General features: G+C 45.7%; 1 long non-coding RNA gene and 4 gene segments (V, D, J or C); 2 read left to right on the top strand and 3 right to left on the bottom strand.

The window, feature by feature from the left end:
• The first annotated feature begins 20506 nt into the window (after positions 1-20506).
• Positions 20507-30437, top strand: LOC140479563 (Ig kappa chain V region Mem5-like). The segment is given in 4 exon segments: positions 20507-20573; positions 20742-21040; positions 21649-21682; positions 29560-30437. Coding segments are annotated over 4 exon segments (711 nt in total).
• Positions 30438-39714: 9277 nt separating this feature from the next.
• On the bottom strand, positions 39715-53545 carry LOC140479568 (uncharacterized). The gene is made up of 2 exons (XR_011961077.1): positions 53512-53545; positions 39715-40592 (listed from the first exon to the last, which is right to left on the bottom strand). It is a non-coding gene; the product is annotated as an uncharacterized lncRNA (long non-coding RNA).
• Positions 53546-53954: 409 nt separating this feature from the next.
• LOC140479533 (Ig kappa chain V-V region MOPC 21-like) lies at positions 53955-75609 on the bottom strand. The segment is given in 2 exon segments: positions 53955-54253; positions 75528-75609. Coding segments are annotated over 2 exon segments (381 nt in total).
• Positions 75610-84430: 8821 nt separating this feature from the next.
• Positions 84431-100107, top strand: LOC140479434 (Ig kappa chain V region Mem5-like). The segment is given in 4 exon segments: positions 84431-84495; positions 84682-84976; positions 85473-85507; positions 99261-100107. Coding segments are annotated over 4 exon segments (708 nt in total).
• A 16915-nt stretch (positions 100108-117022) lies between these two features.
• Positions 117023-139198, bottom strand: LOC140479532 (Ig kappa chain V region Mem5-like). The segment is given in 4 exon segments: positions 117023-117351; positions 138121-138155; positions 138656-138950; positions 139136-139198. Coding segments are annotated over 4 exon segments (708 nt in total).
• Between the last annotated feature and the right edge of the window lie 4981 nt (positions 139199-144179).

Raw genomic sequence — 144179 nt, 5'->3', positions numbered from 1 at the left:
ATTATTCCAGAATGTATAGAATCTTGAACATCAATGTTTCCACGCGTTTTGGGCATTTTCTGAAGTAATCTGAGGTGTAGATTATTGGATCCTGTGGATTTATCAGAATTTAATCCCATAAATTTTCCAAAAACATTTCCCGAATAAAGCTAGTTTTCTTCAGTTCTGCTTTCAGTCTATACCCTGTTATCCCAAAATGTTGAGAATGTATTTGAGTTTTCCATTGTATACAAAGATCCAGAATGCAACAAATGCAGAAATTTCCTTTGCTCTTGTTGTCAGTGGTACTTTTAACAAATCAATTTTGGATAAGAATGACACACTACCTATCCTATCAATACAATCTCCTGTCCTGGGAATAGGGTACAAATCCATCTTTGTGACAACATTCACTTTCCAACTGTCTACACAGAATCGAATTGAAACATTTGGTTTCAGAACCAACACTGCAAGAGAACTCCAATTACTCTAACAGTTCAATCAGGGTACCCTGTCTAGTTTATGATCAATAATTTGCTGATTTTTAGATGGTTTGAATCAACCCCAGATCCCTGGTTCTGCCACTGGATTTATTTAAAAATGTCAAACGAAGAAGGCAGTAGATGGGTGTTTCAGGGCAAAAGAATTTCTGCGTTTATTCAATACAAAAGGTAAGTATAATACAGGAGCAAATGCAAATGTAATAATCAATGAAATTAACAGTATCCATTATACAGAGAACAGTAATTAAATGCACTACCAAATTAAACACTGGTTAAACAGTATTAGAAGCTAGAGTGGAAAGGTGTGGCACTGGAAAAGCACAGCAGCATCTGATGGACAGGAGAATCGACGATTCAGGCATAAGCTCTTCATCAGGAAGGATGGGGGAGTGGAAGGGGGCTGAGAGATAAATAGGAGGGTGGGGCGGGGGTGGAGGAAAGTAGCTGGGAAGGGGATAGGTAGATGCAGGTGGGGGTGAAGGTGGTAGTGATAGTTCAGAAGGGATAGTGGAGCAGATAGGTGGATGGATGATGGATCGATAGGAGAATTCAAGAGGGTAGTGTCTAGTTGGAGGATTGGATATTCGTTGGTGGGTGGGGGGAGGGGAGATAACGAAACTATTGAAAACAACATTGATGCCGTGTAGTTGGGGTGTCCCAAGGTGGAAAATGAGGCATTCTGCCCCCAGACATGGTGGCTCAGTGGTTGGCACTGCTGCCTCACAGCATGAGGGACCCAGGTTCGATTCTAGCCTTGGGCGACTGTCTGTGTGGAGGTTGCACGTTCTCCCCATATGCGGGTTTCCTCTGGGTGCTCCGGTTTCCTCCCACAGTCCAAAGATGTGCGGGTCAGGTGAATGGGCCATTGTAAATTGCCCACAGTGTTAGGTACATTAGTCAGAGGGAAATGGGTCTGGGTGGGTTACTCTTCGGAAAGTCGGTGCCTGGTTGGGTCGAAGGGCCTGTTTCCAACTTCTAGGGAACCAAATCTAATCAAAATGTGTAGGTTAGCTGAACTGGGCATATTAAATTGCTCATAGTGTCATGTGCATTAGTTAGGGGTAAATATAGGGTCAGGGAATGAGTCTGGGTGGGTTACTCTTTGGAGGGTTGGGACGAAGGGCCTGTTTCCATACTGTAGGGAATCTAATCTAATCCAATCAGACGTCGAATGGCTTGGAGTTGGCAGTGGAGGAGGCCCAGGACTTGCATGTCCTTGGCAGAGTTGGAGGGGGATTTGAAGTGTCCGGCCACAGGGTGGTGGGGTTGTTTGGTCCATGTGTCCCAGAAATGATCTGCAAGTCGTTCTTCCCAACATTCCTGATGAAGGGCATCCGTTGAAAACATCGATTCTCCTGCTCCACGGATGCTGACTGACCTGCTGCGCTTTTCCAGCACCTCACTTTCCAACTCTGATCTCCAGCATCTGCAGTCCTCACTTTCTACTATTAGAAGCAAAACAGTTTGAATCACACAAACTTTAATCAGGCTCCCTCCCCTTGTGGTCCCAATGCACTGTCACCAGCCGCCATCCCCTCCCTGCGAGCTCAGAGGGAAACTTTGGGGTCTCAGGATTTTCAGCTCAGCACCGAGGAAAATAGAGGTTTAAAATGTGTCCTGTTGGTGAGGTTCTCGCTGTCAGTTCTCTTGGCTCAGGACAGGTCTGTGAGAAAGTGAGGACTGCAGATGCTGGAGATCAGGGTTGAGAGTGTTGTGCTGGAAAAGCACAGCAGGTCAGGCAGCATCTTACGAGCAGGAGAATCAATGTTTTGGGCATCAGCCCTTCAGCAGGAATAAGACCTGTGAGCCGGGGGCTGAGAGATTAATGGAATGTGGGGAAGGGATGGGATTGAGTACAGGCCTCAACCACTCCTCATGCAAACTTCTATATATTCTCTGAGCAATCTCCCTCTGTCCCTCTGTTAATCTTTCTCCAGATACAAAAATACAGTGTCTGAATTCTCTAATGCCTCTGAGTTTGTTCACCTCGCAGGAGAAAGTTCACTTTGGGAATTGTCCAATTCTCTTTGGCTCTCACAGTTTTTCTCATCCCTCTCTGCTCCCTCACTGCTTCACACACCTCTACACAACTGAATGATTTTTCAAAACCTAGGAGAGGAATTAAGAATCCTGCTTTCATCACGTGTTTACCTACAACTCATCAAGTTATTTTTATTTATTCATTTTGTGGAATGTGGGAAGCGCTGGATGGCCAGCGTTTCTTGCTCATTCCTAGTTGCTCCTTGAGAAGGTGGTGTGGAGCTGCCTTCTTGAACTGCTGCAGTCCACCTGCTGTGGGCTGACCGTCAATGCCATTATGGAGGGAATTCCAGGATTTGGAGCCAGCAACAGTGAAGGAAAGCAATATTTTCCAAGTCAAGATGGTGAGTAGCTTGGAGGGGAACGTGAAAGTGGTGCTTGGAATTTGAAAATATATCGGCTGCCTTTGTCCTTCTAGATGGAACAAATTGTGTGTCTTGAAGGTGCTGTCTGAGGATCTTTGGCAAATTTCTGTAGTGGATCTTGTAGATGGTACACACTGCTGCTACTGAGCATTGGTGGCAGATGGCGTGGATGCAGTGCCAATTCAAGCGGGCTGCTTTGTCCTGGATGGTGTTAAGCTTCTTGGATGATATTGCGGGATGCACACATCCAAGCAAGTGGAGAGTATTCCATCACATTCCCAACTTGTGCCTTGTAGATTGTGGACAGGCTTTCAGGAGTCAGGAGGTGAGGTACTTGCCGCAGTATTCTTAGCCTCTGACCTGCTTTTATAACCACAGTTTTTATTTGGTGAGTCCTGTTGAGTTTCTGATTAATGGTAACTCCCAGGGTGTTGATAGTGGGGGATTCAGTGATGGTCACACCACTGAATGTCAAGGGGCGCTGGTTAGATTGTCTCTTATTGGTGATGGTCATAGATTGGCACTTGTGTGACATGAATGTTACTTGCCACTTGTCAGCCCAAGCCTGGATATTGTCCAGATCTTATTGCATTTGGACACAGATTGTTTTAATATCTGAGGAGTCAAAAATGGTGCTGAACATTGTGCAATCATCAGTGAACATTTCCATTTCTGACCTTATGGAGAGAAGGTCATTGATGAAGCAACTGAAGGACACGAACCTGAGGAGCTCCTCCAGAGATGACCTGGAGCTGACATGACTGAACTCTAACAACCATGATCATCTTCCTATGTGTCAGGTCTGATGCTAACCACCGGAGAGTTTGCCCCTAATACCCATTGATTACAGTTTTGTTAGGGCCTCCAACCATTTCTTGACATCATGTGGATGTCATGAGATCCACTCACGACTGGATGTGACAGGACTGCAATGCTTAGACCTGATCCATTGGTTGTGGGATTGTTTAATTCTGTCTATCACTTTCTGCTTCTGCTGTTTGGCATGCAAGGAGTCCTGCTTGGTGGCTTCACCAGGTTGACACCTCATCTTGATATATGGCAGGTGCTGCTCCAGACATACACTCATCAATTCTCCATTGAACCAGGGTTGATCCCCTGCTTAGATGGTAATGGTTGAGTGGGGGATACACTGGGCCATGAAGTTTCAGATAGTGCTGGAGCAGATTTCTGCTGCTGCTGATTGCCCACAGTGCCTCATGGATGCCCAGTCATGAGTTGAGAGATCGGTTGTAAGTCTGTCCCAGTTAGAACAGTGATAGTGCCACACAAAACAATAGAGATTATTCTCAATGTGAATGCAGGAGTTGATCTTCGCAAGGATTATGTGGTGGTCACTCTTATTGATACTGTCATGGGCAAATGCATCTGTAACTGACAGATTTCTAAGGATGAGGTCAAATATGACACGTTTTATAAAACTGAACCACATGTTTACATACTTTTGGTTCAGTACCCGTGATTCTCGACGCCTGCGTTTTCCAAATCCCCATGGTCCTGTCATGGGAATCTGATGTACTCCTCACAATGTCTCCCTATGATAGCTGGATTGGACCACTAGCCAATGTCTAACCAACCATTCTTCATCTGGGGGTCTATGAGGGGGGGGTGCTCCACTTCCTCATCAGCGCTCCATTCTGAAGGTAATAACACTCTGAAACTCTTCCAGCCTCGACCTCAGTATGAGCTGACTGTGCTCATTTATTTCACTCAGGATCTGCTTTTTGGATCTGCTGTAGTTAGGAACATCGCACCAAACACTCCACCTGGATTATCTTCACCCTTTCGGAAAGTTTCAGCGATCCTTTCACTTGCTGTGGTGTCACATCTCCCCTTATTGATGGATTTTGTTTAACCATTGCCCTGGTTACCTAACACAAAGGAGAGAGACCAGGAACCTGTTCCTGTCATTGTTGTGTTTCTTGGACCTCCTTTGGACATTCTGTAATTATCAGGGAAGCTACTGCCTTTAGTCCTGACAAATCATTCCCCAGAAGGAAATCGACTCCCTCGACAGGGAATATTTTCCCCACACTGACAATGACTTCTCCTGATAACAAATCACATGCCAGTTGTCCTGTATACAATTGAAGTGAAATATATTCTCCACCAATCCCATTGATTAATACCTTAGCTCCCAATGGAGCTCTCTGGAGGGAAAATCAATTCTTTCTCCAGTAAAAGTGATTGTGTTGCTTCTGTATCTCTCAGTTTGGTTCTGGGTTTAGCTGAAGAAAAAGTGGTCACCGTTCCTTTTGACAAAAATCCTGTCCACCTCTCATCTACCTTCCAACTTCCTTTACGAATGACAGAATTCACCTCCAGCCTTTTTGTTATAGTTACAGCTACAACCTGCTCTGTGGGATTGTCAGTTTGTGTTCCTTTCTCTGATTCATTTTTACTAACTCCTATAAATCCCATGGGTCTACCTCACAACTTCCAACATTCCAAACACACATGTCCCCCCTTATTCCCAGAGAAACATTTCAGCTTCTGAGCATCACTTCCACCCTCAGCAATTTCCTTCTTAATCTGAGGTGGAGTTCTCGGGCTGTTCCCTCCTGTCCATTCTCTCCCCTGGCTCCCTGCCTTCCTCACACTCTCTCAATTTTTATTTTTCTCCCATTTCTGGGCCTGATGGGAAAAAGGTTTCTGGATCAGTCTCTCATCAGGTGACTTCTCCACCTCCTGATGTTGCTTGGCTTATTGTGCTCTTCCAGCCTCCTGTTTGTCTACTTTGGATTCAGCATCTGCAGGTGTTTGGCTTTAACGAAGTCTCTAATCATTAACCATTATAGCTGCTTGTCTTACTGCCGTTCCCCTTTGGTCTTCTACATGAATTCTGATTCATGAAGGGAAGGAAGTTTTGAATTCTTCTCAGAGAATAATTTTTCTGAGAGCATTGTAAGTATTCTCAGCTGTTTTATGGAGGCTGTTTCTGTAAGTTCTGAAACCTCTGCCTGTATGTTTCTGAGGCCAACTCATCTGCACTTTTCACCTTTTCACATCGTCGTGATCCTGAAAACGTTCCTCTGACAGGGATGCAGTAACCTCGTGTACTTCCCAAATTCATTTTTGCATGGGCAAGTTCCATTGTTTTTCTCTACCTCACTTGTTTAACTATCTTCTCAAACAACATGAAAAATATTTCCACATCCTTCTCTTCATAGTTATACAGTCATACAGCAAACAAACAGGCCCTTCTGCCCACCATGTCGTTGCCGATCAGTAAACATCAAACTGCACTAATCCCATTTACCTGCACTTGGTCCGTAGCCTTCCATGCCCCGGCATTTTATGTGCACGTCTGGATGTTTCTTAAATGTTGTGAGAGGACCTGCCTCCACCACAATCTCAGGCAGCACATTCCATATTTCTACCACCCTCTGGGGGAAAAAAAGCTTCATCAAATCCCTTCTAAAACACATTTTCTTCACATTAAGCTTATTCCCTCTGATCTTAGACATGCCTGCCATGGGGAAAATGTGATCACGGTTGACTTTGTCTATGTGTCTCAACATTTTTTATCCCTTCTTTAGATTCCCCCCATGCTTCCTATGCTCCAGAGAAAACAAACCCAGTCTAACCAGTCTTTCCTCATAGGAAAGACTTTCAATCCCAGAAACATCCTGGTAAATCTCCTCTACACCCGCTCCAGTCCAATTACATCCTTCTGACTGTGTCATGACCAGAACTGTACACAGTATTTCAGATATGACCTAACCAATGCTCTGTAAATTAACAACAAGACTTCCTTGCTCCTATATTCTACACCCTGGCTAATAATGGCAAGCATCCCATGTGCCTTCTTCACCACCCTGTCTAGCTGTGCTGATACCTCCCGGGATCGATGGAGTTGTGCACCAAGGTCCCTTTGTTCCTCATTACTCCCAAGGCACATAAGAACATAAGAACTAGGAGCAGGAGTACGCCTTCTGGCCCTTCAAGCTGACTCCACCATTCAATAAGATCATGGCTGATCTTTTCATTGACTCAGCTCCCCTTACCCACGCTCTCACAGTATCTCTTAATTCCTTTACTGTTCAAAAAAAAATCTTAACTTTGAAAACGTTTACTGAAGTAGCATCGACTACTTCATTGGGCAAGGAATTCCAGAGATTTATGATCTTTTGGGTGAAGAAGTTCCTTCTCAATTTGGTCCTAAAACTGCTCCCCCTAATTTTGAGGCTATGCCCTCTTGTTTTGGTTTCACCTACCAGTGGAAACATTCTATGTCTTATCTATTCCCTTCATTATTTTATGTTTCTATAAGATCCCCCACCCGCCTCATTCTTCTACGTTCCAATGAATATATCCCAGTCTACTCAGTCTCCCCTCATAAGCCAACCCTCTCAACTCTGGAATCAACCTAGTGAATCTCCTCTGCACCCCTTTGTGTGCCAGAACATACTTTCTCAAATAAGGACACCAAAACTGCACGCAGTACTCCAGGTGTGGCCTCTTCGCACCTCGTACAGCTGCAACATAACCTCCCTGCTTTTTAAACTGAATCCCTTTAGCAATGAAGGACAAAATTCCATCTACCTTCCTAATTCCTTGTTGTACCTGCAGGCCAACCTTCTGTGATCCATGCACAAGGACACCCAAGGCACATAGCTTTCATTGTGTATATCCCTCCCTTATTAGACCTCTCAAATTGGATCATCTTACACTTATCAGGAATAAATTCCATCTGCATTGCACTGCCCAATTTACCAGCTGATCAATATCAGACCCGGTGATCCAAGATGGCAGCAGAGGAGGACACTTCAGACCGAGTTCATCTGCTCCATCTGTTTCCTTTTCTTCTTTCTATTCCACCTTTTCTTCTTTTCTTTTGTGTTTTTCTTTTGTCCTTCTCTCTTTTCTCTCCTGGCTCAGATGCCTGGCATCCGAACCAGTGCAGACCCAGTGATGTGGCCTCTTGGCTTGGTGTGGCAGTGTCCTGGCCTGGCAGGGCGATTTCCCAGCCTGGTGAGTCAGACTCTTGGTCAGACATGATGATCTCTCAGTTCAATGTGGTGACCAGCATGCTGGTCTCTCAGACAAGCGTAATTGACTCTCAGCCTAGTGTGGTGATCTCTCAGTGGCCCAGTTTGGTTGTCTCTTGGCCCACAAGGTGGTCTTTTTCTGTATATGGTGGTCTCTCGGCTCAGCACGGCCTCAGCATGGATGTCCACTCTCGAGGTGATGACGCAAAGTAAATGATCCCATGGTAGCTCAGTGCTTCAGAAATACTGTAATGTTTGAACTTCCAGATTTATTTTTTTATTTTCATCTTGAAACTAAAAATGTCTGTAATGTGTAACTTTTAACTTTAATCTTTTTTTCTAACTTACTCTTGAGATTCTGTACCGAGGTCCTTGGACCTAAGATGGCACCATGTGAAGCAACATGACATACCATTCACTGTAATCCTATACGTTTGTATGTGAGTACACGTGACAATAAACTAAAATAAAAATCAAATCAATATCAAAAACACCGCCAATTTATGTGGCATCTAAAAACTTTCTAATTGTACAATCACATCCAATTTGTTTCAAACAGAAAGGGTTCAAGCCCCAATCCCTGTGATACACCGCTGATCACAGACTTCCAATATTTGGAAGCCATGTTTGGATCCAATTTGCCAACTTGCCTTTGATCCCATGGGCTCTGACCATCTGGACCAGCCTAACTCTCCAAGTATCCTGTACTTCAGGATTTTTTCGAATAATTTCCCTCACACTGACATCAGACTAACTGGTCTGGAATTGCCTGGCCTATCCCTGCTGTTCTTCTTGAACAAAGGAACCACATTGACAATCCTCCAGTCTGGTACATCACCTGTGGCCAGCGAAGTATTAATCAAGGAAAAGGCAATCAAACTTTCAAGACAATGAAATGAAAGATACAGTAAAGTTAAACCTAAAGGTGCGATAGAGAAATGAACCCCTTTTCCCCATTATTTGAGAACTATAAATCAATAACATTCAAACATTCATTTACTTTGCTGTGTGTTTTGAAATCTTTTGAATTTGTATTTTCTGTCAGTATGTTTTATTTTATCTTCATTTGGATTGTGTAAGGAGGTCTTATTACTAAATCTAAATCATCAGCATTGTGTGCTTATGCTCCATAGATGCTGCAGACCAACTGCATTTCTTCAGCAGTTTCTGTTTGTGTTGCAGTCTGAGAGCTGTGTTGTCCAATAATACCAGCAGTTGGGATTATAATAGTTGGCTAGCATTATGATTGCCACTCTAATTAGAAATTGGCACTTTGCCTTTGATGAATCCAACAAATCTTATGCTGTTTTTCACATCTGTCAGGGGAATGGGAACAAAATGAGGAGGTTAGTGGGCAGTAAGGAGGGAGTAATTAGAGCCTGTAAGGAACTAGATAATGAAGTCAGTGTGATTAAGAGGAAGAATAGGCAGGGAGCAGATGAGGAACGCAAAGGAACAGGTGGTCTGAGGTGCATTTGTTTTAATGCAAGAAGTGTAGTAGGTAAGGCAGAGGAATTTAGGACTTGGATTAGTATCTGGGAGTATGATGTTATTGCTATGACTGAGACTTGGTTGAGGGAAGGGCAAGAATGGCAACTGAATATTCCAGGATACAGGTGCATCAGGTGGATAAAGAGAGGGAGGTAAAAGGGATGGAGGAGTTGGATTATTGGTCAGAGTGGATATCACAACTGTACTGAAGGAGGGCACTATGGAGGACTCGAGCAGTGAGACAATATGGACAGAGCTCAGAAATAGGAAGAATGCGATAACAATGTTGGGGCTGTACGACAGGCCTCCCAACAGCGAACGCGAGAGAGAGATACAAATTTGTAAACAGATTATGGAAAGATGTAGGAGCAATAGGGTGGTGGTGATGGGAGATTTTACCTTTCTCAACATTGACGGGGATTCACTGGGAGTTCGAGGTTTAGATGGAGCAGAATTTGTAAGGAGCATCCAAGAGGGTTTTATACAGCCATATGTAAATAGTCCAACTCAGGAAGGGGCCATACTGGACCCTTGTACTGGAATGAGCCCAGCCAGGTGGTTGAAATCTCAGTCGGGAATACTTTGGGAACAGTGATCACAATTTCATAAGTTTTAGAATGCTCATGGACAAAGACAAGAGTGGTCCTAAAGGAAGAGGGCTAAACTGAGGGCAAAACTCGGCAGGAGATGGGGAATGCAGATTGGGAGCCGCAGTTTGAAGGTAAATCCACATTTGATGTGTGGGAGGCTTTTAAAAAAAGGTTAATAAGAGTGCAGGACAGACATGTCCCTGTGAAAATGAGTGATTGAAATGGCAAGATTAGGGAACCCTGGATAACATGTGAAATTGTGAGACTGGCCAAGTGGGAAAAGGATGCATTCATGAGGTCTAGGTGGCTGACAACAGATGAATCTTTGGAAAACTATGAGGAAAGTGGGATCAATCTGAAATGGAAAATCAAAAGGGCTAAAAGGGGTCATGAAATATCATTACCAAACAGGGTTAAAGAAAATCCAAAGGCTTTTATTCGTATATAAGGAGCAAGGTGGTGACGAGAGAAAGGGTTGGCCCACTCAAGGACAAAGGAGGAAAGTTAGGTGTGGAGTCAGAGAAAATGGGAGAGATTCTTAATGAGTACTTTGTGTTGGTATTCACCAAGGAGAGGGAAATGATGATTGTTGAGGTTAGGGATTGATGTTTGATTACTCTCGGTCAAGTCAGCACAGGGAGGGAAGAAGTTTTGGGTATTAAAAAAAGGCATTAAGGTGGACAAGTGCCCAGGCCCAGATGGGAGCTATCCCAGTTTACTGAGGGAAATGAGAGAGGAAATAGCTGGGGTGTTGTCGCAAACTTTGAACATGGGAGAGGCCCCAGAGAATTGGAGAATTTCTTATGTTGTCCCCTCATTTAAAAAGTGTAGCCAGGATAATCCAGGTAATTACAGACCAGTGAGCCTGACGTCAGTGGTAGGGAAGCTGCTGGAGAAGATACTGAGGGATAGGATCTATTTACATTTGGAAGAAAATAGACTTATCAGTGATAGGCAGCATGATTTTGTGCAGGGAATGTCATGTCTTACCAACTTAATAAAATTCTTTGAAGAAATGACAAAATTGATTGATGGGGGAAGGGCTGTAGATGTCATATACATGGACTTCAGTTTGATCAGGTTCCCCATGGTAGCCTGATGAAAAAAAATGAAGTCACATGGGATCAAGGGTGTTCTAGCTACATGGATAGAGAACAGGCTGGGCAACAGGAAACAGAAAGTAATAGTGGAAGGAAATTTCTCAAAATGGAGAACTGTGACCAGTGCTGGGACCACTCTTATTTGTGACATGGACAAATGATCTGGAGGAAAGCATAGGTTGACTGATTATTAAGTTTGCAGATGATACTAAGATTGGTGAAATAGCAGGTAGAGGAGGGGTTTGTCAGAGAATACAGCAGAACATAGATAGATTGGAGAATTGGGCAGAGAAACAGACAGATGGAGTTCAATCCGGTCAAATGTGAGGTGATGAATTTTGGAAAATGCAATTCCAGAGTGAACTATATGGTAAATGGAAAGCCCTGGGGAAAATTTATGTACAGAGAGGTCTGGGTGTTCAGGTCCATTGTTCCGTGAATGTGGCAATGCAAGTCAATAGAATGGTTCAAAAGGTAGATGGCAAGCTTTCCTTCATCGGACAGGTTATTGAGTACAAGAGTTGGCAGGTCATGTTAAAATTGTATCAGACTTTGGTTCAGCCACATTTGGAAAACAGCGTAGAATCCTGGTCACTACATTATCAGAAGATTGTGGATACTTGGGAGAGTATGCAAAGGAGGTTAATCAGAATTGAGGTATGGAGGGCATTAGTTACAAAGAGAGGTTGAGTAGATTAGGATTATTTTCATTGGAAAGATGAAGGTTGGGGCGGGGGGCCAGATTGAGGTCGACAAAACCGTGAGAGGTATAGACAGGGTGGATAGCAAGAAGCTTTTCCCCGGGATGCAGGACTCAATTACCGGGGTCATGAGTTCAAGGTGAGAGGGGAAAAGTTTAAGGGAGATATCATGGAAAGTAGATTACGCAGAGGTTGGTGGGTGCCTGGAATATGTTGCCAGTGGAGATGATATAGATAGGCATGACAACCTCATTTAAGATGTACCTGGACAGATACATGAATGTGCAGGGAGCAAAGGGATACAGATCCTTGGGAAATAGGTCTCAGGTTTAGATAGAGGATCTGGATTGGCGCAAGTTTGGAGGGCCGAAGGGCCTGTTGCTATGCTGTAATTTTCTTTGTTCTTTGTTCTTTGAACTGCGGAAGCTCAGATGAACAGAGTGATCTTTGTGTACTTGTCAGCTGATTCCTGCATGTGGCAAGACAGGTTAACAGAGCAGTTATGAAGGTATATGGGACACTTGCGTTTGTCATTTCAGGTATTGGTTATAAAAGCAGGAAGATATGTCGCAGTTAAGCAGAACATTGGTGAGGCCACAGCTGGAGTACTGTGTGCAGTTCAGGTCACCACACTGTAGGAAGGATGTGATTGCTCTGGATGGAGTACAGAGGAGAATCACCAGGATGTTGTGTGCGATGGAACCTCTCAGCGATGAAGAGAAATTGGATCAGCTCGGGTTGTTTTCTTCAGAGCAGAGAAGGTAGAGAGGGGGGACATGATCGAGGTGTATAAGGTTATGAGGGGAATGGACAGGGTGGAGAGAAAGCAGCTGTTCTCCTTCGTGGGAGGGTCAATAACAAGTTGGCTCACATTCAATATGAAAGATAGGAGGTTTCAAGATGTTTTTCATCCAGAGGACGGTGTGGGTCTGGAATGCACAGCCTGGGAGGGTAGTTGAATTGGGGAGCCTCACAAAATTTAAAAAGTACTTGGATGAGCAGTTGAAATGTCATAACATTCAAACTATGGGCCTCATGTTGGAAAGTTGGAATGGTGTAGGTTTAGTGTAGCTTGGCTGGTACACAGTTAATGGGCTGAAGGGCCTCTTCTATACTGTACGATTTTATGATTGTATTTTGTGCAGTTTTGGTCTCTTTATCTGAGGAAGGATGTTTGGGCTGTGAAGGGAGGGCAGCGTAGGTTTACCAGACTGATTGCGGGGATGACAGCACTTAGATCCGAGGAGAAACTGGATTGGTTAGGACTATATTCACTGGAGGTTAGAAGACTGAGAGGAATCACTTTGAAGCCTGTAAAGTCTTAACAGGACAAGACCGGAAAAACACAGGAAGGATGTTCCTGATGACTGGGGAATCCAGAACCAGTAATTACCGTTTACAGAAAAGGGAAAGGCCATTTCAGACTGAGATGAGGAGACATTTCTTTAGCCAGAGACCGGGAAGCAAGTGGAATATTCTGTCACAGAAAGCAGTTGAGACCAAAACATTAAATAGTTTCAAGAAGGAGATGGGTATTGTTCTTAGGACTAAAGGGACTAAAGGTTACGGGGAGAAAGTGGGAACAGGGGACTAAGTTGGATGATCAGCCATGGTAATATTGAATGGTAGAGCCCACTCAAAGGGCTGAATGGCCTGCTCCTGCTCCTACTTCCTTTGTTTCTATGTTTGAGAGACTGTTCATAAAACTGGAAACATATGGAATTATAGAGTCATAGAGTCCTACAGCACAGAGACAGGCCCTTTGACCCAAACTGGACTGTGCTGACCAAATGTCCATCCACACTAACCCCATTTCCCTGCACTTGGCCCATATCCTTTAAACATTTACCTATCTATGTATTTGTCCAAATGCCTTTTAAATGTTGTTAATGCACCCGCCTCAATCACTTCAACTAGCAGCTCACTCCATATGTGTACCACCCTCTGTGTAAAAATGTAGCCACTCAGGTTCCCTTTTTCTCTTTCCCCTCTGACCTTAAACTGTTGCCCTATCGCTCTCAGTTTCCCAACCCTGGGAAAAAGACTGGGTGCATTCACCCTATCCGTGTCTCTCATGGTCTTATACACTTCTAAAGGATTCCCCTTCAGTCTCCGACACTCTAAGAAAAATGTCCTAGCTTGTCCAATCTCTCCCAAAAACTCAGACATTGAAACTTGACAACATCCTTGTAAATTTCTTCTGCACTTTTTCCAGTTGAATAATATCCTTCTTATAACAAGGCGACCAAAACTGAACATAATAGTCCAAGTTCGGCGACACTAATGTCCTGTACAACTGCAACATAACTTCTCAACTCCCGTACCCAGTGCCCCGACTGATAATGGCCAGAGCACCAAAAGCCTTCTTCACTGCCCTGTCTAACTGTGACGCAACTTTCAGAGAACCGTGTACCTGAACTGTAAGATCCCACTGTTCCACGACACTCCTTAAGCCCTACACAATGAAACCCCGATCTTGATTTAATTTTCTAAAATTCAAGACCTCACACTAATCTACATAAATTTAACTTTCATTTCTCTTCCCACTTCCCCAGAGGATCAAGGTCCTGCTGCAATATCTGATAATCTCCATGATACCACCTTTTGTAATGTCTTCTGCAAAGTTACTAATCATGCCTTACAGATTCTCATCCAAATCATTGATACACATAACAAACAGTAATGGGCCCAGCACCTAGCCCTCAGGCACTCCACTAGACCCAGGCGTCCAGTCTGACAAGCATCTTTCCACTATTAACCTCTGCTTTCTCCCACCAAACCAATTAGTGAAAAGTATTTGTCTTATGTCAGGAATTAGTTTGGAGGTAAGAGTCAGAGAGGACGGATAATGTGTGTGTGTACTCTAATGAGCAAGTGGTGTCCCCAGGGATCTGTGCTCAGCTATGCACAATGTTTCTCAATGATGTGCATAAAGGATGAGAGAGCCATATATCCAAGATTGCTAACCACACTGAGTGAAGCGGCGTGGAGGAGGTCACAGTGATAGGGAAGGTGGAGGACAGGGAGGGATTTGAGAACAAGGATGAAAATTTGAAAATTGAAGTGTTTCTGGGCTAGGAGCCAATGTAAACCTAGGGTGCAGGGGATTGGTGGAATGGGACTTGCTGCAAGTTGGGATATGGGCAGCAGAATTTGGAATGAGCTCAAGATTATGGAGGGCTGTGACTGTGAAGAGTGCAAGTACAGTATTGGAATGGTCATGTTTGGAGTCCCAGACATGGCTGAGATTTTCAGTGGCTGATCTTTGTGATATGGAGCTCACATCATTTGCATGGATGTGGCCAAGTATGTAACGAGTCTGATTGAGCAGTAGACAGTGCTCAGGGAGAGGGATGGGGTTTACACCAGAATCTGAAGAGGATGGTTTGATCTTCCCAACGTGTTTCACAGTGAGTCTGGCTCCTCAGTCCTGACTGCTCTTAGCTGCTGTGATTGTCACTGATTGGACACTTATTATTAGAGATTCTGACCACAGCAGAAAGCCCCAGTGTACAAAATAACTGCAAAGGCTGTCAGATCGCGAGGTTGAAACTTTACCAAGAGAGGAAGTGAAAGAAGGAGCTCTGAGCAGCTGGACGTTTGTTACTGAGATGGGAGAAAACTGTCTACCATCTGCGCTCCCTGGAATCTGACAGCACAGGAGGCTGGTTCTGGGATTTGTTTTGCAGAAACAGCACAGTAATGGAAAAAGTGTCAGTCACTCTCTCATAAATACACAGGCCTGCACTCGGAGATCAGAAACAGAATCCAGCAGCAGCTCTGTCTCCAAGCTGTGAAACCTGCACAGAATTGTTCCATCATTCAGTTTTTAACTGGCAGGATAGACCAGGCAGGGGAGGCAACACAGTGGTGTGTACAGTTGGAAGGGAGTTGCCCTGGGAGTCCTCACCATTAACAATGGAATCCATGAAGCCTCATGACAGCAGGTCAAATATGGGGAAGGAAACCTCCTGCTGATTACCACAGAGCACCGCCCTCTCCTCTAACCTCAACTGAGTAGTCAGTCCGCCTCCATGTTGAACAACACTTGGAGAGAGCACTGAGGGTGGGAAAGATGCAGGATATACCCTGAGTAAGGGACTTCAAAGCTCACCATCAAGAGCTGCTCAGAAGCATCACTACTGAGCAAGCTGGTCAAGTTCCACCTGATTCAGCTGCTTGACTGGACCTGGGACAGGTGGTGAGGGAACCAACATACTCACTATCACACTCACCAATCTGTCCATGACAGTATTAGTAAGAGTGACCACCTCACAGTCCGTGTGGAGACAAAATCCCATCTTTACATTGAGATTACCTTATACTTTGTTGGGCAAGAGATACGGGGTGTCAGGAAGAACTTTGTTTTCAGCAGCAATTGGTAATGACGTGGAAATTAGTGCCCATTCAGGTGAGGCAGGTGAAGACACTCAGTTATTACAATGACAGATTGGATGGGCTCTTGATGGAAATAAACCTGCAAGGCTCTGGGGGCTGAGGAGGGGAGGGGGTGGGACTGACTGGATTGCTCCATGAAATGACAGCATTTCCCTGACAGGCTGAATGTTCTCCCCCTGTGTTGGAAATAGGTCTCACTCAATGAGGGGTTCACAATTGGAGAGTTTGGATGCAGGAAATACAGGATAAATTGTTTCTATAGTCAGGAGAGTCAGTAACCAGAGGGCACACATTTCAGAAAGGGTCTGAAGGACAAGAGAGAAGATAGGAACATTTTTATCCAGCACGTTCACGATGGCGGTCTGCAAGGAGAGTGGAAGTGGATTCAACAGCAACTTTCAAAAGGGCATTTGGAGAAATAGCTGAAAAGGAAACAATTGCAGAGTGATACAGGAAGGGCTGGGTAAATGGGACTCATTGGACTCATTTGACGAACAGTCACAATAGGCCCAGTGACCTCTGTCTGTGCTGTATAAGAGCTTACACACACTTAGTCTCACCTTTACACAAAGACTGGGAGAAACAGACAACCCAGTTTACAGAAGAGTGTTTTCTCAAGCAAAATGCTCTCGAACCAACTCAGGGAACCGGCCAGACTAGATTTACCAGATTAAGTCAGCAAATCAATGGCAAAGCAACGGTGAACCAAAAGTGATGGAAGTGAACAGTATATTCAAGAGCACAGCCATCGAGAGGGGGAGGGATGAAGGGCAGGAGGTCAGTGAGCACGCAGTAGGTGTCTGAAGGCTCTGTTGTCAATGGTGGGATGGAGGAAGCAGCAATGGGCAGGAGACCAGAGACAGAAGATGGAAGGGGGAGGGAGGGAATGTGAGTCTGCAGCAGGACACAGACTGAGGGAGGAGAGAGGCCATGGAAGCAATTGGCTGGCAGTGAGTTCGGGGACCATTCTGGAACAACACATGGTAAGACAGGGAAGAAACCACTCCATGTCAGACAAGCTGGCTTTTATGGAATGTGGATTCAGGAAGCTGGAATCATAGAGTTAGGAGGTGGGACAAGCAGGAATTAGAGTTTCTGTGCAGAGACAGACAACGTGATTGAGATTGAAATAAGAGAGGACACACTGTTGGTTTTGCAGCTCAGATACTGGACAATCCAGTGGGAAGGAGGCCCATGTTGACTGGTCCTATGGGAAGGTGGCCCATGTATACATCATCATAGAGTCACAAAGGTTTATAGCATGGCATCAGGCCCTTCAGCTCTACTCATCCATGCTGACCAAGTTACCAAAACTGAACTAGTCCCATTTGCCTGTGTTTGGCCCAATTCTCTCTAAATCCTTCCCATCCATGTTACTGTAAAAATGTCCTTGAAATGTAGTAATTGTACTCCCCTCTACAAATTCCTCTGGCAGCTCATTACACATACACACCAACCTCTGTGTGTGAAAAGGTTGTCTCTCAAGCCCCATCAAATTCTTTCCTCTCTCGACTTAAACCTATTCCTTCTAGTACTGTACTCCCCTGCACTGGGGAAAAGACTTTAGCTATTCACTTTATGTATGACCCTCATGATTATATAAACCACTATAAGGTTACCCCTCAATCTCCTGCATTCCATCCTTGCCTTATGATTCAAACTTTCCAATTAATCTTTATTTTACCCAAATCAGTGAAATAACTTCCTTCCTATAGCAGGGTGAGCAGAAATGCACACAGTGTCCAAATGTGGCCTTCCCAATGCCTTGTACGCTGTAACATGATGTCCCAGCTCCTGTACTCCCTGTTTGGACCAGTGAAGGTCAGCGTGCCAAATACCCTCTTCACCACCCTGTTTATCTGTGACACCACTTTCAAGGAAATATGTACTTGTACCCTTCAGTCTTTCTGTTCAACAACACTCCCCATGGCTCTACCATTAATTGTGTAATTCCTGCCCTGGTTAGTCTTACCAAAATGCAACTCCTTCCATTTATTGAAATTAAACTCCATCTAGATTTGGTGACCACTGGCCCAGTTGATGAAGATGACATTGCACTCTTGGATAACCTTCTCCCTGTCCACGATGCCAACAATTTTAATGTCAGCCACAAACTTCCTGACCGTTCCTGCGATTTTCCAATCCAAATTGTTCATATAAATGATGAACAACAGTGGATCCAGGATCGATTCTTGTGGCATCCGGCTGGTCACTGGCCTCCAGTCTGAAGAACAACCCTCTCTCACCAGCCTCTGCCTCCTACCATTATGCCAATTTTCTATCCAATTGGCGAGCTCTCCCTGGATCCTATGTGATATAATCTTTCTAAGCAGTCTCCCATGGGGAACCTTATCTGAGGCCTTGCTAATGTCCATGTAGACAGAGTGTACTGCTCTACCTTTATCTATCTTTGTGATTACTTCTTCAAAAACTCAGTCATCTACTCGTCTCCATCGGAAACTCCAGTGAATAGGAGGCCAACGTTTACTGGTCTCTATTGGCGGTTCCAGCAGGAAGGAGGCCCATGTTTACTGGTCGCTATTGGGGATGGGGATCAGTTCCTTTCTGTTGTAACTGTGTGATAGTCCAACCCTCATCCCAGTGAAACAGCCTGACTCAGAGACTCATCATGGAATGGAAGGAAGATAACATTTGGATGCTTTCAATTATAGTGAGATTTGGAGCGACTGACAGAGAAAGTTGCAGAAATAGAGATTATGAGACGGAGTGAGGAACTGTGAATGAGTTGGAGGGAGTGGATTTGAGACAGAATGAGAATATGAAAGAGATTAACAGTGGGGGAGAGAGAGATAGAGGTAGAGAGAAAGAAGTGTAAGATGTGAGTCAGAAAGGGAGATAGAGAGAGAGATAGAGAAAGAGAGAGAGAGAGAGAGAGAGAGAGAGAGAGAGAGAGAAGAGGACAGGTCCTGATCACCACATTCTGGGAAGGATGTGATTGTACTTGAGAGGGTACGGGGAGATTTCCCAGGATGCTGCCTGAATGTGAGCTTTGAGATAAGATTAGAAAGGTTGGAGTTGTTTTCCTTGGAGCAGTGAAGGCTGAGAGGGGATCTGATAGAGGGGTATAAGATTATTTGGGGCAGTGATAGTGTGGGTAGGAAGGCATTTTTACACAAGTAAAGGACTCAAAAACCAGGGACAGAGATTGAAGGTAACACAGACATGGACACACAGAAACTCAGAGCTGCAGCAGGCCATTTCGCCCTTTGAGTCTGCTCTGTCATTCAGTATGATCATGGCTGATCCTCCATCTCAAAGCCATATTCCTGCTTTCTCTCCTCTCCCTTCATGCTGTTAAAATGCAAAACAATTATCTCTCTCTTTTTCTTGAATATATTCAGTGGTAGAGAATTCCACAGGTTTAGAAGAGATTACTTACAGTGTGGAAACAGGCCCTTCGGCCCAACAAGTCCACACCGCCCCGCCGAAGCGTAACCCACCCATACCCCTACATCTACATTTACACCTTACCTAACACTATGGGCAATTTAGCATGGCCAAATCACCTGGCCTGCACATCTTTGGACTGTGGGAGGAAACCGGAGCACCCGGAGGAAACCCACGCAGACACAGGGAGAACGTGCAAACTCCACACAGTCAGTCGCCTGAGGTGGGAATTGAACCCGGGTCTCAGGCGCTGTGAGGCAGCAGTGCTAACCACTGTGCCACCGTGCCGCCCACCCTCTAAATGAAGAAATGTTTCCTCATCTCAGTCCTAAATGGTAGACCGTGTATCCCCCTGTGACTGGGTCCCCTGGTTCCAGACTCGCCAACCAGGGGAAACCTCCTCCCTGCCCAGCCCTGTTAGAAGTTTGTATGTTTCAATCAGATTCCCTCTCATCCTTCTGAACTCAAGTGAATCCAGGCCCAGTCAAATTGGAGAGTGAGAGGGGAATTGAGGAGAAATATTTTCACCCAGAGGGTGGTGGGAGTCTGGAACTCACTGCCTGAAAGGCTGGTTGAGTCACAAACTCTCATGACATTAGATCAGTGTTTAGAAATTCCCTTGTGTTGCTATAGGCTCCAGGGTAATGAGCCAAGAGCTGGAGGATGGGATTAGTGTCATCAGATCACTGTTGACCAGCACAGACGCAATGGGCCAAATGGCCTCATTCAGTGCTGTTCACATTAATCACTCTTTGAGACAGAGGGAAAGAGAGAGAGAGAGAAGAGGAAGTGTGAGGGGCTGACGTGGCTCTCTCTGTCTGATGCCATTTACATACTGAGGAACACCCAGTCAGACTCTCACAGGCTGCAGCTTTATAAAGCAGAGCCCAGTGAAGGGAGAGTTTATCAGGGACCAGGCACAGGGACAGGAGCACACACCATGATTTCATACATCCAGCTGATCTGGCCCCTGGCATTCTGTGTCACAGGTACATCAGCAATCTCTCCTTCCAATCTGAATCTTTAGCTCTCCATTTTACTTCAGTTCCACTGATTGTGATTGAAAGGGAAATGCTCAGTGTCTTCAACAATCTCTCATTTGACAGTCTCTTTCTGTGACAGTTCTAACTTCACTGTGTTTCTCTCTGAACCCTCAGGTATCAGCGGAGACATCATCATGACCCAGTCTCCCCTGGTGCTGTCAGTGGGACTGGGCCAGACCACAACACTCACCTGTAAATCCAGTCAGAGTGCCACGACTGATGTTGAATGGTTCCAGCAGCGAGAAGGACAGAAACCCTCTCTCCTGATCTACAATGCAGTAGCACGATACACAGGAGTCTCCGACAGATTCACTGGGACAGAAGTGTCCAGCACGCACTTCACCCTGACAATCAGCAACGTTCAGAATGAGGATGTCGCTGACTATTACTGTCAGCAAAGTAGGAGCTGGCCTTGGCACAGTGATACAGAGCCATACAAAAACCTCAATACACACAGCACCACTGCCTGTACTGACACATCCCACTGCTGTATATAATATATAATAATGGACACACAGTCCCACATCCTGCGCTGACACATCTCACCACCATACATAATATATAATAATGAACACACAGTCACAGTTATATGTAAACAAAACTTAACAATTTAGCTCCATGCCAGGCTTGTCATTATTCAGTCCCTGTGGTATTCACTACTCACTTAAAGCCTCGAGTTTCATTATTACACTTATGAGCACATGTGAAGAGCAACTGCAAGGGTAATCTTTGAAAAATAAAGTTCACAACCCTCCCAAGCCCATCTGGACACAGCCCAGACAGAGAGACAGGGCCTCAACAGAAAGAGAGAAACAGTTTGAGAAAAACAGAGATAAAAGACGACATAGGTGACAGTGAGAAAGACAGCGAGAAGGTGAGAGTAAGTGACAGACAGAGAGGGACAGGGAGAAGGTGAAAGTAAATGAGCGACAGAGAGAGAAAGGAAGAGGGTGAGAGTGACAGAGGGAAGCAGAGAGCAGAGGTTTTTGGACAGCCTCTGCACTGGGAGCTCTCACTGTGGCTCACGTTCGGTTCAGGAACCAAGCTCAGACTGAGTAAGTAAACCTCAATCCTCCGTTATTAACCCTGTCAATACTGAAATATACTTTCTAAATCACAAATGCTGAAGTGCTGCAGGTGTTAGTGGGGAGCTGCAGTGAATGAAATGGTTGATTGAGGAGCACTGTTTCTATCAGGGTGTCCAGCTGTATTTCTTTAGTTCCATTGCCCTCTTTAAGCAGCAAGATATAAGTCAGTCAGTTTTACTCACCGTGTGGAGGAGCTCTGTCCAGTTGCAGCCTGTGGTCCAATTTCTGCAGCAGCGAGTGAAATCAGTGAGTAGCTTCCTGCCAGTCTCAGTGTGATGGACACGGGCAGAGTTTGATGTGAGCTCTGGCTTCCTGTCCCAGTCTCTGATCTCACTGACCTCAGCAGCAGCAGCAGCACAGTGAGACACCGAGCTCCCACCTCCCCCAGCTTTAACTCTGCTCAATCACACAGTCACAGAATTATTTCAATGCACAAGGAGGCCATTCCACCCATCCTGTCTACACCAGCTCTCCGAATGAGCAATTGACTGAGTGTCATTCTCCAGCCTTCTCCCTGTCACCCTGCCCACTGTTCCTTTTCAAACAACAGTCTCATTCCCTTTGGAATGTTTCAATTGAAGCTGCCTCCACCACACTCTCAGGCAGTGCATTCCACACCTTAACCACTCACTGGCTGAAAATATTTTTCTTCATCTCACTTTTGTTTCTTTTACCAATTACTTTCAATCTGTGGTCTCTCCTCTCAATCCTTTCTCAATTGGGAACATTTTCTCCCTGTTTACTCTGTCCAGTCCCCTCCTGATGTTGAATTCCTCAAACACATCTCCTCTCAGCCTTCTCCAAGAAAGACAGTCCAAATTTCTCCGTTGTATTTTCATAACTGACATTATTCATCCTTGAAACTTCCACGGTTTTGTTTTTAACATATCTGCTAACTATTCACATCCTTCGTGAAATATTCACCTTATCTATTCCCTGTCGTCCTATTTGCCTGCATGTGGTTAAAATTTCTGTCGACCTTTCCTATCCATGTTTTAATCAGAGTCACCTCTACGACTTCCTCTCACAGTTCATTCAATACACGCACTGCCCTCTATGTGAAAGAGATGCACCTCAGGTCCCTTTTGAATCTTTCCCTTCTCACCTTAAACATCTGCCCTCTAGTTTTGGACTCCCCTACCCTGGGGAAAAGACCTTAACTGGTCAGCTTATCTATGCCCATTATGATTTTATTAACTTTTAAAATGTCACCCCATAGCCTCTGACCTTCCAAGAAAATAGCCCAGGCCTAACCAGCCTCTCCTTATAACTCAAACCCTCCAGTCTCGGTGACATCCTTGTCATCCTTTTTACACCCTCTCCAGTTTAATGACATCCTTTCAATAGCAGCGTGACCAGAAATGTGGCCTGACCAACTCCTATACCCAATGCTCTGACTGGCAAGTGTAACCAAATGCTGTCTTCACCACCCTGCCTACATGTGACTCCAGCTTCAACGCAATATATGCCTCCACCCCTTGATCTCCCTGTTTGACAACACTCCCCATTGCCCCATAATTAACTGTGTTAGCCCTGGCCTGGTTTTTGTACCAAAATGCAACACCTCCCTATTATCTCAATACGGAATGTAAATGTACTCTCAAATAGCCTTCGTCACTGCCCACTTTGCCACCAATTTTGGTGTCATCTGCAAACCATGCCCCCTAGATTCTCATTCAATTTGTTTCTATAAATGATGAACAATGATGAACCCAGAACCAATCTTTTTGCCACATCGCTGGTCACAGGCTGCCAGTCTGAACAATAATCTTCTACCACCATTCTCTGTCTCCAACCATCAAACCAATTTTTTACCAATTGGCTTGCTCTCCCTGGATTCCATTCGATCTAACCATACTAACCAGTTGTCCATGTGGGAACTTGTCAAAGGCCTTGCTAAAGTCCATCTAGACAATATCTACCACTCTGCCTTCAGTTATCAACTTGGTCATGTCTTCAAAAAACTCAATCAAATTTGTGACACAATTTCCCACTTACAAAGCCATGTGGATTTTCCCGAATCGATCCTTGTCTTTTCAAATGTGTGTACATCCCATCTTTCAAAATCCCTTCAATAACTTACTCACCACTGGTATCAGACTCACCGGTCTATAATTCCCTGAGTATTCATTGCAGACCTTCTTAACTAACAGCACAACATCAGTCAAGCTCCAGTCTTCCAGCACATCACCCATGGCTGTTGATGATACAAACATCTCTGCAAGGGACGTCGCTGTCTCTTCCCAAGTTTCCCACAGAGTGCTGGGATAGATCTAATCCGGTCATGGAGATTTATCTACTTTAATGAGTTTTAAGAAGATTACAGCACCTCTTCTTTTGTAATGAGGACTCTCTCAAGACATCAACATTTATTTCCCAAATTTCTTCACTTCCAGGTCTTCCATGTAAATACTGTGGTAAAAAATTAGATTTGTGACTCATCCATATTTTGTTTGAAAAAGAAATGGAAATTTCAAAGTGTGAGACATTTGGAGGTGATACACGGGATACGATCCATGGTCCTGACTTTGCTCTGAATTGTCCTTTGTCTTTTTCCACTGTCTCCCTAAACAATGATCACTCTTCTCTAAATGTCCTCTCACTGACACTTGATCTACTTGAGCCGCCTCATGCCCAAGATCCAGGCCTAGCAGAGCCTCCATTCCCATTGGACTGGAAACATACGGCTGGAGAAAAATCACCTGTGCACACTCTCACAATTCTGGCCCTCTCTGCCCTTCACACTGCTCCTATCCCACTCTATATTCTGGTAATTAAAGTCCCCCTAATGTTTGCACTTCACTGTAAACTCCTTCCAGGTTTGTTCCTCTCCATCCTTCCCATTAGTCGGTGACCTGCAGACTGCACTGAAAAAACTGATTGCACCTTTTTGTTCCTTATCTTGAACCAAATCGGTTCTGCCCTTGACCCCTCTGGGACATCCTCTTTCTCCAGCTCTGCACCGATCTCCTTAACCAATCCCACACCTCCCACCCTTTCCCCCTTTCCTATCTTTCCTGAATGCTTTGTATCCAGGAATATTGAACACCCAGTCCTGTCCTCATTTCAGCCTCATTGTTCACAGCAACATTAGATTTCTGCTCAGCAATCTGTGTCTGTAACTCCCCAATCTTATTTGTTTCTATAAATGATGAACAATGACGAACCCAGAACCAATCCTTTTGCCACACCACTGGTCACAGTCTTCCAGTCTGAATAATAACCTTCTACCACCACTCTCTGTCTCCAGCCATCAAACCAATTTTGTACCAATTGGCTTTCTCTCCCTGGATCCCATTTGATCTAACATTACTAACCAGTTGTCCATGTGTGCAGTCCCATACAGTCAACCGGATTTAGAATTTATTACTCTCTCTCCCTCACTCTGACCTTGCCCAAGAAGTTACTATTCCTTATTCTCGTGTATCTATCTCCCAGGATTCTGTCTTCCTTGGTGTTCCTCCCTGATATTACCTCCTGGTTCCCTCAGCCAACAGCACAAGCTGTTTAAACCCTCTCCAACAGCACAAGCAAGTCACACCACAAGAAGCTCAATTCCTGCTCTGTTCAGGAGCAACCCATCTCGTCTATCGAGGTCGCATCTCCCCTGGAATCATTCCCAATGTCCAAGATCTCAAACCCTCCCTCCTGGACAATCTTTTCAGCCTCACATTCACCTGTCGTATCCTCCTATTCCTATTCTCACTTCCATTGGTCACTGGGAGTAATCCAGAGATTCCTACTTTTGTGCTCCTATTGCTAATCTCCTCCCGAGCCCCTAAATTCTGACTGCAGGACTACATCCCTTTCCTCCCTCTGTCACTGGGACCGATGTGGATCACGACTGCTGCCTGATCCCTCTCTCCCCTCAGGGTGCTCTGCAGCAGCTCAGTGACATCCTTGACCCTGGCACTATTCTTCCAACCTAAGGGCATAACCTCACACTTTCCCACATTGTATTGCATCAGCCACTTCTTTGCCCACTCTCTGAGCCTTTCCAAGTCCTTCTGCAGCCTCCCTGTTTCCTCAACTCTGCCTGTTCCTCCCCTCATCTTTGTGTCATCAGCAAATTTACTTGAGATCCATTCCCAACCTGACTTTCCCAGTCCACCTGCATATTGCAGTCCCCATGACGATTGTAATAATCCCTTTTTGACATGCCTTTTCTATCTCTTGATTTATTTTCTGATCCACATCCCGATTACTGCGAGGAGGCTTGTACATAACTCCCATCAGGGTTTTTGTTTCTTTGTGGTTTCTTAAGTTGCATCACACAGATTCTATGCATTCTAACATTATATTTCCTGTTGCTGTCGATGTAATTTCAATTCGAACTGACAGAGTAAACCCGCTTCCCAACATCCCAACCTGCCCATCTACCGATCATTAGAAACGTGGAAACATAGAAAACTGCTGCAGGAATAGGCTATTTAGCCCTGAGAGCCTGCCCCACCGTTCAATATGTTCATAACTGATTATGCAATCTCCGTATCCCATTCCCACTCTCCCACATATTCCTTGATCCTTTTAGCTGCAAGTGCCACATCCCTCTTGACATATGTCTAACAAACTGGCCCCACGAGCTTTCTGTGGTAGAGAATTCGACAGGTTCACAACATCTGAATAACCTAGCCCTTATTTGTGATCTTTGACCCTGAGTTTTGAATTTCCCTAATATCGGGAACATTCTTCCAGCATCGAGCCTGTCAAATCCCATCAGGACTTTACATGTTTCTGTGAGATTCCCCTCATTCTTCTAAATCCCAGTGAGTACAAGCCCAGTCGATCATATGTCAGTCCTTCTGTCCCAGGAATCAGTCGCATGGACCTTCGCTGGACTCCCTCAATAGCAAGAATGTCCTTCCTCAGACTAGGAGACCAGAACTGCACACAATACTCAAGGTGAAGCCTCACCAAGGCCCTGTTTAATTCTGCAAGACATCCTTATACTCCAATACACAAATCCTCTCACTGTGAAGGCCAATATACCATTAGCTTTCCTCACTGCCTGATGCACCTGCATGCCCCCTTTCAGTGACTGTTCCACCATGACACCCAGCTCTCATTGCACCTCACCTTTTCCTAAACTTTCACCATTCATTAATAATCTGACTTCCTGTTTACCACCAAAGTGGATGATCTCACATTTACCCACATTAAATTGCATTTGCCAAGCATTTGTCCACTTAGCCGGCCTGTCCAAGTAACCCTGCAGCCTCTTAGCATCCTCCTCACACCACACACTGTCACCCAGCTTCATGTCATCTGCAAATTTGTAGGGATTGCATTCAATTCCTTTGTCCATATCGTTTATCAATATTGTGAACATCTGGGGTCCCAGCACTGAACCCTGGTTCAGCACTCATCACTGCCTGCCACTCTGAGAAGGACCCATTTATTCCAACTCTTTGCTTTCTATCTGGCAATGAGTTCTCTCTCTATGTCAATACATTATCTCCAATACCATGAGGTTTAATGTAGCTCACTAATCTCTTGTATGGGACCTTGTCAAAAGCCTTTTGAAATTCCAGATACACAACAACCACTGAGTTCTGAGGGAGGGTCACTCAATCTGAAACTCTAATTTCGATTGCCCTCCACAGATAATGCCAGATCTGCCGAAATCTTTCATCATTTTTTTGGTTTTGTTGTCCACTGATTCAGCCTTGTCCACTCTCAACTGATCACATCCTCAAAACCTTCCAGAAGATGTGTCAGGCCTGATTTCCCCTTCGTAAATCCATGCTGACTTGGACTGATTCTGTCACTGCTCGATTATTGTATCTTTAATAACTGACTCTGGTGTTTTCCTCATGTATAATTCCTCATTTTCACTCTCCCTTCTTTTATTAAAAAGTAGGGTAATATTGGATACTGTCTAGTCTATTGAAACTCTGTCAGAGTCGACAGAATGCCAGAAAATGATCACCAATGTGCCCACTATTTCTACACCCACTTTCTTAAGGACTCTGAGTTGCAGAGCTTCAGGCCCTGGGGGCATATTAAGTTTTGATAGCATCAGCTTCTCCAACACCATTTCCTGACTAATAAGGATTACCTTCAGTTCCTCCTTCACACTTGACCCACTATCCCCTCACATTTCCTTTCAATAGGATGTGCATCCCTGGATATTCAGTTCCCAGCCCTGATCCCCTTGCAGCCATGTCCCTGCGCTACAGGCTCATTTACCTTGTTTCATATACTCGATGCATCGAAGTACAACACCCTCAGTCATGCATTGAGTGTCTCCTTCTCATAGTTATCTCCATTAGAAATCACAGAATCCCTACAGTGTGGAAGCAGGCCTTTCAGCCCAGACTGACCCTCCAAAAAGCATCCCATCCACCCGACAATTCCCATGGATAATCCTCCTAACCTACACATCTTTGTGAAAATGGGAGAAAACCCAAGTAGACACGGGGAGAATGTGTAAACGCCACACAGACAGTCAGTTGGAATTGAGTCTGTGTCTCCGGAGCTGTGAGACAGCAGTGCGAACCACTGATCCACCATTCCACCCTGTGGGGCCTCAAGTTCGATTCCTGATCCTTTCCATACTCTCGATCCTTTTAGTTGGTCTGAATGCTTTAATAAAGTGTCTGAGCCCCTACCTTCTTTAATTAGTTTAAATTCAATGGAAGCTTGATTTACCTTGGTTTGTATGGTATCACTTTGCCTACATTATTCCGAATGGTTTGTGCGTTAAGAGACAAAACCTTTAAGTTTGTTCTAGTATTGAGCTTCCCTGCACTTTTACTTTTCCTCAGTACAATATGACATTCACAATACTCTGTCCCTTTCCTTTTATTTTCAAGTAACAATCAATCCCATCACCACCTAGGAATCCTACCTTCTCCTTTAACTTTCATTTTCTCATTTTCCATCCAACTGTTCCAGTTACTTTGTCTTTGAATCGCATTCAGGCTGATAATTATCCCTGAACAAACATCCCTCAAAATGTTCCTTGGTTAATTGTTGCTTGTGGGATCTTGCTGTGTACAATCTGGCTTGCACATTTCCTTCATTACAACAGTGACCACATTTCAAAAAAAGTCCCACACTGTCTGCAAATGTCTTTGGGACAGTATGAAACTTTCTTTCCTTTGGATGAATTAGGAGTCTTTCAGATGTGAAAGATGCCGTTCCAATGTTGCACAGTCCTCCTCCTGAACTACAGTTTCTGCTTTGCCCCTCTCTTTTGTGAAAACAGACTGGAAGTTTTCATGAGGAACCATTGCTCCATCTTCCACCACCGCACACAAGTTCCCTTCCTGCTCTCGAATGGGCCTCATACATTCCTTCGTTCACTTGTTCTTTCTGTGATTATAAACATCACTGGGATTTCCCGGACTTCACTTGGACACATTACATCCTGTCAGCTCTTTGCTTTCCTCAGGTCCTGGTAAATTTCACCCCTGCATTTTGTCTTTCAGCCCAGTTTTACCCAATCCCTGCCTAGTTTTGTTAAATGGTTTTGTTCCCAAATGAAAACTTTTCCACTTGCCCCATGGTTCTCCATTTCGATCCCTTCTCTCAATCTCACTGAGTTCTGATCACTGTCACTCAAATGCTTCCCCATTGATAGCCCTTCCAGCTGCCCACATCCATTCCATAAATGGTGGTCCAAAGCTGTCCCTTTTCAGTGGCAATTAGGGATGGGCAATAAATGCTGGCCCTGCCAGTGACCCTCACATACCAAGAAGCAATTTTAAAATGCCCTGTCCTTTTATGGGGTTTGTTAGGTATTGAAGACAAATGTTCAAATGGATTATTTTGCCAGTGAATGTTCTGAGTTGAAATCCCTTTGAATGGCAGGGATTAAAATTGTTAATCTTGTCTTTCAGGCCGTGACAACTCTCAGCCCAAGCTAACCCTGCTGCCCCCCTCCCCGGAGCAGGTCGATGCCAAGGGCATTGCCACCCTGGTGTGCCTTGCCAATCACTTCTATCCCGATGAGCTGGAGGTGCAGTGGAAGAAGGATGGTGCAGTCATTTCGGACGGGGTTCAGACCAGCAACTACCTGCGAGCTTCAGACAGCACCTACAGTGTCAGCAGCCTGCTGACCCTCTCTGGGTCTGACTGGGAGTCCAACGCTCGCTTCTCCTGTGCCCTCACCCACGTGACCCTCCCCTCTCCCCTCAGCAAGAGCATCAGGAGATCAGAATGTGTGTAGAGTGTTTGAGACAGTCCACAGAGGAGACACAACTTTAAATAGAACACGGCTGAGCTGGCAGGACAAAGATCATTGTCAGCACTGAACTTCAACTCTCACCCTTCTTGGGATTGGCTCAGATACACGTCTGAGGTTGAACGGTTAAGGCAGGTCTTTGGGATAATCAAAAAAAAGCTTTACCCTGTATCAAACCCCATGCCCCCTGTTCTAGGAGTGTTTCATTGGACAGTGAAGACGAGTGATGCCAAGTAAAACCTCTCAAAGATGCTGAAAACTGTCAGCTGTACAAAACAGTGTAAACCTGAGAAGTCTCTGCTTCAGTAAACCAGATCCCCTTCCTGCTCAGCCACCAGTTCCAATTTAAGCTTCTATCACTGTTTAAAGGGACAGGATTCTTATGTTATTGAGAAAATCTCCACAAATGTTTTCCTCAAGCTCCATTCTGGCTGTGAATTTGTGCAGTTTCCTCTGCCTGGGCTGTTAATTGAAGTCTGTTTTCTGTCAATGTCAATCTGGAAAAAGGAATAAAGATGAAGAAGATTCAGTCTCTGTCTCGTGTGTGCTTTGGGAATGGCCAGAGCTGAAACCTCAGGGAAAGGTGTGTGAAGTGTTAACCTCCACCTTCAAAGCCTGGAACAAGAGGGGGAGAATCAAGGGGGTAATGAGGTCCCTGGAGCAGGAGGGCAACTCTAAAACTGCGTCCAGAAGGCATTCTTTCAGAAGGAATGCAGGGCGCCAAGGAATTCTTTCCCAATAAATGGAGAAAAGAAGGAAGGCAGGAAGGGACACTGGGGAACACAATAATCTGATGGAAATTCCCTCACCCATCCCTTAGGCACAGCAAGATCGCAGGCCAAGAAATTCAACTCAACTGTTTGTGAGGCAGTGCCATTGGGAACCCTGTATTTATGAATATGACCAACAGATTCTTGTTACTCAGAATAACAATTCTACAGGGTTTGTAAAATAAATATTCCATAAATTAGACCTGGGTTTTCTTTCCTCTTCAAATGGGACGGAATTGCCCTGTGTGTCCATCGGGTCAGATTGAGAATGCTCAGTCCGGGTACATCTGGGAGTCACGGCCAATGATGGTCCTTCTGCAGTCATATTCTGTAGCCCCTGGTCCATCTCAATGAGGATCATCCAGGGCTCAGGGTGGATTCCAGAGCAGCTCATTGTCCTGACTGTTGTGTTCCTCAGTCCACATGTGGCTCCAGCAATCTCAGTCCATGGCTCTTATATCAGTGGGAACCCATGGGACTGAAATCTTATCCAAACAGACCCTCACACAATGGGGAGGCTGCTGGTGGCTCAGAAACCCTTTGGATTCAGTCCCAGATTCCACCGTGGCTCTTTCATTCAAACACAACATTAACACACTGACACCACATTCAGAGAGCAATCCTGAGATGGGGCAAGTTTGACTCTTGATTCCAATGTGAGGAAATGGGGGCTGGGTGTGAAATGTCCAGTCTGAAACTGGTGGGGGTACTTTATAATGAAGAATAGAAACTATTGTAGAAAATAAAGTCAGGTGTTGATGGGAGTGAGGAATATCTCAGTGATCTGTCTCCAGAATCCACAGATGGTACACATCCTTCTGTCAGACCCTGAAGGCTGAAATCAGCTCCTCGACATCCTATATTTCTCTATCTTTCCCAGAAATGGCGAAGTATTCTCTGCCTCTCTGGGACAGGACATTTTAAAAAGGGCTGTGGGAAGGGAACTGTTGAATCCCAATGACAAAGCCAATGGAAGGATGTGGAGCTGCTCTGTGAAATATAAGGGCACAGAGGATGACACCAGAAGCAATTCAATGTTGTCGCTCTCTCCTTTGCAATTGCTAAACTGGTAACAATTACTTTTTGCTCACAATTTGCCCCCTTGTAATCGATCCATGTGCCTTTCTTGCTTTGCTTCTTTTGACTTCAGTCTGTGGGTAGTTCCATCAAAACCCATTCTCCTCACACTCATCCTGGCTCCTGAAGAGATTAGAGACAAATACAAAACTGCAAATGCTGGAATCCAAGGTTGACAAACTGGAGGCTGGGAGAACACAGCACACCCAGGCAGCATCAGGAGGAAGAGAAGTCGACGTTCTGGGTATAACCTTTCTCCAGGAAGTGGGGTGGGTGGGTGTTGGGGAGCTGCAGATAAAGGGAGTGGCGGGGGCAGGGTGGTCAGGTGGGGATAGATCGAGACAGGTAGAGGATAGGACCTGGTTGGTCGAGGGGAGGGATGATTCTGGATACATCTCTACTATCGACCAATCAGGTCATACTCTCTATCTTTCTCAACCTATCCCCACCTCACCACCTTGCTCCAACCCACCCCTTTAACTGCAATCCGCCCCTTCCGGAAGAAGCGTTACATCTGAAATGTCGACCCCTGAAGAGATTAGACGAGGTTATTTCACTGAATCAAATCATCGAGCCCATCAATCCTGAGAACAGATTCCAACATTGAAGACATTTTTCCTGGTTGCAAATGTAAAATCTGTTTCAGGCTGAAAGAAGGAAGCTTTCGATTGAGAAATGAGTGAGCTTAACCCAGATCCTGAACAACAGCACAACAGAATGGAGTGATATAAATCAGAAACAGTATAAATACAGGGCAGCCTATATACTGCAGCTCGCACTGAGTGCAACCAGCACAAAGGGGAATGCTGGGAGGTTTGGTCAGTGTGGGAGTTCGGTGAACTCGGGGAAGGAGTCGACCTTTGCTTTTTCAAACTGATTTGGAACTGTCACTTCAGCTGCTGGGAGCCTGCACATGCACTTGGTTTGATTGAAACAAAATGATAAACAAGAAAATAGGAATCTGGGATTTGTTTAGTTTGAGGGGCTGTTTAAGTAGACTGCTTCAGGACATGTCCATTAGGGAAGGTTAATAAATGGTAAGTACTGAAACTTCAAAACAGACTGAAGACAATTACTGCTTTAATGAAAGAATGGATATTTTTTATTTGTAAGTGAGATCAACATTTCTTTATTGCATTGAAATGATTCAGGGTAAATATACCTGCAATGAATGTAAAAACCGACAGGAACTCCCACTCAGGGAGTTTGGAATGAATGCTGTATTGAAAAAGCAGTAATATATCAGGGAGTGCCAGAGATACCTGGAAACTTAGTTCCAGAAGGAAGTTATAGGCCTCAGGACTGCACAGTTCAATTCACATGTAGTAAGGGGCAGGAGGTTATGACCCATAAGGGAGGCAGATAGGGAGTTGGAGAATACTGTGGGACAGGAAAACCCCTCACTCTTGTAAACCCCAGTGAGAACAAGGACAGCCTTTCCAATCTTTCCACATCACACAGCCCCCTCATTCCAGTGATCAATTGGGTAAAACCCCTCTAAACCACCTCCAATGCATTTATATTCTTCCTTCAATAAGGAGGCCAAAACTAAACACAATACAGTATTTCAGATGGGATCACACCAATGTCCAGGAATAATTGTAGGTAAACCCACAATGTCCTTAGGAAGGGAATTCCAGAATTCTGACCCAGTGATGATATTTCCAATCAAACTGGTGAATAGATTAGAGGGAACTTGCTGGGGTGATGTTCCCATTGTATCTGCTGCCCTTGTCCATCTTGATTCAAGTAATCATGGGAGTAGAATGTGTTGTCTCAGAACTTTTGATGAATTTATTGCAGTGCATCTTGCAAATAGTACACACAGATGTTACTGAGTGTTGGTGTGGTGGGAATGGATGTGTGTGGAAGTGGTGCCAATCAGGCAGGCTAAAATTTGATAAACAAAATTTAAATAAAATAACATAAAAAAACTTAAAATGGAATAAAATAAAATGCTGCTTTTTTTTGATAAAACATCAGTGAACCCCAAAAAGTTAACTCCTCCTCTACCCACAGAGGCTGCACCTGTTCCCTTTCTGCAGCATCGCACTTCTATTTGAGATTTGCAGTATTTTGTTTCTGTATCTGTTTTAATGCCATTGATTAGAAGAGAAGTATTGGTCAGCACACTGGGGGCGATTTTGTCTGAGATGATCGTAAAACCCTTACATTCACATTGACCTGAGAAGGCAGTGGTTTAACCAATCATCCAGCAGATGGCATCTTTGCCTTTGCCAGCCTCAGGATAGTGCTCCAGTCTCTGGAGTGGGGCTTGAAACCTGAAAGTTCAGGTGATTGTGTTACCATTGAGGCTGTTTACTCTTTCCTGGGTTTTGGGTGTCACTGGTAAGACCAGCGTTTGTTCCCCATCCCGAACTGCCCTGAAACTGAGTGGCTTGCTCAGCCTTTCAAATGGCAGGTAAGGGTCAGCCGCATTGCTGGAGTCCTGGCAGATTCAGACATCCACAACAGGTCTACAAGAACAAGGCTATTTGGCCCAATGAGCCAAAGCCAGTCAAACAACCACCTCACTATTCTAATTCCATGTTCCAGCACTTGGCCCGTAGCCCTGTATGCCTTGGCATCACAGCTGCACATCGAAATACTTCAACGTTATGGGAGACCTTCTGCCTCAACCACCCTTACAGACAGTGAGTCCCAGACTGCCACCACCCTCAGGGTGAAAATGTGTTTCCTTATGTCCCCTCTTAACATTCAGCCATTTCTCTTTAATCTGTACCTCTCCAGTCATTAATCATGACGCAACCCCATGTCACCAAGTCTCCCTTTATTGACACATGAACAGTCCTTAACTGTAATGCCTCATAGAGAGTCAGGCACCAAAGGCTCAGGATCTCTGACACTCAGCCTGTTTATGTCAGCGAGTATTCTCCCTGTTATATCCTAGTAACGATTTGAGTTTTCCTTGTGAAACCCAATTGCGAATTTTAATGGTACTGAATCTTCCACACACTCCCACCTCTTTTGATGCTCACCCTTGTCTGGTTAATTCTTCCCATTTCCTTCTCCTCTCTGAGTTCATTCCATTTCAGTAAAGTCTGTGATAATTCCATGGAGGATGTGCACGCGAAACTGCCACAGAGAATCTCCCAGCCCTTCAAGGTTTGCAGCAAGCCTGGACTGTGCCCTTGTGTACCTTGCCTGAAGGATTCCATGTGATCTGTCAGACTCTGCCCCGGCCTGATAACCATCTCGGACATTGGAAGGAAATGCCCAAGAAGCATTGGTGCAAAAAGCCTTTTCGCTGCAGCTTCAGTGTTTGCATTGTGTGGGTTTTCACTTGCTCATTGCTCCCCTTTTCCACGATAATGAGCAAAGAACTCTTTTTGGTGCAGTTTTCTTTTAATCATTTCAGAATATTCAAAGCTGTGAGCACAGAGCAGTCACGTTCACGGACAAGATGGTGAGGTCCCACAGATAGTAAACGAATGACGGAACACATCTGTTTTGTTGGCACAAGTTGAATAGTGAGCAGGATACCCGAGGGAATCTTTCAGAATGGGATCTTGTCGATCCTCCTGAAGTGGGGGTGGGGGTAGTCGGGGAGTGGTGGTGGTGGAGCCTCAAATGATGGTGCCAGAGACTGTGCAACTCTCAGCAGTGCACCACAGTCTCAGCCTGGATTCTGTGCTCTAATTTCTGAGGTGGGTTTCAATCCAATGACCATTTTGACGATGAGGCAGGAGCATTGCCCATGGAGCCACATTCAGTAACAATGTAAACTGTGTGGCTCTGAAAGCCTGAGTCTGCATCTCAGTTCAGAAGGATATCAGCTCATTCATCAAATCTGTTTCTGCCGCTCTGGAGGCTGACCAGGCTGGCGGTGCCTTTCCAGCACTCCCACGTTTCTTTTTGTGTCACAGCTCATTCTCCTGAGGGATAGTTTACTCGGAGTCGAAAAGTGTGGCACTAGAAAAGCACAGCAGGTCAGGCAGTTGTGCTCAGGCCGAGGATATGACTTTGTCCCTCTGTCAGATCCTCTTCGAGAAACTCATGGCTCACCATTGCCCTCTGCAGCACAATTCGGGAAGAGCAACAAGCAAGGATGGAGATGGCGACGTGGAGCTTCAAATACTGATCTTTGCGTTTTGGTGGCACGCTTTGTTAGATCTTTGCGGATAATATTTTTTTGCTGGTCCCACTGCTAATCCGAAGGACACTCCACCCTTCAGTCAGACAAACCAGGTTCACCCATTTCAAGGCTCTGTTTCTGGGCGACGGTCCAATCTTTCAAAGAGATGAATTCAAGCCTCACCATTACTGTCCCCATTCTGCATCACAGGTACAAATCTCTCTCCTTCCACCTTGAATCTTTAGCTGCTCTCCATTTCACTCCAATTCCACTGACTTGTGATTGAAGGCAAAATGCTGAAACCAGAGGAATGCTCAGTGTCTCCAACAATCTCTCATTTGACAGGCTCTTTCTGTGACAGTTCTGACTTCACTGTGTTTCTCTCTGACCCCTCAGGTATCAATGGGGACATCACCATGAGCCAGTCTCCCCCGGCGCTGTCAGTGGAACTGGGCCAGACCGCAACCATCACCTGTACGGCCCGCGAAGACATTAGCAGCTACCTTGCTTGGTACCAGCAGTGAGAAGGTCAGAAATCCTTTCTCCTGATCTATGGTGCAACAACTCGATTCACAGGAGTCTCCAAGTGATTCACCGGCAGTGGATCAGGGACCAGTTTCACCCTGACAATCAGCAACGTTCAGAATGAGGATGTCGCTGACTATTATTGTATGCAGCGTTACACCAGACCTTCCCAGTGATACAGAGCCGTATAAAAACCTCAATACACACAGCACCACCTCCTGTATTGATACATTCAAAATTACATGTTGCATGTAATAATGGAAAACAACCCCAGTCTTTCCAATCTTTCCTCATCACTCAGATCCTACAGCTCAGACAGCATCCTGGGAAATCTCTGCACCTTCCCGAGTCCAATCATTTCCTTCCCACAATTTGGTGACCAGATGCTGTCTCTCTCTTTTTATCACTTTCTCTCTTTATCATTCCCTCTCTTCCCATTCTGTCTCACATCTGCCAATTCTTTCTCTCTATCTCTCTCTTTGGCACTGTTAATCTCTCCCATCCTCCCTCTCTCTCTCTCTCTCTCACACACACACACACACACACGCACACACAAACACACACACACTTTCAACCCTACCGTCTCTCTCTTGATTCCCTTCACCCTTGGTCTCACATCTCCTGGTCTCTTTCTGTCTCTCTCTCCGTCCCTCTCAGTCACGCTGTCTCCCACTCTCTCTCTCTCCCCATATCTTTCAACCTCACCATCTCTACTTCCAGGTTTGCATCTCTCTCACTCCCTCCACACATCTCACACTATTGCAGACACACCACCCTCTCTCCCTCTCTCACACACAAACACACACTCTCCCTCCAACTCTCATTCTGTCTCTCTTCCCTCTCTTTCTCACAGTATCCCAAGTGGTGACAGTTAATTGCAGGGCAAATTTCCCTCTGCACTGGCCCACTAATGGATGTTAACCCTTGTCCCCAGAAGCATGTCTTCTCCAGGACTAAGTCCCCATTTCCCACATTGACCAGGCATTACACTGGGCCCTTCAACAGACACCAGTAATCGCAGGCCCCCAGCCCACTGGATGCTCCAATAGACTCCAATAAACATGGGTCACCATCTCACAAGACACTTCAGTAGAGGCCAGTAAACTAGGGCCTTCTTTGCCCTGGACCTTACAATGGAGACCAGTAGACATGCATCCTGTTACCACTGGATCTTCCAATAGAGACCAGTAAACATGGGCTTCCTTACCACGGCACCCTCCAGTATCTGAGCTTCAAACCCCACATCCCCTCCATCACTACGTCAGCCTCTTGACCGCAGAAACCCTTATTCCTGTTCATCCCACCTCCTAATTCCATAATTCCGGTGTCCTCTCACACCTTCCTTCCACCCACTCCATAAACCTCCCAGCACTCCCCTCTGTGCTGGCTGCACTCAGTGCGAGCTGCAGTATATAAACTGCCCTGCATTTATACTGTTTCTGATTTATATCACTCCATTCTGTTGTGCTGTTGTTCAGGATCTGGGTTAAGCTCACTCATTTCTCAATCGAAAGCTTCCTTCTTTCAGCCTGAAAGACACTTTACATGTGCAACCAGGAAATATGACTTCAATGTTGGAATCTGTTTTCAGGATTGATGGGCTCGATGATTTGATTCAATGAAATAACCTCGTCTAATCTCTTCAGGAAAGGTGGGGGTGGGGGGGGTAGGTGTCAGGGGAGTTGCAGATAAAGGGGTGGGTGGGAGCGAGGTGGTGAGGTGGGGATAGGTTGAGAAAAATAGAGAGTATGACCTGATTGGTCGATGGGAGAGATGAATTCAGAATTCTCTCACCCTTCGACCAAACATGTCCTACCCTCGACCTGTCTCCACCTATCCCCACCGAACCACCCTTCCCCGGCCACTCCCTTTATCCGCAGCTCCCCCAACACCCGCCCTCCCAACTTCCAGAAGAAGGTTGACACACAAAACGTCGATTTCTCCACCTCCTGGTGCTGCCAGTTTTGCTGTGTTCTCCCAGCCTCCTGCTTGTCAACCTTTCATTCCAGCATTTGCAGTTTGTCTCTCATCTCTTCAGGGGCCAGGATGAGTGAGTGGAGATTGGGTTTTGATGGAACTACCCACAGACTGAAGTCGAAAAAAGCAAAGTAAGAAAGGCACGTGGATGAAATTCGAGAGAGCAAATTGTGAGCATAAAGTAATTGTTACCAGTTTAGCAATTGCAAAGGAGACAGCGACAACATTGAATTGCTTCTGGTGTCATTCTCTATGCCCTGATATTTCACAGTGTCAGCTCCACATCCTTCCATTGGCTCTTTCATTGAGAGGCAACATTTCCCTTCCCACAGCCCTTTTTAAAATGTCCTGTTCCAGGGAATCACTGAGGCAGAGAATATTTCACCTTTTCTGGGAAAGATAGTGAAATATTGGATGTCAAGGAGCAGTTTCTCTGTCTTCAGGGTCTGACAGAAGGATGTGTGCAGTCTGTGGATTCTGGAGACAGATCACTGAGATATTCCTCACTCCCATCAACACCTGACTTTATTCTGACATCAGTTTCTATTCTTCATTATAAAGTACCCCCACCAGTTTCAGACTGGACATTTCACACCCAGCCCCCATGTCCTCACATTGGAATCAAGAACCAAACTTGCCCCATCTCAGGATTGCCCTCTGAATGTGGTGTCAGTGTGTTAATGTTGTGTTTGAATGAAAGAGCCACAGTGGAATCTGGGACTGAATCCAAGGGGTTTCTGAGCCACCAGCATCCTCCCCGCTGTGTGAGGGTCTGTTTGGATAAGATTTCAGCCCCATTGGTTCCCACTGATACTAAAGACCTAGAGTGAGATTATTGGAGTCACATGTGGACTTAGGAACACAACAAGGTAAAAACAATGACTGCAGATGCTGAAAACCAAATACTGGATTAGTGGTGCTGGAAGAGCACAGCAGTTCAGGCAGCATCCAACAAGCAGCGAAATCGACGTTTCAGGCAAAAGCCCTTCATCAGGAATAGGAACACAACAGTCAGTTCAATGATCTGCTCTGGAATCCACCCTGAGCCCTGGATGACTCTCACTGAGATGGCCCAGGGGTTACAGAATATGACAGCAGAAAGTGGAACCAGTTTATCATTGACTGCCCTCCCCAGCCGTGACTCCCAGACTCCCCAGACTTAACATTCTCAATCTTACTCCAGGGACACACGGGACCATTCAATCGCACTTTAAGAGTAAAGAAAACCCAAGTCTAATTTAAGGAATATTTATTTCCCAATTTCTTAGAAATTTTTCTTCTGAGTAACAAGATGCTGCTGATCATATTTATCAATGCAGGGTTCCCAGTAGCTCTGGCCATTTCCAAAGCACAGACGAGACAGAGACTGAATCTTCTTGATCTTTAATCCCTTTTCCAGATTTACATTGACAGAAAAAAAGATTGCAATTAACAGCCCAGACAGAGGAAGCTGCTCAAAATCACAGCCACAATGGAGCTTAAGAAAAACACTTGTGGAGATTTTCTCAATAACCTGCGAATCCTGTCCCTTTAAGTAGTGACAGAAGCTTAAATTCGAACTGACGGCTGAGCAGGAAGGAGATCTGGTTTACTGAAGCAGAGATTTCAGAGGTTCACATGGTTTTTGTACAGCTCACAGTCTTCACCATCTTTGAGAGGTTTCACTTGGCATCACAAGTCATTACTGTCTCCATAAAACGCTCCCAGGACAGCGTCAGAACGGGGTTTGATGCAGAGTAAAGCTTCCTTTTGATGATCCCAATGACCTGCCTTAACGCATGAACCTCAGAAATGTCACCGAGCCAATCCCAAGAAGGAAGAGAGTTGAAATTCAGTGCTGACAATGACCTTTGTCCTGCCAGCTCAGCCTGTTCCATTTAAAGTTGTGTCTCCTCTGTGGACTGTCTCCAACATTCTACACACATTCTGATCTCCTGATGCTCTTGCTGAGGGGAGAGGGGAGGGTCACGTGGGTGAGGGCACAGGAGAAGCGAGCGTTGGACTCCCAGTCAGACCCAGAGAGGGTCAGCAGGCTGCTGACACTGTAAGTGCTGTCTGAAGCTCGCAGGTAGTTGCTGGTCTGAACCCCGTCTGAAATGACTGTACCATCCTTCTTCCACTGCACCTCCAGCTCATCGGGATAGAAGTGATTGGCAAGGCACACCAGAGTGGCAGTGCCCTTGGCATTGACCTGCTCTGGGGAGGGGGGCAGGAGGGTCAGTTTGGGCTGAGAGTTTTCACGGCCTGAAAGACAAGACAAACAATTTTAATCCCTGCCATTCAAAGGGATTTCAATTCTGACATTCACTGGCAAAACAATCCATTTGAACATTTGTCTTCAATACCTAACAAACCCCATATAAGGACAGGGCCTTTTAAAATTGCTTCTTGGGATGTGAGTGTCACTGGCAGGGCAAGCATTTATTGCCCATCCCTAATTGTCCCTGAGACGGTGATGGTGAAAGAGAAGGGACAGCTTTGGATCATTCTTTAGGGAATGAATGTGGGAAGCTGGAAGGGCTATCAATGGGGGAGCATTTCAGTGACAGTGATCAGGACTCAGTGAGACTGAGAGTCGGGATGGAAATGGAGAACCATGGAGCAAGTGTGAAAGTTTTCATTTGGGAACAAAACCATTTTACTAAAGTGGGCAGGGATTGTGTAAAAGTGGGCTGAAAAACAAAATGCAGGGGTGAAATTTACCAGGACCTGAGGAAAGCAAAGAGCTGACAAGATGAAATGTGTCCAGATGAAGTCAAGGAAATCCCAGTGATGTTTTATAATCACAGAAAGAACAAGAAGAGAATGAAGGAATGTATGAGGCCCATTCGAGAGCAGGAAGGGAACTTGTGTGCGGTGGTGGAAGATGGACAAATGGTTCCTCATGAAAACGTCCGGTCTGTTTTCACAAAAGAGAGGGACATATATAGCAGTAACTGTAGTTCAGGAGGAGAACTGTGCACTATTGGAACAGCATCTTTCACATCTGAAAGACTCCCAGTTCATCCAAAGAAAAGAAAGATCCATGCTGTCCCAAAGACATTTGCAGACAGTGTGGGACTTGTTTGAAATGTGGTCACTGTTGTAATGTAGAAAATGTGCAAACCAGATTGTAAACAAGATCCCACAAGCAACAATGAACCAAGGAACATTTTTGAGTGATGTTTATTCAGGAATAAGTATCAGCCTGAACATGATTCAAAGAGAAAGTAACGAGAACAGTTGGATGGAAAATGAGGAAATGAAAGTTAAAGGAGAAGGGAGGGATACTGGTTAGTGATGGGATTGATTGTTACCAGAAAATAAAAGGAAAGGGACAGAGTATTGTGAATGTCATATTGTACTGAGGGAACTTAAAAGTGCAGGGAAGCTCAATATAGAACAAGCTTAAAGGTTTTGTCTCTTCGGAATAATGTAGACAAAGTGGTACCACATAAACCAAGGGAAATCAAGTTTGCGAGGAGTTTAAACTAACTAAAGAAGGTAGGAGCTCAGGAGAAGTTATTAAAGTATCGAGACCAAGTAATAGGATCGAGGGTATGGAAAGGATCAAGAATCGAACTTGAGGCACTGCAGGGTGGAATGGTGGATCAGTGGTTAGCACTGCTGTCTCACAGCTCCGGAGACACAGACTCAATTCCAAATGACTGTCTATGTGGGATTGACACATTCTCCATGTGTCTACTTGGGTTTCCCTCAGTGTCACAAAGCTGTGTAGGTTTGGAGGATTATCCATGGGAATTGTAGAGTGGGTGGGATGCTTTTTGGAGGGTCAGTCTGCTTACACACTGGAGGGATTCCATAATTTCTAAAGGAGATAACGATGAGAAGGAGGCAGTCAATGCATGACTGAGGGTGTTGTACATCGATGCATCGAGTATATGAAACAAGGTAAATGAGCCTGTAGCGCAGGGACATGGCTGCAAGGGGATCAGGGCTGGGAACTAAATATCCAGGGATGCACATCCTATTGAAAGGAAATTCAAGGGGATAAAGGGTCAAGTGTGAAGGAGGAACTGAAGGTAATCCTTGTTAGTCAGGAAATGGTTTTGGGGAGATTGATCGTATCAAAACTTGTAAGTCCACAGGAGCCAGCAACTCGTCAGAGTATTTAAGAAAGTGGGTGTAGAAATAGTGGACACATTGTTGATCATTTTCCAACATTCTGTCGACTATGATAGAGTTCCAATGGACTGGACAGTATCCAATGTAACCCCACTTTTTAATAAAAGGAGGGAGAGTGGAAATGAGGAATTATACATGAAGAAAACGCTGGAGTCAGTTATTAAAGATACAGTAACCTAGCATTTGGAAAGCAGTGACAGGATCGGTCCAAGTCAGCATGGATCTACGAAAGGGAAATCAGGCCTGACACATCTTCTGGAAGGTTTTGAGGATGTGATCAGTGGAGAATGGACAAGGCTGAATCAGTGGACAACAGAAATTGATGAAAAATTTCAGCAGATCTGGAGGCATCTGTGGACAGCAATTGAAGTTAACATTTCAGATTGAGTGACCCTCCCTCAGGACCCAGTGGATGTTGTGATCTGGACTTTCAAAAGGTTTTTGACAAGGTCCCATACAAGAGATTAGTGAGCAAAATTAAACCTCATGGTATTGGACGTAATGTATTGACATGGAGAGAGAATTTGTTGGCAGATAGAAAGCAGAGAGTTGGAATAAATGGGTTCCTTTCAGAGTGGCAGGCAGTGATAAGTGGGGTACCGCAGAGTTCAGTGCTGGGACCCCAGCTGTTCTCAATATACATAAATGATATGGATAAAGGAATTGAATGCAATCCCTCCAAATTTGCAGATGACACTTAGCTGGGTGGCAATGTGTGCTGTGAAGAGGATACTAAGAGGGTGCAGAGTGACTTGGACAGGCTGGCTGAGTGGACAAATACTTGGCAAATGCAATATAATTTGGGTATATGTGAGATTATCCACTTTGGTGGTAAAACAGGAAGTCAGATTATTAGTGAATGGTGAAAGTTTAGGAAAAGGTGAGGTGCAATGAGAGTTGGGTGTCATGGTGGAACAGTAACTGAAAGGGGGCATGCAGGTGCAGCAGGCAGTGAGGAAAGCTAATGGCATGCTGGCCTTCACAGTGAGAGGATTTGTGTACTGGAGTAAGGATGGTCTTGCAGAATTAAGGCCTCAGCTTGAGTATTATGTGCAAGTTTGGTCTCCTAGTCTGAGGAAGGACATTCTTACGATTGAGGGAGTCTAGCGAAGGTTCACCAGACTGATTCCCTGTACAGCAGGACTGACATATGAGGAAAGACTGGATCAACTGGGCTTGTACTCACTGGGATTTAGAAGAATGAGAGGAACCTCAAAGATGGGATTTGGCAGGCTTGATGCAGGAAGAATGTTGTTGATATTAGGAAAGTCCAAAACTAGGGGTCACAGTCGAAGATTAAGGGTTAAGTTATTCCGATGTTGTGAACCTGTGGAATCAAGGGATATGGGGGTGGAGTGGGAATGGGATAATAGATTGCGTCATCAGCCATGATCACATTGAACGATGGTGCAGACTCAAAGGGCTGAGTGGCCTATTCCTGCAGCTATTTTCTATGTTTCTAATGATGGTAGATGTGTGAGGGTGGTGGGTGTGTGTGTGGGAGGAGCAGGTTTACCCTGTCAGGAAGAACTGTAATTACATCGACAGCAAGAGGAAATATGGAGTTGGAAAGCATAGAATCTGTGTGAGTCAACTTAAGGACCCACAAAATAGCAAAGCACTTGATGGGAATTATGTACAAGTCTCCTCTCAGTAGTCGGGATGTGGGGCAGAAAATAAATCAGGAGATAGAAAACACACATAAGAAAGGAATTATTACAATAATCATGGGGACTACAATATGCAGGTGGACTGGGAAAGTCAGGTTGGGAATGGATCTCAAGGAAAGGAATTCATGGAATGTCTGCGAGATGCTTTTATTTTGGAACAGTTTGTGGTAGACCCACCAGGAAACAGGTAATTCCGGATTCGGTGATACGTAATGAGGCAGCCCTGATTGGGGAGCTGAAGGTGAGTGACCCCTGAGGGGGCAGTGACCATAATGTGATACAATTCACCCTGCAGTTCGAGAGAGAAGCTGGGAATTATATGTAATAATAGGAGTCAATTCGACAAAGGAGAGCCAATGGACATGATCTATTTGGGTTTCCAGAAGGCCTTTGACAAGTTGCCACACAGGAGGCTGCTAAACAACATAAGAGCCCATGGGGTTTGGGGCCCGGTACTGACATGGATAGAGAGTGGAAAAAAATGGGTCTTTTGCAGGATGGCAGCTGGTGCCTCATGCAGTTCAGCAGAGGGTAGTTTTGGGACCTCAGCTATTCATGTAACAATTAATTATATATTAACGATCTGGAAAAAGGAACTGAGGGCATTGTTCCTAAATTTGCTGATGACACAAAGAGGAGGGGAGGGACAGGGAGAGTTGAGAAAGCAGGGAGGCTGCAGAAGGACTTGGAAAGGCTCAGAGAATGGGCAAAGAAGTGACAGATGGAATACAAAGTGGGAAAGTATGAGGTTATTTGACCTTAGGTTGGAAGAATAGAGACACAAACTGTTTTCTAAATGGGGAAATTTGGAATTCTGACACATAAAAGGACTTAGGAGTCCTCTTTCAGATTTTACTTCAGGTTAATATGTGCGTTCAGTTGGCATTTAGGAAGACAAATGCAATGTTAGCATTCATTTCAACTGAGTTAGAATACAAGAGCAGGTGTGTACTGCTGAGGCTGTATGAGACTCTGGCCAGACTGCATTTGGAATATTGTGAAGAGTTTTGGGACCTGTATCTAAGGAGGGATGTGCTTGCAATGGGGAAGATCCAGAGGAGGTTTATGAGAATGACCCTGGGGGTGACAGCCTGGTCTATTGAGGAGAGATTGAGGACTCTGGATGTGTCCTTGATAGAGTTCTGAAGGGCATGGGGAGATCACATTGAAACTTACAGAATACTGAGAGGCCTGAATAGAGTGGGCAGGAATGAGATGTTTCCACCAGTAAGAGAAACATGGACCAGAGGGCACAGCCACAGAATTTAGGGATAATCCATTAGGACTGAGATGAGGAGGAATTTCTTCTGCCAGAGGGTGGTTAATCTGTGGAACTCATGCTGTGGAGGTGAAGGCATTGAGTGTGTTTCGGACGGACATTGATAGGTTCCTGATTGGGAAGGCGATCAAACATAATGGGAAGAAGACAAGAGAATGGTCATGAGAAACACATCAGCCATGACCAAACGGCACAGCAGACTTGATGGGGTGAATGGCCTAATTCTGCTCTGTTATTATATTGTCTTTTGAACAGACTCTGCAAAACCCTAGAACACTGGAAGGCCAGGATTTGAGCCCAGCTGGAGCTGTTTGTTATCAGGCCTTTATCAAGGGATAACCAGGGAGTAGTGAGAGTGTGCACCCTGTTCCATGTGGGAACTTCAGGATGCTTCCCATCTCCTGGAATACCATGAGTTCAGGAAGTGTGGTCAGTGACAGCAGTTGGAGTTCTGGGTTTTGGAGCTTGAGCAGCAGCTGGTGTCAGTGCGGAGAGTCCCTGAGGCTGAGAGCTCCATGGAGAGCATTTCTAGATGTGGTCACTCTGCAGCCTCAGAGTATGCAGGGAGAGAGGGAATGGGGAGCAGCAGACAGTCCAACAGGACTAGGCCACTAGTACAGGAATCTCCTGACTGCATCCCACTGTCCAACCAGGATTCAGTTTGGAATCCTGATGAGAATGATGGTTCATCTTGGGAGTGCAGCTGGAGCTAAGTCCATGGCACCACGGGGACTCAGCTGTACAGGGGGGCACAAGGAAGACTGGAAGAGCAATAGTGAGAGGAGATTCAAGAGTGAGGGCAATCGATAGGTGTTTCTGCAGCTGCAGATGGGATTCCAGGATGGTGTGTTGTCTCCCATCCTGAGGGTAGAGGGGGAACAGGCAGCAGTTGTGGTCCCAGTGACAGAGGGAAAAAAGGGATGTGGTCCTGCAGTCAGAATTTAGGGATCTCTGGAGGCAATTAGCAACAGGAGCTCAAAATTGTGAATCTCTGGACTACTCCCAGTGGCCAATGCAAGTGAGGATAGGAACAGAAGGATAAGGCAGTGTGTATCTGAGGCTGGAAAGGTGGTCCAGGAGGGAGCGTTTGAGATTCTTGGGACATTGGAATGACTTTGTGGGAGATGTGACCTCTATAGACCAGATGGGTTGCTCCTGAACAGAACTGAGCTCCTTGTGGGGTGATTTGCTGGTGCTGTTGGAGAGGCTGTTAATGAATATGGAAGGGGGGCTGTGGGAACCAGGAGGAAATATCAAAGAGGAACACCAAGAAAAACAGAATCATGGAAGAGATAGATACTCTAAAGTAAGGAATAGTAACTTATTTGGCCGGGTCACAGTGAGGGAGAGAGTGATAATTTCTAAATCCAACTGACTGTGTGCCTGCGTGGAGTATGGGGAGTAAGATCGGGGAGTTACAGAAGCATATTACCAAGTGGAAATCTGGGGTTGTTGCTCTTACAGATGAGGCTCAAATGAGGACAGGACTGGGTATTAAATATTCCTGGATACAAAGTTTTCAATAAAGATAGGAAAAGGGGAAGAAGGTGTGGAATTGGTTGAGATCTGTGCAGAGCAGGAGAAAGAGGATGTCCCAGAGGGGTCAAGGGCAGAATCAATTTGGTTTGAGATAAGGAACAAGAAAGGTGCAATCAGGTTGTTCAGTGCAGTCTGTCGGTCATCAACTCGAGGGAAGGATGTAGAGGAAGAAATCTGCAAGAAATTCACAGCACACATTTGGGTAACTTTAATTATCAGAATATAGAATGAAATCAGAGCAGTGTGAAGGGCAGAGAGGGGCCAGAGTTGGGAGAGTGTGCTCGGGTGAACTTTCTCCAGCCATGTGTTCCCATTCCAATCAGAAAGGAAGCTCTGCCAGACCTGGATCTTGGGAATGAGGAAGCCCAAGCATATCAAGTGTCAGTGGGAGGACATTTAGGGAAGAGTGATAATTGTATCACAAGGTTTAGGGAGACAGTGGAAAAGGACAAAGGACAATCTAGAGTAAAGTCATGACCCTGGATCATATCCCATGGATCACCTCCACATATCTCACTCTTAGAATTTTCATATTTTATTTTAAAACAGAATATGAATGAGTTACCATCTAATATTTTGCCGCAGTATTTATGGTTGCGAAGGACATGGAAGTGAAGAAAATTCCGGAAATAAATGTTGATGTCTTGAGAAAAGTCCATATTACAGAAGAAGAGGTGCAGTAATCTGTTCTTTAAACTCATAAAGGTAGATAAATCCCCAGGACCTGATCAGTTCCATCCCAGTACTTTGTGGGAAGCTTGGGAAGAGACTTTTGACACCCCTTGGTGAGATGTTTGTATCATCAACAGTCACGGATGATGTGCTGGAAGACTGGAGCATGGCTAATTTTGTGCTGATATTTAGGAAGGTCTGCAAGGATTACCCCGGGAATTATAGACCGGTGAGTTTGATAGTGGTAAGTTGTTGGAGGGGATTTTGACAGGCAGGATCTGAATGCATTTGGAAAGACAAGGATTGATTAAGGATAGTCCACAAGGCTTTGTCAGTGGGAAATCATGTCTCACAAATTTGATTGAGTTTTTTGAAGACATGACCAAGAAGATAGCTGAGGGCAGAGTGGTAGACATTGTCTACATTGACTTTAGCAAGACCTTTGACGAGGTATTGCATGGACAACTGGTTAGTAAGTTAGATCAAGTTGGATCCAGGGAGGGCAAGATAACTGATACCAAATTGGCTGAATGGTTGGAGACAGAGAGTGGTTGTTGTTCAGACTGGAAGCCTGTGACCAGCGATGTGGCAAAAGGATTGTTTCTGGGTTCATCATTGTTCGTCATTTATAGAAACAAATTGAATGAGAATATAGGAGGCATGGTTTGTGAGTTTGCAGATGACACTAACATTGGTGGTTTCATGGACAGGGAAGAAGGCTATTTGAGAGTACATTTACATTACACATTAAGATAATAGCAAGGTGTTGCATTTTGGTACAAAAACCAGGCCAGGGCTAACACAGTCAACTGTGGGGCCATGGGGAGTGTTGTCAAACAGGGAGACCAAGGGGTGGAGGCACATAGAGGATTAAAACTAGTGTCACATGGAGATAGGGTGGTGAAGAAAGCATTTGGTACAATTGCTTCTATCGGTCAGAGCATTACATGTGGGAGTTGTTCCGACTCTCCAAGGTATTGATCAGGCCCATTCCCAGTCACCCTGCTATTGGAAGGATGTCATTATATTGGAAAGGGTGTAAAAAGGATGACAAGGATGTCACCGAGACTGGAGGGTTTGAGTTATAATATTTTGGAGATGGGGTAAAAAAATTCCATGGAAGGTTCAGGGACGAGGAAAGTCAGTCATGAACAAACTTTGGAGAAATTTGGACTGTCTTCCTTGGAGAAGTGAAGGCTGAGAGGAAATTTGTTTGACGAAAGAACTCGAAGACCTTAGGCTCATCCGAGAGAACGAGATCTTTCTGGACAAGACCTTCAGTGATGTTATTACACCAATCATGCCAGAAGAGAGCAGAAGAGTGCAGACGATGAGGTAGGCAGAGAGAAGACAGGTGCAAGAGACGCCGGGAGAAGTACCTGTCAGGAACAAGTTGAAGCTTTAGGAAACAGTAAAGTCTGATGACACTGCCAGTTCGCAAGGCGGCCATGTTTGTCAATCAAAAGTTGCCGCAGAAGCAGAGCGGAAGAGTCGGACATCGCACAGAGCCGTGGTAATAGGGGACTCCATCATGAGAGGAACTGACCATGGTTTTTGTGGCAGCAGACGGGATTTAAGGATGGTGTGTTGCTTTCCTGGTGCTAGACATCGCGGACAGAGTGCAGGACATCCTCAAGGACGAGGGTGAAGAGCCCGAGGTGGTGGTACACGTCGGCACAAATGATGTCGGGAAGAATAGGAGGAACATACTACAGCGAGACTTCGGAGAACTAGGAAGAAGGCTAAAAAGCAGGACGTCCAAGGTGGTTATCTCCAGTTTGCTTCCAGTTCCTCGAGCTAGTGTGGCCAGAAACCGGGAGATAATGGACTTGAACGTGTGGTTGGGGAACTGGTGCAGGAAGCAAGGTTTCAAGTTCTTGGATCACTGGGGTATATTTTATGGTAACCATAAATTCTACAAGAGAGACGGCTTGCACCTTAATAGATCAGGGATCGGCATTCTGGCAGGCAGGTTTTCTGCTGCAACACCGCTACATTTAAACTAAGTAGTGGGGGGGAGGGGACAAGCTGGATGTTTAAAAAGGAAATTGAAGGGGTAGTTAGAACAAGAGAAGTCAAGAAAGACAACTGTATCAAGGAGGCAGAAAACTGGAAAAGGCATCATGCTGTAAAGATGGGTGAAATAAGGGTTGAGGGGAAGGGTGAGAGCAGTAACAAATCAAAAATTCTATATATGAATGCACGAAGCATTAGACACAAGGTGGATGAGCTTGAGGCTCTTTTGGAAATTGGCAGATACGATATTGTGGGGATAACTGAGACGTGGCTTCATGGGGACAGGGCCTGGGAAATGAATATTCAAGGCTACACGTGCTATCGTAAGGACAGACTGATGGGCAGAGGGGGTGGGGTGGCCTTGTTGGTAAGGGAGGATATTCAGTCCCTTGCGCGGGGGGACCTAGAGTAGGGGATGTAGAGTCAGTGTGGATAGAGCTTAGAAACACTAAGGGTAAAAAGACCCTCATGGGAGTCATCTACAGGCCCCCAAACAGTAGTCTGGATGTCGGATGTAAGTTGAATCAGGAGCTGAAATTGGCTTTGTCGCAAAGATGTTACTACAGTTGTTATGGGGGATTTTAACATGCAGGTAGACTGGGAGAATCAGGATGGTATCGGGCCTCAAGAAAGAGACTTTGTGGAGTGCCTCAGAGATGGATTTTTAGAGCAGCTGGTGCTGGAGCCGACCAGGGATAAGGCGATTCTGGATCTGGTATTGTGTAACGAACCAGAATTGGTCAGTGACCTCGAAGTGAAGGAGCCATTGGGAAGTAGTGACCATAATACAATAAGCTTCAATCTGCAATTTGAGAGGGAGTGGGTACAATCTGAAGTGACAATATTTCAGTTGAATAAAGGGAAATATGGAGCTATGAGGGAGCAACTGCCAGAGTTCAATGGTTCAATACCTTAACAGGGAAGACCGTGGAGGAACAATGGCGGATATTTCTGTGTATAATGCAGAAGTTGCAGGATCAGTTCATTCCTAAAAGGAAGAAACATCCCAGGAGGAGACATGGGTGGCCGTGGCTGACGAGGGAAGTAAAGAAACATATAAGGTTAAAAGAGAAAAAGTATAACTTAGCGAAGATAAGTGGGAAAACTGAGGACTGGGAAGCTTTTAAAGAACAACAGAGGATTAGTAAGAAGGAAATACGCAGAGAAAAAATGAGGTACGAAGGTAAACTGGCCAAGAATATAAAGGAGGATAGTAAAAGCTTTTTTAGGTATGTCCAAGGCAAAAAAATGGTTAGGACAAAAATTGGGCCCTTGAAGACAGAAGCAGGGGAATATATTACTGGGAACGAAGAAATGGCAGAGGAATTAAATGGGTACATCAGATCTGTGTTCACTGGGGAAGACACAAGCAATCTCCCTGAGGTAACAGTGGCTGAAGGACCTGAACTTAAGGGAATTTATATTTGCCAGGATTTGGTGTTGGAGAGACTGTTAGGTCTGAAGGTTGATAAGTCTCCGGGACCTGATGGCCTGCATCCCAGGGTACTGAAGGAGGTGGCTCGGGAAATCGTGGATGCGCTGGTGATTATTTTCCAGAGTTCAATAGAATCGGGGTCGGTTCCTGAGGATTGGAGGGCGACTAATGTTGTGACACTTTTTAAGAAGGGTGAGCGGGAGAAAGCAGGAAATTATAGACCAGTTAGTCTGACCTCAGTGGTGGGAAAGATGCTGGAGTCTATTATAAAGGATGAAATTACGGCACATCTGGATAATAGTAACAGGATAGGACAGAGTCAGCATGGATTTATGAAGGGGAAATCATGCTTGACTAATCTTCTTGAATTTTTTGAGGATGTAACTCGGAAGATGGACGAGGGAGATCCAGTGGATGTACTGTACCTGGACTTTCAGAAAGCTTTTGATAAAGTCCCACACAAGAGGTTAGTGAGTAAAATTAGGGCGCACGGGATTGGGGGCAAAGTACTAGATTGGATAGAGAAACAAATGGTAGTGATTAACGGCTCCATTTCAGAATGGCAGGCAGTGACCAATGGGGTACCGCAGGGATCCGTGCTGGGACCGCAGCTTTTTACAATATATGTAAATGATATAGAAGATGGTATCAGCAATAACATTAGCAAATTTGCTGATGACACAAAGCTGGGTGGTAGGGTGAAATGTGATGAGGATGTTAGGAGATTACAGGGTGACCTGGACAAGTTAGGTGAGTGGGCAGATGCATGGCAGATGCAGTTTAATGTGGATAAATGTTTGGTTATCCACTTTGGTGGCAAGAACAGGAAGGCAGATTACTACCTCAATGGTATCAAATTAGGTAAAGGGGCTGTTCAGAGAGATCTGGGTGTTCTTGTCCACCAGTCAATGAAGGCAAGCATGCAGGTACAGCAGGTCGTGAAGAAGGCTAATAGCATGCTGGCCTTCATAACAAGAGGAATTGAGTATAGAAGCAAAGAGGTGCTTCTGCAGCTGTACAGGGCCCTGGTGAGACCACACCTGGAGTACTGTGTACAGTTCTGGTCTCCAAATTTGAGGAAAGACATTCTGGCTATTGAGGGAGTGCAGCGTAGGTTCACGAGGTCAATTCCTGGAATGGCAGGATTGCCTTACACGGAAAGACTGAAGCGACTGGGCTTGTATACCCTTGAGTTTAGAAGACTGAGAGGGGATCTGATTGAAACGTAGAGGATTATGAAAGGACTGGACACTCTGGCAGGAGGGAACATATTTCCGTTGATGGGGGAGTGCCGAACCAGAGGACACAACTTAAAAATACGGGGTAGACCATTTAGGACAGAGATGAGGAGAAACTACTTCACCCAGAGAGTGGTGGCTGTGTGGAATGCTCTGCCCCAGAGGGCAGTGGAGGCCCAGTCTCTGGATTCATTTAAGAAAGAATTGGATAGAGCTCTTAAAGATAGTGGAGTCAAGGGGTATGGAGATAAGGCTGGAACAGGATACTGATTAGGAATGATCAGCCATGATCATATTGAATGGCGGTGCAGACTCGAAGGGCTGAATGGCCTACTCCTGCATCTATTGTCTATTGTCTATTGTCTATTTAATTCAAAATCAGAAAGTGTCTGGCCAGCGTAAATAGGGAAAAAATGTTCCCACTCATGAAAGGGTTGAAAAGGAGAGGGCACAGATTTAAAGTAATTGGTGAGGGAATCAAAAGTGAGATGAGGAAAATCATTCTCAGCCAGTGAGTGGTTAAGGTGTGGAATGCACTGCCTGAGAGTGGGGTGGAGGCAGCTTCAATTGAAACATTCTGAATTGAATGAGACTGTTGTTCGAAAAGGAACAATGTGCAGGGTGACAGGGAGAAGGCAGGAGAATCACACTCTGTGAATTGCTCATTCAGAGAGCCAGTATGGACAGGATTGGCGGAATGGCCTCCTTGTGCACTGTAACAATTCTGTGATTGTGTGGTTGAGCAGAGTTAAAGCTGGGGGAGGTGGGAGCTCGGTGTCTCACTGTGTTGCTGCTGCTGCTGCTGTTGCTGCTGCTGAGGTCAGTGAGATCAGAGACTGGGACAGGGAGCCAGAGCTCACATCAAACTCTGCCCGTGTCTGTCACACTGAGACTGGCAGGAGGCTACTCGCTGATTTCACTCCATGCTGCAGAAATGGGACCACAGGCTGCAAATGGACAGAACTCCTCCACACGGTGAGTAAAACTAACAGACTTATATCTTGCTGCTTAAACGGACAATGGAACTACAGAAATACAGCTGGACACCCTGTCAGACTCAGTGCTCCTCAATCAAACATTTCATTCACTGCAGCTCCCCACCAACACCTTCAACAATTCAGCATTTATGTTTTAGAAAGTGTATTTCAGTATTGACAGGATTCATAACGGAGGATTGAGGTTTACTTACTCAGTCGGAGCTTGGTTCCTTTACCGAACGTATGCCACAGTGAGAGCTCCCAGTGCAGAGGCTGTACAAAAACCTCTGCTCTTTGCTTCCCTTTCTCACTCACTCTCACACTCTCCCTCTCACTCTCTTTCTCTCTCCCTCATTCATGTGTCTTTCTGCCTCTGTCTCTCTGGGTTGTGTCCAGCTGGGCCAGGGCGGTTTGTCAAATGTATTTTTCAAATGTTAAGTTTTGCAGCTGTTCTTCACGTGTGGCAATGGAGTGTAAGAGGGAAACGTGAGGCCTTCAGTAAATGGTGGACACCACAGAGACTGGAGTGTGTAGTGGAGAGTGACAATCCAGCATGGATTAGTTTGTTCATTTGCATTTATATGTGACTGGATGTGTCAGTACTGGCAGTGGGACTGTGCCTATTGAGGTTTTTGTATGGCTCTGCAACACTGTGTCAAGGGATGCTGTAACCTTGAAAACAGTAATAGTCAGCGACATCCTCATTCTGAACGTTGCTGATTGTCAGGGTGAAACTGGTCCCTGAGCCCTTGCCGGTGAATCGATCGGAGACTCCTGTGAATCGACTTGTTGCAGCATAGATCAGGAGAGAAGGTTTCTGACCGTCTCGTTGCTGGTACCAGCTAACATAGTTGCTAACAGATTGACTGGCCGTACAGGTGATGGTTGCGGTCTGGCCCAGTCCCACTGACAGCACCGGGGGAGATTGGCTCATGGTGATGTCCCCACTGATACCTGAGGGGTCAGAGAGAAACACAGTGAAGTCAGAACTGTCACAGAAAGAGCCGATCAAATGAGAAATTGTTGGAGACACTGAGCATTCCTCTGGTTTCAGCATTTTCCCTTCAATCACAAGTCAGTGGAATTGAAGAGAAATGGAAAGGAGCTAATGATTCAAGGTGGAAGGAGAGAGATTTGTACCTGTGACACAGAATGCCAGGGGCCAGATCAGCTGGATGTGTGAAATCATGGTGTGTGCTCCTGTCCCTGTGTCTGGTCCCTGATAAACTTTCCCTTCACTGGGCTCTGCTTTATAAAGCTTCAGCCTGTGAGAGTCTGATTGGGTGTACCTCAGTATGTAAATGGCATCAGGCAGGGAGAGCCACGTCAGCCCTGCACTCTCTCTCTCTCTCTCTGTCTGTCTGAGAGAGTCATTGATGTGAACAGCTCTGAATGAGGCCATTTGGCCCATTGTGTCTGTGCTAGACAACAAAGTCCTTGACAAACTAATCCCATTTTCCCGCTCTTGTTCCATCGTCCTGGAAGCTACAGCAACACAAGTGATTATCTGCTCCAATGTCATGAGAGTTTGTGACTCAACCATTCTTTCAGGCAGTGAGTTCCAGAATCCTACCACCCTCTGGGTGAAAACATTTTGCCTCAACTCTCCTCTCATTCTCCAACTCCACTGGGCCGAGACTCACTCGAGTTCGGAAGGATAAAAGGGGATCTGATTGAAATGTATAAAATTCTAACAGAGCTGGGCAAGGAGGAGGTTTCCCCTAGTTGGGAATTCTGGAACCAGGGGACCCAGACTTGGGGGATACAAGGTTGACCATTTAGGGCTGAGATGAGGAAACATTTCTTCACTCTGAGGATAGTCAACCTGTTAAATTCTGTACCTACAATGCAGACGGCTATGGAGGAGAGGGAATTGAATGTATTTCAGATTATTGTTTTGCCTTTTCACAGCATGAAGGGAATGGGGAGGAATCAGGAATATGGCTTTGAGATGGCGGATCAGCCATGAGACAGACTAATGCCTGGTCAATGTGAATGACAGAGTAGACTCAAAGGGCCGAATTGCCTACTCCTGCTTCTCGTTTCTGTGTTTCTGTGTCTGTGTTACCTTCAGTTTCTGACCCTGGTTTTTGACCCCTCTACTCATATAAAAACTACCTTCCTGTCGAATCTATCTGTGCCCCTCGTAATCTTATAGTCCTCTGTCAGGTCTCTTCTCAACCTTCACTGCTCCAAAGAAAACAACCCCAGTCTTTCCAATCTTTCCTCATCACTCAGACCCTACAGCCCAGGCAGCATCCTGGGAAATCTCTGCACCCTCCCGAGTACAATCATTTCCTTCCCACAATTTGGTGACCAGACGCTGTCTCTCTCTTTTTATCACTTTCTCTCTTTATCACTCCCTCTCTTCCCATTCTGTCTCACATCTGCCAATTCTTTCTCTCTTTCTCTCTCTTTGGCACTCTTAATCTCTCCCATCCTCTCTCTCTCTCTCTCTCTATCACACACACACTTCACACACACACACACACACACACACACACACACATACACACACACACACACACACACAAACACACTTTCAACCCTACCATCTCTCTCTTGATTCCCTTCACTCTTGGTCTCACATCTCCTGGTCTCTTTCTGTCTCTCTCTCCGTCCCTCTCAGTCACGCTGTCTCCCACTCTATTTCTCTCCCCATATCCTTCAACCTCACCATCTCTACTTCCAGGTCTGCATCTCTCTCACTCCCTCCACACATCTCACACTATTGCAGACACACCACCCTCTCTCTCTCTCACACACACACACTCTCCCTCCAACTCTCATTCTGTCTCTCTTCCCTCTCTCTCACAGTATCCCAGGTGGTGACAGTTAATTGCAGGGCAAATTTCCCTCTGCTCTGGCCCACTAATGGATGTTGACCCCAGAAGCATGTCTTCTCCAGGACTAAGTCCCCATTTTCCACATTGACCAGGCATTAGCCTGTCTCATGATGTTGGACAGATTCTTGTTAAACAAAGGGCAGTTCTGTGCTGTTGGCCTGTTCTCACTGAGGACTGGTTTGGACACAAACCTCATTCCATGAAGGCCCAGCAGAGAGAGGAGATCCTCAGGTCATCAGTGTAAGCTGGAAGGACAGGACAGGTTCTGACCCACTGACACATCCCGTCCATTCACAACATGACCTAATCCCTTCCCTTCTCTTTCTCCTTCCACGGTCAGGTTCTGGGTGAGGGTGTTTTACTGGGATGAGGTCAGGACCATCACACAATTACAACGGAAAGGAACTGAGCCCCACACCCACCATGGTGTCCATGGTGCACTGGACTATCCAATGCAGACCAGTAAACATAAGCCTCCTTCCCACTGAATGTCCAACAGAGACCAGTATATATGGATCTCCATACCATTGGATCATCCAATACATATCAGTAAACATGGACCTCCATTACACTGGGCCCTTCAACAGATACCAGTAATCGCAGGCCCCCAGCCCACTGGATGCTCTAATAGACTCCAATAAGCATGGGTCACCATCTCACAAGACACTTCAGTAGAGGCCAGTAAACTAGGGCCTTCTTTGTCCTGGACCCTACAATGGAGACCAGTAGACATGCATCCTGTTACCACTGGATCTTCCAATAGAGACCAGTAAACATGGGCTTCCTTACCACGGCACCCTCCAGTATCTTAGCTTTAAACCCCACATCCCCTCCATCACTACGTCAGTCCCTTGACTGCAGAAACCCTTATTCCTGTTCATCCCACCTCCTAATTCCATAATTCCGGTGTCCTCTCTCACCTTCCTTCCACCCACTCCATACAGCCCAACTGTCTGAAATGGAGTGGTCCCTTCCCTGTCTCACACCAAGGAGGAAATGGGCAGATATTTACTGAGTAATGGGTTAAAGGATGATGGAGAGTGGGCAGGAAAGTGGAGTTGAGGCTGAGACGGGATCAGCCATGATTGTATTAAATGGTGGAGTGGGCTCGAGGGGCTGAATTGCCTGCTCCTGCTCCTAGTTCTTATGTTCATCCACCACCCTCCCCCATTCCTCATACTGCAAATTTGTGAAACATCCTGGAATGTTTTGGATATTGAAGGTGCGATGTTAATTCAAGATTTGTGTTGAATTAATGTGGGGAAAGAATTATGCAGGGACTGTGATAGATCCTGCAGTTGAATATCCTACTGGCAGGCTTCGGCCTTCCACATACAGAATGGGAAAGTCGGGGAAGTCAGAATGTGATGTTGGGATCCATGGCACTGTCCCCCAGCAATGTGGGTGACCCTTAACTGCCTTCTGAGATGGCCGAGCAAGGCTCTCAGTTGTATCAATTGTGACGATGTCTCAACAAAGAAATGAAACCAAACAGACTGCCTGGCATCAATCTTGACACAGTAAAGGTATTGACAGAAACAGCCCTGTCTTCCCTGCTCCATCCTCCTTACTGACATCTGGGGGCAAGTGCCAAATTCAGGAGAGCTGTCTCACAGACTAGTCATGCAACAGCCTGACACAGTCATACTCACAGAACCATACCTTACAGACAATGCCCCAGACACCACCATCACTGTCCCGCATGTGTCCTGTCCAACCAGAAAGGCAGACCCAGCAGAGCTGATGACACAGTGGTCGACAGCCAGGAGATAATTATACTGAAAAGCCTCAAAGTTGACTCCGGACCCCATGAAGTCTTATGAACCCAGGTTAAACATGGGCGAGGAAACCTCAGATACTTGCTCCCTCAGCTGATGAATTGGTCTCCTCCCTCAGCTGAAGAATTGGTCACCTCCATGTTGAACAGCATTTGGAGGAAGCACTAAGGGTGGTGACAGGCACAGATTGTACGCTGGGTGTGGGATTTCAATGTCCACCACTGAGAGTGGCTCGGCAGTAGCACTACTGATCGAGCTGGTTGGTTCCTAATGGCGTAGCTGAGGGACTGACTCTGCAGCTGGTGGTGAAGGAACCAAAAAGATGGAAAAACGTACTTGACCCCATCCTCACCTCAGCTGTAGATGCATCTGTCCTTGACAGAATTTGTAAGAGTGACCATAACACTGTCTTTGTAGAAACAATGTTTGACCTTTGCATTGAGACTACCCTCCATTTTGGTGTGTGGTACTATCTATCTACTATTGGACAGACTCCAAACAGATATTGCAACTCAAGGCAAGAGCATGAATGTGGATCATTGCCAATGAGTGCACAATCTCAACGTCTCATATACAGAAACAGTCCATGTTCAAATGCAGCAATATCTGCACAATACCCAGGTTTCATCTGAGAAGCAACATTTCCCATTGGTGCCATGCAAATGCCAGCCAATGACCATCAGCAATAACAGACAATCTCGCTATCGCCCCTTGACAGTCAATGCTATCACCGTCACTGAATCCCCACTATCAACATTTTGAGGTACCATTGACCAGAACCTCAACTGGACTCACCACAGAAACAGAATGATGACAAGAGCAGGTTAGAGGCAACGAATACTGTATCGAGTAACTCACCTCCTGATTCCCCCAAAGCCTGTCAATCAGGTCTGGAGTGTGATCGAATACTCCCCACTTGCCTGGATGGGTGCAGCTCCAATAACATTTATAGATTGATAGTGTCACAGAGTCGTACAGCACAGAAACAAACCCTTTGGCCAAACTTTTACATGCTGACCAGGTTTTCTGAAGTGAACTCGTCTCATTTGCATTTGGCCCATATCCCTCTAATCGATTCCTGTCTATGTCTATTGTATCCTATGTCCACTCAAAAAGCTTGATACCATCCAGAGCAAAGCAGCCTGCTTGATTGGCATCACATCCACTCTCACCATCACCGATGCTCAGTAGCAGCAGTGTGTCTTATCGATAAGATGTGCTGCAGAAACTCGCCAAAGATCCTCCGATAGCACCTTCCAAACCCTTGGACAGAAATAGAAAAGCAGGAAAGCTCAGCAGGTCTGGCAGCATCTGGGGAGAGAAAACAGAGTTAACATTTTGGATCAAGCATGAAATATTAATTCTGATTTCTCTTCACAGATGCTACCAGACCTGCTGAGCTTTTCCAGCAATTTCTATTTTTGTCTCGGATTTACAGCATCTGCAGTTCTTTTGGTTTCCTTCCAAGCCCACGTCCTCTTCCATTTAGAACAAGAGCAGCAGATACAGGGGAACACTATGAGCTACACATTTCCCTCAAAAAAAACTTCGCATCCTGACTTGAAAATATATTGCTGTTCCTTTACGGTTGCTGGGTCAAAATGCTGGCATTCCCTCCCAAGAACATTGTAGGTCAACTTACAGCTTATGGACTATAAAGATTCAAGAAGGCAGCTTCCCATCACCTTTGGGATGGTACGGTGGCTCAAATGTTTAGCACTGCTGCCTCACAGGTTCGATTCCAGCCTTGGTCAACTGTCTGTGTAAAGTTTTCATATTCTCCCCATGTCTCTGTGGGTGTCCTCCCACAATCCAAGGATGCGCAGGCCATGTTAAATTGCTAGAGTGAAAGGTGCATTAGTCATGAGTAATGGATCTGGTGGGTTACTCTTTGGAGGGTCGGTGTGGACTTGTTGGGCCGAAGGGCCTGTTTCCGTATTGAAAGGAATCTAATCTAAAATCCTCAAGGGCAACTAGGACAGGGTAAAAAATGCTGGCCCAGCCTTTGAAGCCCACTTCCCACGAGTGAATATACAAAACCAAATGAAGTGTCCCTCAGGAGGGGAGTGGGAATGTTCAGGGTCCTGAGCTCCATTTCCCAGCCCAGGCAGTTTATCTCCCAATGAATGAATGAGATGCCAATTTGGAACCCAGCTTCAGGGCAGTCTCATTCTGTGGTCCCAGGTCTATAAGTGGGAATTGGAGATTGAGCTGAAAAGGAAAGATATGCTGGGTTTTTGGGGAGAGGGAGGAGCAGTGGGACTAATTGGGTCATTCAAAGGCATGATGGGCTGAATGGCCTCGTCCTGTGCTGTAAGATTCCAGGGAGTTCAGACAATTCACAGCTTTCTTCCGACTCAGTCACAAATGTCCAGCTGCTCTGAGCTCCTTCTTTCACTTCCTCTATTGGTGAAGTTTCAACCTTGCGATCTGACAGCATTTGCAGTTATTTTTTATACTGGGGCTTTCTGCTGTGGTCAGAATCTCTAATAATAAGTGTCCAATCAGTGACAATCACAGCAGCTAAGAGCAGTCAGGACTGAGGAGTCAGGTTCACTGGGAAACACATTGGGAAGATCAAAACCATCCTCTTCAGCTCCCGGTCCAAACTCCATCCCTCTCCCTGAGCACTGTCTGCTGCTCAACCAGACTCTTTACAATGGTAGCCTCATATTTGAGGCTGATTTGAGCCCCATATCCTCCACATCACAAAGATCAGCCACTGAAAATCTCAGCAATGTCATGGGGACTCCAAACATGACCATTCCAATGTTATCCTGGTTATAAATCACACAACACCAGGTTATAGTCCAACAGGTTTATTTGGAAGCACTAGCTTTCGGAGCACTGCTCCTTCACCAGGTGGTTGTGGAGAATAAGATTGTAAGACACAGAATTTATGGCAAAAGTTTCCAGTGTGATGTAACTGGAATTATATATTGAAAAAGACCCGATTGTTTGTTAAGTCTCTCATCTTTTAGAATGATCATGTTGGTTTCAGTTCTTTCATATGTAAATTGTAAAACATTTTTTAAAAGTTACATTCTCTTGTGAACTTCAACAATTGGTGTCATGTTGGCTCTGATAAGGTATTGAAGGTGTTAACTCCCTGTGAGGTTGTCTGTGCCACAATGGTCAGACTGATACTCATTCAAAAAACGGATATACAGAATCTTACATGGATTCATGCAGTTTTTGAGCAAAATAAAATGTAATTCTGCAAATACGAATTCACCCCACAAACTTATATATATGTGTGTGTGTGTCCGTTTACCTGTGTATATGTTGTATAGTGCAATGTTGGAGGTGCTGGTGTTGGGCTGTCGTGTACAAAGTTAAAAATCACAGAACACCAGGTCCTAGTCCAACAGGTTTACTTGGAAGCAGCAGCTGTCGGAGCGCTGCTCCTTCATTAGGTAGCTGTGGAGAATAAGATCTGATTCCATGTTTCTTTTGTGGAACATTCTTAAATGTCTTCCGGAATTCCCTACAGACAACAGCCATTGCTCCCCACTCCAACACCGGCGTCTCCTAATCAATGTTATCCTGGCTCACATCACAACGGCCGACACACCTCAGCTCATCCCAAATTCTGCTGTCAGTATTCGAACTCTCACCAAGTCCCCCACCCCACCCCACCACGACCACCCCCATCCTCACTGACCGACATAGGCTCCAGGTCCAGCAACACCTCAGTTTTCAACTTCTCATTCTTGTTCTCAAATCCCTCCCTGCCCTCCACCCTCCCTATCTCTGTAACCTCCTCCAAGCTGCCTCACTCAGTGTGGTCAGCAATCTTAGAGACGTGCCTCTCTGCTTCTTCATCCAAGTCATTGAGAAATATCGTGAGAAGCTGAGGTCCCAGCACAGCTCCCTGGGAATACCACGATTGACATCATTCATTGGAAAACACACACATTATCCCCCCTCTCTGTCTCTTAACTCCGGACCCATTCCTGACCCAAGGTAAATGCGTTTCTCAAGTTCCATGATTTGGAGGTGCCGATGTTGAACTGTCATGTACAAAGTTAAAAATCACAGAACACCAGGTTTTAATCCAACCGGTTTATTTTGAATCACGAGCTTTCAGAGCACTGCTCCTTCATCAGATGGTTGTGGAATGTAAGATCTGACTCCATGTTTCTTTTGTGGAACATTCTTAAATGTCTTCTGGAATTCCCCATTGACAAGAGCCATCAACATTCCCTTATATCACCCATTAGGGAGCTCCTAAGAAAGTGTAACAAGGTTAGTCAAAGATGTCTAAACCTTTGTAAATCCATGCTGACTCTCGGAATAGTTCATATTTTTCTGTTATTCTGTCTCTAAAAACAGACTCAATCACTTCCTGACAACAAACATTCAACAGAGATGTTCATTGTAAATGAGGTGAGTAAACAGCTAGCACTGTCACGAGGGGCTGAATAGCCTCCTCCTGTGCTGGAGCCTTCTCTGTCTCCTTGACAGAAATATTTTACAGATAAAAGCTAAAGACCAACAGCAAATTTAAAAATACAAATTAAAAACTCCTCAAGTAATTTCCACATACAGGGCCAGGCGATGTGTCGTAATTGTGCGTTGGGGAAGCTGGTGGACCGCATTGTAGCTCAGAGTGACCACATCTGCAGCAAGTGTTGGTTGCTCAAGGCACTCCAGCTCAAAGTTGATGAGCTGAAGTCTGAGCTTCAAACACTGTGACACATCAGGGAGGGGGAGAGTTACCCGGGCAATGTGGTTGGGGAGGCAGTCACACCTTGTAGGTTAAATACTTCAAATTATGGCCAGTGGTCAGGGACAGGAGGGTGTGAATATAAGTGAGCAGGTCGATGCAGCCTGGATTTAGCATTGTAGGAGCCTCAGCTCGTTGTCCAACAGGAATGAGGTACTTGCTTCCTGTGTCAATGGATTGTCGGGAGAATGGACAAATGTGGTGTGAGCATTTCGGTGAAAGTGACTAGAACTCCATAAGTTTCAAAGTCATTATGTAAAGAGATAAAGATGGAGTAGAAATTAAGTGTCTAAATGGGGGGACGGCCAATTCCAGCACCATTAGATAGGCACATACAGCGGGAGGCAATGGCCTAGTGGTATTATCACTGGATTATTAATCCAGAAACTCAGCTAATATCCTGGGGGACCTGGGTCAAATCCTGCCATGGCAGACAGTGGAATTTGAATTCAAGAATGGTTCTGGAATTAAGAGTCTGATGGTGAGTATTGATGTATTGTTGACGATGGGGAAAGCCCATTCAGTCACTAATGTCTTTTAGAGAAGGAATTCTGTCATCCTTACCTGGCCTGGCCTACATGTGACTCCAGACCCACAGCAATGGGCGGCATGGTGACTCAGTGGTTCGCACTGCTGACACACAGTGCTAGGGTAAAAACAATGACCGCAGATGCTGAAAATCAAATACTGGATTAGTGGTGCTGGAGGAGCACAGCAGTTCAGGCAGCATCCAACGAGCAGCGAAATCAACGTTTCGGGCAAAAGCCCAAATCAAGGTTTCGGGCAAAAGCCCTTCATCAGGAAAAAAAGCTTCCACCCTCATGGACTGTCTGCGTGGAATTTGCACGTTCACCACATGTTTACGTGGGTTTCCATCAGATGCTCTGGTTTCCTTCCACAGTTCAAAGATGTGCAAGTTAGGTGGATTGGCCATGCTAAATAACCCATAGTGTTCAGGGATGTGTAGGTTAGGTGCATTAACCATGGGAGATGCAGGGGTAGGGGGATAGGTCTGGGTGGGATGCTCTTCAGAATGTTGGTGTGAACTAATGGCGCTGAATGGCCTGTTTCACACTGTATGGATTCTCTGATTCCATGGGGTTGAATGTTAACTGCCCTATGGGCAGGAAATTCTGGCGTGGCCAGAGATGCCAATATTCTATGAATGAATGAAAGAAAACCACTGCATCATGGTCCAGGAGACCATTCAGGCAGGGGAGCACAAAGAAAAGGGGGGATTTGATAATGAGAGAGGCTGATAGCATCCTTTGTGAGCAGGATTGAGCGTCCCACATGGTGTGTCGCCTGCCTGGTGCCAAGGTAAGGGGCATCTCAAACTGGTTTTTAAGTTTCGCAGAGTCGGGGGAGGGGGGAGCGTGGAGTGGGGGAGACTCCAGTTGCTGTTGTTGTGTTGGGACCAACAACCTCAGCAAAAATAGGCAAATGGTCCTATGTGGGCAATATTGGGAAAGATATCAGAAGTATATATCAGATTAAACAGATAGAGAGAAATAAGAAAGAGGTGAATACAGCATCAGGGCTGAGGAACAGATTCCAGTGAATGGACCAAATAAGAATACAAATACACGGAATATAAGGAGTAAATTCAATAATCTGCTCGCAAAAATTCAAATTTAAGATTTTGCTGTCGGATCAATTACTGAGACATATTTGCAGAATCATTAGGATTGGGAACTAAATATAGGTTCACAGGATGGACATGGGGAAATGGCAGAAGAGGTGGAGCAGCTCTATTGATTAGAAACAAAATGACTTCAATGGTGAGGGAGGTTATAATGAGGGGAAAGCATTCAGTGCAACTGAGGAGCAGGAAAGGATCTAAAACTGTAATAGATGTTGGATACAGGCCCCCTGGCAGCAGCTCTGAGGTGCTGGATTGTATAAATGCAGGAATTAGACAAGTGTGTAGCAAAGCCAGTGCATTATTAATGGGGAAGTTTAACTTTAACTTAGATTGGGAGATAGACAAGTATTCTGTCAGAAAAAAAGTGAATTTCTGGAGTGTATCCGGAATAGTTCAAACAGAAATAGGTTCTGGATGTAACAAGGGGACAAGCAATATTGAAATTAGCAATGAATAATGAGCCAGATTTAGTTATGAAATCTTTGTGCATGAACATTTATCAAATAGTGATCATAACACGATTGAGTTAAACATCACATTTGAAAATGAAAAGCATGAATTGAGTTTGAGATTAAGGTAAGGGCTGAGTTTTCCGAGATGAGACAGAGACTGTAAACTGGGAAAATCTGCTCATGGGTAAAACAACTGAAAAACAGTGTGGAATGTTGAAAGAAACATTCACCACAAAACAAAACCAGTTGATACCTGAGAGGGAAAATCTCCACTTCTTCGAACAAACAACAATTAAAGAGATAAGGAAAAGAATAAAACTAAAAAAAAGCTTACAAAGCTTAAAATGACAGATTCTGCTGAATGGGAAAGATACAAAAGGTCACAAAGCAGCTTTGAAGAGCTACCAAAAGGGCTTCTGAAAGGAAACATGTAAGGGATAACAAAATCAGTAAGGAGAAATGTTACAGTTCCATAAAAGGGAAGCTGGGAGGTCAGGAGCAATGTTAATCATTAAAAGTGGGGGATATTGTCAGTGACAATGGGGAAATGACAGCCATGTTCAATAAATACTTTACCTCAAGATGCAGTAGAAAAGAAGGAGGACTTGCCTGAAGTCCCAAAGGAATTAACAGAGGATCACGGGCAGCAACTGAATAAAATTAATGTCAGTAAAACGTCTGTAATGAGGAAAATAATGGAACTAAAGAATGACAAATCCTCAGGACCTGACAGTTTCCATCTGAGAGTGATAAAGGTACTAACAGACCACATTTAGACACCCTGACTATAATCTTTCAGAGTTCCCTGGATACATCAGTCATTCCTCTGGATTGGAAAATTGCAAATGTCACTTCACATTTAACAAGTATATGAGAGAAAATCCAGGGAATTACAGGTCACTAAGCCAATATTTGTGGTGTGGAAATTGTTGGAGTCTATTATCAATGATGAGGGTAACTGAAGACCTTGAAAATGGTCAGTTAGTCAGGTAGAGTCAGTATGGATTCATGAGAAGTTGGTCATGGTGAAAAACCTCACTGAACTTTGTTGAAGAGAAAATGAAATTCCTGGACACTGTGATGTCTATGGATGTTGTTTAGATAGACATCCAGAAGGCATTTGATAAAGTCCCATGTAAGAAACTGTTAACTCAGGGAGACATCTACAGAATTGAGGCTAAAATACTGACACACTTGGAAATTGGTTGAGTAACAGGTGACTGAAAATAGGGATAATGAGTAAGTGCTGAAATTGGCAGGATGTGACCAGTGGTGTCCAATAGGAATGTGTGCTCACACCTCAATTAGCTACATTAGTTATGAATGACTTGGATAATGGCATAGAAAGTCAGATATTCTACTTTGCTCATGACACAAAGTTAGGCAGCATTGTAGATAGTGTTGATAGACTCATAGCGTCATACAGCATTCATCCAGGGAAGTCTATAACAGTGTCTAATTTGTCTTTGATTTACAACTCCTTCACCTCCATCTCTCCCTCTCACTGTCTCTCCCCACTCACTTCCCTACCTCAGCTGGATAGATCTCAATCTGAGTTGAATCCCTCTTTCTCTCTCCATGCTCCATCCCCCCCCCCTCCCCCCTCTCTCAGTGCTCCATCTCTCTCTCTCTCTCTCTCTCTTTCTCTAAGCCCCACCTCTCCCTCCATTTGAGCTGCTGGGAGTCTGATCTGAGCCAATTCCAATGAATCCCATGAAGAATAATGATGGGATATTTGGAGTGTGAGTTTGATGATGTAAATGTGAACCATTGCAGCAAAGACATTACAGATGGTTTGTACAGACAGCAAAGCCCAAACCAGAACATTGTGTCAATCAACACAGAACCAATGAAAGCTTCAAAAAGAACAGTTATTAATGAGATTCACAGAGATGTGTCAATATTCTAGTTACAAATTACTCTTTCCCAGTGAAGGGGTCCATCCTGCTGAATATTAGGTACAGCTGGGCTTTGGAGAAATGTTGGCAGATGGAGTGTAATGTGGGGGAGTGTGACCTTGTTCTCTTTCACAATAATCATTCAAATGTGACTGGAGCACCCTTAAGTCCAAATTACAAAGTTCATCATTGGGTGTCATCCATTAGGTGTGACAAATACAGAACTCACTTAGTTCTAGCGATCAGTGAGTTCTTGTCAATATCCTTTTAACAACTCAATTTTAGGTAAGAATAATACACTACCTACCCTGTCCGTGCAATCTTCTTGTCCAGGAATAGGGAATGAATTTGTGACTATATACACTTTCCCAGAGTCGACACAGAATCAAATTGAACAGTTTGGTTCAGGAGCCAATACTACAGGAGAACTCCAATTACTCTGAGTTGATTCAATCAACTGATTCTCCAACATGGAAGCCCTCTGTTACGTTGGCCTGTTTCTGTTCGTGTTTGTTTTATTGTGTCTGAATAATCAAATCCATTTCCTACTTGAATCATGTGGTCCATTGAAATGTTTCAATAAAAGTCCACAAGATAACGGAGCAGAATTGGATCATTTGGCACATCAAGTCTGATCCACCGTTCATTTACAGTTGACAATGTTTCTCAACCCCAATCTCTTACCTTCTCTCTGTAGATCTTGATCCCTTGACCAATCAAGAGCCAATCTATCTCTATCTTAATTCACTCAATGACCTGGCCTCCAAGGCCCACTGCAGCAATCAGTTCCACAGGTTAACAACACTCTGGCTGAAGAAATTCCTCTTCAACTCAGTTCAAAAGATCGTCTCTTCACTCTGAGGCTGTGCCCTTGGGTCTTCAACTCCCCTATTATTGGAAACATCTTCTCCACGTCCACTCGATCCAGGCCTCTCTGTATTCTGTAAGTTTCAATGGCATTCCCTCTCATCCTTCTAAACTCCATCAAGTACAGAACCAAAGTCCTCAATGACTCCTCATACAAACATCTTTGTATTTTCTGAGCAATATCACTAAATCTACCTGTTGATCTTTCTCCAAATACAAAAATACAGTGTCTGAATTCTCTAATACCTCTGAATTTGTTCACCTAAAAACAGGAAGTTCACTTTGGGAATTGTCCAGTTATTTTTCGATCTTAAGCATTTTCTCATCCCCTCCTTGATTATACTCACTACTTGACAAACCCGTACATGTCAGGATGGTTCCTCAAAACTTGGGAGAGGAATTAAGGATGCTGGTTTTGTGTTGAGGTTTACCTAAAACTTGACAAGTAGGACACATTTTATAAAACTGAACCACATCTTTATCCAATTGTGGCTCAGTCAAATACCTGTTTCTGGATGCCTGTGTTTTCCAAATCCCCATGTGACCTGCCATGGAAGTCTCATGTACTCCTTGCACTATGATAGCTGGGTGGGACCACTAGCCGATGTCTAACCAACCATTCTTCATCTGTTGGTCTATGAGGGGGTCTCCAATTCCTCATCAGCATTCCATTCTGAAGATGATAGCACTCTGGAATTCTTTCATCCTTAATTTCAGTATTAACTGACTATGTTTATTTATTTCATTCAGGATCTGCTTTTTGGATCTGCTGTAATTAATGACATCATACCAAATACTCCACCTGGATTATCGTCACCCTTTCGGAACGTTTCAGCGATCCTTTCACTTGCTGTGGTGTCACATCACCCCTTCTTGATGGATTTTGTTTAACTATTGCCCTGGTTACCTCACACGAAGGAGAGAGACCAGGAACCGGTCCCTGTCATTGTTCTGTTTCTCGGACTTCCTTTGGACATTCTGTAATTATCGGGGAAGCTACTGCCTTTAGTCCTGACAAATCATTCGCCAGAAGGAAGACGATTCCCTCGACAGGGAATGTTTTCCCCACTCTGGCAATTACTTCTCCTGATAACAAATCACGTTCCAGTTGCACTTTATACAATCGAAGTGGAATATATTCTCCACCAATCCCATTGATTAATACCTTAGCTCCCATCAAGCTCTGTGGAAGGAAAATCAATTCTTTCTCCAGTCAAAGTGATTTTGTTGCCCCTGTATTTCTCAGTTTGGTTCTGGGTTTAGCTGAAGAAAAAGTGGTCACCGTTCCTTTTGATAAAAATCCTGTCCCCCTCTCATCTACCTTCCAACTTCCTTTCCTAATGACAGAATTCACCTCCAGCCTTTTTGTTATAGTTACAGCTACAACCTGCTCCGTGGGATTATCTGTTTGTGTTTCCTTTTCTGATTCATTTTTACTAACTCCTATAAATCCCATGGGTCTACCTCACAACTTCCAACATTCCAAACACACATGGTCCACCTTATTCCCAGAGAAACATTTCAGCTTCTGATCATCACTTCCACCCTCAGCAATTTCCTTCTTAATTTGAGAAGTTCTTGGCCTGGTCCCTCCTGTCCATTCTCTTCCCGGCTCCCTGCCTTCCTCACACTCTCTCAATTTTTATTTTTCTCCCATTTCTGGGGCTGACTGAGAAAGCTTTCTGGATCAGTTATCATTGCAGATGCTTGTCTTGCGGTTGGCCTTTGGTCTTCTACATGAATTTTGATTCTGGAAGGAAAAGAAGTCATAAATTCTTCTCAAAGAGTAATTTCTCTGAGAGTATTGTTAAGTATTCTCAGCCTTTAATGCTCTTAACCACCTGTCAACATTATTTTGTTAATCCCTTCCAAACTCAGTAGAAGTTTGTCCAGGCTGTTTCCGTACATTCTGTAACCTCTGTCTGTATGTTTCTGGAACCGACTCATATGTATTTAGAATAGCCCTTTTCCCCTCCTCTTGATCGTGAGAATGCTCCTTAGACAGGGATGTAGAAATCTCTTGTGCCGTCCTAGTTCATTTACTTTGCATGGGCAAGCTCCAGTCTGCTTTTGGCCACTTCACTTGTGTTGCTATCTTCTCAAACAACGTGGGAAATGCTTCCATATCCTTCTCTTTAAATTTTGTCACAGGCTTCACTGTCTTCAACGTAAAGTCATAGTTATGGAGTGATATAGCACAGAAACAAGCCCTTCGGCCCACAAACACCAAACTGCACTAATCCCATGAACCTGCACTTGGCCCATAGCCAACATGCCCTGGCATTTTAAGTGCTTGTCCGGATGCTTCTTAAATATTATGAGAATACCTGCCTTCACCACCCTCTCAGGCAGCCTGTCCCATATTTGTATCACCTGGGTGAAAAAACATTTGCTCAGATCCTTTCCAAACCACTTAATCTTCATCTTAATCTTATGCCTTCTGGTTTTAGGCACATCGTCCACAGTGTAAAGATTCTCATGATCTACTTTGTCTCTGCCTTTCATAATTTTGTGTACCTCAATCAGGTGTACCCCTCAGGCTCCTCTACTCCAGGGAAAACAAACCCAGCCTGTCTGGTCTTTCCTCATAACTGAGATTTTCCATCCTAGGCAACATCCTAGTGTATCTTCTCTGCACCCTCTTCAGTGCAATCATGTCCTTCTGATAGTGTGGTGACCAGATCTGCACACAGTATTCCAGCTGTGGCCTAATCAGGGCTCTGTAAAGTAGCAACAAACTTTCTTGTTCCTATCTTCTGCACCCTGGCTGATGAAGTCACGCATCCTTCTTCCCCACCCTGTCTGTCTGTGCTGACACCTTCAGCAGTCTATGGATTTGTACACCCAGGTCTCTTTGTTACTCAGCACTCCCGATGAACCTACCACTGATTGTGTGTATCCTTCCCTTATTTGACCTCCCAAAGTGCATTACCTCGCACTTATCAGGATTAAATTCTATCTTCCATTGCTCGGTTCAGTTTACCAGCTTATCAATATCAGTCTGAAGCCTGAAACCTTCCTCCTCACTGTTATCAACATCTGCAAATTTACAAATTATACCGTGTACAATCACATCCAATTGTTAATGTATACAGCAATCAGCAAGGGCCCTAGTGTTATTTCCTATGGTGCAACACTGGTCCCAGGCTTCAAATCTTCCACCATCCCTCTTTGCCTCTTATTTGGAAGCTGGTTTTGGATCCTAACCTGCCTTGGATTCAAATGGGCTCTTATCCTTTGGGCCAGCCTTCCATATGGGACCGTGTCAAAGGCCTCACTGAAGTCCATATAAAACACATGAAATTCACAATCTCATCAAGATGTTTATTCACCTTTTCAAAACACTCAATTAAATTATTCAGACAGGATTGCCCTCTAAAAAGTCTGTGCTGGCATCTCAGGCTTTATAAGTGTTGATTAATCCTGGTCGTCAGAATTGTTTCCAATAATTTCCCTCACACTGGTGTCAGATTAATTGGTTTGTAATTTCCTGGCCTATCCCTGTCACTCTTCTTGAGCAAATCAGAGCACATCAGCAATCCTCCAGTTACCTGGCACTTCACCTGTGGTTAGTGAAGTTTGAATATCTCCTTCAGGGTTCCAGCAATCACCTCCCTTGTCACCCATAGCTGCCTGGGATACATTTCATCAGGCCCTGGGGATTTATTCAACTTTATGCCTTCTACAACATCCAATACTTCCATCTTACCAATAATAACATGAACTAGAACCTCATTATCAGAAGTAAAACCTCCATTTACAATGTCTTTCTCCTTTGTGAATGCAGATGATTAAATTTCATTTAAGCTCTCATCTATGTCCACACAAAGATTGTCCCTCTAGTCACGAATAGATTTCACTATTTCCCTGGTCATCCTCTTGCCCTTAACATCCATACAAAATGTTTTGGAGTTCTGCTTGATCCTATCTCACAAAGATATTTCATGGTCCCTCTTTACCCTCCTAATTTCCTTTTTAAGCACCCACCCAGTACATTATACTTCTGAAGGTCTCCCCTGCTTTTAATTCTTTTTATGTGACATATGCTTCTTTCTTTTTCTTTATCAAACTCTCAGTATCCTTTCACATCCAGGGCTCCCTGAGCTTGCTCTCCCTGCCTTCACACTTCGGGGTTCACGCTGTCCCTGAATTCTCACGATACCACTTTTAAAAGATGCCCACTTTCCAAATATAGACTGACCTGCAAGTAGCTGCTCCAGTCTATGTTTGCCAGATCCTGTCGAATGACATTGAAATTGGCCTTCCCCAAATTAAGACACAAATCGAGCACTGTCTTTATCCCTTTCCATAATGACTTTAAAATTTACAGAGTTGTGGTCACCCCATTGACACTTCAACCACTTGACCGGAATCGTTCCCAAGCTCTGCCCCATCTCTACTGAGACTATCTACGAACTGGTACAAAAAGATCTCCTGGATGGATTTCAAAATTTCCATCCTGTCTGATCCTTTCACACAAAGGCAATCGCATTTCACACAAAGGTAATCCTAGTTAATGTTCACAAAGTTGATATTCCCTCTTAACATAACCCTATTCCTCCAACATCTCTCTGCGATTTGCTGACATATCTGCTCTTCTATCTCCCTCTGAGTATTGGGAGGCCTGCAGTATAATCCCAGTGAAGTGATGGCACCTATTTTATTTCTTAGATCAACCCAGATGGCCTCATTTGAAGACACTTCTAAGACATCCTCCCTCATTACTGCAGTGATGGTTTCCTTTGTGAATAATGCAATGCCCCCTGTCTCTCTGCTGCATGCCCCCATCCTGCCTGAAACGTCTATATCCTGGAATGTTAAGCTGCCAGTCCTGTCCTTCCTCCAACCGTGACTCAGTGATTGCAACAATGTCATATTCCCACATGTTCATCAACGTTATACATTCATCTGCCTTACTGGTCAAGCAACTTGCATTAAAATAGATACAATTTAGCTTTCTGGCCCTCCATGTTCCACATCCTGCCTACGTCTCCCTGCTGGTTACCTAATGCTTTTCTGTCTGTGTGACCCTTCCCCTCCCATGAGGGGAAACATCAGTTTATCCTGTCGAGCCCATTACGAATCCTATATGTTTCAATGAGATTGCCATTCATTTGCCCACAGGACAATTCCCTCCACACTGAGGATCATCCCAATGAACCTTCTCTGATCTGCCTCCAAGTGAAATAATATGTTTTCATAAATAAGGCAACCAAAACTGTTCACAGTACTCCAGATGTGGTCTCACCAGCACCTTGTACACTGGCAGTAAGAATTCCCTCCACTTATGCTCCAACCCCCTTGAAATAAGGGCCAACATCCCAGTAGTTTTCCTGATTCCCTGCTGTTCCCGTGCGCTAACTTTGTGTGTTTCAGACACTTCTAATCATCCTTCCTCATTACTGCAGTGATGGTTTCCTTTGTGAATAATGCAATGCCCCCTGTTGCAGCTTTCTCAGTTTTTCTCCATTTAAATAATATTCTGTTGTTTTGTTCTCCCTTCCAAAAGATACAACTTCACATTTTCCCACATGAAACATCATCTGCCAACCCTTCCTCACTGACCTAACCAATAAATATTAGCCTGAGAGACTACTTCCAATAACTTAGAAGTCTCCTGTCGGCCAAAGCAACTGTTGATGAAGAGATCCAACATCACCTCCAATGTGTTAGCACAATCTTTAGCTACTTGAGCAAAAGGGTGTACAAAGACAACAGCATCAGATCCAAGACCAAGCTCATGGTTTACAGAGCTGTGGGGGTTCCCAGCCTCCAATATGGCTCTGAGACATGGACTGTCAGAGCAAACACCTCAAGGCACTGGAGTATGATCACCAACACTGCCTGCTCAAGATCCTGTGAATCAGCAGGAAAGACAGACACACTAACACCAGTTAGTCCTCAAACAGGCTAATATCCCCAGCATCGAGGCACTGACCATTCCTGATTGGCCACGATGGGCTGGGCAAATCGTCTGCATGACCAACACAAGACTCCTCAAGCAGGTGCTCTACTCCCAGCTTCGACACAGCAGGCAAGCCCCAGGTGAACAGAGGAAGTGGTTCAGGGATACCCTCAGGACCTCATTGGCAAAGTGCTGCATTCCCCAGGCACCTGGGATTCACTGGCCCAAAACTGTCGAAGGTGGAGGAGGAGCATCCAGGAAGGCATCGGGAAAAAAATGGAAGCCAGGCTAAAACAGCAGAAAGGACACACTACCACACCAATGTCCCATCCATCCCTTCCCTTGACCACCACCTGCCCCAAGTGTAACAGAGCCTGTGGTAGCCACATCAGTCTGGCCAGCCACCTACAGACTCATTCTGAGGGTGGAAGAGAGTCATCCTTGTCTGCGAGAGACCATGACCAATGTTGATGCGTTGTGTGTGTGCACGCGTGTGTGTGTGTGTTGAATCTGAGTGGGGCCAGGATTCAGACTTGGGAATATCATCTAAAGTATTCGAATTTGAGTTCAGAACACATCCCACAGATCTCTGGACGAAGAGGAGGCCATTCAGGACGTTCTCTGGGAAAGCGTCGTTTGAAACAAGAATAATGACACATCTCTGAGAATCATATTAATAATCGTTTTTACTGAAGCTTTCATGAGTTCTGTGTTGATTGACACAATGTTCTGGTTTGGGCTTTGCTGTCTGTACAAACCATCTGTAATGTCTTTGCTGCAATGGTTCACATTTACATCAACACACTTACATTCCAAATATCCCGTCATTATTCTTCATGGGACTCACTGAATTGGCTCAGATCAGACTCCCAGCAGCTCAGATGGAGGTAGGGCTGAAGCTCAGAGACAGAGAGAGAGAGAGAGAGAGAGAGAGAGAGAGAGAGAGAGAGAGAGAGTGTGAGAGAGAGAGAGAAAAAGAGAGAGAGATGGAACTCAGAAGAGAATGCTTTGACTGGAGACTGCAATGGATGAATGGTGCTCTGGATGGAGACTGTACTGGATGAATGGTGCTCTGGATGGAGACTGTACTGGATGAATGGTGCTCTGGATGGAGACTGTACTGGATGAATGATGCTCTGGATGGAGACTGTACTGGATGAATGGTGCTCTGGATGGAGACTGTACTGGATGAATGGTGCTCTGGATGGAGACTGTACTGGATGAATGGTGCTCTGGATGGAGACTGCACTGGATGAATGGTGCTCTGGATGGAGACTGTACTGGATGAATGGTGCTCTGGATGGAGACTGTACTGGATGAGAGAATCCTTGATTGCAATCACAGGACCCTGGCTGATTCTTTCCCCACAGCAAGTCAAATGTCATCATTGGACTCGGTATTGGACAGAAACAGGTCCACTCTGGATCTTAGGAGATCTCGGGTCAGGTTTTAGGAGTGAGTGTGAATGCTGGATCAGAGGGGAAGTTTCCTCCAGAACCAGGAAAAGGTAACAATGAGAATCCAAGCAGACAAAGCCTTGTAGGGGAGGGAGGGAGGGAGGGGTTGTCGGCGCTGGGCACAATGAACCAGCTCATGGTGTCCAAGAGACTGAGTGGGCAGTTTCTGGTTAGAAACTGAAGCTTCTGCAGCTCCTCCTGGCTTCCAGCTCCATCATTAAATCACGAGCAGTTTCAACATTTCTCATCAACACACACTGACACCATCATTAGAACAGAAGGAATAGGGACTCTCTCTCTCTCTCTCTCTCTCTCTCTGTCTTGGTGCTGACTTCGACCTCTGAAGGGGTTCTCTGGGAGCCATTGTTTAATAGAAGGGATTGGGTCTCATTATGTTTTTGATGCTGTATGGTTTATGAGTGTGGTGGGGGAGGGGATACAGGCTCCGTTCTATGATGTCAGGCAGTGATGGCTGTCCCAGTGGGTCAGACTGTGATTCTGTTTTTTGCTGGCACTGACACTATGATATCAATTGCAATGTCACTCAATGTGACAGGAGGTTACATGGCTTGATCAGTGGTGGGGGAGGAGCAGACTAAACAAGGAGCTGCAATCATTAGTCACTGCTGAAACTCTTCATACAGCCCTCACCGTCCGGAACCTTCTTCACCAAAGATTCTTTCAACTCCTTCATGCCAGCCCTGGAGCTGAAAAGGGAGAAAGAGAAAGACATCTTTTCGAGAGGCACCTGGTCACAATACCCCACTAATTACACTCCATCCGTCCACATTGAACTCAATGTCGAAGCTGCAGCCCAGCTCCTATTCCTATCGGAATGTTACAATCAAGGAGACAGAGAAGGCTCCAGCACAGGAGGAGGCTGTTCACCCCCTTGTGTCAGTGCTAGCTGTTTACTAATTTATTCACATGAACCTCTCCATTGAATGTCTCTTGTTGGGAAGTGATTGAATCTGTTTTTAAGAGAGAATGTCTGACAAATATGAACTGATTCAAGAAAGTCAGCATGGATTTTCTCAGGGTTAAACACCTTGAACTAACTTGGTTACATTTTATTAAAGAGGTTACTAATGTATGAGATAATGGAATGTCAATGGGTGTTGTTGATATGAATTTCCAGAAGGCATTCAAGAAAGTTGCACACAAAATTTATAATCATATAATGAGAACAACAAGATGGCAGAATAATTAAATACATATTCAGGATTTTTGTACAGAAAGGAAGACTCTAAAACATCCCCAAATTGTTGGGTTCACAGAGTCTAGAGTGAGGGAGGAACTGGAGAAAATCATTTATTAAAGGGAAATGGTTTTGGGAAAATTGATGGGATTAAAGTTTGATAATCGACATACTAAGTATTCAGGAAATGGCTCAAAAATTTTGGAAACATTGGTGGTCATCTTCGAAGATTGTATTGATTCTGGAACAGTTCCTTGAGATTGGAGAGTTGCTGATGTAACCTTACTCTTAAAATGGGAGGGAGTGAGAAAACAGGGAATTTTTAATCAGTCAGCCTGATGGTATTGGGGAAAATTCTTGAGTCCGTTGTAAAATATTTAATAGCTGAACACATGGAAAACAGTGACAGGATTGGACACAGTCAGCATGGATTGTGGGAAGGGAAATCATACTGAACAATCAACTGGAATTGTTTGAGGATGTAAGGAGTGGATTTAATAAGGGGGAGCGAGTGAATGTTTTTTTTTCTTTATTCATTCATGGGATGAGGGCATCACTGGATAGCCAGCATTTATTGCCCATCTCTAATTAGTTAAAAGTCAACCACATTGTTGTGGGTCTGGAGTCACAGGTAGTCCAGACCGTCCAGACCAGGTACAGATAGCAATTTCCTTCCCTAAAGGACATCAGTGAACCAGATGGTTTTTCCCAACAATCAACAGTGGATGCATGGTCATTATTAGATTCTTAATTCTGGATTAATGTGCTTCATTTGCACTTTCAAGAGACTTCTGATAATCCCACAAAAGAGCATTGCATATAAAATTAAAGCTCATAGGATTGGGGGCAGTGTACTGACATGGATAGAGAACTGATTGCAGACAGGAAACAAAGTCATAGAGTCATTGAGTCCTCCAGCACAGAGACAGGCCCTTCGACCTAAACTGGCCCACTCCGACCAAAATGTCTGACCACGCTAACCCAATTTCCATACACTTGGCCCATGTCCTTCTGAACCTTTCCTATTCATGTATTTGACCAAATGCCTTTTAAATGTTGTCAATGTGCCCAGTGCAACCACTTCTGCTGGTAGCTCATTCCATATGCGGACCATCATTTGAGTAAAAAGTGCCCCTCAGGTTCCCTTTTATTCCTTACTCTCAAACCTTAAACTGATGCCCTCTCGTCCTCTATTCACAAACCCTGGGAAAAAGATTGAGTTCATTCACCCTATCCATGCCTCTACTGATCTTACACACTGCTTTAAGATTCCCCCCTCAGTCTTCTATGCTCCAAAGAAATAAATTCCTAGCTGTCCACCCTCTCTCTATAACTCAGACCCTTGAGTTCTGGCAACATCCTCATAAATTTCTCCTGCACTCTTTTCAGTTTAATAATATCCTTCCTATAACAAGCTGTCCAAAACTGAACACAATAATCCAAGTGTGGCCTCACCAACATCCTGCATAACTGCAATATAACTTCCCAACTTCTACAGTCAATGCCCTGACTGATGAAGGTCAGTGTGCCAAAAGCCTTCCTCACTGCCCTGTCCAACAGTGACTCCACTTTCAGAGAATTGTGTACCTGAACTCCACGGTCCCTCTGATCCACTACACTCCTTCACCATTCACCATGAAACTCCTACCTTGATTTGACTTTGCAAAATGCAAGACCTCACACTTGTCTATATTAAATTCCATTTGCTATTTCTCAGCCCACTTCCCCAGCTGATCAAAGTCCTGCTGCACTTTCTGATAACCTTCCTCACTGTCCACGATACCGCCTATTTTAGTGTCATTTGGAAATTTATGAATCATGCCTTGTACAGTCTCATCCAAATCATTGATATAGATGTAATTTTGAAATAATCGGGCCTTTTTCTGAAAGGGCTGGATGAGCTCAGGTCTGGACCACAGGCCTGGATACCAGCTACTCACATCATATGTTAATGATTTAGATAAGGGAATCAAGATTAATATCTCCAGTTTAGCAGATGACACAAAGCTGGTTGAGAGGGGGAGCTGTCAGGAGGATGCAGAGATGCTTCTGTGTGATTTGGACGGGTTGAGTAAGTCACAGATGAAATATAATGTGGATAAATGTGAAGTTACCCAGTTTAGTATCAAAAATAGGAAGGCAGATTATTATCCGGATGGGGATAGAGTGGGAATGGGGAGATACAATCAGACCTGGGTGTCCTTATACACCAGTTGCTAAAAGTAAGCATTGCAGGAGCAGCAGTCGTGAATAACGCCAATGGTATTTAGGTCTTCATAGCGATAGGATTCAAGAACAGGGCCAGAGGTATCTTGCTGCAATGTTGCAGGGCTTCAGTGAGATCATACCTTGAGTATTCCATTAATATTTGGCTCAGTGACAGGAGACAGAGCGTAGAGGCAGAATGTTGTTTGCGTGACTGGATCCAGTGTGCAGTGGGATACCACAGGGATCAGTGCTGGGTCCCTTATTGTTTGTGACACTTAGAAACAATGTGGATGAGAATGTGATGGGGTGAGGGGTGGGGTGAGTGAATGATATCTAAGTTTGTATATGATATGAAGATTGGAGGATGGTTAATAGTGAGGAAGAAGGTGTGAGGTTACAGGAGGATATAAATGGATTGTTCAGATAGGCAGAGCAAAGGCAGATGGAATTTAACTCTGCTAAATGTGAGGTGAAGCACTGTGGAAGACACAGCAGGTGAACAGGGCAGGAATGAAAACATATAGGACACTTACCTTTATCATTTCAGGGGTGGGTGATAAAAACAGGGAGGTTATGTTGGAACTGTTTAGAACTTAGGGGAGGTGAGAGCTGAAGTACTGTGTGCAGTTCTGGTCACCACACGATAGGAAGGATGTGATTACACTGGATGGGGTGCAGATGAGATTAACCAGGAAGTTGCTTGGGGTGGAGCATTTCAATGATGAAAAGATGCTGGATAAGCTCAGGTTGTTCTCTTTGTAGCAGAGAAGGTTAAGGGGTCCCTGATTGAGATGTATAAAGTTATGAGGGGAATGCACAAGGTGGATAGAAAGTTCTCCTGAGGCAGAGACATAATAATATGGTGGCACACATTCAAATGTGAAAGGCCGGAGCTTCAGAGGGGATTTGAGGAGCATATCTTTCACCCAGAAGATGGTGACAGTCTGAATACATTGACTGGGATTATAGTTGTGGTAGGAAACTTCATAACCTTTGGATGAACACTGAAATGTCATAGCATTCAAGATTATGGGCCTAATATTGGAAAGTGGGACTCATGCAGGTTTAATGTTGTTTGGCTGGCACAGGTTCAATGGGCTGAAGGGACTCTTCTGTACTGTGATTTTATGATTCGATTATGTGCAGTTTTGGTCCCCTTATTTGAGGAAGTATGATCTGGCTGTGGAGGGAGGGAGGGCAGGGAGGGGTTTGAGAACAAGGATGAGAATTTGAAAATCGAAATGTTGCTCAACCGGGAGCCAATGTAGGTCAGTGAGCATGGTGGGGAGGGCGGGGGATGGTGATGTGGGGCTTAGAGCAGCCTCAAAGATGAGGTCAAGGTTGTAATGAGTCTGTTTGAGCAGCAGACAGTGCTCAGGGAGAGGGATGGAGTTTGTACCGGGAGCTGAAGAGGATGGCTTTGATCTTCCCAATGTGTTTCCCAGTGAGCCTGGCTCCTCAGTCCTGACTGCTCTTAGCTGCTGTGATTGTCACTGATTGGACACTTATTATTAGAGATTCTGACCACAGCAGAAAGCCCCAGTGTAAAAATTAACTGCAAAGACTGTCAGATCGCAAGTTTTAAACTTCACCAAAAGAGGAGGTGAAAGAAGGAGCTCGGAGCAGCTGGCTGTTTGTTACTGAGATGGGAGAAAACTGTGAACCATCTGCACTCCCGAGAATCTGTCAGCACATAAGAATATAAGGACTAGGATCTTGAGTATAATGATGGTAAAAGTGTCAGTCACTCTCTCACAAACATACACTCAGAGATCAAAAACAGAATCCAGCAGCAGCTCTGTATCCAAGCTGTGAAGCCTACACAGAATGTTTTCCTCATTCAGTTTTTAACTGGCAGGATAGACCAAGCTGGGGAGGCAACACAGTGGTGGGTACAGTCGGAAGGGAGTTGTCCTGGGAGTCCTCACCATTAACTATGGAACCCATGAAGCATCATGACAGTAGATCAAACATGGAGAAGGAAACCTCCCTCCCCTCCAACCTCAACTGAGCAATCAGTCCTCCTCCAGGTTGAACAACACTTGGAGGGAGCACTGAGGGAGGGAAGGATGCAGGATATACTCTGAGTAAGGGACTTCAAAGCCCACCATCAAGAGCTGCTGAGGAGCATCACTACTGTACAAGCAGGTCAAGTTCCAAGTGATTCCGCTGTGAGAATGGAGATGGGGCAGGTGGCGAGGGAACCAACACGAGGGAAAAACATACTTACTGTCACCCTCACCAACCTGTCTGCTGCTGGTGTATCTGTCCATGACAGTATCAGTAAGAGTGACCACAGCACAGTCCGTGTGGAGACAAAATCCCATCTTCACATTGAGATTACCTGACACTTTGTTGGGCAAGAGATACGCGATGTCAGGAAGAACTTTGTTTTTCGCAGCAATTGGTAATGACTTGGAAATTAGTGCCCATTCAGGTGAGGCAGGTGAAGACACTCAGTTATTACAATGACAGATTGGATGGGCTCTTGATGGAAATTAACCTGCAAGGCTCTGGGGGCTGAAGAGGGGAGGGGGTGGGACTGACTGGATTGCCCCATGAAATGACAGCATTTACCTGACAGGCTGAATGTTCTCCCCCTGTGCTGGAAATAGCTCTAACTCAATGAGGGGTTCACAATTAGAGAGTTTAGATGCAGTAAATAAAGGACAAATTGTTTCTCCAGGCAGGAGGGTCAGTAACCAGAGGGCACACATTTCAGAAAGGGTCTGAAGGACAAGGGAGAAGATAGGAATATTTTTATCCAGCGAGTTCATGATGACGGTCTGCAAGGTGAGTGGAAGTGGATTCAACAGCAACTTTCAAAAGGGCATTTGGAGAAATAGCTGAAAAGGAAACAATTGCAGGGTTATACAGGAAGGACTGGGTAAATGGGACACATTGGACTCATTTGACTAACAGTCACAATCAGCCCAGTGACCTCTGTCTATGCTGTATAAGAGCTTACGCACACTTAGTCTCACCTTTACACAAAGACTGGGAGAAATAGACAACCCAGTTTACAGAAAAGTGTTTTCTCAAGGAAAATTTACACAGTGTCCAAATGTGGCCTTACCAATGCCTTGTACAGCTGGAACATGTCCCAGCTCCTGTACTCCCTGATTTGACCAGTGATGGTGAGTGTGCCAAATACCTTCTTTATCACCCTGTCTACCTGTGGCCCCACTTCCAAGGAATTATGTACCTGTACCTCTCAGTCTGTCTGTTCAACAACACTCCCCATGGCTCGACCATTATTTGTGTAATTCCTGCCCTGGTATGTCTTACCAAAATGTAACTCCTCGCACTTTTCAAAATTAAACTCCATCTGGATTTGTTTACCCACTGGCCCAGTTGATCAAGATGACATTGCACTCTTTGGTAACCTTCTTCCCCGTCCACGATGCCAACAATTTTAATGTCAGCCACAAACTTCCTGACCATTCCTGCTATAGGGCTTATGCCCGAAACGTCGATTCTCCTGTTCCTTGGATGCTGCCTGACCTGCTGCGCTTTTCCAGCAACACATTTTCATTCCTGCTATTTTCTCAGCCAAATTGTTCATTTAAATGATGAACAACAGTGGATCCAGGTTCGGTTCTCGTGGCAGACGGCTGGTCATTGGCCTCCAGTCTGAAGAACAAGCCTCTCTCACCAGCCTCTGCCTCCTACCATCAGGCCAATTTTATATCCAATTGGCGAGCTCTCCCTGAATCCTTTGTGATATAAATTTACTAAGCAGTCTCCTATGGGGAACCTTGTCTAAGGACTTGCTAACGTCCATGTAGACAGAGTGTACTGCTCTACCTATCTTCTTCTTCTTGATTACTTCTTCAAAAACTCAGTCAGCTGCTCATCTCAATTGGAAACTCCAGTGAATAGGAGGCCCATGTTTACTGGTCTCCTTTGGAGAGTCCAGTAGGAAGGAGGCCAATGTTTACTGCTTTTATGGCTTCAGTGGTAAAGAGGCCTATGTTTCTACATCAAGCAGCTTTGTGAACTGAATTTCATGTTTACTGGACTCTGTTGGAGTATCCAGTGTGTCATGGAGTTCATGGTTGGTGTGGGTCCAGTTTCTCTCTGTTGTAACTGTGTGATGCTCTGACCCTCATCCCAGTCAAAAAGCCTGACTCAAAGACTGATCATGGAAAGGGCAGGAAAAGGAAGGGATTGGACAGAATGGGTCAGTGGGTCAGAACCTGTCCTGCCCCTCCAGCTCACACTGATGGCCTGAGGATCTCCTCTCTCTGCTGGGCCTTCATGAAATGAACTTTGTGTCCAAACCAGTCCCCAGTGAGAATCGGCCAACAGCACAGAACTGCCCTTCATTTGACAAGAATCTGTCAGTCTTCCTGAGAGAGACCAAACCCTGGTCAATGTGAGAAATGGGGCTTTAATCCAGGAAAAGACATGCTTCTGGGGTCAAGGGTTAACATCCATTAGTGGGGCAGAGCAGAGGGAGATTTGTCCTGCATTCAATTGTCACCATCCGGGACACTGTGAGAAAGAGAGAGAAGCGAGACAGAGAGAGAGGTAGAAGATGTATGTGTGTGCGTGTAATTGAGGGATAGAGGGAGGAGCATCTGAGACAGTGTGAGATATGTGAGGGGACCAAGAGAGAGATAGAGGGAGGTAGAAGTAGTGAGATTGAGGGATAGAGAGAGAGAATCAAGATGTGACTGAGAGGGATGGAGAGAGAGAAAGAGACAGGATGGGTGTGATACCAAGAATGAAAGGAATCAAGAGAGAGTTGGTCGGGTTGAGTGTGTGTGTGTCAGAGAGAGATGAGTATGGTTAGAGACAAAATGACAGAGAGGGAGGGAGAGAGACTGTAGATTGGGAATGCAGGCAGGGAGGGAGAGACAGAGAGAGGAATAGAGAGGGGCAATTAATATTTGGAGGTTTTCAATTGATGCGAGAGATTGAGTGAGTGACAGTGTGAGAGAAAGATGCAGAAGGAGAGATTATGAGACGGAGTGAGGAAGCGTGAGTGAGTTGGAGAGAGTGGTTATGAGACTGATTGAGAGAGAGAGAGAGAAAGGGGTGGACAGGTCCTGGTCACCACATTCTGGGAAGGATGTGATTGTACTTGAGAGGGTGCAGAGATTTACCAGCATGCTGCCTGGGATGGAGGGCCAGCTGTGAGGAAAGCTTGGAAAGGTTGGGATTGTTTTCTTTGGAGCAGTGAAGGTTGAGAGGGGACCTGATAGAGGGGTATAAGATTATTCAGGGCAGTGATAGGGTGTGCAGGAAGGCACTTTTTACAAGAGTCAAGAATTCAATAACTAGGGACAAACATTGAAGGTAACACAGACATGGCCACACAGAAACTGCTGCAGGAGTAGGCCATTCGGCCCTTTGAGTCTGCTCTGTCATTCAGTGTGATCATGGCTGATCCTCCATCTCAAAGACATATTCCTACTTTCTCCCCATTTCCTTCATGCTGTTAAAATGTAAAACAATTATCTCTCTCTTTCTCTTGAATATATTCAGTTCCTTGTCCTCCACAGTTTGACTATCCTCTGAGTGAAGAAATGTTTCCTCATCTCAGTCTGAAATGGTCTACACTGTATCCCCCTGAGATTGTGACCCCTGGTTCCAGACTCCCCAACCAGGGGAAACCGCCTCCCTGCCCAGCCCTGTTAGAATGTGATATGTTTCAATCAGATCCTCTCTCATCCTTCTGAACTCGAGTGAGTCCAGGCCCAGTTGATTAGAGAGTGAGAAGTGTGTTGGGGAGAAATGTTTTCACCCAGAGGGTGGTGGGAGTCTGGAACTCACTGCCTGAAAGGCTGGTTGAGTCACAAACTCTCATGACATTGGAGCAGTGTTTAGATATTCACTTGTGTTGCTGCAGCCCCCACGGTAATGGGCCAGGAGCTGGCGGATGGGATTAGTGTCATCAGATCTTTGCTGACCAGTTTAGACACAATGGGCCAAATGGTGTCATTCAGTGCTGTTAACATCAATGACTTTCTGAGACAGAGAGAGAGAATGGGAGTGAGAGAGAGAGAAAAGAGGTACTGACGTGGCTCTCCCTGCCTGATGCCATTTACATACTGAGGAACACCCAGTCAGACTCTCACAGGCTGCAGCTTTATAAAGCAGAGCCCAGTGAAGGGAGAGTTTATCAGGAACCAGGCACAGGGACAGGAGCACACACCATGATTTCACACATCCAGCTGATCTGGCCCCTGGCATTCTGTATCGCAGGTACAAATCTCTCTACTTGCACCTTGAATCTTTAGCTGCTCTGCATTTCACTCCAATTCCACTGACTTGTGATTGAAGGGAAAATGCTGAAACCAGACGAATGCTCAGTGTCTCCAACAATCTCTCATTTGACAGGCTCTTTCTGTTACAGTTCTGACTTCACTGTGTTTCTCTCTGACCCCTCAGGTATCAATGGGGACATCACCATGACCCAGTCTCCCCCGGTGCTGTCAGTGGGACTGGGCCAGACCGCAACCATCACCTGTACGGCCAGTCAATCTGTTAGCAAGTGGGTTAGCTGGTACCAGCAGCGAGAAGGTCAGAAACCCTCTCTCCTGATCTACAGTGCAACAACTCGATTCACAGGAGTCCCCGATCGATTCACCAGCAGTGGATCAGGGACCAGTTTCACCCTGACAATCAGCAACGTTCAGATTGAGGATGTCGCTGACTATTACTGTATGCAGCATAACAGCTGGCCTTCACAGTGATACAGATCCGTACAAAAACCTCAATACACACAGCACCAACTCCTGTACTGACCCAATCCACAGTTATATAAAATATATAATAATGGACACACCATCCCACCACCTGAACTGACACATTCACAGTTACATCTAAATGAAACTGAACAAACTAACCTATGCCAGAATTGTCACTGTCTACAACACACTCCAGTCCCTGTGGTGTCCACCACTCACTGAAGGCCTCATGTTTCCACCTACACTCCATGACCACACTTGAAGAGCAGCCGCAACATTGAACATCAAAAAATATATTTCGCAAACTGCCCAAGCCTAGCTGGACACAACCCAGAGATACAGACAGACAGAGAAAAAGCCATGAGTGAGGGAGAGAGAGAGGGGCAGGGAGAGGGTAAGAGTGACTGAGAGACAGGGAGAGGTTGAGAGTGACGGGGAGTAACAAAGAGCAGAAGATTTTGTGCAGCCTCTGCACTGGGAGCTCTCACTGTGGCTTACGTTCGGTAAAGGAACCAAGCTCAGACTGAGTAAGTAAACCTCAATCCTCCGTTATTAACCCCGTCAATACTGAAACACAACTTCTAAAACACAAATGTTGAATTGTTGAAGGTGTTATTGAGCAGCTGCAGCGAATGAAATGGTTGATTGAGGAGCATTGTCTCTAACAGGATGTCCAGCTGTATTTCTGTAGTCCTATTGCCCCACTTAAGCAGCAAGATATAAGTCAGTCAGTTTTACTCACCGTGTGGAGGAGCCCTGTCCATTTGCAGCCTGTGGTCCCATTCCTGCAGCATGGAGTGAAATCAGTGAGTAGCCTCCTGCCAGTCTCAGTGCGACAGACACGGGCAGAGTTTGATGTGAGCTCTGGCTCCCCGTCCCAATCTCTGATCTCACTGACCTCAGCAGCAGCAGCAGCAGCAGCAGCAGCAGCACAGTGAGACACCGAGCTCCCACCTCCCCCAGATTTAACTCTGCTCAATCACACAGTCACAGGACTGTTACAGTGTACAAGGAGACCATTTCACCCGTCCTATCTGTACTGGCTCTTTGAATGAGTAATTTACAGAGTGTCATTCTCCTCAATTCTCCCTGTCACACTGCACATTGTTCCTTTTCAAATAATAGTCTCATTCCCTTTGGAATGTTTCAATTGAAGCTGCCTCCACCACACTCTCGGGCAGTGCATTCCACACCTTAACCACTCACTGGCTGAACATGTTGTTCTCCATCTCACTTTTGTGACTTTTCCCAATTACTTTCAATCTGTGGTCTCTCAGTCTCAATCCTTTCTCAATTGGGAACATTTTCTCCTTATTTTTTCTGTCCAGGCCCGTCCTGGTTTTAATTCATTCAATAAATCTCCTCTCAGCCTTCTCCAAAGAAGACAGTCCCAAATTCTCCAGTAGATCTTCATAACTGCTGTTCCTCATCCCTGGAATGACGTTTGGGAATTGAATTTGCCATCTCTACAAAACATTCACATGCTTCCTGAATTATTCACATTATTTATGTCCCTTATGATTTTATAAATTTCTCAGCCTCCGATGTTGCAGGGAAAATTGCCCCAGTTTATTCATCCTCTCCCGATCGTTCAAAACCTCCAATTCCAAGCAAAATCTTTTAAAATCGTTTTCTGCATCTTTTAAAAGTTTAACAATATCCTTACTATCGCAGGATGATCAGAATTGTTCACATTATTCCCAAAGTGGCCTCACCAATCTCCTGTACAGCTGCAACATGATGTCCCAACTCCGATACTCAATACAGTGACCAATAAAGGCAAACGTTCCCAACACCTTCTTCATCACCCTGTCTCCCTGTGATCCAGTTTTAAGGAATAATGCAGCTTACCTTCACCTTCACCTTCACCTTCACCTTCACCTTCACCTTCACCTTCACCTTCACCTTCACCTCTCTTTTTTCAGCAACACTCCACAGGGCCCTACCATTAACTGTATAACTCCTGCCCTGGTTTGCCTTTCCAAAATGCAACATCTCACATTTAACTAAATTGAACTCCATTTGCCACACCTCTGCCCATTGCCCCATCTGATCAAGGTCCCACTGTACCCTGAGATAAACTTCTTCACTATCCACTGTCCCACCAATTTTGGTGTCATTTACAAACTGATGTTAACTCCTATATTCACAGTGAAATCATTTATTTAAACGACCAAAAGCAGTGAACCCAGCACCACTCCTTGCGGCACACAGCTATTCACAGATCTCCAGTCTGAAAATCAACCCTTTACCACCACTCTCTCTCTCCTATCTTCAAGCTAATTTTTTTTTACCCAAATGGCTAGCTCCCCCTGGATCCCATGTGGTCTGACCTTACTAGTCAGTCTATCATGTGGAACCTTGTCAAACACTTTACTGAAGTCCAAACAGACACTGTCTACTGTTCTGCCTTCATCAATCTTCTTTGTCACCTCCACAATCAAATCAGGGAAACACAATTTCCCATGCACAAAACCACATTGATTATCCAAATGGATGTAAATCCTGTCCCTCAGAATCCACTCCAATATCTTACCTAGCACTGACATCAGGCTCATTGGTCTATAGTTCCCTAGCTTTTCCTTATAGCCTTTCTGAAATAATGATACAACATTAGCCATCCTCTCTGCTCCTCCAACACCTTACCTATAGCTGTAATGATAAACATATCTCAGCAAGGGGCCCAGAAATCTCTTCCCTAGTTTCCCACAATGTTCTGGGATACACCTGATCAGGTCCTAGGGATTTATTTACCTTTATATCTTTTAAGACCTTTCGCATCTACTCAGTTGTATTGTGGACTTTTTCAAAACGTCACTATTTTTTGAAATTCCCTCACTTTCATGTCCTTCTTCCCCATAAATACTGACCTGAAATATTTGTTTAGTATCTCACCCATCTCCTGTGTCTTACCAAAATACAGCACTCACATTTATCTGAATTAAACTCCATCTGCCATTCCTCAGCCCACTGGCCCAGTTGGTCAAGAGCCCATTGTACTCTTAGACAGCCTTCTTCGCTGTCCACAATGCCATCTGAAAATTCACCTGAACACACTCTCACAACTCTGGCCCCTCTCTGCCTGTTACACTGCTACTACCCTAATCTATATTTGGAAATTAAAGACCCAGTCCCCCATTTATAACGATTCTATCATATTTGCAGGTCTCTGTAAATTCCTTGCATTTGTATTCCTCCACATTCTTTCCACTGGGTGGTGAATTATTGTCTACATTGAGGATTCCGTGGACCTTGGTGTTTCATTCTGATATTCCCCACTGGCTCCCACAGCCCAGCTCATCCCAAAGGAGCTCAGTCACAGCTCTGTTCAGGAGCAACGCCGTCTGGTCTGGCCAAGTCTCATCTCCCCCAGACCCACTCCCAATGTCCCAAGAACCTAAAGCCTCCCTCCTGGACCCGCTCTCCAGCCCCACAGTCACCTGTGTTATCCTCCTGTTCCTCTTCACACTTGTGGGGGGCACTGGAAGTAATGTGCAGATTCCTTCTTTTTAGTTCCTGCTCCTAATTCCTTTCCACGCTCCCTAAAATCTGACTGCAGGACCACATCCTATTTCTCCCTTTGTCACTGGGACCAATGTGGACCACGACTGCTGACTGTTCCCCCTCTCCCCTCAGGGCGCTCTGCAGCCGCTCATTGACATCCTTGCGCCTGGCACCAAGGAGACAACACACCATCCTGGATTCCCATCTGCAGCTGCAGAAACACCTATCAATTGCCCTCCCTCTCAAATCTCCTCTCACTGTCGCTCTTCCAGTCTTCATTGTGCCCCCCTGGACAGCTGAGCCACCCGTGGTGCCAGGGACTTGGCTCTGGCTGCACTCCACAGATGAACCATCATTCTCATCAGGATTCCGAACTGAATCCTGGTTGGAGAGTGAGCTGCACTCAGGGGATTCCTGTACTATCTGCCTGGTCCTTTTGGACTGTCTTTCTTCTCCCCCATTCCCTCTCTCCCTGCATACTCTGAAGCTGCAGAGTGACCACATCTAGAAACGTGCTCTCCATGGAGCTCTCACCCTCACGGACTCTCCGCACTGACACCAGCTGCTACTCAAGCTCCGATACCTGGAGCTCCAACTGCTGTCACTGACCAGACTTCCTACACGCTTGGAAGTCCAGGAGCGGGGAAGCATTCTGAAGTTCCCACATGGATGCACACTCTCTCCACTCTTTGGTTACCTCTTGGCAAAGTTCTGATGACAAACAGCTACAGCAGGGCTCACAGTCCAGTGGGTTCAGTTTTCCAGGGTTTTGGGGAAACTCTCCAGAAGACTTTAAGAAATAGGAGCAGAAATCAGCCATTCAGCCCATTGAATCTGCTCTGCCCTTTGATCTTGGCAGATATGCTTCTCATCCCCATTCTCCTGCCAACTCCACTGGTACCATCAATCCCATTAACAATCACGAACTTATCTGTCTCTGTCTTAAATACTCTCAGTGACTTTGCCTCCACTGCCCTCTGTAGCACTGAGTTCCACAGATTCGCCACCGTCTGGCTGAAGAAATTTGTCCTCATCTCAGCTCGAAAGTGTTGGCCCTTCATTCTGAGGCTGTGCCTTTGTTACCTAGTCTCCTGTTTTTGGAAACATCTTATCTGCATCCACTGTACCCAGGCCTATCTGTATTCTGCAAATTTCAATAAGATCCCTCCTCATCCTTCTAAACTCCATCGAGTACAGACCCAGAGTCCTCAACCATGTCTCATATGACAAGCCCTTCATCCCCAGGATCATTCTTGTAAACCCCTCCAATGCTAACACATTGTTCCTTAGAATATGGTCCCAAAACTGCTCACAATATTCAAAATGCAGTCTGACTAGAGCCTTACACAGCCTCAGCAGTACATCTCTGCTCTTGTGTTCTGGCCCTATTTAAATGAATGTGATCATTTCAGTTGCCTTCCCAAGCACAAACTGGACCTGCCTGTTAACCTTAAGAGAAACCTGAATGAGATTTGTGCTATAGATTTCCAAAGGCTTTCCTCATTTAGCAAACAGTCTTTGCATTTCTTCTTCCTCCCACAGTGCATAACCTCACACTGTAACACATTGTATTCTATCTTCCAATTCTTTGCCCACTCTCTGAGCCTATCCAGGACCTTTTACAGCCTTCCCACTTCCTCAACACTACCTGTCCCTCCACTTATATCATGTCATCTGAAAACCTAGCAATAATGTCTTCACTTCCTTCATCCAGATTGTTAATGTATAACATGAATCGTTGAGGTCCTAACGCCCTGCAGACCTTTACCGGTCACCAGCTGCCATTGTTCCTCGCTCTCTGCTTTATGCCAACCTGCCAGTCCTCAGTCCATGCCAGTACCTCACCCCTAACACTATCAGCGCTTATCTCATGTCAAATTCCCTCTGGAAAATCCAAATAGGTTACTTCCTCAGACTCTCCTTTGTCTGACTGGCTCATTGTCTCCTTTGGGAATTCTAACAGATTTGCCAGGCATGACCTCCCCTTGACTCAGCCCTATTTTCTCAATGCACTTCCAAGTCCTCTACAATTTCATCCTTCAATTGAAGTCTAAAACCTGACCAACAACTGAGTCCAGGGTAACTGGCCTATAACATCCCATCTTATACCTCCCTCCTTTCTTAAACAGAGCTGTTATGTGAGCCATTTTCCTGTCCCTTGCCCCCACCAAATGCCACCCTACCCCACCTCCACACCCTGACTCCATTGATTCCTGAACGATCATCACCAATGCCCCCACAATCTCCTCAGCAATCTCCTTCAGAACACACTGGTGTAGTTCATCCAGTCTGGGTGAGTTATCCACATTCAGACCTTTCAGCTTCCCCAGTACCTCCTCCTTAGTGATGGCCACTACACTCCCCTCTGCCCCCTGACAGTCTTGAAGTACTGGTATGCTGCTGGTGTTTTCCATTGTGCAGACTGATGCAAAGTATCGATTCAATTCCTTGGCTATTTCTTCATTTCCTATTATTCTTTCTCCAGCGATCCAAAGTCTATTTTTGCCTCCCTCTTCCTTTTTATATATCTGATAAAACTCTTGCAATCTCCTTGTATATTACTGGCCAGCTTACCCTCACATTTCACCTTCTCCACCCTTAGTGCTTTTTTCGTTATCCTCCAAAAGTTTTTAAAGACTTCCTAATCCTCTGGCTTCCCACTATTTTCCACCACATTGTATGTCTTTTCCTTTTGCTTTTATGCTGTCCTTGACGTCCCTCATCAGCCATGGTTACCTTGTCCTCCCCTTAGTATGTTTCCTTTTTGGAATGAATTCCTGCTCTGCTTCCTGAATTACCCCCAGAAATTTTGCTATTTGCTGCCCTGCCATCTTACCTGCTCGGCTCCCCTTCCAATCAACTCTGGTCAGCTCCTTACTCATGTCTTTGTAGTTCCCTTTACTCAATTGAAATACTGTTCCATCTGATTGCAGCTTCTCCCTCTCAAACTGCAGGGGGATTTCTATCATATTATGGTCACTTATCCACAGAAATACTTTCAGCTTCAACTCACTAATCAAGTTTGCCTCGTTACACATCACTGAATCCAAAACTGCCTGTTCCAAATGATCAACCACAAGCTGTTTCAAAAACCATCTCGTAGACATTCCATGAAGTCCTTTCCTTGAGACACACTACCAAGTCCACCTATCCATTGAAGTCTGCCCTAACATTTTGTATCTGGCGTTTCTATCTCCTGATTGATTTCCTTCCCCACACCCTGATTACTGCTTGGAGACCTGGACAGAACTTGCATCAGATTCTTTATTTCTTGCGGTTCCTCAGCTCTACTCACACAGATTCTACACCTTCTGACTCTCTATCACTTCTTGCTATTGATTTAATTTCATTTCTTACTAACAAGGCACCACTTGCCCCTTTGCCCATCTGCTTGTCCTTTTGAAGGGACATGTATCCTTGGATATTTAGTTCCCAGCCCGGATCCCCTTACAGCCATGTCTCTGTGACAGCCACAACATCGTACCTGCCAGTTTCAATCTGCACTACAAGTTCATTGTGTATACTGTGTGCTTTTAAGTCCAACACCCTCAGTCCTGCATTGACTGCCCTCCTTCTCATCATTGTCCTCTTATCTGCTGTGCTTTACGTTTGATCTCTGATCCTTCCCACACTTTCTGTCCTATTACATCTTCTAGAAAGTTGAAAAACCTCTCCCTCCACTTTAACTGGTTTAAATTCGTTAGAAACTGAATTTACCTCGATATGTGGCATCACTTTGTCGACCTTACTCGGAATGCTTCGTGCATTTCGATACAACCTGTTTAAGTTTGTTCTATTATTGATTTTCCCTGCACTTTTATGCTTCCTTTGATATTCAAAATTCCATCCCTTTGTTTTATTTTCTGATAATCCCATCACTAACCAGCAATCCTACCTTCTCCTTTACCTTCCATTTTCTCATCTTCATCCAACTGAGCCAAATTACTTTCTCTTTGGGTTGAGTTCAGGCCAATATTTATCGTTGATCCAACATCATTAATGCTCTTTGATCTCATTGCTTCTAGTGGGATCTTGTTGTGCAGAAACTGGCTGCCATGTTACTGACATTGCAACAGGGGCTGCTTGTCAAACAAAACGACCTGTTGGAGTCTTTTGGAGAGCCGGAAATGTTAAGGGCTGGATTGAAATACAATTAGAGTCAGAGAGATGGACAGCACAGAAACAGACCCTTCGCTCCAACTTGTCCATGTTGACCAGATAACCTAAATTAATCTCGTCTCATTTGTCAGCATTTGGCCCCTATCCCTCTAACAAGTTCATATTTACATATGCATGCCTTTTAAATGTTGTAATTGTACCAGCCTTCACCACTTCTTCTGGCAGCTCATTCCACACATTTAACACCCTCTGAATGAAAATGTTGTCCCTTAGGTCCCTTTTATCTTTCCCCGTCACCTTCAACCGATGCCCTGCGGTCCTGGACTCCCCCACTCTGGAGAAAAGATCTTCTCTATTCACCCTATCTATGCCACCCATGACTTTATAAACCTCAAAACAGTCACCCATCAACCTGCAATGATCCAGGGAAAACAGCCTCAGCCTATTCAGCCTCTCACTTTTACACAAATCCTCCAACCTTGACAACATTTTTGTGAATCTTTTCTGAACCATTTTAAGGTTCACAACATTTTTCCTGTAACAGGGAGACCAGAATTGCACACAGTATTCCAAAAGTGCCCTAATCAATGTCCTGTTTCGCTGCAACAGCACCCAACTCCAATACTCAATGCACTGACCAATAAAGGAAAGCAAACCAAATGACTTTGTCACTCACCTACCAACCTGCAACTTCGTCTTCAAGGAACTATTCTTCATTTTTTGGATGAACTGGGAGTCTTTCAGTTGTGCAAGATGCCATTCCATGGCACTATTGGATAAGGAGCAGACAGTTCCCCCTGGTGTCCCTGGTCAATATTTATCCCCCAGTCAAAATCACTAAGAATGTATTTCTCTGCTAATTATCACATGGTGTTTGGGATCTTGCTGGGCACAGTCTGCTGGAAAGATCTATTGGGACATCCTGAGTTGGGGACAGGTGCTACACAAATGCAAGTCTTTCTGTCAGGGTTGGAGTCTCCTGATCCGGATCCTCATGCATTGTATGAGCACTCTCACCTTCCAGGGGTCGTGGGGTCATTAGGAACAGTGACCCTGTCTGACCCTAGGACACTGAGACTCTTTGCAGCCTCACCCTTGACCCTCAGCCCAATAGTGTGCAGCAAGGTTTGAAATATAATCCAGAACCTTCTACACAGACACCCGATGTGACTCTTTCCTGAAATGTGTGGATCCAAGTCTGCTCCAATATTCTTGGATAAAGTTCTCCTGATCTTTGGATGATCGGAGGTTTGTTAAAGAGATATCGAGCTCCATCCCACTTTCCAGCTCTTGCTCCACAGTTCTGGAGGTTTCGCTGTTTGAAGTGAACATCCAAGTGTTTTTTTTCAATATGATGAGGGTTTCTGCCTTTCCCACCATTTCAGACAGTGAGTCCCACATCCCACCAACCTCTGGGTGAAAACAAATCCCTCAACTCCCCTCTAACCCTGCCCCCAACTGATTTCAATCTCTCCCCATGGTTATTGCCCTTTGTGCTGGTGGAAATCAGTCCTTCCTATCCAATCTATCCAGGCCCCTCATCATTTTACACAACACCATCAAATCTCCCCTCTGCCTCCTCTGTTCCAATGAAAACACTCCCAGCCAATCCAATCATTCCTCAAAGCTCAAAATTCCCATTCCAGACAAACTCCTCCTCTATCCTGGTCTCTCGAGGGATCACATCCTTCCTGTAATGTGGTAACCAGAACCGTGCACAGTTCTCTCACTGTACTCTAACTGGGGTTTTATACAATTCCAGAATAAAAAACTCCTTGCTTTCACTCTCAACCAAAAATGAGATAAGGGAGGTGATGGCCTCATGGTATTATTGCTGAGCTGTTAATCCAGAGATCCAGATAATGTTCTGGGGACCAGGGTTAGAATCCAGCAGATGGTGGCATTCAAATTCAAACAAAGAAAATCTGTAATTAAGAGGTTAATGATGACCATGAAACCATCATTGATTGTCAGGAAAAAGCCATCTGATTCCCTAATGTCCTTTAGGGAAGGAAACTGCCATCCTACCATGTGACTCCAGACCCACAGTAATGTAGTTGACTCTAAACTGCCCTCTGGGCGATTAGGGATGGGCAATAAATGCTGCCGATCCAGCAATGCCCTCATTCCATCAGGGGAAAAAGGAAAACAGTTTCCCCCATGTGTCTTCTTAACCACCTTACTGACCCGCATTCATTAATCACCATGGCCACATCTTCAGCTCCAAACACATCTGACTTCCAGCTTCAAAATGATGAGAGACATTCCTTCATTATCTGAGAAACAGATCGAAACATCAAACACAGGAGCAGCAGTAGGCCATTCGGCCCTTCAAGCCTGCTCCACCATTCAATATGATAATGGCTGATCGTCCAACACAGTCCCCTGTTCCTGCTTTCTCCCCACATTCTTTGATCCCTTTAATCCTAAGAACTATATCTAATTCCTTCTTAAATACACACCACATCTAATTCCCTTTTGCTGGAAAAGTGGATGACAATTATTGGGTTGTTGTTTTTTGACCAGTGTGGACACAATGGGCTGATGGGCCTTTCCGGCTCTCTGACACTATTATTATTTATTATGAGTAACTGGGTACCAAGGACTGACCCCTGTGGCACCCTAAGTTGTAATTACTTGCCATTCAGGAAAAGACTCCTTCTTTCTGTGCTGTCTGCCAACCAGTACCCAATCCATGTCAGTACATGGCCCCAATCCTCTTGTTCATTCGGTCGAGATCGGAAAGTCCCACCTTTACTCTTTGTGGGAACAGATTCTGAATGACCTCTGTCTCATCCTTCAAGGGCTCCCACTGCCCTGACACTGATTTCCCATCATGTCACTGCTCCCGGTCCACTTTTACCAAAGCACCACACAGTTTAGTAAAATGAAAAGTTTTATATTTACTGCACAGTTCTCCATTTCCATCCATATTCTCAATCTCACTGAGTTCTGATCGCTGTCACAAAAATGCTCCCCCATTGTTAGCCTTTCCAGGTGCACACATTCATTCCATAAACAATGGTCTAAAACTGTCCCTTCTCTCTCAGGGGCATTTAGGGATGGGCAATAAATGCTGGCCCTGCCAGTGACACTCACATCCCAAGAAGCAATTTGAACAATATCTGTTCTTTTGTTGGGTTTATTCTGTATTGACTAAAAATGTTCAAAAAGATTGTGTTGCCAGTGAATATTTGTGAGGGTTGAATTCCCTTCGAATGGCAGGGATTAAAATTGCTCCTCTTATAGAACATAGAACATAGAACATAGAACAATACAGCACAGAACAGGCCCTTCGGCCCACGATGTTGTGCCGAACTTCTATCCTAGATTAAGCACCCATCCATGTACCTATCCAAATGCCGCTTAAAGGTCGCCAATGAATCTGACTCTACCACTCCCACGGGCAGCGCATTCCATGCCCCCACCACTCTCTGGGTGAAGAACCCACCCCTGACATCTCCCCTATACCTTCCACCCTTCACCTTAAATTTATGTCCCCTTGTAACACTCTGTTGTACCCGGGGAAAAAGTTTCTGACTGTCTACTCTATCTATTCCTCTGATCATCTTATAAACCTCTATCAAGTCACCCCTCATCCTTCGCCGTTCCAACGAGAAAAGGCCGAGAACTCTCAACCTATCCTCGTACGACCTACTCTCCATTCCAGGCAACATCCTGGTAAATCTTCTCTGCACCCTCTCCAAAGCTTCCACATCTTTCCTAAAGTGAGGCGACCAGAACTGCACACAGTACTCCAAATGTGGCCTAACCAAAGTCCTGTACAGCTGCAACATCACCTCACGACTCTTGAATTCAATCCCTCTGCTAATGAACGATAATACTCCATAGGTCTTCTTACAAACTCTATCCACCTGAGTGGCAACCTTCAAAGATCTATGTACATAGACCCCAAGATCCCTCTGTTCCTCCACCTGACCAAGAACCCTACCATTAACCCTGTATTCCGCATTCTTATTTGTTCTTCCAAAATGGACAACTTCACACTTGGCAGGGTTGAACTCCATCTGCCACTCCTCAGCCCAGCTCTGCATCATATCTAAGTCCCTCTGCAGCCGACAACAGCCCTCCTCACTGTCCACAACTCCACCTATCTTTGTATCATCTGCAAATTTACTGACCCACCCTTCGACTCCCTCATCTAAGTCATTAATAAAAATTACAAACAGCAGAGGACCCAGAACTGATCCCTGCGGAACTCCACTTGTAACTGGACTCCATGCTGAATATTTACCATCTACTACCACTCTCTGACTTCGACCGGTTAGCCAGTTTTCTATCCAATTGGCCAAATTTCCCTCTATCCCATGCCTCCTGACTTTCCGCATAAGCCTACCATGGGGAACCTTATCAAATGCCTTACTAAAATCCATGTACACTACATCCACTGCTCTACCCTCATCCACATGCTTGGTCACCTCCTCGAAGAATTCAATAAGGCTTGTAAGGCAAGACCTACCCTTCACAAATCCGTGCTGGCTGTCCCTAATCAAGCAGTGCCGTTCCAGATACTCGTAAATCCTATCCCTCAGTACCCTTTCCATTACTTTGCCTACCACAGAAGTAAGACTAACTGGCCTGTAATTCCCGGGGTTATCCCTATTCCCTTTTTTGAACAGGGGCACAACATTCGCTACTCTCCAGTCCCCTGGTACCACCCCCGTTGCCAGTGAAGACGAGTTGATCATTGCCAACGGTACTGCAATTTCCTCTCTTGCTTCCCACATAATCCTAGGATATATCCCGTCAGGCCCGGGGGACTTGTCTATCCTCAAGTTGTTCAAAATGTCCAACACATCTTCCTTCCTAACAGATATCTCTTCTAGCTTATCAGTCCGTTTCACACTCTCCTCTTCAACAATACAGTCCCTCTCGTTCGTAAATACTGAAGAGAAGTACTTGTTCAAGACCTCTCCTATCTCTTCCGACTCAATACACAGTCTCCCACCACTGTCCTTGATCGGACCTACCCTCGTTCTCGTCATTCTCAGGTTTCTCACATACGCATAGAATGCCTTGGGGTTATCCTTGATCCTATCCGCCAGGGATTTTTCATGCCCTCTCTTAGCTCTCCTAATCCCTTTCTTCAGGTCCCTTCTGGCTATCCTGTATCCCTCCACTGCTCTGTCTGAACCTTGTTTCCTCAACCTTATGTAAGCCTCCTTCTTCCTCTTTACTAGACATTCAACCTCCCTCGTCAACCAAGGCTCCCTCACACGACCATTTCTTTCCTGCCTGATAGGTACATACATATCAAGGACACGTCGTATCTGCTCCTTGAAAAAGTCCCACATTTCCACCACATCCTTCCCTGACAGCCTATGCTCCCAACGTATGCTCCTCAAATCCTGTCTTACAGCATCGTAATTTCCCTTCCCCCAATTGTAGAAACTTCCTTGTTGTGTGCACCTATCTCTCTCCATAACCAAGGTGAAAGTCACAGAATTGTGGTCGCCATCACCAAAATGTTCACCCACTAACAAGCCCACCACTTGTCCCGGTTCGTTACCGAGTACCAAATCCAATATGGCCTCCTCTCTGGTTGGACAATCTACATACTGCGTTAGAAAAGCTTCCTGGACACACTGCACAAACACCGCCCCATCCAATCTACTTGATCTAAAGAGCTTCCAATCAATATTTGGGAAGTTGAAGTCGCCCATGACTACGACCCTGTGGCTTCTGCACCTTTCCAAAATCTGTTTCCCAATCTGTTTCTCCACATCTCTGCTGCTATTGGGGGGCCTATAATAAACACCCAACAAGGTGACTGCACCTTTCCTATTTCTGACTTCAGCCCATTCTACCTCCAGAGGCAGATCCCCCTCAAACTTCCTTTCTGCAGCCGTTATACCATTTCTAATTAGCAATGCCACCCCCCCTCCTTTTTTACCACCCTCCCTAATCTTACTGAAACATCTGTACCCAGGAACCTCCAACAGCCATTCCTGTCCCTCATCTATCCATGTTTCCGTGATGGCTACAACATCGTAGTCCCAGGTACCGATCCATGCCTTAAGTTCACCCACCTTATTTCTGATACTCCTTGCATTGAAGTATACGCACTTGAGCCCATCTCTGTGTCCGTAAGTAGTCCCTGTCAGTGCTACCTTTTCCACAGCCTCCCTACAGTCTTGGACATCCTGACACACAGCTAGCTTACTTGCTGGACTACAAGTCCAGATCCCATCCCCCTGCCAAATTAGTTTAAACCCCCCCGAAGAGTGCTAGCAAACCTACCCCCCAGGATATTGGTGCCCTTCTGGTTCAGGTGCAACCCGTCCTGTTTATACAGGTCCCACCTTCCCCAGAATGCAGTCCAATTGTCCAAATATCTGAAGCCCTCCCTCCTACACCATCCTTGCAGCCACGTGTTCAACTGCACTCTCTCCCTATTCTTTGCCTCTCTGTCACGTGGCACCGGCAACAACCCAGAGATGACGACTCTGTCTGTCCTAGCTTTTAGCTTCCAGCCTAACTCCTTGAGCTCTTGAATGACCTCCCCGCCCCTCTTCCTACCTATGTCGTTGGTGCCAATGTGTACCACGACTTCTGGCTGCACACCCTCCCCCTTAAGGATTCTGAAGACACGGTCTGAGACGTCTCGGACCCTAGCACCCGGGAGAACTCTTTCAGGCCGTGAGAACTCTCAGCCCAAGCTGACCCTGCTGCCCCCCTCCCCGGAGCAGGTCAATGCCAAGGGCACTGCCACCCTGGTGTGCCTTGCCAATCACTTCTATCCCGATGAGCTGGAGGTGCAGTGGAAGAAGGACGGTGCAGTCATTTCGGACGGGGTTCAGACCAGCAACTACCTGCGAGCTTCGGACAGCACCTACAGTGTCAGCAGCCTGCTGACCCTCTCTGGGTCTGACTGGGAGTCCAACGCTCGCTTCTCCTGTGCCCTCACCCATGTGACCCTCCCCTCTCCCCTCAGCAAGAGCATCAGGAGATCAGAATGTGTTTAAAGTGTTTGCGATAGTCCGCAGAGGAGACACAACTTTAAATAGAACAGGGCTGAGCTGGCAGGACAAAGGTCATTGTCAGCACTGAATTTCAACTCTTTTCCTTCTCAGGACGGCTCAGAGAACCTTCTGAGGTTTGGGTATTAAAGCAGGTCATTGCGACAGTGTCAAGAGAGCTTTACACGATGTCAAACGTCATGCTGTACCTTGTCCAGAAAGTGTTTGATTGGGACAGGGTTGACTTGTGATGCCAAGAAAAATCTCTTGAAGTTGCTGAAGACTGTCAGCTGTACAAAACAATGTAATCTCAGAATTCTCTGCTTCAGTAAACCAGATCTTCTTCCTGCTTAGCTGTCAGTTCCAATTTAAGGTTTGGTCACTGTTTAAAAGGACAGGATTATCCTGTTATTGAGAAAATCTCCACAAGTGTTTTTCTCAAGCTCCATTGTGGCTGTGAATTTGAGCAGCTTCCTCTGTCTGGGCTGTTAATTGCAGTTTTTTTCTGTCAATGTGAATCTGGAAAAGGGAATAAAGATGAAAATTCAGTCTCTGTCTCTGTGTGCTTTGGAAATAGATGACCTCCCCCCCACCTCAGTTGATTGGCTGCATTTCAGCAGGTAATTTTCAAGATTGGCTGGTTGGCCTGCCAATCAATTATAATCATCAATCATTTCAAATGATCCCTTTGATCAGGGATTTGTGTAGGTTACAAGATTCCAAAAAAGAACACAAACTGAAAGCTGTTAGGACTCAATAAGTACAATCTGATGCATTCCCTCATCACTCTGTTGGTCCTGGCCCAGCTGATGGGATCGCACTGTGCAATCTCTGCTGCATGTTGGTTAGCCGCTGAAACAATCTTTGGCCATTCACCAACATTGTCGGCCTTGTGTGTCTCTCTGAGTGTGAATTTATAACTTAATGTTGCCTGTAGATCTCTGAGTGTGGGTGTGTTACTCAGAGAGACACCCACATTCAGAGACTCCCGTGGACTGAGTATGTTACTCAGTGCTGCCTGTCTCTCAGAGTGCGTGTGTTACATACTGTTGCCTGCAGGTGTCTCTCTCAGTGCGCATGTGTTACTCTGTGCTGTCTGGAGGTGTCTCTCTGAGGTCTGTGTCTCCGAGCGATGGATTCAGAACGGGCTTTGTTCTCGGGATTGAAGATTAGGCTTTAATCTTCTCAAATCATGAATGAAAAACAGTTCAGCTGATTCAGCCTGAGATGGCTGCTCATTCAGATGGCCAAAGTTAAAAAACACACAACACCAGGTTATAGTCAAACAGGTTTATTTGGAAGTAGAAAGCGTTCAGAGCACTGCTCCTTCATCAGGTAGCTGGAGGGTCATTGGACACAGAATTTATGGTAAATTCAGATGGCAGCTGAGAAAGGTGAATACTGAGAGTGTATTCTCGGTAAGTGAGGGATTTCAGAGGCAGTGGGCACTGTGCTCCGGAATGTGTTGCCCATTTCCGAGGGGATTCTCTGAATCCAGGGTCAGAGCAGTCGTGGCTGCCTGCCCAGCCAATGCTGGCTCCCCATAGTCATATTTCAGTGCTTAATTAACCCAAAACTAGGAGCAGCAATATTACATTTCAGGGAGGGGAGCTGTCTGATGGAGGGAGGTTGAATTCTTGCAGCCCCAAGTGAGGTTGCGGTGGATTAATGACAGGTTTGACCACCATGACGGTGCTACCTTCTCCGCCCCCCGCCCCAGCTGTGATGACCCTCGGATTAAAAGTGTGACTGCTCTGGGATGATGACCACATTCCTGGGTGATGGAGAGAAGGCCAACCTCTCCCAAAGGCAGCACAGGGTGGATCGAAGGGGCATTAAGAGTGAGCATGGAGAGATTGAGGGTGACAGAAGGAAGGGGTTGGTTGGCAGGCTGTAATTCAGAGTCAGGTCCCAGAGCATCAGTCCTTCTGACACTCCCCTTTTTATCTGTCAGCCAGGGCTCCCTGATTGGACAGGGTTAACTGTCCCTGTCAGAGACTTCATATTTTATCAAAAAGAATAAAACATTTATTGAACAAGGAGCTCAAGAGCTAAACGACACTAGACAAAATAATGGTTTGAAAGGTTTCATCATGGACACTGCAAATAAGATTTGGTGAAGACCTTTTTCACTCAGCAGGTGGTGAGAATCTGGAATAGACTGTCATAGAATCCCTAAAATGAGGAAACAGGCTATTTGGCCCAACACGCCCACACTGATCCTTGGAAGAGTTACCCACCCAAGACCCAATCCCCTATCCTATTATTCTACTTTTCCCCTGACTAATGAACCTAACCTACACATCCCTGATCACTATGGGCAATTTAGCACAGCCAATTCACCTAACCTGCACGTCTTTAAATTTTGAGAGGAAACCAGAGTACCCAGAGAAAACCTACACAGACGTGGGAAGAATGTGCTAACTGCACACAGACAGTTGCCTGAGGCTGGAATCAAACCTGGGTCAAAACACTCAGAAAAGCCTTGACTTCACTCCAGCCTCAGCCTCCACATCTGCCTCGCCCACTCTGCAACCAAGACTGCAACTACATTTCCCAGGGTCACCCCTGAGTCCTACTGCCTACCTGCAGCCAGCCAGAACACTCGCTCTCCCTCCTCACCCATACACCGCCACAGTGCACCCTATCTCTCCACTTCTCCCTCTTTACTTCATCCCGACCTTCCCACTCCCCCACCTCACTCCACAACCCACCTCCGTCCCAATCCCCTTTCTCTCCCACACCCATTCCTCCATGCTACATCACAACCAACCCTCACCGACCACATGCCATCACCCTTTCCCCCAAAAACCCCACCCACGAGTCTTGTTACATATTTACTATGCACCCCGTTCTCAAACATTCTGAGGCCAAAAGGTCCATCCTCATGGAAGGGCTCACATTCATTCCCCTCTGCTTCCACTTCAACAAATCCCACACCCTCCAGGATGTGGAGCTCTTCTTCCGCCACCTCCACCTCCATGTCTTCTTCTTTAACACAAACTCACAACCTCCCTCTGAGGACCCCGACACCTGCCTCCAATGTTCCTCCTCTGCTTGGTCACCCCCCCCCCCCCACCAGCCGTGTCCCTACCTTCGATCTCTTCATTGCTGACTGTTGATGTGTCTTCAGCCGCCTTAATTTCTCCACCCCCTCACACTCTCCAATCACACTCCCTCCGAACATGCACTGCTGCACTGTCTCCACACCAACCCCTGGTTCACCATTAAACCCGCTGACAATGGCAGAGGGGTGGTTATCTGGAGAACTGCTGTAGCCATGTCACAGAGGCCGAACGCCAACTCTCAGGCACCATGTCCTACCCCCCTTGCCCATGACCCCACCGTGACCCATCAGACCCAAATCACTCGCACTGTCAGTGCCCCCATTGCCTCAAGTGATCTCGCTTCCACTGTCTCCAATCTCATAGTCCCCCAACCCCATACTGCCCAGTTTTATCTGCTCCCCAAGATCCACAAGCCCAACTACCTGGCTAACCCCTCATTTCAGAATGCTCATGCCCCACTGAACTCCTCTCATCCTACCTCGACTCCATCCTCTTCTCCTTCGTTCAGGCACTTCCCAACTACATCTGCTACACCAACCATGCCCTCTATGTCTTCAGTAACCTTCAGTTCCCCAGACCTGAGTGCTTTATCTCCATTATGGACATGCAGTCCTTATATATGTCCATACCCGATAAGGATGGCCTCCAGGGCCTCCACTTCTACCTCTCCGACAGACCCATACAGTCCCCTGCCACTAATACCCACCTCCGCCTCGCCAAACTGGTCCTCACCCTCAATAACTTTTAGTTTAACTCCTCCCATTTCCTCCAAATCCAGTGTATGGCCATGGGCACCCGGATGGGCACCAGCTACGCCTGCCTCTTTATCGACTATGTCGAACAATCCCTCTTCAGTACTGACACAGGCTCCATTCCCCAACTCTTCCGCCATTATATCAATGACTGTGTTGGTGCAGCAGCCTGCACCCAGGCTGAACTGGAACAGTTCATTCACTTCACCCACAACTTCCACACCATCTTCAAATTCCCTAGGTCCATCTCGGACAACTCCCTCCCCTTTGTTGTCCTCTCCATTTCCAATTCTGGTGACAATCTTCAGACAGACATTTACTACAAAGCCACAGACTCCCATATCTAACTGGACCACACCTCCTCCCATCCAGTATCCTCCAAGAACTCCATCCCATTCTCCCAATTCCTCTGCCTCCGCCCCATCTGCTCAGAGGAGGAGACCTTCCACTGATCACAGATGTCTATCTATTACAAACAAAGTGCTTTTCCTCCTTCTGTCATCCAACGCATCCCCTCTATTTCCTGTTCCACTGCTCTAAACCCAGCCCCCTCCAAACGCAATGAAGACAGAGTCCCCATTATCCTCACCTATCAGCCCACCAATCTCCATATCCAAAGTATCAGCCTTGAACACTTCTGGTAACTCCAACTAGACCACACCACCAAATATATCTTCCTCTCCCCACCACTGGATGCCTTCCACAAGGACCATTCCCTTTGACAATTCTTGGTTTGCGTCACTCTCCCACCTACCCCACCTCCGCAACCCCCCGCCCCCCCGAACCCCAGGTGCCTTCCCTGCAACCCAAAACGATGCAAAGCCTGCTGGTACACCAATCTCTCACCTCCATACAGGGCCCCAAACAGTCCTTCCAGGTTAGACAGAGGTTCATCTGTCTCTCCTCCCACCTAATTCACTGCATCAGGTGCTCCCAGTGTGGTCTTCTCTACTTTGGGAAGACCAAACATAAACTTAGGGAATGGTTCACTGAGCATCTTAGCTGGGCCCGGAGGGGCTGACTGGACCTCCCAGTCACTGTCTATTTTAATTCCCCTCCCACTCCCTTTCTGAAATGACCATCCTTGGCCTCTTCCATTGACACAACAAACCAAACTGCACATTGAAGGAACAACACCCCATATTACGCCTGGGCAGCCAACAGCCCAGAGGACTCAACATTGAGTTCTCCAATTTCATATAACCACCCTTCCCACTCCCCTGTCTCTCTTCCCAATCTCTCTCCCTCCCTTCCACTCCTTCCTGCCACCTACCGGATTCACTTCTCCCATTGACCAAACAGGTCATAACCTCTCCCTGTCATCATCAATCCCCACTTCATCATCCTGTCCCTGCCACTCCCTTTATCTTAGCTCCCCCTACACCCACCCCGCCATTCCTGAAAAAGAGTTCCACACCAAAATGTCAACTAGGATGGCACGGTGGCTTAGTGGTTAGCACTGCTACCTCACAACACCAGGGACCTGGGTTCAATTCCTGCCTGTCTCTTTGCACATTCTCCCTGTGTCTGCATGGGTTTCCTCCGGGTGCTCCAGTTTCCTCCCATGTTCCAAAAATGTGCAGGTCAGGTGAATTGGCTATGCTAAACTGCCCACAGTGTTAGGTGTGTTAGTCAGGGGTAAATATGGGGTAGTGGAATGGGTTTGGGTGCGTTACTCTTCAGAGAGGCGGTGTGGACTTGTTGGGCTGAAGGGCCTGTTTCCACACTGTAGAGAATTGTGCAGCACTGCTGCCTCACAGCGCTAGGGTCCCAGGTTCGATTCCGGCCTAGGACGACTGTCTGCGTGGAGTTTGCACATTTTCCCCGTATCTGCGTGGGTTTTCTCCGGATGCTCTGGTTTCCTCCCACAGTCCAAAGATGTGCAGGTCAGATGAATTGGCCATGATAAATTGCCCATCTTGTTAGGTGCATTAGAGGGGAAATGGGTATGGATGGATTACTCTTTGGGGGTCGGTGTGGACTGGTTGGGCTGAATGGCCTGTTTCCATACTGTTGGGAGTCTAATCTAATCTACTCCGCTGTCTGACTTGCTGTGTTCCTCCAGCCTTCTCCCTGTCGACATTGAATGGAAACTGCAGGAAAGGGCTAGACAATCAAGTATCAGGGCCATAAACAAATGGGACATGCAACAGATAGATGCGTTGAGGTGGTCATTCTCAAAGAGAAGACCAAACTGGAAATGAAACATTCAGATCCATTGGATGGAAATTAATGTCAGAAAGTGTGAGACCATGCACTTTGGTCAGAATAATCTAAAGGCCGACTATTATTTAAATACTGAGAGATTCCAACACAGTGCAGTACAGAGTGATAGAACATAGAACATAGAAGATTACAGCGCAGTACAGGCCCTTCGGCCCTCGATGTTGCGCCGATCAAAGCCCACCTAACCTACACTAACCCACTATCCTCCATATACCTATCCAATGCCCGCTTAAATACTCATAAAGAGGGAGAGTCCACTACTGCTACTGGCAGGGCATTCCATGAACTTACGACTCGCTGAGTGAAGAACCTACCCCTAACATTAGTCCTATATCTACCTCCCCCCTTAATTTAAAGCTATGCCCCCTTGTAATAGCTGATCTGGGTGTCCTTATGCATGGGACACTAAAAGTTAGTGCAGGTACAGCAAGTAATTGAGAAGGTGAATGGAAATTTCGCCTTTATTGCTGGGGGTTGAAAGTTTAAAGTAGAGAAAGCCTGTTCAAACTGTACAGGGTGTTAGTGAGCCTGCATTTGGAGTATTGTGTGCAATTTTGGTCCCTGTATTTAAGAAAAGATGGACAGACATTGGAGTCTCCCTCCTGCTCCTATTTCCCATGTCCTTGTGTGCTCCAGTGTCCTTCCCTCACAGAAGAGCTGGTTGGAGCCTGCCTGCAGTAGCAGCCTCCAGTCTCTAGGTGGTGCTGACAAATGATCTGCCTTGGCCAGGCTGTCACAGTTCCCACATTACAACAATGTCTGGACTTCAGAAGTATTCCATTGGCTGTAAAACATTTTCAAACATCCTAAGTTCAAGGACGGTATAACAGAAATATAATTCTCTCCCTTTTTATATTTTATCTCCACGCCTTCCCATCTATTACCTAACAACACTTGTGTCAAGTCCGGAATGAATCATGAATCTCTGGGAGAACTTAATCTATGACAACACTGGGATTAATGATCACCTCCTCAGTGGGCTTTGTGGACGAAGGTCAATAGCAATCTCCTTATGACTTGATCTGAGTTGGTCTGAGTCAGTCAGTGTTATTGTTCTGGGTAGGGACAGTACTGACCAACCTCAGACCCTGTGATCTGATTGAGATAAAGGGTTAGCTGTGCAGGGCTTTCACACATGGCTCATTCACATAGTGAAGCAGGGATTCCCCATTTTGTGAGAGTAAATGGAACTAACAAACTGGGTGGGCGTGACACCCCCACCCTGTCCCCAAGAGTGGGGACAGGAACAATAATATTCTCAGACAGAAAGGATGGTAAAAATGATAAAGAGAGAACAGGATGCATGACACTCCCCAGAGACAGGCAAACAGTATCTGTCTGCTCCCCACTTTCTTGTTGTGACATATGTCCTTGGGAAATGGGTTTGGTTTATATTTTCTCAATTGTATTTAGGTTTGATGAGGTGATTTGGTAACAATGATTCCAATTCCATATTTTGTGTGGCAGCAGATCTACTGAAGGCCATGCTTTTATTTGGAGGTTGCCCAGGTTTCTGTCCAGGCTGATGCAGCATGGTCTACAGTGCTGCTCCTATTGGGCTAATCCATCACACATGAGGGAATCTGACAGACGCTTTTTCTTTGTGCTGGCAAAGGGAGACATTTGTTTACACTGTAATTGCGGCCAAAGAAATTAGTCAGTGGATGTAATTCCAGCTGAATGTAAAGTTCTGATGTTCATGATGGGATTAACCTCGACAGTTCCCACTTTACCCCGACAGTGGAAAGGACGTCACCACGCAGTGGTCTCCTGGCTCACACTGAGAAACCAAGTTGATGGTATAACTGCAGAAAACAACACAATGGCTTAGACTCACCGAACAACCAGAGGCTTCAGCCAAAATCTGGGTCACAGGCAAATGTAGTGTTGTGTAAACGCTCAGTATCTCAGGGAACAAACACAACGACTGAGCTACAAAACTGAACAGGACTTTATATGAAAATTGGCATTCCAAAAATAAATTCCAAACACAATATGTGTAAAAACTGAGTACAATCTCATGACAAAGACTACATCATTTTCTTTGAAAGCTGGACGATAATAAGATGAGAATTCAAACAACCACCCACTCCATCACATGGTGTTCTCATCATAACACACTTGCAAGCCTCTTAAAACACGGAAAGAGAGAGAAACATTGCAAACTATATTACCATGAATGAGGATCCATTAAAAACTAGTATCATGATGTTAAATGCTCCCAGCCAGAAACAACACTGATGCATTCACATCATTAGCTTGTTAAATGATGTTAAAAAGTCTGCCAATCACTTTCATGAAGACAAAGTATTTAAATCTCAAGAGGCATTGATGATATTTTCCAGTATCATAGCAAGGAAGCAGCAGCTGACATGTGAACTCTAACAAACTAATGATAACAGGCACTGAATACAGAGCTAGCTCCTGAGAGAAATAAAATCAACAGCTGAGGTATGTCCAGTGCTGGGAGCATTTTAGACAAGACACTTTGTTGCCAGCAACTTACTGCAGCATGAAATTTCCAGTAGGGTCAGAAAGAGAAAAAAGACAATGTGCAGATTGTTGAACAGGCCCCTACACCTCGGCCTGAGGCAGGAGCCCAAGTTCCAACACACTGGCCTCACTTCACACCAACCTTCACACAGTGCAGGGTAATGGACTCTGGCCATCAATTCCTCTGGGACCAGGATGGAGTGAGGGAACAGGGACAATTGTAGAAGAGTCAATAGAGAGTAAAGCAAGATGGAGAGGATGTTTGGAAAGGGGTTAGAGGAGGAAATATACTTTGTGCCACTCAGTACAGACATCGTCAACGTGTATCATAGAATGAACAAAACAGCACCTGTGAAGACAAACAAAAGTCACACCGAAGTATTTTTCTTATCACAGGGGATATTTTCATTGTGGTGTGATAAGTACCCTGCTTTTGAAGTTGTAAACTCTCTCTCTGGGTCTCTCCAGATTGAGCCTGTTAGCTCCAAGCAGGGCCCCAGTTTATTTTTTCCTGATCAGGGACAGTGAAACAGCTGCCCTCTAGTGGCGAGAGAGTGCTTGCACGGCTGCTGAGGATTATGGGTAAAGTCCCCTCCCATTCGCGCCCACACAAACCAGTAGCCACTTCAGGTGGTTTATTGAAAACCACAAGCTTTCAAGGTGCTGTTCTTTCAACGGTGGAACTGGATGCACGGTCATGCGAATTAGGGACAAATGAAGGCGATTCATCCTCTTGAGCCTGCTCCCCATGGCTGAACTGATTCTTCACCTTCTTACCTTACTCTGACAGATTTTTGATAAGGAATGACTGTCTACTTCTTCACTACAAGCATTCAGAGGTTTCATTTCAATGTTTGAAGAAGAGTTCCAAAGACCGATGACCTTCTGCAAGAAATCAAAACCCTGTTTTTCTCGGTCTTAACTGAGGGAACTTATTTTAGTTTTATATTCTCCCTGAAAAGGAAGCACTCTTTTCACATCCACGCTGTATTCTATGTTCATGCTGATATGGCATCTGCTTTAATCAGCTGCTTTCTCATGAGCACAGTTGTCTATCCTCCCACCTTCAATGGCTGATGCACATAAACATCCAGGTCCTACTGCCCCTACACCCCCCCATACTTGTAACCTTTAGTTTGTTTTGACTCTTCACGTTTTCCTTCCAAAATGAATCAGTGACATTTCTTTCTACTAAATTCTATCTGCGACCATTTGGTAATTCCATTACCTACACCCTTTTTGAAGTTCGACACTATCTTTTTCATGAGTCGTAATAGATCCATGTTTCAAACCATCAGCAAATTTGGAAATTATGCCTTGTGAACTCAGATTTAAATATTTTAAATAATTTTTAGAATGAACTATTTTATAAACTATTTTAAATCAAGCCTCAAATTTATTGCCCATCTCCAGTTGCTCGGACTGAATTCTGAGCCAGATCATGGGGCCATTAAGAATGAATCGCGTCACTGTGTGGGACTGGAGTCACAGACCGGGTGATGACTGGGTTCCCTTGTCCAAACTACATTCATGAACATGACATTGAGTTTCATGGGTTTTTTTGTTCAGATCCCAGCGCCTTCTTTCCCAGATATTACATGGCTCACCACCGCCCTCTCCAGGACAATTTGGGAAGTGCAACAAATAGCAGTTACTTTTGTACCCGCCCATCCCAGGAGAAGTCAAAATAAATGAGATACACTTCAAATGATCAAACTGATGAGGCTTGAATTCATCTCTTTGAAAAAACTGGAGGCTAGGCTAGAAATAGAGCCATGACAAGGGTGAACCTGGTTTGCCAGACTGAAAGGTGGAGTGTCCTTCGGATTGACACTGGGATCAGGCACAAAATGAATTACACTCAACGACCAAACAAACGGCTATCAAAGCAGGTCACCAAACTGCAAAGAGCAGCAATTTATCTGGAAGAACTCAATTGGCATCAGTGGTTGCAAAAGCATTAGGCGGGCAAGTGTCATGTTGTTGAACACACCAGAAGCACAGTCACACATAAAGGAAGCAGGGAAACGGGAATAACTGAATTTCTCCATTGAGAGCTGGAAGGTGTTTTCTCAGTTATAACGCCTTTGAGAACGATAAAGGTTGAAGGGTCGTTTATATTATAAACAACACTGCAGTGCACAAGAAAAGATGTCAAGTGACATATCTCCTTTAACTTGGGAACAATATCAGAAACAAAGGTCAATGTGATTTTGGATTGAATATTGAGAGTGAGTATATGGAGGGGAGAGTGACCATGGCAGCTGTCCTGAAGAATGGTTAGGTCATGGCGAGAATATGGTGCACAGTTAGGGGCTGCTTTGAGGGACAATACAGAATGGGACAGGGACAGGGGATCTCGGTCACAAGGTTTTATTTCGGGATGTGGATTTCTTTACACAGAAGGTGGTAAGAATTTGCAATTTTCTGCCACAGGATGTTAAAACAAAACCTATCCATGTTTTATTCTCTGGTGGAACATGGACACTGCTGGCTGGCCAGCATTTCCTGCCTGTCCCCCATTTTCTTTGAACATGGTGAGGAGCTTCCTTCCTGCACTCGCTGCAGCCATGTGCTGGAGGTAGACCCAGTGTGCCCTGAGGGAGAGAATTCCCTGATTTTAACCTTTTGACAGCGAAGGAACAGGGATGTATTTCTAAGTCAGGATGATGAACTGTTTGGGGAAAATCCTGCAGGTGGCGGTGTTCCCATGTGTGCACTATTTTAAAAGGGATTTAATAACCTTTTAAAGAGCAATTATTAAGGGAAAGTAATGCTAGAAAGCATTTGATTGGATGGTGACGGATTAATTATTGGGGTGATGTTTTGGGCAGAGTTGGCTGTTCTTGCTCAGCAGCAACATTCTCCATGGTAACACTTCATTACATTCCAAAAGAACATGTTTAAACCTCAAAACTCTGACCTTTCACAAAAGCAGTGCCAATTATTGACAGATTTTATAATTTTTTAAAGTATCATCCTTGGCTAAGTTGGTAGAACTCCTTTCATAGAGTCAGAAAGGTTTGGGTTCAGTGCACTCTAAGGTGGGTCAACAACGATCTCACCCATCAGAGACAGAACTGCTGGGAAGCTCCTTCTGGTTCATGGGGAGGTCCCCAGTTGGAAACGAGCAGAGCAATGCTTGTTGGAGACAGAGCTCTCACTGGAGACCTTGGCGTACTATGGAATCCCAGAACAAATGCAACTAAAGGCAGGTATGGGTCATGGGAGAGGTGGCAGTTTAACATGAGGACATCATCTGAAGCAAGGTCCCTTGATTGGACACATTGTGGGAAAGCTAAGCTGAATTAATCCCTGAGCTGCCATTAAATCAGGATAGATTCAGGAATTTAAGGGTCAATTGGCTCCTCAGTCTAGTTGATATCATCTGATGGTGGCTGGGAATTCCAGTTCACTACTTCTGTTCTGATATTCATTGGGAGAAATTTTGTTGCCATTGGGGGCATTGAAATGGGTCACTTGAGTGATTAAGTGTGCCAAGAGTCATATTTCCAACTGTATTGTCCAAAGTGTAAAAAGCAAAACTGATGTTTCATTTGCAAAACTGAGAGAAGATGCGTATGTTGGGGGATTGGCCGTGCTAAATTACTCATTATGTCCAAGAGATGTGCAGGCTAGCAAATGGAAAATGCCATGGAAAATGCAGGGTTACAGGGATAAGGTAAGGGAGGAGTGGGTTGGGGTGGGATGGCCTTCAAAGAGTCGGTATGAGCTTGCTGCACTGTGTGACCTGTTTCCACCCTGTAGGAATTCCTCGATTCTATGATTCTATGAAGGCCAGAACAGGATCTTGACAGTGGAGGGAGGGTATTCTGATGTTCAAAAGTTATTAAACAAAGAAATGCAGTAAATGTAGATTTACCATCAGAGCAGACAAACTGAAAGGCAAAATGACATATTCTCAAGTCATATACCAGGTACAGAAAAGAATTCAGGAAAAATGTTTTGATGCAGTTATTGGAATTTAATGATGAATGATGATAAAATGAGTGCTCCTTTCGAAAAAAGACAGAATTGCATTTTAGAATTTCAACAGGTCTGAAGCAAAAGAGGAAATCAGGATCAAATAGTCATTTGAGCATATAGAACTTGAGTGAGACAAAAGCCTTCTTGTGAAATCATTTTATTTTGCCTTGCTTTCTCTCCATGGATGCTGCCTGACCCGCTGGTATCTCCAGTCTACATGGTATTCGCCTTTGCTGTGCTATTTCTTGCAAGTTGTCCAAATGTGTGCAAGACAAAAGCTTCAACAAAATGTCTCTTTTTTTTCAGCAACACTCAAATTCGGATCAGTTTGGAGAGAAAGCAGGGCCATGGAATCATCTTTCCCTGCAGGGAGGGAGGGAGTGTGTGTGGAATCTCCCATGGTCAGGATTCTCCTGGCTTCCAAAACCTCAGGAAGGCTGGAGCTTGATGATCGAGGTGAATGGACAGGGCTCACTCTCACAGACCTCAGGTCCATGGAGCCGCTTGTGATGGGAGCATCTGCTTGGTGTCAGGGACAGACAATGACATTGTAATGGGTTTGGAAATGGGGCAACTTGACACTGGCTGCTGCACAATGGCTGCACTGACTCTTCCTCTCTGCCTGGTCCCTCCAGGAGTGAACGTGGATGTTCAGAATGGCTGGAGACCTTGGTTTTTGAAGAAGGCATGAACAGTGAAACATTGTTCTCCAGCTGACACTCACCAGCTTGGTGCTGGAAAAGATTCCTTTATCCATTGAGCTGAGAACCTTGCTCCTGACCCAGCTGGTTGGTGTTGAGTGGAGTTTCAGGTGATAAAGAGAGGCTGAGGAGGGAGTGGATGAGCAAGTGAATAAATATGTTTCTCAAATTTCCCAGCAACACTGAGAGCTCAGGATTAAGACACAAAACAGGAAGGACGAAGAGTTGAAGAATTTTGTTTTCACACAATCAGTGTGCATGAGTGGGTACAGAGAAAAGACCATTCAATTGGTATAAACTTATAAGTTTGAGGCTGAATTAGGCTATTCAATCCGTCAAGACTTCGCTCTCATACAATAGGACCTGATGTGTTGTGCTTGCAATTCCACATTCCCATCCATCTTGCATAAATCTTGACAATTTTTATAACAAAAGTCTGCTATCTCCACCTTTAAAATATTCAAGTTGTTGATCTTTTGAAACAGTGTTCCCAGAAGGAAATATCCTTAAGAAGACTGGCAAGCCAGCAGGAAACAGTATCAAGTGGAATTCATTCAGATAAATGTGAGTCAGTGGACTGAGCTCTCCCTGACCATGTGAGTGAGGTGAAGGCAGAGTGACAGCACTTGACATCAAGGCCTCTTTGATGGTGTGTGGCATCAAGGAGCCCAAGCAATGCAACAGCTTTTCACGGGATATTCCAGGGAAGGGATCAACATCTGGATCCCTCCATGCAACTCCTGGGAATTCTGTCATTCTGAAGGGACAAGTTGTCCTCCTCAGTTCCCACAAACAGCAGCAAGTCAGACACGCACAGTGTCCAAACTGTTTGGGGGAACTGACCTGAACTCTCACAGCCCTTGTGCCATGTTCTGCTGGAAGATGGAGGGACTATTGGGGAGCCCTTGGGGCAGACAGTTCCTCCATCAATATTGTTGGTCTTTAAACATGAAGGTGAACTTGTCCTGGTCCTCAGCCCTCCCTGTCCCGATACAGACCAGAACATGTTTGAAATGACCAACTGTCTAAAGACCCACTGCCAGTCCGACAGCAATGAGCCAATCAGCTCTGAACACTCCCTGAGTGTGCTCACTCCATTGTGTTCAGATACACTGACATTGAGTGCCCAGAGAACCCACCCTTCCACTCCAGGGTTTTGATACCCCTCCCATCACAGAGTCCCCCCTGTGAACTCCTTCAGTTCATTCTCCAGAGACAGCTGGTCCCAGTGATTTTGGTGAATGGATCAGTGTGAGATATAATGGTGTCGATTCGATATGTTCACTGTTCCACACCCTCACACATATTGATACATGCTCTTCCCCATTCACTGTACTCCATCGGACACAGGTATTCTGGATGGGGACTGCCCCTTCAGAACATCATCAAGTTGGATGAGGGGTTATGGAGTGAAAGGTACCCTTTCCACTCGAGGTTGGACCTTCGCCATTCACACTTTGAGTTCAGCTCACTCTCGGCAACATTCTATGATCTTTCTGAACTCCAACATACCTTCTTTCCCCCATTTATTGGGTTAGACTTCTTTGGCGCCCTGCATTAATAATGAAAGTGCCCCTTCTGACCCTAACTGTAGCATTGCACCCCCCCCCCCACCTTGCTTCCAGGACCTCATTGCCCACTCTATTCTCCTCCTTGTGTTCCGTGCCTTGAGGGTGGACATGAACACTTCACACACCCTTTCCCTGAGGCTTCAGCTCTGGTCATTTCCAAATCACTCATGAGACAGAGACTGAGTCTTCTTCATCTTTATTACATTTTCCAGATTGACATTGACAGAAAACAGACTACAATTAACAGCCCAGACCGAGGAAGCTGCACAAATTCACAGTCACAACGCAGCTTGAGGAAAATACTTGTGGAGATTTTCTCAATAACCTGAGAACCCTGTCCCTTTAAACAGTGACAAAACCTTAAACTGGAACTGGTGGCTGAGCAGGAAGGAGATCTGGTTTACTGAAGCAGAGACTTCTGAGGTTCACATTGTTTTGTACAGCTGACAGTCTTCAGCTTCTTTGAAAGATTATGCTTGGTCTTACAAGTCAGCACCAACCCTATCAAACAGTCTCCCTGGACAGGGACAGAATATGGATAGATACTGAGTAAAACTCTTTCCGTACTGTTCCCCTCAAAGACACCAAGGACAGGGACAGGACACAATCAGATACAGAATGAAACTATACCCACGCTGTCCTCATCAAACATTCCTAGGATCTCAGCCTGCTTGGCACACCAGCCTCATTCCTGAAGAAGGGCTTAAGCCCAAAACATCGATTCTTCTGCTCCTCGGATGCTGCCTGGCCTGCTGTGTTTTTCCAGCACCACATTTTTCAACTACCCTCCTTCAACTGACTGAACTGGTCCTCACTCTTAACAACTTCTCCTTCCAATCCTCCCACTTCCTCCAAACCAAAGGTGTAGTCATGCACACCCGCATAGGCCTCAGCTATACCTGCCTCTTCATCGGATATGTGGGACAATCCATCTTCCACAGCGACACTGGCAACACGCCCAACCTTTTCCTCCGCTACATCGATGACTGTATTGGCGCTACCTCGTGCTCCCATGAGGAGGTTGAACAGTTCATCCACTTTACTAAAACCTTCCACCCTGACCTCAAATTTACCTGGACCGTCTCAGACTCCTCCCTCCCCTTCCTAGACCTCTCCATTTCTATCTCGGGCGACCGACTCAACACAGACATTGACTACAAACCAACTGACTCCCACAGCGACCTAGATTATACCGCCTCCCACCCTGCCCCTTGTAAAAACGCCATCCCATATTCCCAATTCCTTTGCCTCGACTGCATCTGATCCCAGGAGGACCAATTCCACTACCGAACAACCCAGATGGCCTCCTTCTTCAAAGACAACAATTTCCCCTCCGACGTGGTCGAGGATGCTCTCCATCGCATCTCCTCTACTTCCCCCACCTCTGCTCTGAAAGCCCGCCCCACCAATCATCACCAGGACAGAACTTCACTGGTCCTCAGCTTCCACCCCATCAATCTCCGGATACATCATATCATCCACCGTCATTTCCGCCACATCCAAACAGACCCCATCACCAAGGATATATTTCCCTCCCCACCCCTATCAGCGTTCCGGAGAGACAACCTCGTCAGGTCCACACCTCCCACCAACCCAACCTCCACTCCCGGCACCTTCCCCTGCAACCACAAGAAGTGCAAAACTTGCGCCCACACCTCCCCCCTCACCTCCCCCCAAGGTCCCAATGGATCCTTTCATATCTGTCACAAATTCACCTGCACCTCCACACACATCATTTACTGTATCCGTTCCACCCAATGTGGTCTCCTCTACATTGGGGAGGCAGGCCGCCTACTTGCGGAACGTTTCAGGGAACACCTCTGGGACACCCGCACCAACCAACCCAACCGCCTCATGGCTGAACACTTTAACTCCCCCTCCCACTCCTCCAATCACATGCAGGTCCTTGGCCTCCTCTATCGCCAGACCCTGGCCACACGACGCCTGGAGGAAGAGCGGCTCATCTTCTGCGTAGGAACCCTCCAACCACACGAGATGAATGTAGATTTCTCCAGCTTCCTCATTTCCCCTCCCCCACCTTATCTCAGTCCCAACCCCTGGATTCAGCACCGCCCTCTTTACCTGCAATCTTCTTCTCAAACACTCCGCCCCCACCCCCTCTCCGACCTATCACCCTCAACCTCACCTCCTTCCACCTATCGTATTCCCAGCGCTCCTCCCCCAAATTCTCTCCTCCCTACCCTTTATCTCAGCCCACTTGACACACCAGCCTCATTCCTGAAGAAGGGCTTATGCCTGAAACGTCGGTTCTCCTGCTCCTCCGATGCTGCCTGGCCTGCTGTGTTTTTCCAGCACCACATTTTTCAACTCTGGTCTCCAGCATCTGCAGTCCTCACTTACTGCTAGGATAGGGACAGGATAACAAAAATAATAAAGCTATCTTCACACTGTCTCCTTCAAACACTCCCAGGACAGGGACAGCACTAGATTAGGTACAGAGTGAAGCTCTCTCTACAGTGTCCCAGTAATCTGTCTTAACCCCTGAACCTCAGAAGTGTCCCCGAGACCAGTCCTGAGAAGGAGGAGAGTTGAAATTCAGTGCTGACAATGACCTTTGTCCTGCCAGCTCAGCCCTGTCCTATTTAAAGTTGTGTCTCCTCTATGGATTGTCTCAAACACTTTACAGACATTCTGATTTCCTGATGCTCTTGCTGAGGGGAGAGGAGAGGGTCACGTGGGTGAGGGCACAGGAGAAGCGAGCGTTGGACTCCCAGTCACACCCAGAGAGGGTCAGCAGGCTGCTGACACTGTAGGTGCTGTCTGAAGCTCGCAGGTAGTTGCTGGTCTGAACCCCATCCGAAATGACTGCACCATCCTTCTTCCACTGCACCTCCAGCTCATCGGGATAGAAGTGATTGGCAAGGCATACCAGGGTGGCAGTGCCCTTGGCATTGACCTGCTCCAGGGAGGGGGGCAGCAGCGTCAGCTTGGGCTGAGAGTTCTCACGGCCTGAAAGACAAAAGAACCAATTTTAATCCCTGCCATTCGGAAGGAGTTCAACTCTCCAAACATTAACTAGCAGAACTATCAGTTTGGACATTTGTGTCCAATGCAGAACAAACCTAACAAAAGAATGGCCGTTTATTTAAATTCCTTTGTGCTGGTGCAGTTTGAAGTCCCCCACCCAGTGTACATTCTGTGTTCAACGTGGCTGAGAGACTGATTCATCAGCCGAAGGAGAACAGTTCATGGTAAGCAGTGGGAGAATTCATAGAATCATACAGAACAGAAGAGGACCTTCGCCCCATCAGGTCTATGCCACCAACGCAACACGAAATCAACACTCCACCCACATTCCAGAAGTGGGCCCATAACCCTGAATGTTCGGTCATTTCAGGTGCTCATCCAAGTACTTTGTGGAGGTTGTGAGGTTTCTCACCTCAACTCCCCTCCCAGACATTCCCGATTCCACCCCCCCCTCCCCCCCCCCCGAACCCCCACCCCGGGTGAAAAAGCTTTTCCTCAAATCCCTCTAAAGCTGCTGCCTTTTATATTGAATGTGAGCCAACTTGTTCTTGACCCTCCCAGTCAGGGGCGCAGCTATTTACTATCACCCTGTCTATTCCCCTCATAACCTTCTCCCCCTCTATCAGGATCCCCCCCCCCCACCCCACTCCCCGAACCTTCTCTTCTCCAAAGAAAACAACAGGAGCTTATTCATCCTCTTCACATTTGAAATGTTCCATCCCTGGCAACATCCTGGTGAATCTCCTCTGCACCCCCTCCAGTGTAATCACATCCCTCCCACAGTGCGGTAACTACAACTGCACACAGTGCTCCAGGTATGGTTGAACTACTGTTCTGTATAATTCTAACATATCCTCCATGCTCTTTTAATCTCCACCTAAAGGGATTAAGGCAAGTACGCCAACTGCCTTCATAACTGCCCTGTTAACATGTTACATCTTCAAAAGTACATCACCTTACATATATCTGGTTTAAATTCCATCTGCCTCTGATCTGCCCATTTGACCAATCCGGTTATGCCCTGGTGTAACTGAAAACCTTCTTCTTCACTGTCAACCATCCGACCAATCTTCACATCATCCACAAACCCAGTTATCATCCAGCTCCACATTCCCTTCGGCATTGTTCCTGTATATCACGAGCAATGAGGGACCCAACACTGATCCCTGTGATATCCGACTGCACCCTGGACCAAGTCACACAAACAGCCTTCTAGCATCACCTTCTGTCACCTGTCACAAAGCCAAGTTTGGATCCAACTTGCCAAGTTACCCTGCATCCCTTAGCCTTGTATATCTTCTTTATCAGTCTCCCAAGTACAACCTTGTCAAAGGCCTGACTGAAATTCATATAAACCACATCAACTGCACCTCCCTGCATCTACACACCTGGTCCCCTTCTCGACAAAATTCCAAAAGATTTGTTGGGGAAGGCCTCCCTCTGACGAAGCCGTGCTGACTACCCCAATATGGAGATTCATTCGACCTTCAGAATTTTCTCCAATTGTATCCCTACCGCTGATGAGACACCCACTGGTTTCTTTGTCCATGTCTGGCCTGATGCCATGCGACTTCGTCATGTCTGGAGTCAATGTTGAGGATTTCCAGGGTCACTCCCTCCTGGCTCTATATCACTGTGCAATCACCTCTGCTGGATCTTCCCGGCTGGTGGGACAGGGCCTATGCAGGGCTGGCGATGGTGGTGCCTGGGACACTGTTCGGTATAATTATGTGAGTATGACTGTGTCAGGCTGTTGCTTGTCAGTCTAGTCTGTGAGACAGCTCTCCTGAATTTGACACTAGCCCACAGATGTTAGTAAGGAGGATGCAACAGGGTCGACAGGGCTGTGTTTGATGTTGTTTCCGGTGCCAAGGTGGATGCCAGGTTGTCCATCAAGTTTCATTCTGTTTCTGAGACTTCCCAGCGATTGTTAGAATGGAGGGACTTGCTCGGCTATTACAGAGGGTGGTTAACAGTTAACCTCATTGCTGTGGGTCTGGAGTCATGTGTAGGCCAGACAAGGTAAGGACGGCAGATTTCCTTCCCGAAAGGACATCGGTCCTTCGTCTCAATATCTCTTTAACAAAACCCCGATCACTCACAGATCAGAACTCCTTTATCAGAGAACATTATAGCAGACTTGAATCAAAGCACTTCAGGAAGGAGTCACGTTGGAAGAGCAACAAACAAGGATGGAGATGGAGACGTGGAGCTTCAAATACTGATCTTTGCGCTTTGGTGGCACGCTTTGATGGCTGTTTGTTAGATCTTTGCATATAATTATTTTTTTTGCTGATCCCACTGCTAATCCGAAGGACACTCCACCCTTCAGTCAGACAAACCAGGTTCACCCATTTCATGGCTCTGTTTCTGGGCAACGCTCCAGTCTTTCAAAGAGATGAATTGAAGCCTCACCAGTTTGTTCATTTGAATTATATGCCATTTATTTTGATTTCTCCTGGGATGGGGCGGGCGTTGACGTGCCGGTTATTTGTTGCTCTTCCTGAATTGTCCTGGAGATGGCGATGGTGAACCATGTAATATCTGGGAAGCATCTGACCGTTCATTCCCACTGGAATCCACTGGAATGACTGCAGTTTTGTTCATGGCTAATGGAAGGAGGCATTACCCATAACCCTCAGCAGCAGTGCAAGTACTCTATAGTTACCGGAAGGCAGCTGTTTCACTGTGCCCGCAAAATACAAAGTCAGAAAGCACACAACAGCAGGCTCTAGCTCAGCAGGTTTATTTGAGATCACAAGTTTTTGAAGCCCTGCTCCTTCATCAGGTGTACCCCAGTCCACCATCGGTATCCCCCACATTATTTAACAGTATAAATAAACTGGGGCTCTGCGAGGATCCAAACGGCTCAATCTGAGAGAGTACAGCTCTCGAATCAGGATACCACAATGAAAATGCTCTGCATGCTATGATATATCAAAAAGAAATACATTGATGTGACTTTAGGTTGTCTTCAGATTGTGCTTTTTTTTCATTCTGTGATACACGTAGACATTGTCAGTATTGGGTATCACAAAGAATGTTTCCTCCATTAAACACTTTCCAACACACTCTCTCCATCTTGCTTTACTCCTTATTGACTCTTCGACATTGTTCCTGTTCCCTCACTCCGTCCCAGTCCCAGAGGAATTGATGCCCAGAGTTCATGACCCCGCACTGTGTGAAGGTTGGTGTGAAGTGAGGCCAGTGTGTTGGAGGTTGGGCTCCTGCCTCAGGACCAGGTGTAGGGGCCTGTTCAACAATCTGCACATTGTCCTTTTTCTCTCTCTGAATGAACTGGGTCAAGTTGCAGTAACGAGCTGGCAACAAGGTGTCTTGTCTAAAATGTTCCCAGCGTTGGGCACAGAACCAAGTTAGTCACAGGAGACAAAGGGTAGCAATGGAAGAACGATTATCAGAATGGAGGGCTGTAACTACTGATGTTCCACGGGGATCAGTGATGGGAACTCTGCTGTTCATGATCTCCATAAATGATTTGGGGCAAAGTGTAGCTGGTCCAATGAGTAAGTTTACAGTTGATACAAAGACTGGTAGGGTTGCAGATAATGAGAAGGATTGTCGGAGGATACAGCAGGATATTATATCAGTTGGATGCATGGACAGAAAAATGGCAGATGTAGTTTAATCCAGCCAAATGTGAGGTGATGCACTTTGAAAGGTGATGTACAGGTGGGAATTATACAGTGAATGGCAGAAGCCTTTGGAGTATTGATATGCAGAGGGATCTGGGCGTGTATGTTCACAGATCACTGAAGATGGCAGCACGGGGAGGTAAGGCTGTAAAAAAGGCTTATGGCCTGCTTGCCTTCATTGGAACGGGCATTGAGTATAAGGATAGACACGTTATGCTGCAGCTTTATCGAACATTAGTTAGGCCACACTTGGAATATTGTACACAGTTTTGGTCACCACACTATCAGAAGGATGTGGATGTTTTGAAGATGGTGCAGAAAATGTTTATCAGGATATTGTCTGGTATAGCGGATAGTCGTCCTGAAGAAAGTTTGGATAGACTGGGTTTGTTTTCTCTGGAATGTGGAAAAATGAGGCGTGTCCTGATAGAAGTTTATAAAGTTGTGAATGGGATATGTAGATATGAGGCTTTTTTCCCCAGGGTGGAGGGGTCAATTATTGGGGAACAGAGGTTCAAGGGGCGGGGGAATTTAAAAGAGATGTGTGAGGCAAGTATTTCACACAAAGGGGGTTGAGTAACTGGAACACACTGCCAGAGGAGGGGGTGGAAGCAGACACAATAGAAGTATTCAAGAAATACCTGCTCTAATGCATGAATAGGAAGGGAATAGAGGGATATGAATCCTGAAGGTGAAGACAGTTTCAGTATGCAAGAGCAAAATGTGTCAGCACAGGCTGTAGGGCCGAAGGGCCTGTTCTTGTGCTGTATTGTTCCTTGTTCTTTGATCCCTGCTGTTGAATTGGATTCTCAGGAGCCAGTTCCATGTGAAGAGCCTGTTCTCATTCTTTTGTTGGAGTTCATGGGGCAGCTGCTGCTTCCTTGCTACGCCACTGATCAAACCAACAATGCAGAAAGCTTCTTGATATTTTAAACACACTGTCCGCAGGAAAAAGTTTGACCGAGATTTTAATATTGTGTAATACGATAATGACGTCAATACGTGGTTAAAGATGCCCTCCAACGCATCTCGTCGACATCCCGCACCTCCGCCCTCAGACCCCACCCCTCTAACCGTAACAAGGACAGAACACCCCTGGTGCTCACCTTCCACCCACCAACCTTCGTATAAACCAAATCATCCACCGACATTTCCGCCACTTCCAAAAAGACCCCACCACCAGGGATATATTTGCCTCGCCACCCCTTTCCACCTTCCGAAAAAAGCCCGTTCCCTCCATGACTATCTGGTCAGGCCCACGCACCCGCCTTCAACCTACCCTCCCGTCCTGGCACCACAGAAACTTCAAAACCTGTGCCCACACCTCCTCCCTCACCTCCATCCAAGGCCCTAAAGGAGCCTTCCACATCCATCAAAGTTTTACCTGCACATCCACTAATATCATTTATTGTATCCGTTGCTCCCGATGCGGTCTCCTCTACATTGGGGAGACTGGACGCATCCTAGCAGAGCTCTTTAGGGAACATCTCCGGGGCACCCGCACCAATCAACCCGACCGCCCTGTGGCCCAACATTTCACCTCCCCCTCCCACTCTGCCGAGGACATGGAGTTCCTGGGCCTCCTTCACTGCCGCTCCCTCACCACCAGATGCCTGGAGGAAGAACGCTTCATCTTCCACCAAGGAACACTTCAACCCCAGGGCATCAATGTGGACTTCAACAGTTTCCTCATTTCCCCTTCCCCCACCTCACCCCAGTTCCAAACTTCCAGCTCAGCACTGTCCCCATGATTTGTCCTACCTGCCTATCTTCTTTTCCACCTATCCACTCCACCCTCCCCCCACCCCCGACCTATCACATTCATCCCCTCCCCCACTCACCTATTGTACTCTATGCTACTTTTTCCCACCCCCACCCTCCTCTAGCTTATCTCTCCACACTTCAGGCTCTCTGCCTTTATTCCTGATGAAGGGCTTTTGCCCAAAACATCGATTTTACTGCTCCTCGGATGCTGCCTGAACTGCTGTGCTCTTCCAGCACCACTAATCCAGAATAATGACGTCAATACACCAGTGCTCGGAACATTTCACATTATGGTCCAAGATTTAAATGGACCCTAACTCGTGATAATACACTTTTCAATGTTTCTCTCCCCTGACGTGTTATGAAGAGGTTTGCAAGTGTGCTTTGATGTGGAAAGTGCATCTTCAACACCGTGTGACGGAGTGGGTGTCTGTTTGAATTCTCGCTTGTGATAATACAGTTTTAAATGTGTCAGTGCTACTTTCCCCACTCTCTGGGGGGTGTCGCTGTCACTGTCTCCACCCCACCTTTCACTCTCGGGGTGATACCATTTTTAGCATCCTTTCTCTCTGAGAATGTCCCTGTTCTTGTCCCCCTCTCTCAGGGACGGGGTGGGTGTTTCACATGCACCTGGTTTGTTAGTTCCATTTGCTCTCTTGTGAAATGGATAATCCCTGTTTCACTCTGGTAACAGTGAGTTAAAGCCCGGCACAGTTCACCCTTCATCTCCATCATATCTCAGGGCCTAAGGTTGGCCAGTACTGTCTGGGCCCAGAACAATCCCACCACTTCTCGCAGTTTTCCATCTTTCCTAACTTTACTGAACACCTTGTATCCAGGAATCCCCAGTCCTGCCCGATCTCTGTTAGAGCCACAGCATCAGATTTCGACTTGGCAATCTGTGTCTGTAACTCCCCAACAGTGTATTATTGACCCATTTCAGTCTGTTTCCCATCATTCAGGGTCCTTAATTGGCAAAGGCTGCATTTAATGAATCTCAATGATTGTGGAGACCTGGTGAGGTTGGGAAAAATCAGAAGGATCAGTTGCACTATTTGCATTATGTACAGGGTCCGGGATGCAAAAAACGGTACCTGGGATGCCAGGGGGCCCGTTGTGCTCGGGTCTGGGACTGAGGAGCCTGTAATCTCTGAATCGCTGTCCCTGATTTGTGGGTCCTCTCTGATGGAGACCATTGTGAAATCCATTGTCGAGATCGCCACCTCCTGGCCTGGAGAAGCAAGAACATGCAGTGCCCGGAGGAATAACCTGAATGTGATCAGAGGACAAGGTCAAAAATCATACGACACCAGATTATAGTCCAACAGGTTTATTAGAAAACATAATCTTTCAGAGCCTCGCCCCTTCTTCAGGTGATCAGAGGAGCAAGCAAGGTGAATTTAATCAACAGAGAAAACAAACTCTGCTTTTCATTTCCTTCTCAGTTGACTCCGTTCTCCTCAATGACATGAACAAGAGACAAGGCAAGAATAAAGAAGATAAGGACATCTCACCAGTGACCTCCTGAAATTCATAATAAACCTCACCCAGCACTTTGATGAAAAGTAAGTGTATTTGAACAATAGTTAGTGACAATATTTTCCTGCTTTTTCAGTTTTTAGCATCGATTCAAAGCAGAAAGTCTTTCTTTCTCCTTCCCTCCTTGAAACCCTTACTGAGATGATCAAACCCAGCCACAGTTCATGTGACGGGCTGAGGGATTGTCTAATGATTGAGAGAGGGGACTGGGTCAGGATTCCCTAGAATTCAGAAGACTGGGATGAGATTTCACTGAAACATTTCAAATTCTCCAGGGCCCTGACAGGGTAGATTTTGGAAGGATGTACCCCTACCTGGGGATTCTAAAGCAGAGTCCCAGTCCGGGAATAAGGGGTCAGACATTTTGATCAGAGATGAGGAATGGGTGGCACAGTGGCTGGTGTCACTACCTTACAGTGCCAGGGACCTGGGTTTGATTCCACCTTCAGGCAACTGTCTGTGTTGAATTTGTATGTTCTCCCTGTGTCTGAATGGGTTTCCTCTGGGTGCCTCAGTTTCCTCTCTCAGTCCGGAGATGTGCAGGTTAGTTGGATTGGCCATGGAAGTGTAGGGTTAGGAGAGGGGGCTGGTTCTGGGTGAGATGCTGCTTGTACTTGATGGGTTGAATGGCCTTCTTTCACACAGTAGGGATTTTATGATTCTATGTTGCTGTGGGTCTGGAGTCATATGTCAGTCAGTATGAGCAAGGACAGCAATCTGATGGACATTAGTGGGCCTGACAGGGTTCTCCCCCAACAATGGTTGTCATTGGACTCTTAACTGCAGAGTCTTTTTGAATTTAAAATTCCACTCCATGCATTGCCAGGATTTAGATTAGATTTCCTATTAGAGTCCAGTTGTGTGGACTTCAGTCCAACAAGTACACACTGACCCTCCGAAGAGTAACTCACCCAGACCTATTCCCCATATTCACCCCTGACAATGGGCAATTTAGCGTGACCAATTCGCCTAACCTGCACATCTTTGGATGGTGGGAGGAGACTGGAGCACCCGGAGGAAACCCATGCAGACACAGGGAGAATGTGCAAACTCCATAAAAGGCAGTCACCCGAGGCTAAAATCAAACCTGGGATTCTGGTGCTATGAGACAGTAGTGATAACCACTGTCCCACCGTGCTGCCCTACGGTGATCCCAGGTCCCCCAGAACGTTACTTAGCTCTTTGGATTAAGAATCTAGTGATGACACCATTAACTCATTGCCTCCCCACATGTGGATTATCTCTATCTTGCATTTATTCAAACGCCTAAGTATCGATCAGTATCCCAAAGATTCAAAACCTTCTGAGTGAAGAAATTCATAGAATCCCTACAATGTGGAAACAGGCCATTCAGCCCAAACCGCCTCTCCAAAGAGCATCTCACCCAGATGTAACCTTGTAACCTCATGTAACCTTGCATTTCCCATGGCCATTCCACCTAACCGTTTGTGGACTGTGGGAGGAAACCAGATCACCTAGAGGGAACACAGGCAGGCACAGGGAGAACGTGCAAACTCCACACAGTCAGTTGCCCGAGGGTGAAATTAAACCTTTGTCCCAGTGCTGCGCCAACCCACATGATTCTGGGCAATAAATGCTGACATAGCAAGTGATGCCCAATCCAGTAAATGAATTAAGAAAAGATCAGTCAAGTTTTGGATAGGACTGTGATGGGTTACTCCCCACTTGCCTGGATTGGTGCAGCTCCAAAAACAACCAAGAAGCTTGATACCATCCAGTACAAAGCAGCCTGCCTGATTGGCACCACATCGATAAACATTCACTCCCTCCACCACTGATGCTCAGTAACAGCCGTGTGCACCATCTACAAGATGCACTGTGGGAATTCACACCAAGTCTCTTGAGACAGCACCTTCCAAACCCACGATCAGTTCCATGTAGAAGGACACAGAACACTCCCAAAAACAAGTTCCCCTCCAATCCATATAGAATCTTGATTTGAAAATATATGACTGTTCCTCCAGTGTCGCTGGATGAAGATCCTGAAATTCCCTCCCTAAGGGCATTGTGGGTTTATCTACAGCACATGGACTGCAGTGGTTCAAGAAGGCAGCTCACCACCACCTTGCAAAGGGCAGGATCGTGGCTCAGTGGTCAGTGCTGCTACCTCACAGCACGAGGGACTTGGATTCAATTTCACCCTGGGACAACTGTCTGTGTGGAGGTTGCACATTTTCATCATGTCTGTGTGGGTTTCTTCTACACAGTCCATAGATGTGTTGATTAGGTGGATTAGCCATGCCAAATTGCACATAGTGTCGAGGGATGTGTTGGCTGTGTGGGTTGACCATAGGAAATGCTGCAGTACAGAAATTGGGTCAGTCCAGTTGGGATGCTGTTCGTTGGGTTGGTGTGGATTTGATGGGCTGAATGGCCTGTTTCTACACTGTATGATGATTGCATGATTACACAGAACGTGTAATAAATGCTGGCCCAGACAGCAACACCCATGTGCTCGGAGTGAGTTTTAAACAAAAAGACCATCTGCACTGCTTACTATTCCATCAGTCTTTCTGTCAATGTGGAACTATGATTCTCATTAATACATACAGTAAGTAGTTAAGTCCTCACCACAGAATCCTTGTGGAACACCACTCATCACTTTCTTTCTCTGTCGTCTGTCACTAAACCAGCCTCCGAACCAAGTCAAACATTCATCTTCAATCCCATGGGTTTTAACTTTGATCAGCAGACTGTATTGTGGGAAACTATCAAGTACCTCTGAAAGTTGATGAGACTTTTTTCCCAATCGACTATTTTAGTTTATGGATTTGGTTCGTTAGTCAGAACCTACCCGTCACAAATCTATGTGGGCTATTTCCAATTCTCCACATGTTCATTCTCTCTGCTGCTAACGATAGATTCCAATGAAACCCTCAAAAGAGATGTTAGATTGACCAGTATATAAATTCCTTGGTTCCCTCTCTCATCTTTCTTGAACCCGTGGAGTTACAGCAAGCCATTTTCCAAACTAAAGGAATGGTTTCTGCTTTGGAACCTGATGGGAAAAGCTTCTGAAACTTCTCCCCCCTCCCCCTCCCACCCCTGAGGTCCTGGAGATCTGTCAGCCTTTAGAGCTGCTCGGTTTCCAATGCTGTTTTCTGGCAAGTATCAAGTTTCATGAATTCCAGTCTTCAATTCATTCCTAACCTCCCTGGAATGGAAGCTGCATTATCCTGTTCCTTGACTGTGAAGACTGACACAACTAATTATTGTACATATCGGCCATTCCCTTAGTCTCATTCATGGAATTCCCAGTTTGTTTTTAAAGGGCTCACATTGCACTGGAGCCCCCTTGATTTTCTAATTTTCGTGTAAAACATTGTGTTATTCTTGTGACCCCTTGCAGGTCTCTTTCTCAATCACTTTTTTGTAACTCTTGCTTCCTTTTTGTCTTCCTTTGCAGTTTTTCATGTCTTCCTTCAGTTTCCTGAATTCTCACTGATATTCCCATATTCGAGTGTTCTCACCTTTCGTTTCCTGTTTTCTCTCACTTATTTTATCAGTGACAATGTGTTAACAAGTGGGGACCTGTTCCATACTGAGCTGAATACATCTTTAACCATTTCCCCATCTCATTGAGAGTCTGATCTGACAATTTTGGCTGACACCAATCTCTGTTGCATTCTGTTTTCTAGGAGGTGGGTGTCACTGGCATAGATCAGTATTTGTTACCCAAGACTAATTGCCCTTGAACTGCTGGCCTTGCTGTGGCCTCTCAGAAGGCACCTAAGAGTTAACCAGGTTGCTGTGTGGCTGGAGTCACATGAAGTCCAGACTGGGTAAGGCTGAGGCTGGACAGTAATCAGGGATCATTATCGTGGTCACCATTAATTCCCAAAGAAACCTGTTGGACTATAACCAGCTGTTGTGCGATTTTTAACTTTGGCCACCTCAATGAGCTGCCATCTCAAACTGAAGTGTTTTTCTTCCGAGATTTGACAACATTAAAGCCAAATCTTTAATCCCCATCACAAAGCCCATTCTCTACCCATCACTCAGAGACAAATACCTCAGAGACACCAACAGGCAGCACAGAATAACACACTCTCACTCATTGAGATACAAAGTTAAAAATCACACAACACCTGGTTATCCAACAGGTTTAATTGGAAGCACACTAGCTTTCGGAGTGCCACTCCATCATCATGTGGTTGTGGAGGGCATTCCCTTGATGAAGGAGCGGCGCTCTGAAAGCTAGTGTGCTTCCAATTAAACCTGTTCGACTATAATCTGGTGTTGTGTGATTTTTAACTTTGTACATCCCAGTTCAACACTGGCATCTCCAAATCATTGCACTGCCTACAGTCAGTGCAGAATAACACACACACACACACACACACAGACACCTACAGGCAACACTGAGTAACACACACACTCAGAGAGTCAGGCAGCATTGAGTAAGATGCTCACACTCCATGCTGCCTGTAGGTGTCTCTCTGAATAACACACCCACACTCAGAGTGACACCTACAGGTAGCATTATATAATACACCTGCGCTCAGAGGGACACACAGACTGCAGTGTCAGTGATTGGCCTAAGATCACTTCAGGTACAACAAAGCATGCAGCAAAGAGTGCAGAGTGCAATCCCAGCACCTGAGCCTGGACCACAGAGTGAAGAGGGAATGACTAAAATTGTAATTATTGAACCCTAACAGCTTTCTGTTTCTAGGTAAAAACAAGGACTGCAGATGCTGGAAACCAGAGGCTAGATCAGAGTGGTGCTGGAAAAGCACAGCAGGTCAGGCAGCATCCGAGGAGCAGGAAAATCAACGTTTCGGGCAAAAGCTCTTCATTAGGAATAGGGGCAGGGTGCCTGAAGAGTGGAGAGATAAATGAGAGAGGGCTGAGGAGAAAGTAGCGCAGAGTACAATAGGTGAATGGGGGTGGGGATGGAGGTGATAGGTCAGAGAGGAGGGTGGGGGAAAGTAGCAAAGAGTACAATAGGTGAATGTAGGTGGGGATGGAGGTGATAGGTCAAAGAGGAGGGTGGAGTGGATAGGTGGAAAGGAAGATAAGCAGGTAGGACAGGTCATGAGGATGGTGCTGAGCTGGAAGGTTGGAGCTGGGGTGAGGTGGGAGAAGGAGAAATGAGGAAGCTGGTGAAATCCACATTGATGTCCTGGGATTGAAGTGTTCTGAGGCAGAAGATGAGGCGTTCTTCCTCCAGGCATCGGGTGGTGAGGGAGCGGCGGTGAAGGAGGCCCAGGACCTCCATGTCCTCGGCAGAGTGGGAGGGGGAGTTGAAATGTTGGGCCAGAGGGCAGGGGGGTGGATTGGTGTGGGTATCCCGGAGATGTTCCCTAAAGCTCTCTGCATGGAGGCGTCCAGTCTCCCCAATGTTGAGGAGACCGCATCGGGAGCAACGGATACAAAAAATGATATTGGTGGATGTGCTGGTAAAAGATTGATGGATGTGGAAGGTTCTTTCGGGGCCTTAGATGGAGGTGAGCGAGGAGGTGCGGGCAAAGATTTTGCAATTCCTGCGGTGGCAGGGGAGGGTGCCAGGATGGGAGGGTGGGTTATTGGGGGGCGTGGACCTGACTAGGTAGTCACGGAGGGAATGATCTTTGCAGAAAGCAGGAATGGGTGGGGAGGGCAATATATCCCTGTTGGCGGGGGGGGAACATTTGGAGGTGGCTGAAATGTCTTCGGATGTTGTGGTTTATGCGAAACTTGGTAGGGTGGAAGGTGAGCACCAGGGGGGTTCTATCCTCGTTACGGTTAGAGGGGTGGGGTGTGAGGGCAGAGGGGTGGGATGTGGACGAGATGCGTTGGAGCACATTTTTGACCACGTGGGAAGGGAAATTGCGGTCTCTAAAGAAGGAGGCTATCTGTTGTGTTCTATGGTGGAACAGGTCCTCCTGGGAGCATATATGGTGGAGGCAGAGGAATTGGGAATATGGGATGGCATTTTTGCAAGAGGTAGGTTGGGAAGAGGTGGAATCTTCGGTGTTGGTGGGTTTGTAAAAAAATGTCAGCGTCAAGTCGGTCGTCATCATTAATGGAGATGGATTGATCCAGGAAGGGGAGGGAGGTGTCAGAGATGATCCATGTGGTCATTAATGGATATCTGTTTGGAATCTTGTAACTTCCAATGATTCTAGATCAAAGGGATCATTTGAAAGTGATTGATGATAGGCTGTCAGTATCCTCTGCAATGGATGTGTCATTGATTGACAGGCCAATTAGCCAATTGTGACAATGCCATGCTGAAATGCAGCCAATCAGCTGAATGGAATGGTCAATCCTCAAAGCACACAGACACAGAGACTGAGTCTTCTTCATCTTTATTCCCTTTTCCAGATTGACATTGATAGAAAACAGACTGCAATTCACAGCCCAGACAGAGGAAGCTGCACAAATTCACAGCCACATTGGAGCTTGAGGAAAACACTTGTGGGGGTTTTCTCAATAACATGAGAATCTTGTCCCTTCAAACAGTGATAAAACCTTAAATTGGAACTGGCGGCTGAGCAGGAAGGAGATCAGGTTTAATAAAGCAGAGACTTCTGAGCTTCACATTGTTTTGGTACAGCTGACAGTCTTCAGCAACTTCAAGAGATTTTAATTGGCATCACAAGTCAATTCTGTCCCCATCAAACACTCCCAGGACAGGGACAGCATGTGGTTTGACACAGCATAAAGCTGTCTCAACACTGTCCCAATGAACTGCCTTAACCCCTGAAATTCAGACGTGGCTCTGAGCAGTCCTGAGAACGAAGAGAGTTGAAATTCAGCGCTGACAATGACCTTCGTCCTGGCAGCTCAGCCCTGTTCTATTTAAAGTTGTGTCTCCTCTGTGGACTGTTTTGAACACTCTACATACATTCTGATCTCCTGATGCTCTTGCTGAGGGGAGAGGGGAGGGTCACGTGGGTGAGGGCACAGGAGAAGCGAGCGTTGGACTCCCAGTCAGACCCAGAGAGGGTCAGCAGGCTGCTGACACTGTAGGTGCTGTCCGAAGCTCGCAGGTAGTTGCTGGTCTGAACCCCGTCCGAAATGACTGCACCGTCCTTCTTCCACTGCACCTCCAGCTCATCGGGATAGAAGTGATTGGCAAGGCACACCAGGATGGCAGTGCCCTTGGTATTGACCTGCTCCGGGGAGGGAGGCAGCAGGGTCAGATTGGGCTGAGAGTTGTCACAGCCTGAAAGACAAGGGAAACAATTTTAATCCCTGCTCTTCGAAGGGATTTTAACTCTCAGAACATTCACTGGCAAAACAATCCATTTGAACATTTGTAGCCAATATCTAACAAACCCCATAAATAAACAGGCATTGTTCAAATTGCTTCTTGGGATGTGAGTGTCACTGATAGGATCAGCATTTATTGCCCATCCCTAATCACCCAGAGGGCAGTTTAGACTCAACCACATTGTTGTGGGTCTGGAGTCACATGGTAAGGATGGCAGTTTCCTTCCCTAAAGGACATCAGGGAATCAGATGGCTTTTTCCTGACAATCAACAATTGTTTCATGGTCATCATTAGACTCTTAATTGCAGATTTTTAAAACTGAATTCACATTCCACCATCTGCTGTGGCAGGATTCCAACCCTGGCCCCTAGAACATTAATCTGGATCTCTGGATGAACAGCTCAGCGATAGTGCCATTAAATCATCACCTCCTTTATCTTATTTTTAGTTGAGAGTGAAAGCAAGAAGTTTGTTTCTGAACAGGGTGATTAGAAAAATGACGACTGAAAGACTCATCCCAAAAAAGATTAGTTCCTTGAAAGTCGAGGTGCAGGTAGGTGGGGGGTGGTGAGGGGGGCGGGGGGGGGGTGGTGGAGGGGGGGTGGGGTGACGAAGTCATTTGGCATGCTTTTCTTTATTGGGCAATGCATTGAGAATTGGAGTTGAGAGCTGTTGCACCTCTATAGGACATTAGTTTGGCCCCTTTTGGAATACTGTCTGGAATTCTGGTCTCCCTCCGGTAGGAAAAATGTTGGGAACATTAAAAAGTTCAGAAAAGATTTCCAAGGATGTTGCCAAGTTGGAGGGTTGGGGTGATCGGGAGAGGCTGAATCGGCTGAGGCTATTTTCCCTGGATCACTGGAAGCTGAGGGATGACCATCTCGAGGTTTCTAACATCATGAGGGGCATTGATCAAGTGAAACAAGAAGATATTTTGGTCAGAGTGAAGGAGCCCAGAACTAGAGGGCATAGGTGGAAAGTATCAGGAGAATGATTTAAATGGGAACTAAGGCATAACGTATTCCTGCCGAGGGTGGTACATTTTTGGAATGAGCTGCCAGAGGAAGTGGTGGAGGCTGGTATGATAACATTTAAAAGGCATTTGGATGGGTATATAAATAGGAAAGGGTTTGGAAGGATATGGGCCAAATGCTGACAAATGGGACTAGATTAATTTAGATTATCTGTTCGGCATGGATGAGTTGGACAGAAGGGTCTGTTTCTGTGCTGTACATCTCTCTGACTCCATGACTCTATGTCTCTGTGGCTGGCGTGGATGAGTCAGATCGAAGAGTCTGTTTCTGTGCTGTACATCTCCATGTGTTTCAATCAAGCCCTCAGCAGCTCAGGCTCTCCCGAAACATTTACATTTTGTTTGGAAACCAGTTAATTTTGCAATTTCAGGAATGGGGCAGCCAATTTCTACACAGCAAGATCCCACTGGAAGCAATGAGATCAAAAAGCATTCTTCATGATTTTGGTTCAAGAATAAATATTGTCCTGAACTCAACCCAAAGGGAAAGTAATTTGGTTCAGATGGATGGAAAATGAGAAGATGGAAGGTCAAGGAGAAGAAAGGATTACTGGTTAGTGATGGGATTGATTGTGACCTGAAAATAAACGGAAAGGACCGAATTTTCAAATGTCAAAGGAACCATAAAAGTGCAGGGAAAATCAATAATAGATCAAACTTAAAGACTTTGTGTGTAAATGCACAAAACATTCCGAGTAAGGTAGGAAAATGATGTCACAAATCAAGGCAAATTTTGTTTCCAAGGAATTTAAACTAGTTGAAGTGGAGGAGGGCTCAGGAGAGATTATTCAAGATTCTAGAAGATTTAATAGGACAGAGAGTGTGGAATGGATCAGGTGTCGAACATAAAGCACAGCAGGTAAGGGGACAATGATGGGAAGGAGGGCAATCAATGCAGGACTGAGGGTGTTGTACTTAAATGCACACAGTGTACACAATGAGCTTGTAGTGCAGATTGAAACTGGCAGGTACGATGTTGTGGGTATCACAGAGACATGGATGTAAGGGGATCCAGGTTGGGAACTAAATATCCAAGGATCCTTGTCCTATCAAAAGGACAGGCAGATGAGGAGAGGGGCAAGAGTTGCCTTGTTCATAAGAAATGACTTTAAATCAATAGCAAGAATTGATACAGTCAGAAGGTGCAGAATCTGAGTTGAGGAACTGCAAGAAATAAAGAATCTGATGCAAGTTATGTTCAGGTCTCCAAGCAGTAACCAGGGTGTGGGGAAGAAAATCAATCAGGAGACAGAAAAGGGTAAAAATATTGACTGCAGATGCTGGAAACCAGATTCTAGATTAGAGTGGCACAGCAGTTCAGGTAGCATCCGACGAGCAGTAAAATCAACGTTTCAGGCAAAAGCCCTTTATCAGGAATAAAGGCAGAAGGCCTGAAGGGTGGAGAGAAAAGTGAGAGGAGGGTGGGGGTGGGGACAAAGTAGCATAAAGTTCAATAGTTGAGTATAATAGTGGGTGGGAGGAATTAGTGCATAGGTGGAAAAGAAGATAGGCAGGTAGGATAAGTTATGGAGACAGTGCTGAGCTGGAAGTTTGGAGCTGGAGATAGAAAACCATATACAAAATGTTACGGCAGACATCAATGTATAGGTGGACCGGGTAGCGCATCTCAACAAAAGGATTTCATGGGAATGTCTACGAGATGGTTTTTGAAACAGCTTGTGGTTGATCATTTGGAACAGGCAGTTTTGGATTTAGTGATTTGTAATGAGGCCAATTTGATTAATGAGCTGAAGATGAAAGTATCCCTCTGGATAAGTGACCATAATATGATAGAAATCCCACTGTAGTTTGAGAGGGAGAAGCTGCAATCAGATGAAACAGCATTTCGATTGAGTAAAGGTAAGTACAAAGACATGAGGAAGGAGCTGACCAGAGTTGATTGGAAGGGGAGCCGAGCAGGTAAGATGGCAGGGCAGCAAACAGCAGAGTTTCTGGGTGTAATTCAGGAAGCAGAGCAGGAATTCCTCCTGAAAAAGAAGAAACAGACTAAGGGGAGGACAAGGCAACCATGGCTGATGAGAGAGGTCAAGGACAGCTTAAAAGCAAAAGGAAAAGGCATACAATGTGGTGGAAAATAGTGGGAAGCCAGAGGATTAGGAAGTCTTTAAAAACCTGCAGAGAATAACTAAGAAAAACATTCAGGGTACAGAAGGTGAAATGTGGGGGCAAGCGAACCAGTAATATAAAAGAAGATTGCAAGAGTTTCATCAGATATATAAAAATGAAGAGGGAGGCAGAAATAGACATTGGAAAAAGAATAACAGGAAATGAAGACAAAGCAGAGGAATTGAATCCATACATTACATCAGTCTGCAAAATGGAAAACACCAGCAATGTCCTAGTACTTCAAGACTGTCAGGGAACAGAGGTGAGTGTATTGGCCATCACTAAGGAGGAGGCACTGGGGAAGCTGAAAGGTCTGAATGTGGATAACTCACCCAGACTGGATGAACTACACCAGTGTGTTCTGAAGGAGATCACTGAGGAGATTATGGGGACATTGGTGATGATCTTTCAGGAATCAATGGAGTCAGAGTGTGGAGGTATTTTCTAAATAAGGAAAGCCTTTAGAGGTCTAAAGCACAAACCTCATTCAGGTTTCTCTTAAGGTTAACAGGCAGGTTCAGTTTGTGCTTGGGAAGGCAAATGAAATGTTAGCATTCATTTCAATATGGCTAGAATACAAGGGCAGAGATGTATTGCTGAGGCTATGTAAGGCTCTGGTCAGACTGAATTTGGAATATTATGAGCAGATTTGGGACCCATGTTCTAAGAAACAACGTGCTGGTATTGAAGGGGTTTACAAGAATGATCCTGGGGTTGAAAGGCTTTTCATATGAGGCGTGGTTGAGGACTCTGGGTCTGTACTTGATGGAGTTTAGAAGGATGAAGAGGGACCTTATTGAAATTTACAGAATACTGAGAGGCCTGGATAGAGTGGGTGCAGAAAAGATGTTTCCAAATACAAGAGAGACTAGGTAACTAAGGCACAGACTCAGAATGAAGGACCGACCCTTTAGAGCTGAGATGAGGAGGAATTTCTTCAGCCGAGGGTGGTGAATTTGTGGAACTCATTGTTACAGAGGGCAGTGGAGGCCAAGTCACTGAGTGTATTTAAGACAAAGATAGGTCGGTTCATGATTGTTAAGGGGATCGAATGTTCCTGTGGAGTAGGCAGGAGAATGGGGATGAGAAGCATATCTGCCAAGATCAAATGGAAGAGCAGATTCAATGGGCTGAATGGCTGATTTCTGCTCCTATTTCTTAAAGACTTCTGGAGAGTTTCCCCTAAACCCTGGAACACTGAACCCACTGGACTGTGAGCCCTGCTGCAGCTGTTTGTCATCAGAACTCTGCAAAGAGATAATCCAAGAGTAGAAAGAGTGTGCATCCATATGGGAACTTCAGAATGTTTCCCTGCTCCTAGAATACCATGAGTACAGCAGTTGATGCTCCAGGTTTCGGAGCTTAAGCAGCAGCTGGTGTCAGTGCAGAGCGTCCGTGAGGCTGAGAGCTCCGTGGAGAGCACGTTTCTAGATGTGGTTACTCTGCAGCTTCAGAGTATGCAGGGAGAGAGGGATGGGGGAGCAGCAGACAGTCCAAAAGGACTAGGCAGCTAGTACAGAAATCCCCTGAGTGCATCCCACTCTCCAACCAGGATTCAGTTCAGAATTCCGATGAGAATGATGAGAACGGGGGTCTTTAGTTTCTGAATATAGTTTGGAGTAGCAGCAGTGTAATGGGCAGAGAGGGGCCAGAGTTGCGAGAGTGTGTTCAGGTGAATTTTCAGGAAGCATCGGTGGCTCAGGGGTGGCTCTGGTGGGGCTGTACGGTGGCTCAATGGTTAGCACTGCAGCCTCACAGTACCAGGGTCCCAGGTTCGATTCTAGTCTTGGGTGAGTGGAGTTTGCACATTTTCCCAGTGTCTGCGTGGGTTTCCTCTGGGTGGTCTGGTTTCCTCCCATGGTCCAAAGATGTGCAGGTCAGGCGAATAGGCCATGCTAAATTGTCCATAGTGTTAGATGAATTACTGAGAGGGAAATGCGTCTGGGTGGGTTACTCTTCGGAGGATCGGTGTGGACTTGTTGGGCCGAAGGGCCTGTTTCCACGCTGTAGAGAATCTAATCTCATCATTGGCTGTGAAGAAGGCTGTCTAAGAATACAATGGAATCTTGATCAACTGGGCCAGTGGGCTGAGGGGTAACTTGTCACACAGAGGGTGGAATGTAGATGGATCGAGCTGCCAGAGAAAGTGTTGGAGGCAGATACAATTACAGCATTTCAAACACATTGGGACGGGTACACAGATAGGAAGATTTTCGAGGGATGTAAACCAAATTCTGACAAATGGGATGAGGTCAGTTTAGGATATTTGGTTAGCATGGACAAGTTGAACTGAAAGATCTGTTTCCATGCTGTATGACACCATGACTATGGGAGGCTGGAAAAGCTGAGACTTTTTACTCTGATGCGTAAGAGTCTGAGGAGTGACCTTGTAGAGGTTTACAAAATCATGAGAGTCATAGAAAATGTGAATAATTCAGGAAGGAGGTGACGTTTTGTAGAAATGGCAAAAAAAATTCCCAAAGATCATTCCGGGGATGAGGAACATCAGTTATGAAGTTTGATTGGAGAATTTGGGACTGTCTTCTTTGGAGAAAGCTGAGAGGAGACTTGTTCGAGGGATTAAAACGAGGAGGGGCCTGGACAGAGTAAATAGGGAGAAAATGTTCCCAATTGAGAAAGGATTGAGACTGAGAGACCGCAGATCGAAAGTAATTGGGGAAAGTAACAAAAGTGAGATGGGGAACAACATTTTCGGCCAGTGAGTGTTTAACGTGCGGAAAGAACTGCCTGAGAGTGTGGAGGAGGCAGATTCAATTGAAACATTCTGAAGGGAATGAGACTGTTATTCGAAAAGGAACAATGTGCAGGGTGACAGGGAGAAGGCAGGAGAATGACACTCAGTCAATTGCTCATTCAGAGAGCCAGTACAGACAGAATGGACAGAATGGCCTTCTTGTGTACTGTAACAATTCTGTGAATGTGTGATTGAGCAGAGTTAAAGCTGGGGGAGGTGGGAGCTCGGTGTCTCACTGTACTGCTGCTGCTGCTGCTGCTGCTGCTGCTGCTGCTGCTGCTGCTGAGGTCAGTGAGATCAGAGACTGGGACAGGGAGCCAGAGCTCACATCAAACTCTGCCCGTGTCCGTCACACTGAGACTGGCAGGAGGCTACTCACTGATTTCACTCCATGCTGCAGGAATGGGACCACAGGCTGCAAATGGACAGAGCTCCTCCACACGGTGAGTAAAACTGACTGACTTATATCTTGCTGCTTAAAGGGAGCAATGGAACTAAAGAAATGCAGCTGGACACCCTTTTAGACACTGTGCTCCTCAATCAACCATTTCATTCACTGCAGCTCCCCACTAACACCTTCAACAATTCAGCAACTGTATTTTAGAAAGTGTATTCCAGTATTGAAAAGGATATTAATGGAGGATTAAGATTTACTTACTCAGTCTGAGCTTGGTTCCTTTACCGAATGTAAGCCACAGTGAGAGCTCCTAGTGGAGAGGCTGTACAAAACCCTCTGCTCTCTGCTTCCCCCCATCACTCTCAACCTCTCCCAGTCTCTCGTTCACTCTCACCCTCTTTCTGCCCCTCTCTGTCTCTCCCTCATTCATGTGCCTTTGTGTCTCTGTCTCTGTCTCTCTGGGTTGTGTGTAGCTGGGCTTGGGAGAGTTGTGAAATTCGATGTTAAATCTTGCAGCTGCACTTCACATGTGACCATGGAGTGTAAGAGGGAAACTTGAGGCCTTCAGTGAGCGGTGGACACCACAGGGACTGGAGTGTGTCGTGGACAGTGACAATCCCGGCATGGGGTAATTTGTTCAGTTTCATTTATATCTAACTGTCGGATATGTCAGTTCAGGAGGTGGTACTGTGTGTGTCCAGTATTATACATTTTATATTATTCTGGGATGTATCAGTGCAGGAGTTGGTGCTGTGTGTATTGAGCTTTTTTTTTTACGGATCTGTATCACTGTGAAGGCCAGCTGTTGTACTGCTGACAGTAATAGTCAGCGACATCCTCATTCTGAACGTTGCTGATTGTCAGGGTGAAACTGGTCCCTGATCCACTGCCGGTGAATCGATTGGAGACTCCTGCGTATCGAGTTGTTGTAGCATAGATCAGGAGAGAGGGTTTCTGACCTTCTCGCTGCTGGTACCAAGCAAGGTAGCTGCTAATGCTTTGACTGGCCGTACAGGTGATGGTTGCAGTCTGGCCCAGTCCAACTGACAGCACCGGGGGAGACTGGCTCATGATGATGTCCCCACTGATACCTGAGGGGTCAGAGAGAAACACAGTGAAGTCAGAACTGTCACAGAAAGAGCCTGTCAAAGAGAGATTGTCGGAGACACTGAGCATTCCTCTGGTTTCAGCATTTTCCCTTCAATCACAAGTCAATGGAATTGGAGTGAAATGGAGAGCAGCGAAAGATTCAAGGTGGAAGGAGAGAGATTTGTACCTGCGACACAGAATACCAGGGGCCAGATCAGCTGGATGTGTGAAATCATGGTGTGTGCTCCTGTCCCTGTGCCTGGTTCCTGATAAACTCTCCCTTCACTAGGCTCTGCTTTATAAAGCTGCAGCCTGTGAGAGTCTGACTGGGTGTTCCTCAGTATGTAAATGGCATCAGGCAGAGAGAGCCACATCAATCAGTCCCTCGCACTTCCTTTTCTCTCTCTCTCTCCGTCTCAGAGTCATTGATGTGAACGGCAATGAATGAGGCTATTTGGCCCATTGTATCTGTGCTGTTAAACAAAGATCTGATGACACTAATCCCATCCTCCAGCTCTTGGCCCATTATCCTGGAGGTTACAGCAACACAAGGGAATATCTAAACACTGATCCAATGTCACGAGAGCTTGTGACTCAACCAGCCTTTCAGGCAGTGAGTTCCAGACTCCCACCACCTCTGGGTGAAAACAGTTCTCCTCAACTCTCCTCTCTCCCTCTCGAACTTGACTGGGCCTGGACTCACTCGAATTCAGATGGATGTATAAAATTCTAACAGGGCTGGGCAGGGAGGAGGTTTCCCCTGGTTGGGGAGTCTCGAACCAGGGGACACACTCTCAGAGGAATACGAGGTCGACCATTTAGGACTGAGATGAGGAAACATTTCTTCACTCAGAGGGTGGTCAACCTGTGGAATTGTCTTCACTGAAGGCTGTGGAGAATAAAGAACTGAATATATTCAAGAAAAAGAGAGAGATAATTGTTTGCATTTTAACAGCATGAAGGGAATAGGGAGAAAGTAGGAATATGGCTTTGAGATAGAGGATAAGCCATGATCATGCTGAATGACAGAGCAGATTCAAAGGGCTGAATGGCCAACTCCTGCAGCAGTTTCTATGTGGCCATGTCTGTGTTACCTTTAATCTCTGTCCCAGGTTATTGAGTCCTTGTCTCATGCAAAAAGTGCATTCCTACCCACCCTATCACTGCTCCGAATAATCTTATCCCTCTCTGTCAGGTCTCTTTTAAGCCTTCACTGCTCCAAGGAAAACAACCCCAACCTTTCTAATCTTTTCTCAAAGCTCAGATTCAGGCAGCATTCTGGGAAATCTCCCCTGTACCCTCTCAAGTACAGTCACATCCTTCCCAGAGTTTGATGAACAAGACTTGTCCCTCTCTCTCTGTCTCACATCTGCCACATCTTTCTCTTTACCTCTCTCTCCTCCACTGTTAATCTCTCATGTTTTCTCTCTCTCTTTCTTACACTCTGTCTCATAGTCACTCCCTCCAACTCACTGATGATTTCTCACTCCATCTCATAATCTCTGTTTCTCCATCTCTCTGTCTCTGTCACTCGCTCCCTCTCTCACTTCAATTAAAAGCCTCCAACTGTTATCTTTCCCTCTATATTCCTCCCTCTGTCTCCCTCCCTCCCTCTCTGTATCCCAAAGTACAGTCTCTCTCCTCCCTCTCTGTCTCCCAAAGTACAGTCTCTCTCCCTCCCTCTCTGTATCCCAAAGTACAGTCTCTCTCCCTCCCTCTCTGTATCCCAAAGTACAGTCTCTCTCCCTCCCTCTCTGTATCCCAAAGTACAGTCTCTCTCCCTCCCTCTCTGTATCCCAAAGTACAGTCTCTCTCCCTCCCTCTCTGTCTCCCAAAGTACAGTCTCTCTCCCTCCCTCTCTGTCTCCCAAAGTACAGTCTCTCTCCCTCCCTCTCTGTCTCCCAAAGTACAGTCTCTCTCCCTCCCTCTCTGTATCCCAAAGTACAGTCTCTCACCCTCCCTCTCTGTCTCCCAAAGTACAGTCTCTCTCCCTCCCTCTCTGTATCCCAAAGTACAGTCTCTCTCCCTCCCTCTCTGTATCCCAAAGTACAGTCTCTCTCCCTCCCTCTCTGTCTCCCAAAGTACAGTATCTCTCCCTCCCTCTCTGTCATTCTGTATCGACCCATACTCATCTCTCTCTCTCTCTCTCTCTCTCTCTATCTCTCTCTCTCTCACACTCAACCCTACCCTCTCTGTCTCTTCATGCTTGGTCTCACACCCATCCTGTCCCTTTCTCTCTCCTTGTCCCTATGTCTCTCTCCATCCCTCTCAGTCACACTGTCTCACATCTTGTTTCTCTTTCTCTATCCCTCAACTTCACTATTTCTACCTCCCTCTACCTCTCTCTTGGTTCCCTCACATATATCACACTGTCTCAGATGTTCCTCCCTTTCTCTGTCACACACACACACACACACTCTCATTCTATCTCTCTCTGTCTCACTTCTCTCTCTTTCTGATAGTGTCCAAGGTGGTGACAGTTGAATGCAGGATAAATCTCCCTCTGCTCTGCCCCACTGATGGATGTTAACCCTTGACCCCTGTCTTCTCCTGGAATAAAGCCCCATTTCCCACATTGACCAGGGTTTGGTCTGTCTCAGGAGGACAGATGATTCTTAGATTAGATTAGATTAGATTACTTACAGTGTGGAAACAGGCCCTTCAGCCCAACAAGTCCACACCGCCCCGCTGAAGTGCAACCCACCCATACCCCTACATTTACCCCTTACCTAACACGACGGGCAATTTAGCATGGCCAATTCACCTGACCTGCACCCGGAGGAAACCCACGCAGACACGGGGAGAATGTGCAAACTCCACACAGAGGCAGGAATTGAACCCGGGTCTCTGGCGCTGTGAGGCAGCAGTGCTAACCACTGTGCCACCGTGCCGCCCATTTCTTGTGAAATGAAGGACAGTTCTGTGCTGTTGGCCTATTCTCACTGGGGACCGGTTTGGACACAAACCTCATTCCATGAAGGCCCAGCAGAGAGAGGAGATCCTCAGGCCATCAGTGTGAGCTGGAGGGACAGGACAGGCTCTGACCCACTGACCCATCCCGTCCATTCACAACATGTACCAATTCTTTCCCCTCTCCTTCCCCTTCCACGGTCAGTCTTTTCTGAAATGGAGTGGTCCCTTCCCTGTCTCACACCAAGGAGGAGATGGACAGACCTTTAATGGGTCATGGGTTAAAGGATGATGGAGAGTGGGCAGGAAAGTGGAGTTGAGTCTGAGATGGGATCAGCCATGATTGTATTAAATGGTGGAGTGGGCTCGAGGGGCTGAATTGCCTGGTCCTGCTCCTAGTTCTTATGTTCCTCCACCCCCTCCCCCATTCCTCTTACTGCAACTTTGTGAACCATCTTGGACCGTTTTGAACATTGAAGGTGCTATGTGAATTCAAGATTTGTGTAGATTTAATGTGGGGACAGAATTGTGCAGGGGGCTGTGATAGCTCCTGCAGTTGAATATCCTGCTGGCAACCTCCAGCCTTCCACATACAGAATGGGGAAGTGGGGGAGGACAGAATGTACTGCAGGGTCCATGGAACTGTCCCCCAGCAATGTGGTTGACCCTTAACTGCCCTCTGAAATGGCAGAGCAAGGCTCTCAGTTGTATCAATTATGACAATGTTTCAACAAAGAAATGAGACCGGACGGATCACAGGCATCGATCTCGACACTGAAAAGGCAATGACAGAAATAGCCCTGTCTACCCTGCTCCATTCTCCTTACTGATATCAAGGGGTTAGTGCCAAATTCAGGAGAGCTGTCTCACAGACTAGTCAAGCAACAGCCTGACACAGTCATACTCACAGAATCATACAGACAATGTCCCAGACACCACCATCACTGTCCCTGCATGTGTCCTGTCCCACCAGAAAGGCAGACCCAGCAGAGCTGATGACACAGTGGTCTACAGCCCGGAGGGAGTAACCTTGGAACTTCTCAAAGTTGGCTCTGGACCCTGTGAAGACTCATGACACCAAGTTAAACATGGGCAAGGAAGTTGTCTGGTGATTACAAGATATCTTGCTCCCTCAGCTGATGAATCAGTCTCTCCTCCATGTTGAACAGCATTTGGAGGAAGCACTCAGGGTGGTGACAGCAGAGAGTGTACTCTGGGTGTGGGATTTCAATGTCCACCACTGAGAGTGGCTCGGCAGCAGCATTTCTGATCGAGCTGGTTGGTTCCTAATGGACGGAGCTGAGGGACTGGCTCTGCAGCTAGTGGTGAAGGAACCAAAAAGATGGAAAAAGATGCTTGACCCCATCCTCACCAATCTGGTGGCTGGAGATGCATCTGTCCTTGACAGTATTGGTAAGAGTGACCATCATACAGTCCTTGTAGAAACAAAGTTTGACCTTCACATTGAGAATCCCCTCCATTGTGTTGTGTGGTACTATCACCATGCTAAATAGGACAGACTTTGAACAGATTTTGCAACTAAAGGCAAGCTCATAAATGGGGATGATTGCCAAAGATTGCACAATGTTCAGCACCATTCTCAACTCCTCAGATACTGAAGCAGTCCATGTTCAAATGCAACAGTATCTGGACAATATCCAGGTTTCATCTCAGAAGCAGTATTTCCCATCGGTGTCATGTAAATGCCAGCCAATGACCATCACCAATAAGAGACAATCTAACCATTGCTCCTTGACAGTCAATACTATTACCATCACTGAATGCCCACTGTCAACATTCTTGAGGTACCACTGACCAGAAACACAACTGGACTCACCACTGAAGCACAGTGGTTACAAGAGCAGGTTAGAGACTAGGAATACTGTATCGAGAAATTCACCTCCTGATTCCCCCAAAGCCTGTCAACCAAGTCAGGAGTGTGATCGAATACTCCCCACTTACCTGGATGGGTGCAGCTCCAACAACATTCATAGATTGATAGTGTCACAGGGTCATACAGCATAGAAACAAACCATTAAGCTAAACTTCTATATGCTGACCAGGTTTTCTGAAGTGAACGAGTCTCATTTGCCTGCATTTGGCCCATATCCCTCTAATCCATTCCTGTCTATGTCTTTCTTATCCACTCAAAAAACTTGATACCATCCAGAGCCAATCAACCTGCTTGATTGGCATCATATTCTCAAAGCATCCACTCTCACCATTCCCGATGCTCAGTAGCAGCAGTGTGTATTATCGATAAGATGCACTGCAGAAACTCACCAAAGGTCCTTAGATCGCACCTTCCAAACACATGGACA

The sequence above is a fragment of the Chiloscyllium punctatum genome, chromosome 7 (genome assembly GCF_047496795.1).
Source record: "Chiloscyllium punctatum isolate Juve2018m chromosome 7, sChiPun1.3, whole genome shotgun sequence".
NCBI classification, from domain to species: Eukaryota; Metazoa; Chordata; class Chondrichthyes; order Orectolobiformes; family Hemiscylliidae; genus Chiloscyllium; species Chiloscyllium punctatum.
Note: the sequence above shows the minus strand (reverse complement) of the source record. Positions and strands in the feature narration are given on the sequence as shown.